Genomic DNA, 143,263 nt, shown 5'->3' on the forward strand with positions numbered 1-143,263 from the left:
AGATGAGTGTTTCAGTATAAAAGTGGGCAAATGACATGTACAGGAAATTCATGAATGGAAAAATACTGTTGACCAATAACTGAACACTTCAGTGTTCTGCTGCCAGTGCTGCACTAGAGCCTACTAGTGGGCTCAAGACATCACCTTGCTAATCTGAAATCAGTCAGGGTGGAAGTATTTACATCACAGAAATCAGCAAATGATGCACAGCAGGGTTGTTGTTGGCTTGTTTCTTGGAGAGCATATTCCAGTGTGCATTCAGTCACTGCCTCCTACCTGGATCTTATCCAACTACATTTAAATCTACTCAAGACTTCTCTGTGTCTTTAAAGAGACCTTGACCCCTACATCCTTCTGTTTTCTTTCACAGCCAAATTTCTTCAAAGAACTGGTGGATTCTTGCAGGATCCAGCCATTTCCAAATCATTCTTCAACACATTGAAATCATTTGGGGCCACCGTCAGTTTTAAACAGTTCTTGCTGAGCTGAATGGCATCTACAAAGTCTAAATTCTATAATTTTGGATCTTCCTTAACCGTTTTTTTTATGGTGTTGGGAGTCTACAGCTCTACACTGAGCTATATCCCCAACCCTCTTGACCTCTTGACAGTACTCAGTGACACATGATCCTGTTGTCCTCCAACCTCTCTGTCTTTTCCTTTACAGATTCTTCCTTCCATTTCCACTCCTAAATGTTGGTGTTTTCCAAGGATTAGTCTTGCATCTGCTTCTCTTCTTTTCTTTCTCCCTAGGTAATTTCACCTAGTCTTATGGATTTAAATACCATTTATGCACTAATGATTTCTGTATCTATATCTCTCCTCTGATGTACGATTGTCTACTTGACTCTTCCTCTTCAATGTCTAGAAAGCATCTCAAAGTCAATATATCCCAACTGGAGCCAAAAACTTTCTCTCTTTTCCCCAAGTCAGAGATTTTTCAGTGTTTCCTGAATTTATAATTATTATTATTGTTGTTGTACTGGGAGTACATTGTGACATTTACAAAACTTATTACAATTTATCATAGTTGAGTTTACCCCCTCCATTGTTATCCTTTATCTCCCCTCCCCCATTCCTGGAATAGTTTCAATAGGTCTTATTTTTCCATTTACATACATGTGTACAGAATATTTCTAACCATGTTTACTCTACAACCCCCTTTCCTTATATCCTCCCCCCTCCCACTGATCCCTACCTTTCATATAGGACCTGTTTTGCCTTACTGTTCTCTGTTTTTGTAAAATCAAAAAAATAAATAAATGGCATTTTTGTTTGTTTATGATGGATTATACAGGGAGTTTCATTATGACATTTCCATGTATATATGCATTATAACCCAAATTCCTTCATCCCCTCTATTTTTCTCCTTTCTACCTTAGTCCCCTTCTTATGGTGATTTCAACAGGTTTAAAAATTCTATATTCATTCTTGTATAGAAAGTACATCAACCATATTCACCTTCTTAACTTCCTTCTTTACCCTCCTTCTCTTGTACGTGAACTCCCCTTAGCATAATCTGTTTTTCATAGTATTGCTTGTATTTGTATTGGGTCTATATTTCACATATGAGAGAAAACATGCAGCCTTTGGTTTTCTGAGCCTGGCTAACTTCACTTAAGATGATGTTCTCCAATTCCATCCATTTCCCTGTAAATGACAAAATTTCATTGTTCTTTATGGCTGAATAAAAATCCATTGTGTCTTTATTTAAAATGTACTATCATGCATTGAGTGTTGACTTTGGAATTAAAAATGAAAGACAGGACTGTAAAATAGGTACAGTGTGTGGGGGGATACTTGTGAGAGGGGGAAGGTGAATGGAGGAGATGAAGGTGAGGGAATATGGTTGATGGGCTTCATATACATATATGAAATAGAATGATGGAACCTCTTGCAATTGCTTTAAGTGGGACAGGGAGGGGGTCGAGGGAAGGAAATGGTGGAGGCGATCTAACCAATGTACAATATAAGGCTATTGGGAATTGGCACAGTGAATTCCCCCTGTACAATGAATAAATGTTAATAAAAATGAAAAAAAAATGTACTACAATGTAAGCCAGAAACTAGGAGTCATTCTTAACATCTTTGTCTTCCTCACCACCCACATCAGCAAATCTGGATTGTCTTTACCTTCTAAATATCTCCCAAAATGTTCTCTTCTCCCCATCTGCACTTTTACCACCCTAAGATCAGCCTCTATGGCCCCTCAGCTGGACCACTGCAATAGCCTTCTCATTGACTTTCTGGCCTCTGTGCTTTCTTCCCTTTCATACACTCTCTACACTGAAGCCAAAGGTTTTCAAAACATCACTTGATCATGTCACATTCCTGTTTTAAGCCCCTCAGTAAAAACTCCCCATTGCTTTTTTTTCCAGTACTGGGAATTAAACCCAGGGCCTCACACTTTCTAGGCAAGCACTCTACCACTTGAGCCAAGCTCCTGGCTCTTTTGTCTGCCCCCCTTGTTTTGATGGTACTGGAGTATCACACTTGGTAGGCAGGTGCTCTACCACTAAAGGGACACTTCCAGTCCCCTTTTGTGTTTATTTTGGTTTTGAGATAGGCTCTTACTAACTTTGCCCAGGCTGTCCTCAAACTTGTAATCCTCCAATTTGTAATCCTCCCTCCTCAGACTTCTGAGTAGCTGGGATTACAGGCATGCACCACCACACCTGGCTTTCCATTGCTTTTAGGATAAAGGCAACCTTCTTACAATGGCCTATGGCCTTGCATGATCGTGCTGCGGGCCCATCTCTCTAGTCTCATTGCAAACCACTCCAGGCCCTTTGCAGTCCAGCTACATTAGCCTTCTTTCTGTTTCTTTTCTTTTGTTTTTCTTTCTGTTTCTTGAATTGAGACTTCACACATGCTCTTCCTTTTGCCTGGAATGTTTTTCCCACCCTCTCTTTCCCTTTACCTTACAGATCTCAAGTCAAACATCACTTCCTCCACAAAGCCTCCTATACTAACACACTAAACTGCTAGTCAAAGTCAAATCTGTCTCTGTCCCTTCCCACTGCCATTATTGATTCTTGGGGCACCATGAATATCTACTTAATTGCTCTTACTGAAGTTTTATTATTGCATTTCTGTGTGTTTATTCGATTGCTCTCTGTCTTCTCTACTTGACTATAAGCTTTGTATATATATATATCATACTTTATATTTTTGTACATATTATACATAATATGTACATACCATTCTTTATACATTCTGCAGTGCCTGCTTTGATGCCCTAGATACTACCCTAGATACTACAGTGTTCAATGAAATTTACATGATTGTACTCAATGACTCTAGGAAGACTATGAGAACTAATTTGAACAAATAAGAAGTATTAGAGGAAATGCAAAATGGTAATTTGCTGTTATAGTTTGAATATGAGATGTCCCCCACAGGCTCATGTGTTGAAGGCTCGGTCCCCAGCTGGTGGTGCTATTTTCGGAGGTGGTAGAAACCTTAGAAGGTAAAGTTTAGTTGAAGGAAATACATCACTGGGGGTGTGTCCTTGGGAGCTAGTCCTTGTCCCGGCCCCTTTCTGACTCTCTCTGTTTTCCTGGCTGCCATGAATTGAGCAGCTGTGCTCCCTACCATGATGATTCTGCCTGACCTCAGGCCCAAAGCAATAGAGCCAGTCAATTATGGACAGGAACCTCTGAAACTGTGAGCCAAAATAAGTCCTTCCTCCTTTAAGATGTTTTCTCAGGTGTTTTGTCACAATAACAAAAAGGTTGATAAGTGCTTGCTTTGGCAGCACATATACTAAAATTGGAACGATACAGAGAAGATTAATGCATGGCCCCTGTGCAAGAAAGACATGCAAATTCATGAAGCGCTCCATATTTTAAAAAATAAAAGCTTGATTAATGTTTGGATCAAAGTGTACAAAGCAGGTGTAAGAATAACTAGTAGGTCACGATGTGATGGGAAGCCCAGCGTTCCCTTGAGTTCCAGCTCCCGCCAATATATAACAGCTTAGGACTCTCCGCACTGGTCTTCCTGCCTCTAGTCCTTTCCTCATTCAATCAGTCCTCCATACATTGCCTCAAGTGATCTGCATAAAGGTAGAACTCCCCGTTACATCACTGTTCATCACTGTTTGTTCAGTGATTCTCCAGCTTTAGTGCACCTCAGAACCACTTAGAGAGCTTGTCACAAACCCACATTTCTTCTTCCCTACAGAGATTCAGCAGATCTGAGTTAAGGCCTATGTCTGTGCATCTGTAAGAAGTACCATATGTGGGCCTAGGAGTGTGGCTCAAGTGGTAGGTTGTTTGCCTAGCAAACACGAGGTCCTGAGTTCAAACCTCTGTACTGCCAAAAAAGAGTATCATAGGTGATTGTTTAACTTTAAAATTATTTTTAAATGCTACATAAAACATAAAAATTGTGCATATTACTAAGTGTATTAGCTTTCTATTACTACAAATACCTGAGGTAATCAAGTTTTTATAAAGAAAAAAGGTTTAGTTTGGCTCACAGTTTATTTCAGTCCATGATCAGTTGGCCCTGTTGCTTTTAGGCCTGTAGTGGGGCAGTTCATTATGGCCAGAATGTGTGGTGGAGCAAAACTGCTTATCTCACAGTGAGCCAGGGAGCAATGAAGGAAAGAAAAAGAGACAAGGGTCCCATAATCCCTTTGAGGGAGGGCCCCCAATGACCTAAATTCCTCCCAGTAGCCCTGCCTCTTAAAGTTTCTACCACTGCCCAATAGCACCAAATTGGGGAGCAAGCCTTGACTTTTGAGGGACACTTAAAATCTAAACTATAGCAATTGGGTACTATGTATTTGTGTGTGTGTATGTGCGTGTGGTACTGGGGTTTGAACTCAGAGCCTTATGCTTTATAGGCAGGTGCTCTACTGCCTGAACCATTCCACCAGCGCGTTTTTGTGTTGGGTGTTTTTGTGATAGGGTCTTGTTTTTTGTCCAAGCTGGCCTCAAACCTCAGTCTTTCTGATCTCTGCCTCCCAAGTAGCAAGGATTACAGGTGTGAGCCATCCCGCAGCTGGCTCCATGTGATGTTTTGATACATGTATACATTGTTTAATGTTTAAATCTCCTCAAACATTTATCATTTCATTATGGTTAAAAAATCTAAAACACTTTCTTCTATCTTTTTGAAATATATATTACTGTTATCTATAGTTACTTTATATGTTATAGCACATCAAACCTTTTTTTTTGAGTGCAAGACTAGAATTCTACCACTGAGCTTCACCCCCAATCCTAGCACTCTTACTTTTCTTTTCTTCTCTCTTTTAAGAACTTCTTACTTCTATCTAACTATAACCTAGTACCCATTGATCAGCCTTTCCCCATCCTTCCTCCCCTCTTCCAATGTACATTAAGTATTACCTGTTGAAGTTGGGCACCAGTGGCTCATGCCTGTAATCCTGGTTACTCGGGAGGTAGAGATCAGGAGGATCCTGGTTTGAAGCCAGCCCCGGGCAAATAGTTTAAGGGACCATATCTTGAAAAAAAAAAAAAACATTACAAAAAGGGCTGGTGGAGGGCCTCAAGTGGTAGAGCGCCTGCCTAGCAAGCATGAAGCCCTGAGTTTGAATCCCAATACTGCCCCCCCCCCAAAAGAATCAGCTGTGAGCTGGGCATGATGGTACACACCAGTAATCCCAGAACTCAGGAGGTTGATGCAGGAGGATTGCAAGTTCAAGGCTAGCTTGAGCTACATAGTGGATTCGGGACCAGCCTCAGCTACATACTGAAACCATGTCTCAAAAAAACCCAAAATTGCCCATTAAGAAGCATGGCTTCAGGGACTGGGGCATAGCTCAAGTGGTAGAGTGCCTGCCTAGCAAGCACAAGGCTGTGGATTCAAACCCCAGTACAGGAAAGGAAGGAAGGAAAGAAAGAAGAAAAAAGATGGTTTCAAAGGCTCTTTATTTCTTATAGTTTGAAACTACAGCATCCTTAGCGTGGAACACAAGACCCATGCTTGTGTTTTTGTTCACAGTACTGGGGATTGAACCCAGGGCTTTGTCCATGCTAGGCAAACACTCTACCACTTGAACCCAGCCCCTTTTTTCTGGTGGGGCTAGGATTTGAACTCAGGGCTTCATACTTGCAAAGCAGGTGCTTTACTGTTTGAGACACAACTCTAGTCTCTTTTGCTCTGGTTAATTTGGAGATGGGGTTTTGCAATCTATTTGCCAGGGCTGGCCTGAAACTGCAATCCTCCTGATCTCAGCCTCCCAGGAAGCAAGGATTACAGGCATCAGTCACCAGCACCCAGCTTCTCTCCCTCTTCTTATAAAACCGAGGCAATTCAATCATGGGGCTCCACCTTTATGATTTTATGTAATCCTAATCACCTCCCAAAGGCCCCACCTCTAAACACTATAGGGGGCTCTTGCCACCCTCTCGATACCTCACAGTGGGGATTACATTTCAGTATGAGTTTTTGAAAGGCACATATCCTATTCTACTCATAACAAACAGTGTCCTGAGTACTGTCCCACTGCTTAGGAGTACTAGCCGCTTTAATCACCCTCTGCTTCAATCTTTTATACATGCCGGAGCCAGAGTGACCTTTCAAAATTGAAAATATGTTCGCGTCATTGCTCTGCTCAGAACTCTTCAGCAGCTCCTTTCCCCATGTAAGAAGGTACAGTTTCTCCAACTGGTTCAGGTGACACAGCATCGGGATATCATGGTGCTCTTTCCAGGATGCTATGAAATAATTGATATATTAAATTGCAACACATGAAATAAAACACTAGTCAAGAGAACACTTCTGCTAGCAGAAAATATGTCTACATTATGTGTGTGCAATATAAAATCCTAGCCACAAGCGCAGATGTCCACGAAAAACTAAACTGCTGAATTAAGCAAGATCAGTACTGGAATTGTCTGTTTAATATTCATTTGCTACTTGTTCATTCATTTTCTTGCTTGCTAGAAGATAAGTAGGAGCATCTGTCAAAGATTTAGGAAAAATTTATGGTTAAAAAAAAGTTAAAATAGAGAAAAATCTACCCATTAACTGACTTTTTTGTTTTGAACGGTGAACATCCAATTTGCACTGGGCACAGTTCCAGGTGATGACTGACTAGGCATTGTCCCTGGAGAGCACAGCATGAGAACCCCTATTTTGGAGCAAAAGGCCTAAGTAACATACCACTAACATAATACTTCCAGACCTGGCCCCATCTTATCTTCTAGTGTCATTTATAGTCACCTTCTCCTCCTACCATTCCTTCTGGCTAAGACTTGGTGATCCATACTTTTCTTCAAGACTCTGCATTCCCTCACCTCTATGGGTTTCTTCCTTCCCAGGTTCTTGCTCCTGACTAATTGCAGATTACATCATCTATCACAAAGTTTGTTATTTGAGGAGTTAGGTGACAAGTGGGGGCTGGGAGCCCCACTTTAGCTTTTTTTTTGTGGTACTGGGGTTTGAACTTAGGGCCTCACATTTGTTAGGCAGGTGCTCTACCACTTGAGCCACTCTGACAGTCCTTTCTTTGTGTTGGATTTTTTAAAATAAATTTTTATTAGGATTATATTCATTATACAGGGGGGGATTCATAGTGACAATTCCAATTAGACTTATATTATACACTAGTTACATTGCCCCCATCATCTCTCCCTGTTACCCCCTCCCCACCCCACTTAAAGCAATTGCAAGAGGTTTCTTTGTTTTTTTTTTTTTCATATACCCTCACCTTAATGTCCTTCCTTTTTCCTCCCCCTCCACTAATACCCCCCCACACTGTACATATTTTACAGTCCTGGTTTTTGTTATTAATATTTAAGTTGATGTTCAGAGGGGTGTCTCAATGTATGCCTGATATTTTTGAGATAGTGTCTCTCAAACTATTTGCCTGGGCTGACTTTGAACCCCAGTTCTCTTGGATTTCTGCCTCCTAAGTAGCTAGGATTACAGGGGTGAGCCACTGGCGCCTGGCAACCTGGAAGTTTCTTTTTCATTTTTATTTTTTGTATATTTTAATGGGTTTCATTGTAACATTTGAGATAAGAATTCTTGTCATCCATTCTTTCTTGAGTCTTCTGGCACTTAGCATAGTTACTAATGTGCAGTTGAAACTCAGTGAATACTTATGGAATGAATGTTAAACTTGGAAAGGAGATAAAGTTTATTTTCAGAATCCTTTCAGCTCCCTACAGAGGCCCTCTCTAAGCACCCTTCCCAACCCTAAGCACCCATACCCTGTGCCACCCATCATAGAAATCCACCAGGATCTACTATTATTGGCAATGGCCCAGGCTTCCAATTTTTTTCCTTCACATCCTACCAATGCTTCCTGGTCTTGTGTCCTATCTTACTAGGGCTAGATTTTCAGAGAAACCAGTGGTTCTCAAACTTCAAAATAAATCAGAATCCTCTGGAGGACTTGTTAAAACACAAATTGCTAATGTACCCAAGGCACAACTATAATATGCTAATAAATAAATAAAAGAAAAAAACCCAAATTACTGGGCCTCAGTCCTAGAGATTCTGCTTCAGTAGGTGGGGAGAAGGGGGAGTAGCAAGTTTGCATTTCTTATAACTTCCCAGATGAGGCTGGTGCTGTTTGACAAAGACCACATTTTGAGAACCACTGGAATAAACTAATGTAAAACCAGGAGCAGCAGGTTGTGATGCACAAAGGAATCCTTAATTCATCCTGACTGAGCCCCTAAACTGAGTTTCTGATTCAATTGACACTGTCTGGATTTGGTTAATCCCAGATCCTTTTCCCTCACTTTGCCTTATCGTCCTCCTCCAACTTTTGATCTTACTTTTCAAATTGTTCTCAGGGCTTCTCCTTTTGCGACCAACTCTACTGTCCTCTTTCTCCTTTCATAAAGCAATAGTTTCAGGGCAAAGGCTTTTCCCCAGCTTTTTGCTCCATTTCACTGTCCTCTTCCCCCTTCCTGCCTCCTGCTTCTATCTTAGTAGTTAGGGTGCATGCCACCTTAACAGTTAGGGTGACCTTTCTAAAGCTTGGCTCCAATTAGAACCCATTCCTATCTAACAGGGGAAGTCATTTCCCCTCTGAGGTGGGGATTCTGGTTCCACAAACAACATTAGCATGATAATGGCAGTCACCTGCTGGCTCTAGGGAAGTTGTGGCTTGCTCCAGCTTCCTTAAGGACAGTGGAAAAACTGAAATACCTCATTTACATGCTTCCGTTTATTCCTTCATACATGAAACATGCACACATGTTCATGGCAGTGCCTGGAGAGTCCAAAAATGCCTCTTCATAAAAGGGGACCTTTTTGATCCTGTCAAGGGGACAGATAGTCAAGGAAGAAAATCCACCAACTGACCACTCATGAGACTCCTTGCCAAATCAAGCCCTCCCATCTCCTCTGTGTCTGGGAAGGCGACAGAGACCAACCATAGGGAGGCAGGGACCCAAGGAGTCTCAAACCCTCTTTGTCGAAATGATTATAATTTGTATCTCTCAGCTGTTGACCTACTCATTATATTAAGCGGGATAAGGTATGTAAAGCCCAGAACACAGCAGGCCAGAGCCTTCTCTACACATTGACACTCACACCAACACACACCACACACCAACACACATCACTGTTGTTCAAACCTTTATACATCAGTGCACACCAAAACTAAGGACACACACAAAGACTGACAAACACACCAACATCCACACACACACACTGGTATATAATTCACACTTATCCTCCTCTCCACATTCTGGCAGACACATACCAACAAATGCACATATACAACATATACAAAAAAACCATGCACACACACACACTGACACACGGACATACACACAAACATACCGACAAAACACCCTTATACATACACTGACAAATACAAATGTACACTTCCTCACACATCAACTCCAAAACGACAGAACCCCACACCCCAGGGAGATCCGGAGGCCCAGGCCCAGGGGTGGCTTGCACAGCGGCATACAGCAGGTTATTAGAGGAACCAAACTGTTGTAGGAAACTTAATTACACACTTGGTCCCAGTCTGGGAGGTCCAGCGTTTTGAAGGAAAAGGACTTGGGAGGTTCTCAGTGAGGTCCTGATAGTCTAGGGACGAGTGGCAAAGGGGGGTACACTGGTCGGGCATCAATAATTCTGTGCTAAGGTGCCCCCAGCACTGGATGGAAATGTACCTGCCTTCAGTCAGCCCAAAGCACCAAGGAACCAAGAAGCTAGGGGCAGAACAGTGGGAAGCAGTGGAGAACAGGAGGCTGAGTGGGGAGACAGGATTCCTGGGGAACCCCATAGCCTGGTGGCCTCCTCTGGCTCAGCCCTCCTGGTAGTAGCTCTAGTGCTGCTCCCCCTATAACTCCCTGTCCGGATCAGAGCTTGGCCTGGGACTGGAGATGTGGCTAGCTTTGCAAGTGTGATGCCCTGGGTTCAAACCCCAGTCCCACCAAAAAACAAAACAAAACAAAAAACAGAGCTTGGCTTGGAGTCCTTTCCCATATACTGCGCCTCAGCCTTTGCCAGGAAGACCTGTCTGTCTCCATACTGGATGACCAGCCTGGAAGAGGCCAGTCACGTCTGACTCCCCGGCCCCATCAGGTTGGGGCCCAAGCCTTACAACAGTTCCTCAAACTTAGCTCTGGTCCCACGTTGTCACTGCCGCCCCAATCTAGGGCCCAGCTAGCTGCTCGCCAGCACTCCAGAGAGCCTCAGAGACTCCATCTGCCCCTTTTCCTTGCCACAGCCACCTGCCCTGTGGGCCTGTACTGGGCTGTGATTGTGCCAAGCTCTTGTCTTTGGGCCACTTCTTAGGTATCCAGAACAATGGTGAGCACAGTAGGCACCTCCTGAATATTTAGCACTTCATGGCTGTTCCTACTGCTACCTCCTCACTAGGTCCCTTTTTTCTTCTGTCCCTGCCCATTCTTCCTCCTGTTTAGGAAACATTTTAGGCCCCACACTTGGCACTGGGGACACATTTTGAGGAGTCCTTGCTGTCAAAGTGCACAAGATACATAGCGAGCTGCTGGAAAGAGTGTGAGGAGCACTGCCAGGTGGAATCAAGTGCCAGGGAAGTTCTTCTGGCGTCAGATTCCTTCCTGCCCCTCCTCCTATGCCCCGCCCCTGGGTAGGTCCCTTCTTCCTCCCTCTCCCAGGTTCCTTCTTCTCTCATCTCCTTTCTCTTGCCTTGAGAGCCTGCAGGGTCATCTCCCATGCTCCATGGGGTCCCCTGGCAGCCAGGGCTTACCCCAGAGGTCTGCCTCCCCCATCAGGGTCCCTTTCTGAGACCAGGGATCTTACCCGTTTGAAGTGGAGTTGGAGGAGTGTTCTGCCCACTTGGGCCTTGGGCATCCCAAGTCGGCCAGGTTCAACAGGGAGCTCACGAGTGGCCAAACCCGGGATAGAGGGGAGTATGTCAAGGCTGGAGAGGTGTAAGGGCAAGGGAGGGGACAGAGAGTGGCAGTTGGCCAGGAGGTAAATGAGAGCTGGCAGGCATAGTTCTTGCCTTAGGAGGTTCTGGATCTCCCCTTTACAATCTGTAGGCCACGTTGTCCCGAGCTGAATTAGGATCGACAGGGAATCAGGGCGGCAGCACAGAGCAGCTGGTGACCTGCCCCTCACCTGCCCCTCCATCTGGCTCAAAAGAGCTGGGGACCTCAAACCCCTCCCCCCCCCTTTAAGCCCACAACACTAGAAGGGCGGATAGTCTGAGGCTCTACTCAGACTAGATCTAGACCCAGTATCTAGAGCTGGGTCCGGAGGAGAAGCGTGAGATGTGGTTGTATTAAGTACCCAGTGATGGTGACCTCGGCTCCAAGAAATTACAGCCCACAGCGCCCGAGGCTTGGGAACCCCAGGGCTGGAGGAAAGTCTCAGGACCTCTGGCCTTGGCTCCACAAGTCGTAGCTCAGTTGCCCGGCTGCAGTGCGGCTTCCCCCACCACCTCTTTCTAAGCTCCAGTGAGGAGCTGCAGGTGCCGCAGCAACCCTCTCCCAGCCTCAGCAAAGCTCCCGGGCCAAGGAGGGAGCTGGACAACAGTGGAGCATTGACACTCCTGTGGCTGGCGTTCCCATCCACACACCCTGGGTTCTAGGTGGGGAGCAAAAGAGGGTTCGGGGCGCCAAGGGGAGGGAGAGCAGGACTGCAGAGCTCCGTGGTTGAGCTGAGCGCGGGAGGGGGGAAAGGCGGGAGCTCGCGTCCAGCCTGTGGGGTCTGGGGACTCAGGGATGGAAGGGAGAGCTGGGGGGTGTGACAATTCAGCAGAGGTCGGGACGTACCACGGAGCCCGGTGGCGGGGGGGGCAGAGGACGTGGTCACTGAGGGAGCCCCCGCCCCCCTTCGCGGAGGCCTGCAGCTGGTTTGCAGGGAGAACTGGAACTGGGTTCACCAGAGGGGGAGGCGGCGCGTTAAATCCACCCCTCCCCATACCCTGCTTCCGAGAGGGTGAGCGATAGAGGGGAGGTTGGGGTTGGAGCAGCGGCGAGGGGGCCCCTCCCTTGCACCTCCCCCCATCAGACTTGGTCGCGCCCAAAGTGTAACACTTTCTCTTTGTCGGAGGAGCTCCTCTGTTTCCTGTGCAGTAGCTCCGGTTGCGGCGGCGCCCGTGGCAGCCCTGGCCGACACAGAAGCGATGGCAGCGACCGATATAGCTCGCCAGGTGGTGAGTATTGGGCTTGGGTGCCACGCCGGGGCTGGGGGCCTGGGGAGGGCGGAGGAGACTTGGCCGCCGCCACCCGGAGGAGGGCAGTGGGCAGCATCCAGGAGCTGAGGCACGCGGGACTTTTGCTCCAGGGGTCAGTGGCTCAGTCCCCTAGCATGTCCTGGAGGACGGTGGTGGCGGGTGGCGGGCGGTTGGCAAAGCCTGCGGCAGGCAGCTGAACTTGCATGGCCCGAGAGAGCTGCAGTAAGAACCATCGCCTCCTTCGCTGCAGCTGCGGCCCCGCTGCTGGGGCGTTGCCGAATGAATGGCCGCAGAAGCCCGGGCCGCTGAGTTCCCTGGATCCCTGGCTCCTATGGCTTGCGGTGCCCCTGCGCACCGCCACCCGCTGGGACTCCAGCTGGCTCCGGAAGAGGGGCGCGGGGCTGGGGTTAGCCTGGGGCAGAAGGCAGAGTAGTGAGGGGGGCGGGGAGGTGACTGGCTGGAGTAGGGTTTCTCCATATGCATTACATATGTGACTGCGTCTGTGTGTGTATCAGTGTGCGCGCGTATGGGTGCACGCGTGCGCCCTCGTGCCTTCGCGGGGCGGGCGGCCGTGGCTCCCGGGTTCTGTCTGTGACCTTACATGAGTCGGTCTGATCACCTCAACGGCGTGTGTGTCCGTGCGTTCCAATGCCTCTGTGTTTGCTTGTGCTGTGTGCTGCCCGGACCTATTTGCGCGTCTGTGTGGGGGTGCAGTTCGCCGGCCTGGGGGTGGCTGGCTGTGTATTTTGGCTTGTTTCTGAGCCGGCCGGGGGGAGGGGTGGATCTGTCTCGGATGTGTGTTCACTGTAACTGGGCTTGTGTGCCAAAACCCGTGGAGCTGGCTTCTTTCTAGGGGGACTCAGGAAAATGAGTGTGAGACTCGCAAAAGCATGCTGACTCTCTTTTTGTTGGCGACCAACTCTGGAAAAAAAAAATCTTAAATTTAAAAACTGAAGTTTTCCAGCATGGGATGTTCAGAGAAACCATACTGAAGAGACCTGAGGCTCCATGTTTGTTTTTTTAGACCAGAAGTTTGATTGTAAAGGGAGAAGTCGATTCCATTTGCCGGGGACAGTCTAGCTTTTCTCGTCATCTGGGGACCTGGGATTTTAAGAAGCCCACCAGCATCCTGAGTTGAGTCAGAAGAGTGAGGTAGAGATAGGGCAAATCCCACGACACCGAATACTACTTGATGAAAATCGCTAGACTACATAAAAATGTTATTCAACCTTATAGCTTACTTCGAGAAATAGTCCATGCAATACAATTATGGCAAACAAGAACAACAAAAAACAGCCTTTGGGTATTTGCTGTAATTGAAATTGATTTGTTTTCAAAATCTGAATCCTGAATCTGATGGTATTGTCTCTAGAGGATAGAGAAATTTATTCCATCTCCTGTCCCAGATTGGAAGGCCCAGATCATTTCTTTGGAACCTCTCAACCTCTTGTACACCTGAGCCCAGAATTCTTTATGCAGTCATGGCATACAATGATGAGGACTAGATAGGAGACAGTGCTCACTTATGATGGAATTTGGGAGAATTCTCTACCCCTCCCCTTCAGATTGGCACTTTAGTGTTTTGAGGCAGCCGGGGTGCTTTTCTATTCCTTGTTGTCTGTATTTTCGAGATGGCATAGCTTAAGTAGAGGAATTTAGTCTCCCAGATTACACTTGCTCAGTCCTTAGTGACCAAAAATGACACTAATGATTTCTTTTTTGTCAGATAATGAATTTTCATTGACTTGTCCAACCACTCTCACCAGTCTCCCTTGCCTGGATTAGGATTGCTGGGCAGATGTTGCAAAGGGGAACATTCTAGAAGGTTGTTTCACCTCAGGCACAACTCAAGCAATCCAGAGATCTCTGTTCTGAAGATGGGGGTAGGGGGTGGTTTGGGGCTATTTGATTTGCTTTGGGGGGGCTCCAGTTTGCTCTGGCTGGGTTTACCATATTGTATGCTGAAGAACATAATTGCACCCTAGATTCTGGCGCCCAAAGAGTAGCCCCCAGCACTTGAGACCTTGTTATCATGGTAAGTGAATTTCTGGGAAAACTGACGTCACTCTCCATGCCTCCCTCCCCTAAACCAGTGAAGCTCTTATTTATGTGTCATTTGTCTCTGTTCTTTGTGTCTATAAGAAGTTGTAATTCACCAAGGGAAGTGGGAATTAACTCAAGAGACCTCGGATGGCTGGTTGCTCTTGGTTTCTTCCAAAGAGCATGTTTGAGAAGAGAAGACTAGAGAATAAGCCTAAGTGTGGCTAGTTTAGGAGTTCATTTTAATAAGCTCTGAGACATGGTGCCATGCAAGTAGTGCCCTGGTGGTGGGGGTTGGTGGTGGTGGTGGCAGTGGTGGTTTGTGTGTGTGTGTGTGTGTGTGTTTGAGTGTCCTTTCCAGAGTATGTGTGTGCACGGGGGTGGGGGGTTGATTGTCCTTTCCAGAGTGTGTGTGTGTGTGTGTGTATTTGGGTGTCCTTTCTGGAGTCACTATGGCTAAATATCCTTAGTGATTAAACAGGCCAGGGAGTTGTTAGGCAGGGTCTATATTTGGGCATGTATGCACCTTGGAAGTTCAGTTCTGTGCATAATTCATTTCCATCCATCTGAATGGATACCACAAAGGACTCTGCATGACAGCATTAATTTCTTTACTGTATCCATGAGTATTTATTTGTTTGACTGATGTGTCCAGAACTATGGCTAACCTAACCCTTGTCAATCATACCCCCAAAAAGTCATGCAGTTCATGGCTTTTAAGCTTCTAGCCTACTTGGAGAGACAAATTGTGGACAGTGTGAGATAATTAGAGAACTATAGAAGATCCTTGGGGTGCCCTACCCCTACATCCTGCCTGTGAGGCAGCTTGGGCTGCTGTTACTATATACTCTGAGAGGTTAGGTTAGATGACTCATTCAAGGTAACCTAACAAGGTACAGTGCAGGCTCCAAAAGCTGTATTTCCTAGATCTTGTGCTGAGCTAAACTTTCTTTGGTGCTGTATCCCCAGTAGAGCTACAGACAGTAAGTGCTAGCCTCTAGAAAGCACAGTCTGGCTGATTCTTGCTTGAACCAATCCCACAATGTGAACAATGCTCCTTTCTCCAGTGGAAATCCAGGCAATGGTCAATGGTAGCTTTCCACAATCTCCATGAAAGATTTATAGGAGCTCAGTTTGCCCTACAATGTTAGCAGGGCTGTTCTGGTCTTGGGCAGTTACCTTTTTTTTTTTCTGGTTTGCTTTTTGAGACAGGATCTTGCTATGTAGCCCAGGCCGGCCTCAAACTCAGGATCCTCTTGCCTGGGTCTCCTGAGTGCTGGGAGTATAGGCCAGGATGCTTGGGACCTTTGAAGCTCTCTGCCTCAGCCATCACTACTCACTAAAAGTAACATCGAATTCCAAGGAGGGAATACAAAATTTCAGTATTCACCTGTAGCTCTACTGGGGATACAGCACCAAAGAAAGTTTACTTTGCCCTAAATATTAAAAATTGTTGGATCCAAGTCAAGAGGTGATCATGATGCAATGTTCCAACTTTTCTGTGTGTTTAGGATTTGTCAAAAAATTGGAGAAGCATTGCAGTGCCCTCCAAATGCACATGGCCCCTTCCCTCAAGGAGTTTACAATCTTAATGGTGGAGGCAGACACCAACCCCTACTTATCTGTCATCATGCAAAGTGCCTCTGAGAGCTGCTGCCTGTCACGAGAATTCATTACAACAGGACCTAATTCAGCAGTAGACCTAGGTTGTGGGTGACAGGAAGTGCTTCCTGTGGGCTTTGACTAGGAAACAAATAGGTTGAAGATAGGTGAGTTCTCACTTCTGCCACTGGTTGGGAACATTTCATTTGTTTATTCACTCCCAGTTACTTTCATTCCTTCCTTCAGCATTTATTTATTGAGCACCAACTCTGCCACACTCAGTGCCCGATGCTGGGGATATGGCGGTGACCAGGGCATGCAAGAACTCTGCCTGCTCCGAGCTCCAGGTAACAGGCAGGAATAAGCCCTATTTCCTCTTCACATTCTAAATCCTGGAAATGTGAGCATTAGCAATGTGCTTATTTACAAAACTGCATCACCGTAGAGTGACTTATCTGTGTAGTATAATGAGATTTTGATCTGCAATCATATGCGTAACGTTTACTTTGTGGAGTGTCAGCTGGGTTTGTTGACCAGTATGATCCCTCTCTTTGGGTGCTATAAGAGAACAAACCCATTGCATTAGCCTGAGCAAAACTAATTAAGGCTGGGCACAGTGGCTCAAGCCTGTAATCCTAGGTACTCAGGAAGCAGAGATCAGGAGGATCAAGGAGCCCCTTCCAAAAAAAAAGTTCTTGAGACCCCCATCTCAACAAATGGTCATGCAGCCTGCAGCATAATGCTCACCTGTCATCCCAGCTATACGGGGAAGAACAAAGAGAATCTTGGTCCAGGCCCACCTGGGCCATGTCAAAAATAACCAATGCAAAAAGGGTGGTAGAGCGGCTCAAGTGGTACAGTGCCTTCTTAGCAAGTGCAAGGCCCTGAGTGCAACCCTCAGACAGCCAAAAACAAACAAACAAATAAATAAGAAGGTAAGTCCCCTAGAAAAAGGTATTTCAAAATGAAATAGGACTGATTTCTAGACATGCCTGGGTTTCTGTATTATCAGAGTTTTTAGTTGTACGTATATTAAAATACATTCAAGATGGAAGGAGGGAAGGAAAGGAAGGGAGGAGAGAAAACGAGAAAGTCAAAGGAAAAGAAAACTATGGATAGAAATAACATGTTTCATTTAACTGTCTCAAAATGCTCCTATCTGTATGATTTCATTTTCCCCAACAGCTTCCTGCATCATTATTGTTCTCTTCACTTTATGTGTATAGAGAGACCAAGTGACTTAGTCCAAAGCATTATTGCTGGTCAGTGGATGAAACAATGGAACACCCACCACATGACACAGATTCCCTTCTTCAGCCTGCTGGCCTTACCAAGATGTTTATAAGAAATTGAAACCCTGCCATGTGCCCTCTTCTCCCTGCACTCACCAGCATCCTCATAGGGATCAGAGAAGAGTGCACTTGGGTGGTTTGGAGACTCTGATGTTAAAATCCAGGAGAGCAGAGTCATGGGTTGTGTGGGTTTTCTTTTTTTTTTTTCTCTCTTCATATTGCTTTAAATAAAAATCTTGGCGCCACCAGCCATGTAATGATGGATTATTTTAAGTAACAACTCGGGGAGGGGCAGAATAAATTAGAAACACAGACCCTTCCTCCTCAGTTTGGCAAGAGGAGGCTTCTGCTGCTGCGATTTGGCATCGTGGGTTTCTCCTCTGCCTGCACAGAGGAAGGAGGCCACATGGTCAGGAGGGTGAGAAATGATGTTATCCTCTTCTCATTAGAGAGAACCATCTGCTGAGTGATGCAGCGGCGCTCTCAGCTGGTCCTGGAGTTGGGTCATCCTTGTGACGGGGAGATTTGCAGCAGGCCTTCTCTGGGACAGGCTTCAGAGTTCTGGTTTCCCCTGCCAGGGCCCCCTCTGACCCCTAACAAAGGCCCTGGGGTAACAGGAGCAGAGCTGTGCTTTCACAGTCCTGATGAGGTGTGAGGTGGTGTTGGTTTCCTTTCACAGCAGAGGCCCCCAGCTCTGAACATGGGCGGGGAGGCAGGAACTGAGTTTTTTCAGATCCCCATTAAAGGAGACCAGATGGAGACAGAGGCAAATTCAGGCTCCCCAGAGGGCAGTTGGGCACTCACCCAGAGGCCTATGGGTAAACCTTTCTTTCCTTTTTTTTTTTTCTTTTAACAGGTTGGAGGTAATAATGACCATAACATCTAGAAAACTCTGTTTAAAGCACCTGAGTGGCTTGGAGGGAATCTATGTGGCTTTTGTGGGAAAGTTGACCCACCCTGAGCAGGGGTTACCCCTGGCCAGAGGTGGACATGTTTTCCCCAGACTTTTTCAGTTAGATAGGCTTATCAATCCCGGGACTCTTGAGTGGAGCTGGGAAATTGGCCAGGCTTAGACTTAGGCCCAAGTCAGAAGAGAGGCAAAGAGAGAGAAAAGTGGGGGAGACAGAGGTGAGGAGGAGCACGGACCCTCAGTGGTCGTGCCTCAGTGGCCTTCCGCTGGCCAGAGCTACCTTGATGAGCACACAGGCTTTTGGGCCATGTTCCTTGACCTTTCTTGCTTTTGAAACAAAGCAGTGAGTCCCATATCCTGAAATTTTAGCAACAGAAAGAAATACATTTGCCACTTAAGTCAGCTTTTCCAGTCTGCTTGACACAGGCCTGGATCCTACCACCATTCTCTGCCACTACATTGCCCTGTGACTTGGATATATGACTTCTTCTGAGTCTCTGTTTCCCCTTTTGTAAAAAGAGCCGGTAGGATTAGGTGATTTTTCAGGGCGTCTGAAGTTGCATGGTTCTTACATTTCCTTATTCTCCAGCCTAAATTCTTTTAGGTCCTTGCTGCTTCTGTTTTCCAGTGAGGTGGCAGAATTGAGCTCCACCCCTTCCTTGCTTTCACTCTGTGAGCTGGGTAGGGAGATGCTTCTTGCTTCTTGCCCAGCAGGGTCTCTGTAAGTGGAATAGAAACAACCCTTCAGATAGACCTGTCCTGTGTAGGTATATACAGTTATTGCCTTCCTGGAAAGGCACACGGCAGCTGAATGTTTGTCTACTGAATCCCACTTTAAATGCACTAAGAGAGCTGGCTATTTAATGTAATCCTGCTGTGAATTCTTTTACAGAATGAAAAGCCACTCTGGAATTTATCTTGTGTACTAAAATCAGATTCATCTACTGGTTTTGCCAAAAAAGGGGCTCCCCCACCTCGTGTGGTAAGGATGGTCTCCCTCATGCTTCCTCAGAGTCTCCTAAACTGCTCCCCCATTGGAGGATATTACTGAGGCTGCTGAGGGGTGCTGCCAACTTTTGCAGGCCTTATTTCTCTTTGGAATGGCCCCCAAATTTCTCTCAGTACAGGCCATTGCAACCACTCTCAGTTTTCTTATAGCCTGGCTTAATTAGCACAAGAAAATCCTGATATTTGATATGTTGGGTACATTGACGATTTTTTTACTTTAAAAAAAAAACCTTTTGGGAACCTATTGGTGCTTCTGTGGTTCCTATGGCTGATAATGCAGCACCTTTCATTCCCTTACGACACTGGAGGCAGCAGATGGGGCAATCAGCCACCTGATTGTCTTATCAGTACTTTTCACCTCATGTTTTATGACATATGGTTTATCTTCTAGTTTACATGAATCTTTATAATAAGTTGTACTGTATAATAATAAGTTATATATTATATGTAACAAGAAGGCATAATAAGTAAAATAGTATAATTTTATTATATCATTGGCAAAATAAATGTCTTCTATACAATAAAATTGCCCCCAGGCTAAATGCTCTGCTTAACCAAATTATCTGGCTATCTGTGGATTAAGCACTTTTGGGTTGTAGTTGAAGATTTTCTAAAATTTCCGAGGCCACTTTCCTACCTAAGAAAGTATCATAGTCTTTTTTTAAAGATAAGAACATTTTCCAGATTATAAATCCAAAGTATGCCAAATTGTAGAACACTCCCAAAACACAGAAAAGCATCACGTACAAGCCTTCTGTCCTGAAATTACTACTGTCATTCTACTTTCCCCCACCTACTTTTGCCCCTGTGTATAGTTTTTTGTGTCGTTTGCTTTGCTTAGAAGTGTTTGATGAGCAAGCATTTCCCTGTATCATTAAACCTTCTTAGAAACTATTTTCATTAGCTGATTAATAATCATTCATCATTCTTGAACTGATGAATTGGTTTCTAAAGTCTTAGAGATTTCAGAGGTCAGTATTCAGAGCCCAGATGGTGATGGAGAAAGGAAAGGTGTGAGGGATTGGACCCACCACTGAGCAGTGTTTCTGGCCTTTGCTACCACTTGGATGCAAAAGGCCAGAGGAGCCAGTTTAGGGAAAGCCCAATCACAGGGCATGAGTTGCACACGTTTTGTTCTCAGTCTTCAGGATGACAGCTACTAACGTAGCCACCTTGGGTTTAAATGGAAGCAGGAAGTTCTCTATTGACTCAATTGGACCCTCAGTTCCCAGAGGCCTCAAATGCCACTTGCTTACTCTACTGTGGATGTTGGAAGAGAGGCAGCGGGGAGTGGGGAACAGCAGTTGCCTAACTTGGGTGCTTTTGGGACACTTTATTTTCCAAGCAATAGCAATGGGAGAAAGATACACAGCTGGAAGCACCATAACTCACTCTTCTTAATGTGAACCTTACAAATATTCAATTAAAAAACAAAATTGGTGTGTCCTCAGGGGAGGAGGAGGAAGAGAACAAGAGCCTGTGATATGAAATGTGGTATAACGTATTTGAAAACCGCAGGTGACTGCAGATGAGGAGCAAACAGGAAATGGAATTGGGGAGGGGGTGGGGGCTTTCTCAATCCTCGGGAGCACTCTTTCATTTTGCCTTCCTTTTAAAGCTCCTCTCAGCTTCTGCATCCTAATTACTCCTGCTGCAAAGCCTAGTGAGCAAGAACTCTCCTTTCTTGTATTAAAAATGTCTGTAAATTACACAGGCAATGTGCGAATACATTCGTGCTATAAAAGAATCCAAACACTACCAAAGCATGCTGACTACCCCCTGACTAGGCCCCAACTTCATTCCCCTCCCCTATTTGAGCCAATGTCTTTTTAGTCCTCTGTCCATGCAGTTTATTTATGTGCAATACACAGGCTTTCTATAATACATATATATAGTATGCATATGTAGGCTGTTTGTACATACATGGGCTCATACAGTGTCTTTTGTTCTACCATTTCTGTTTTCGACCTCATGTCTTGGAGATATTCACATCAGTACACTACTATATTCTTCTCCATGGCTGTAGACTGTTCTAGAATCTGCATGTATCGTATTTAGCTAAATGTTTTTCTGTTGTTGGGCATTTAAGGGTTTTCCAGTTTTCCAGTATTATAAACATTGCTGTAATGAATTTTCTTATACATAAGTCATAGTACAGATATGTGAGTTTCTGCAGAACAGATTCTAAGAGGAGGTTGCAGGGTGACAGGAGATGTGCAATTTACAACTTTGGTGACTGGCCTTTCTGGCATCTCAGTTCAAGTCATGAACATGGCACCATCTACTAAGATGACAACGTAAGGTTTTAGTGTCAGACGTCCTGGGCCAAGTTGCCAGTTCCATCTCCTCTTGGACACATTGTGGTCAATGGAACATTCAATTAACTGCACTCATAATCATCAGGACCTCAGTTAATCAGGAGAAAAAGGAAAGAGATAAGGTATTAGAGACTTAGGGAGAAAGGAAGAAAGAAACTTCCAGGGACTGTCCTGGGGTCAGTATGCATTCAGTTCTGTCCTTTTCACCTCTGCATGTTTAGCCCTGAACAATGAGGGCTGATATTCATAATGATGACCTCAGCATAAGATTCATCAAAGCAAGAGTACAAGGTGCTAGCTAGACAGGATTTCCTAAATCAGGAACTATACAAATATGTTTTTGTAGTTTTCTTAACAACAGGGACTGAGACAAAAAGTTTGCTGCTTAAATCTTGAGTAGCAAGAGAAACACATTAACCAGGTACCACGTCCCATACTCCCAGACTCTTTAGGTAATTTAGGTGGATTAGACACTGGGTTAAAGATACAGAAGAAATAAGGAGTCTCAAAGTCACCAGTGACCTTTGGCAAGTCCAAACCAATGGCCAATTCTCTGTAATTCTTCCTGACTTTCCCTTTCACTTCTGGTGACAGAAAACTATTGGCTCGTTTCTTTTCTGATTATTTCCTCTTCTTGGCAGAATTCTCTTCATCTTCCCATTCCTCATTCATGGGTGTTTCCTTTCTTCAGGCTCTAGCTCTTTTCTCCCTGTACATATCCTGGAGAGCACATGTAATTTCATATCTCTTACTCTTAAGTTTGTGTCTCAGGCCTAAATTCTCTCTAAGCCTACAATCCCATATTGCTAACTACTTATTGGATTTCTTCTCTTAAATAGCTCACCATAAAATCAAAGCAATCTTATTTTCCTTAATATGTAAAATGTGTTTTACAAATTCATGAGAAAAGATACACACTTTTTTTTTAAATTGGCAAAACTATAGCTAGGTAATTCACATATACATACACTAATTCCCATATATGTATACTGTACACATATACAGTTGAACAATGTGTATGTTCAACTAATAAAATGCAAATTAAACAATGTGATGCTATTTTTCAATGGTTGAATTCACAATGGGTAAAAACCCTATGAAAGTCAGTGTTTGTGGGCAAACACACATGTATTAGTGATGGAAACATAAATTTGTACTATCTTCGGTTGAATGACATGAATGATGTGTCAGTGTGTACCAAAGTCTTTTTTTTTTGTATGTGTGTATGGTACTGGGGTTTGAACTCAGGGCTTTGTGCTTGCTAGGCAGGCACTCTACCACTCGAGCAACACCTACGGCCCCCAAAGTCTTTTTATGGGGTGGGAGAAGTTGAGACAGGGTCTCACTTTGTTGCTCAGGATAGCTTGGAACTTGAGATCCTCCAGCTTTAGCCTCCTGAGTGCTGAGATCCCAGGCATGCACCACCATGCCTGCCCCAAAGTCTTTAAAATGTGTATACCCTTTGATCTAGTAGGCTTCAGTTCTAGGAAATAATCAGAGGTATATACAAACTTGTAAGAACAAGAATTGTTGTTTATTATTTTGAAAACTTGCAGACACACTAAATGCCCCGTAGTAGAGGACATGCAGTAGAGGGCATGGCAGGTGGGTTGCCGGTGGCTCACACCTGTAATCCTAGCTACTTGAGAAGCTGAGATCAGGAGGATCACGGTTCGAGGAAAGCCAGGGCAAATACTTCACAAGACCCACATCTCCAAAATAACCAGAGCAAAATAGACTGGAGGTGTGGCTCAAGCAGTAGAGTGCCTGCTTTGCAAGCGTGAAGCCCTGAGTTCAAACCCCAGTCCCATAAAAAAAAATGGCAAATTCCCGCATTGGAGTGCTATATGGCCAATAAAAATAATGATTCACAAATATACTTAGTCAAGAAAGCATCTATACTATATTAAGTGTCGGTTATGAAAAGAAAGATAGAGTATCATTTTGTTAAAGGTGTATGGATGGGAAGGAAACACATAAAAATATTAAGTAATTATCTCTGGACAGTTATTTTTTTTTGGTGGTACTGGGGTTTGAACTCAGGGTCTCACTGTTGCTAGGCAGGTGCTCTACCACTTGAGCCACTCCACCAGCCCTTTTTTTTGTGTTGGGTATTTTTGAGGTTAGGGTCTTGCAAACTATTTGCCCGAGCTGGCTTTAAACCTCGATCCTCCTGATCTCTGCCTCCTGAGTAGCTAGGATTGCAGGTGTGAGCCACCATTGCCTGGCTTTTTACTTTCTTTATAATTTTTTTATGTTCTAAAATTTCTGCTATGAACATTGACTAGTTTTATAAAATACAAAACCTGTTAGAAGTAATTTTTGAGTAACAGCTTGTTCAAAACAAGACTCCTCAACACCCCCCTAAGCAAGCTCTGTTTCCTAGCTTCCCCCTTTCTATCCACTGAGCTATCAATTCAAGCTTTGATTGCCTCTCGTTCTCTCTGCCCACTCATTGAATCTCATCCCTTGTTTAGGACAACTCTCAAATTTGTTCCTTCCCTTTTCTTGTGGTGCTGGAACTCAGGGCCTCGCATATGCTGAGCACACACTCTGCCACTGAGCTATACTCCAGCCCCATTGCCTTCCTTCCTTTTTTTTCTGGTGGTACTTGGGTTTGAACTCAGGACCTTGTGCTTGCTAGGTTGGTGCTCTACCACTTGAACCACGCCCCCAGTCTCCTACTTTTTTTCAAACAAGGTCTTGCTTTGTTGTCCTGACTGGTTTGGAATTCTCTATGTAGCCAAGGCTAGCCTTGAACTCAAGATCCTTCTGCCTCCACCTCCCAAGGGCTGTGATTACAGGTGTGTACCATCATGTCCAGCTGGTTCCTTCCTTTTGAGTCTTAAGTCAGGTCAGTTCATTGTAACCGGTATTTATTGTCACAGTGCATCTTCTTCATCGGCTCCTCAGGGCTCTGTTTGCCGCTGTGCTAGGCAGGGTCCGATGGTGGGCACATGAGAGGGGCGTGGTAAGCTTTTGACCATGAAGGAAGTCTTTTATTTATTTATTTATTCACATGTGCATACATTGTTTGGGTCATTTCTCCCCCTGCCCCCGCCCCCACCCTCTCCCCCCCTCCCAAAGGAAGTCTTTACAGTGAGTTGCTCTCCCCACTGTCCTTCACTGTCTTTAGTTTGAGAATTCCTTTCTGCTCCTTTTGCCACTTGGAACAGAAGCTTTGGGGTCTTGAAGTATCATGGTGCTGAATTTGGAGACAGGAAGAGGCAGCCAGCCATGATAAAATATGGCTTAGGAAACCTCAACTCTGAGGCCTGCTATGTAGGAGGCTCCATGGAGAAAGCATGTTGGCTCTTAAGTGCCTTCTCCCTGCAGTGTTGAGGACCAGGAACCAACAGTAAGAAACTTGCATCTTATTGTTACTTTAATAAAAAAGAAGGAAGGGAAGAGGAAGGGGGAGCAAAAAAGGGTGAGTGTAGAACAAAGTCCCTAGTGATATGAGTCCTTCATGAAACTCAGTTGCCTTTAGGTGCCCTCGCCAACCTGCCTGATGACATATGGTCATCTGTTAAGTATGGTCTCTTGGGAGTGTGTGGGGTGAGATGTGTGAGGGTAATGGACTTGCCATATGGCAGTCACCAGCACTAGCTCTTGGAAGATCCGACAACACCAATGGGAGTGGGATTCCCAGCTGAGTGAAGGTGCTGTCTGGAGCCAGTTTTGAAGACGGTGACTGCTGATAGGCTCCTCCACCATTGCAGCCCATTCCTCTTTGTGTGAAAGTACTCTTATTGTGCACCAAGTTTATAGCAGGTTTAGGCTGCGTAAGAACTGCAGGGATGCAGGTGCAGGCCTCCTGGCACTAACCGTGCCCTTCTGGATTAGTCTTGCCATCTTTCTGCTTATGGAAATCTTGGTGCTGCCCCACCCAGCAGAAACTCCTTCCAAAGCCCACTGTTCTTGTCCAGCTCAACTGGCTCCATCTTGCCTCCCCCTCCCTACACCATGACAGTTAGTAGTTGGCACATTTCTTGAGTACATGCAGGCCCTTTGTGTCCTTCTCCCTGGCTCTTTGGAAGCCTGCCCTTGTTTGAAGTTCTCCCTGTTTTGTAAAACCATTAACCATATGAAGCTTTGGACCTTGCAGGCAAAGCAGAGACCCTCTGCTTTCCAGGGCTGGGAGTGGCTTGGCTGACCCCTGTGGAGTCAAGGGAACCAGAAGAAGCCTAGAGGCAGCTCCCTCCAGCTAAGGGAAGCCACAGTGTTCCATGGCATTCCGGGTCAGTCCTGGGTCCAAGTGCAATGATAAGAGCAGCTACTGTTGACTGAATGCGTTCCACACTGTGCCACTTGCCTGAGGAGCATCATCCTATAAAATCCACTCACTACTAGTTCCTGTTTTTAAGATGGGGAAACTGAGAAGTTAGGTAACTTGTCAGATGTCACACGCCCAGGAGTTTGGCAGAGGTGGAGCTCTGACTCAGACTTGCCTGATTTCAAAGCCTGTGCTCTTAACCTCTATGCTTTGGCACCTTTGTAGAGCCCCAAAGTGTGTGTGTGTGTGTGTGCGTCTGGAGCATTCAGTGGTTTTTTTATGGGGTGGCAGGGGTGACTGGGGTTTGAAGTCAGGACTTCGTACTTGCAAAGCAGGTGCTCTACCCCTTGAGCCATACCTCCAATCTGTTTTGCTCTGATTATTTTAGAGATGGTGTCTCTCAAAATGTTTGCCTGGGCTGGCCTCAAACCTCAATCCTCCTGATCTCAGCCTCCTCAGTCACTAGGATTATAAGTGAGCCACCAGCGCCTGGCCATTCACTACTTTTTAAGGTTTTTAGATTATTTATTGAACACTTATGTATGTACTAAGTTCTTTACATGTATAATTAGCAGATTTGAGTTTCCAGCTCACCTTTAAGATAGGTCATATCGACAGGCATGGAAGGAAACTGAGTCTCAGAGATGTTACCCAACTCGAAAGTGATTGAGTGAAGATTTCATCCAAGTCTGGGCACATGCAGTACCAGCGTTCTCCTTCACAGACTCCGCCCTCCTGCCCCATAAGCCGCCTCTATAGTTTGCGCTGTCTGGAACTATAGTGATGTTCATTATTGAGCCTACTGGGTGCCCATAACCAAAAATCCATGATTTCTGAGCTTTGAAGCAGGGAGTAGTTGAGGGAAGACATGACATTTGGCCTGGGTGGGTGTTACTTCTCAGCATGGAACATTTGGATGGAGAATTGATTGCAGGTTGCTTTTAGCCACATTTTCATTTTTCCCCCTCCCAATTAGGGTGAAGGTTGCCGAACTGTTCCCCTGGCTGGACATGTGGGGTTTGACAGCTTGCCTGACCAGCTGGTGAATAAGTCAGTCAGCCAGGGCTTCTGCTTCAACATCCTGTGCGTGGGTGAGTATTTCCATAGCAGGAAATTCTATTACAGAATATGGATCCTTCATGGCTGGATGTGGCTTTGCAGGTAATTAGGTTAAATTGCATGTCATTAGGATCTAGTTGCAAGAGCAGTCCCCCTCTTCACTTACCCCTCTGCTTATTTTTGTAAACAGCTACCCATAATTACTTTTTGCCTTGGCTGAACCAGAATTTGGGACCATACATTGGGGGAAACAGAGCTTTGTGAAACCCAATGGAAACTTCTATAAAGGGGACTGGCTGGCTTAGTTACTGCTGTCAAGTTCATTTTGACTGCAGAAGACAGGAGTCAGGGCAGAATTGGGAGGGAAGTGATGGCTGAAGAAAGAAAGAAAGATGCCTGCCCACTAGCTATGAGTAATAGCTTGGGTCTGTTGCTTCCCTCTGCAGCTCCTCTATGCTTGGTATAGTGCAAGGTTCACACAGCCGTGTGCACAGGCCTATTCCCCTTACCTGTATCTCTGCCTAGACCTTTAATCCCAACTGTGGGAGTACATCTTTTTGCTGTTGTTTCATTTTGTTTTTGGAGACAGGGCTTGTTATGTAGCCCAGGCTGGCCTTGAATGCATAATCCTCCTGCCTCAGCTGTTCAGTGTTTGAGAAATGAATGAATGAGGTAGCCACATAGGAGCTACTCATTATTTTCTTGACCAGTTTCTCACATTAGCTCTTTTGGTCCTTAGTCTGCAACATGAGCAGAGCAAGTAGTGTTCATCCTCATGGAAACCCAGAGACCTGGAGAAGATAAGGGATTTACCTGAGGCAATACAGAAAAAGTGGTAGGGCCATCACAAGGACCCAAGCCTGGCTGACCCCTTGTCCCTCCCACTGCCTCTCCAGATCTCTTGAGAACACGGAGCATGTTGGAAACCATTGAGCAGCAATCAAACAAACACAAAGAACAACAGTTCCTTGTGTGAAATTCTTTAAGAATGTCTCCTTAGACCTTAAAAATCCAAAATTTGCAAACACAATCATAGCATATAATTTTTGCCCCACAGTGCAGGAAAGCTAACCTGAGTATTTTCAGTGACCTCCTTCTGAACCTTAATGATTGTATAAATACCATAATAAAGTCAGTTTTCACACAGGCTGGAACACTCAAACACTTTGGCTAATTGCCTTTTCTTATTTTTGTATAGAGTGTATGGGGCACTCGTTCATGTGGTGTATCTGAACCACCACTGACTTAGATATTTTATCATTTAATGTATTCAAAAATTCTTTCTCACTAAGGGCATGCAGTTTTTGAGCTTTTTTTTTCTGCTTTGTGCCCAGCACTCTTTTCCAGGTCATTTTCTGTAAGAGAATTACTGCACACTCAAGGACAAGTAGAGAACAAAGCCACTTCTAGATATGGATAGCGGGCAGTCTGCTACACTCACTCACTAGCTAAACGACTGATTCCCATGTATCAGCTTTGGAACCTATGAGATGAAAACATGGACTTCACAGAATGACACATCTGGGGCCTTAAGAGTCCAGATCAAGCCTGTCAACTTTTTGAATGCTAAAAATCTAACTCACAGTTATGTTTAGGTGCTATTAGGACAGGGAAACAAAATAAATACAAGTCAGAATGATTGACATCAAGAGCAAATGCCATCACATCCAATATTAGCACCACCAAATCTCTGTTTAATAAGAGCTCCGCTGGGTGCCTGTGGCTCACATCTGTAATCTTAGCTACTCAGGAGGCAGAGATTAGGAGGATCGAAGTTCAAAGCCAACCTGGGCACATAGTTCACGAGACCCTACCTTGAAAAAACCCAAAAAAGGGCTGGTGGAGTGGCTTGAGGCATAGGCCCTGAGTTCAAGCCCCAGTACTGCAAAAAACAAAAACAAAAACAAAACCTTTGATTGATGGCCAACTTCTTTTGCATAATATTTGATTGCTAAAATTTTCCAGCACAAACATACTGGATTCCCTTGGCATTCCTCCCAGAGCTCCATATGACCTGTGCTGAAGTTGAGATGAGAAGTGAAATGGTAAACCCACTCTAAGCAACCTTTCAACCAAGTGCACTTGGGTGGGCTCATAAAGCTTTAGGGGAGAGGCCATGGGAATCAGAAGTGCTCTTCAATGGCAGAAGTGTAGGGAAATTTGACACGTGAGTCACAGGCACCCCTGGGGCCAAAGGAAGAGACAGCGGAGACCAAACCAAAGTGATTGGAGAAATAGTAACCCTCTGTCTTCTACTTCCCACCCAGGCATTGTCCAGCTCAACTGCTGAGATGGAATCGCTTGAGGGCCAGGATAGTCTCTCCAAAAATGGAGAGCAAAGAAGACTCCTGCCTCTCCCCCACCCCTTGTCAAGTTTCAGGAAATGGCTGCCCCAGTAGTTCCTCCCTTAGATCTGCAGGTGGAACTATTAGATAGACCAGCTTGCACTGGGTTAATTTCATTCCACATCCCTGATCCTACTCTTTCTGTGCTCATAACCCTGTCATTGCTCAGAAAACCCACAACTTGGGCCAAGGTCACAAGCAGCTTAAAGTGGCTCTGAGACTGCAATCTCAGCCTAGTCATAGCGCTGAGCCTTGTCACTCACTGACTTGGCCAAGAGTGCATAGCTTGACCGTTGAAGGTGATTTTTCCTCTCGCAGGACTTTCAGTGACCATATTTTCTTGCCTACTGCCTGTGTGAGACTGTGGTTTAACAACTGTTATAAAGTGGTTCTGTTTGGTCCAAGTATTTTCAGTGTAAAATTATGGTAGTGTTGTCTTTGATTATTAACTGAGATCTAGGATACTTTTGCACATTATTGTTTATCTTGATGCTGGGCTGCTGTTCTTAGGCCTGTACTCTGCAGAGCAAGTATCCTGCGTACATAGGTGCATATGTATGTACGTGTGCACGTTTGTTGAGAGAAAGGGAGAGAATTTGTATGAATGTTGAGCCTAATTTATTGAAGGATACCAATAAGTGTTACTTACAATTATTATTATTGCACATGAGCATAGCCATATTGTGACTCCTGTTCAATAGATTCTCTGGAGATGATGATAATTACCGAGTGGAGTGAAGTTACCTTCCCCTTATCAAAAATCATATCTAGACCCTTAATTTTGGAGATTTTGAAGATCCTGTGACTGTAGATGTGGCACAGGAGGCCTCAGAGGAACCACTACAGCCAACAGTACAAATGTGCTGGGGCCCATCGCTTTGCACTTCTGGGAAAGAGCCTCAAAGAGACCAGTCCATTCAAATGTGCCAGCATCAGTCATGGCTCTGAGGAGCACAGAGGGTCATAATGATAATATTTACTTTGAAGCTGCTCAGAATTCCAGGCTCAACTGGGCTCTGTTGAACTTGGAAAACACACAAGAAGCAGGATTGAGGCATACTACAGGAGCCAGGGGAAAAGGGCAGTTAGCATTCTATCAAGGTCAGGAAGCAATTGTTTCATTCTTCTGTCTCTGGGAAAGGCAGCTGCTCACCTAAGACAGCTTGCCAGCAGTGGTCAGTGTCTAACAAGGCATCACAGGAGAAAACTTGCTGTGGTTTGTAGTATCCACTAATTTCCGTAATGTCATTACTCCCACCATAGCTGATTTTAAGCTACCAACATGACGTCACTTCACCTGGGCTTGGGAAGAGATGCAGGAAGCAGACCAGCTGGCTGAAGCACGTCATAGCCTGCCAGGCCTCTGCAAGATCAGGAAGGAGAAAAGGGAAGGTCACAGAACCAGGCATGACCTTGTCCCTGTCCAAAGGCTCCCTCAGCCAACTGGAGTTCCTGGAGCATTTCCTTTTGGACACCTCTCTATTGAGCTCAGACATTTCTCTTGGTTTATTCCAACATTCAAAGCTAAAAGAAGGGCTGGGGGTATAGGTCAGTGATAGAGCACTTGCCTGAAATGTACTGAGGCCCTGGGTTCCATCCCCAGCACTGCAAAAGTAAATAAATAAAGGAAAATACCAAAGCTGAAAGAGATTTTAGCTCTGTTAGAACAGAGATTGTGGCTATCTTGTTCATTGCTGTGCCCTTAGCAACTTATTATATGTCTGGCTCCTATTAGATGAATGACTAAATGAACAAATACATCATGCCTCAGGGCCTCAATAGCACATATTGGTTAATGCATGGGCTCCAGAATTAAGCCTGCCTAGCTGCAAATGCTTACTTGGACTGTTACTTCCTTTACATTGTATAGATGAGGAAAATATGGTGCGGAGAGGTCAAGGAACTACGAAAATTCACATAGCTAATGAGTGGCTTAGTAACCTAGCTCTAAATCGAGGACAAATTGTAGTACCTAGAGTCAGGCTGAGGTGTAGCTCAGTGATGCAGCACTTGCCTCACATGCATGAGGCCCTGGGTTCCATCCCCAGCACTGCAAAAAAGAAAGAAAAAAAATATGTGTGTATTTATTCCCAGAAGTGCTTGGCACAGAGTAACTGCACTATAAACAATCACTATTATTATCACTCCAACCTTCTCCTTTTATGGGAAAAGAGACTGGGAGCCAGTGACTCAGGTCACCCAGTAATGTAGTGGTGACCTGGCTAGTACTCTTCATTTCATAATTTGCAAGGACTTAATTGCACAGGTGCCAGGTAATGCAGGTATTAACAGCAACTGAGGAAAAGAGCTAAGGCTTTTCTTTATTACAGTGTTGTTTTTTTATCAGGTGGTGGTGTTGGGGTTTGAACTCAAGGCCTTGGACTTGCTAGGCGGGTGCTCTACCACTTGAACCACACTCTAGCCCTTTGTTGCTTTAGTTATTTTTCAGATAGGGCTTTGTGCTTTTTGCCCAGGATGGCTTCAGACTGTGGTCCTCCTACCTAAGCTAAGATCACAGGTATTGAGCCACTGTGCCTGGCTATCTTACACTGGTTATTATTATTGTTTTTTTTTTTTTGTGGTACTGGGGTTTGAACTCGGGGCCTACACCTTGAGCCACTCCACCAGCCCTTTTTTGTGAAGGGTTTTTCGAGATAGGGTCTCCTGAACTATTTGCCTGGGATTACTTTGAACCGCGATCCTCCTGATCTCTGCTTCCTGACTAGCTAGGATTACAGGCATGAGCCACTGGCTCCCGGCTTACACTGGTTTTTAATCCAGGCTGGAGAGGTCAACATCAGACTGTCTCAGGGACTATAGTTTGAAAAAGCATATTTTGTAAAGTATATAGCTTTACCTTTAAATGTTTCCAGAATACTGTCTACATTAAGCTAAGTGACAGGAAATCCTCTCGGATGGTGGAGCATGAGTTATAAAGGGTTAAGAAACCCTGCTGTCCACTATGACATGCTCTGGGAGGGTTGGGGAGGAGGAGACAGAGGGAAATTGACCCTGCGGGACTCCTCAGGTTTGTTGCTGGAATCTAATTGCCAAGTTGCCACCTTCCTGTAGGGGCGTGCAATCTGCTGACTTGATCCTAGTGAGGTCATGTGTGCCCCACCCTCAATACTGCACCCAGGGCAGCCATGGAAGCTGACCACATCCCAGTTTCAGGCTGAGTCTGTGCCAGCCATTGAGAGAGAGCCTCCCTCCACCCCTGGGTTCCACAGTGATTGCAACTGGGAATGGGACCACTGGATAACCATAGGAAGAGCTGTCTTGATTTTCTGCCCTCTTCTAATACTGCATTTATTCCCACTCCCTAGACATCCGAGTTCTTGTCTTCCAGACCTTCATTATCTGGCATCTCATTTCCATAGCCCTTCTGTGCTGGCAGGCATCTGGGCATTTTCCCTGTTGTTCATCCCTGCTACTTGCCCTGCCCTGCCTGCCCAGCCCCCACTTCTCCAGCTGTGCAAACAGGGTGGGTCCCAGCTCTGCAGTGCTAGTCCTGAGGCCTTCCATGTGAAGCTTGGCTGGGTACTCTCCGCAGTGCGTATTCTCTCTGAGGATTCCTAGGATGAGGCACTCTGGGTGCTGGGGAGATGGGGCCCACCACTCTCTAGGAGCTGCAGAGCATTCAGTAAGGAACTCACGTGACAGAAGGGGGGTGGGTGGGGACATACATGGAAAATCCGTTAGACATAGACAAAGACTGGCTAAAATGTACCTTGAAACTCAGAGCTTAGAGGGGAAGTGAGTTACAGCAAGGCAGCCACCCCTGTGTTCCCACATCAGAGGTGCTGGCTCCATTTACAGTTGAGCTGTACCCCTACCTTAGGTGGAGTGGTGGGTGATACATTCCACTGCTTGCTCAAGTCTGTCAAAGACCCCACCTCATCACATTTTCCTTGGGACCCAAATATTTCCTGTTCCTTTCAGGCTGGACGAATCCTCCTCTTGGAGAGTTTTTGCTGCTAATGGATATAGCAGACCCTGGCTGGGAACCTGATCTGTATGAAGAATCATTTCCGTACTCCCTGGCAATACACCACGTTAGTCAGACCTGACTATGAAATTGGGCAAGGGGCCTGGTAGCCAGGCTCAATTGAATGTTCTCCTTGTTCTCTCTCTCCCTCTCTCTCTCCCTTCCTCCCTCCCTCCCTGTATCTCTCCCCTCTCTCCACCCTAGAAAGCTCTCATCATAGGCAGATATTTTTAAAAGCACCTCCTGTTTTCATAGCTCATTATTCAGGATAAAAGAGGCTTAGAAGATGCAAAGCTAGACACGCCCAGAGGGTGGAGAAAGATGGAACATTTTTGGTTTCTAGTCAAGCAGCTCTAGCCCAAGCCCTGCACCGCCTTACAAATGTGTGCTGTTGGTCCCAAGGGGAGATTTCTCAGGCCAGGATTTGCCCATTGCAAACCACTCCTGACTGTGAAGAGAAAGCAAGGTTCACTCTCCCAGTCCCAGGTTGGGGAGGGTAGTAGAAAGAAAAAAGATGTAAGGTAGTGTTAGATTTTCAAAGGGCAGTCCAGAGTCATTATTAACTACTGACTTTTATTCCTGCTATTGCTGAATCACTTGGGGTGGGTGGGAAAGGTGGGGGGGCCAAATACATTCTGAATCCATGGGTATTCTAAGTATTTTTAGTGCCTAGCTGCAGCTTGTGGCTTCACATCAGATTCTTGCCTAACTCCCATGCCACTACCCTTCAGATTATGACTTGTGATGTCTTATTCACTAAGCGGCTCCAGGTTGTGGCTTGATATCCCCTGGTCTCCCAGGAGCAACCTCCCCAAACCTTCACCAGACAGCCCCAGCCCTTCCCTCATGCATGGCCTTAGTGTGAAACTGAAGACTTTTCAAATTCTAGTGGTTTGATTTATTAGTGTCCTGCAGTCTATTAAACAAATAAATGGCTAGTTTATTTGAAATTTAAGGAGAAGAATAATTTGTGACCTGTTAAGTTTCCTCCCCACTAGCTAAAAATTGTCTTATTGAAAGCTCAACCAGGCTGGGAGGAGAAAACAGTCTTCCCACCAGAAGACACATCAGGACGCCAATGGAGTAGAGTCTTGTTTGGGCCTCACAGGGAGGTGACGTGAGGGCTGGGAGGAGAGCGTATATGACAAGGGATCACTGCCCCCCTTTTTAAAAAAAATTAAAATAACCCTTTAATATTTATTACAAAAACTCTAAGGTTCCACTTCGAAAACCCGGAAAATACAGAGAAGTATAAAGAAAGAAATGAAATGTACACACAATCCCACTACTCAGAGACATACAAGTATATTATACTTCCTTCCAGTCTTTTTCTAGGTATAGCTATACCTCTTCATCCATGCCCATAACAGAATTTCTTTTTCTGCCTCTAAAAGCAATGCATACTCAAGGTATGCACTTCTGTTTCAAATAACAGAAAAAATCTGAAGAATAAAAATGGAAATTACCCCAATTCTAATACTATGAGGTGAATGCTGTTGCTAAATTGGTGCACTTGTTCCTTCTGGTCTTTTTCATTTAACTGAGATCATACAATCCATGTTCTCTATATGCTTTTTACTTAGTGTCTTATCCCCTACATTTTCCCATGTTTACCTGTCTCACTATGTGAATGGACCCTAACTTGTCCTTTTGTTTTTCAGGAGAGACGGGTTTGGGCAAGTCTACCCTCATGGATACCCTCTTCAACACCAAGTTTGAGGGGGAGCCAGCCACCCACACGCAGCCAGGTGTCCAGCTCCGTTCCAATACGTATGACCTTCAAGAGAGCAATGTGGGACTGAAGCTCACAATTGTTAGCACAGTGGGTTTTGGGGACCAGATCAACAAGGAAGACAGGTAAGGAAGGCAGTGGGATGGGAATCTGCAGGGAGGAGATTACCATGTATGCTGGGGCCTAGCCTGTCTTCCCAGAATGGTGTGGACAGGTAGCAGGTCCCTCATCCAGAACCCCTATCTACAGCAACTTGTTCTACTCTATACACTGCCCAAAGAAGGTGTTTTTCCAGTACACACGGGTGGGGTTCAACTCAGCAAATACTTCTAGGGCTCCTACCTTGTGCCAGATCCTGCTGTGCTCTGACAATCTTAAAAAGGAACAACTTAGTCTCTGCCCTTGAGGCACTCAGATGGATTTTAAGCAAATAATTTCCATACAGAGTGGTATGTTCTGTAAAGGACAGGGTACGAAGGGGTAAAGGACAAGTTGCAATGAGACTACAAGGGTGAGAACAGTCACTTCCATGCAGGGAGGTCAGGGAAGCCTTCACAGAGAACATGCCCTCTGAGCGGACTCTTGAAGGATGAATTGCATTGCCAGACTAACAAGGAATGGGAGAGAGGGCAGTTAGGAAGAGGTAACTGCTTGTACAAAGGCAAAGTTGTGCAGAACATTCTGGTATGTTCTAGGGAACTGCAGCTTGCTCTGTTTGGCTAGACAGGCAGAGTTACTGGGAAGCAAATGAAACTTAAGTTTCATGAAACTAAGTTGTAGTCATAAGGTTGTATTAGTTTTCTGGAGGGTCCTTTGAATTGTACAAACCCTCACAAAATCTAGACCTGCTCTGGAGATAGCAGTTGAAGTAAACTGGGGGTGGGGGGCGGAACATAAGGGGAGGCAAGCCTGCAGAGATCGATGTGATATCTGGAAAGATTTATAGAATGTCCAAATTTGGAGCTATTGAAAGGTTTTACAAAGTAGGATAATGTAGTTTGACATTTGAAAACAGTCCTTTGGGGTAGTATGGAGATATACTAGATAAGCAAGTAGACCAACCTAATTATTGGACCAATTAGATTGAAGAAAGAGGTAAAATAGGGCTGAGATAAAACCAGCAGGAGTTGGTAGATTTCCTTGTTTGGGGTTGTGAAGGCAAAAGAAAAAAGAAGAATCTAGAATGGGGCCTAAATTTCTAGCTTTGGCAACTGGACAAATGGTGGTGGCCATTTGTCCATAAGGGAGGGAATATAAGAGAACCAGGTTTAAGATAATAAGGTCTGTTGTGGGCATGTTGACTTTGAGCTGTCTGTGGAAAATGCAGGTATAGGATGACCTTCAGGGAAGCTAGTAGACTATACAGAGCCAGAGGTCTGAAGAGGGTCTAGGCTGGAAATACAGATTTGGGTTAACCAGGTATAGGTGATATATTCCAACCATGTAAGAATGCCCAGGAATCAGAGAAGGACGCTGAACTAAAAAACATTAGGATGGTAAGTCAGGAGGCAGAGGAAAAGATGTCTGAGAGTTGTTAAGAGGAGAGCCGGACAAGACTGTGGGGTTTTAAGGATGTGTGTGAGCGAGGGGTGGGGCGAGGCTCAGTGATGAAGATGTGAGGGGAGCTGGGGTTGGGGAGAGGATGTGGGTTGACACCCTCTGCATTGAACCAAAAGTCACGTGTTTACCACGTGCCTGTCTCAGAAAAGGTCAGTCATCATTTTGAGCAAAACGTATGCTCATCCTTTGAGAATTCTCTTGCTTCTTAGATGAACTGTATCCAAAATTCTTTTATTTTCCTCTTAAAGCTACAGCAGCCATACTCCTCTCCCTGTTTTTTGTTGTGTTTTTTAAAAATTATTTTATTAATATATGTTAGTTGTACAAAGTGAGGGGCTTCATTGTGATACTTTCGTATTTACATACAGTGTACTTCGATCATGTTTACCCCCTATTACTCTTTCTTATCCCCAACCTCACCTTTATTAGACTTATAAGTTTTTTTTTCTGTGATGGATTCATCTGGAAAAACACAATTTTTTGTGGGACTGGGGTTTGAGCTCAGGGCTTTTTAGTTGCAAAACAGGCACTCTACTGCTTGAGCCATGTCTCCAACCCCATGTCCTTTTTTTTTTTTTCAGATCTAGATTCTGCATATGAGAGAAAACACTCCTGTGCTGTCCTTATAAGGAATTAATATATGTAGTTTCTCAAGATGATGTAAATTCTGTTTTTCATTTGAAATTCTAGAAGAAGCTCATTCTCTCTTTCTCTCACTCTCTCTTCCTGTTTTCAAAAAAATTTTTTTTTGCAGTACTGGGATTTGAACTTAGGATGTCTGACTTTCTAGGCAGGCACACTACCACTTGAACCATGCCCCCAGCCCCCTCTCTGGGTCTGTAGCACAGGCTGGCCTCTAACTTGGGATCATCCTGTCTCAGCCTCCCCAGTGCTGGGAGAGGCTGGCAATACTTCTCTTTTTCACACTCTTGCTTCCTGTGATTATCTTGTTTGATTGAGAATACACTGGACCCTGCCCCACCGGGTAGTAGTGTTAGGCCACAGGGTAGTTAGGGCACAGTCTGAGTGCTAAATCTTAATCTCAGCTACAGAGTTTTCAGGAACTCCTCAACTAAATTTCTCACGGTTCTTTCAGCTACATACACTCAACCTGTCTAACATTGGACAACACCTTGATAATGATGGCTTTGGAGGGCTGAACAGATTCTGCCCCTTGGAGGCTAATCTATTTCTTTTATATTTTCAAATATTGTTAGTATTTTTCCTGATTATAAATATGGTGCATACTTATTAAAAATCAAATCAGTAGAAATGAAAAGCTCCCCTGGAATTGGGGTAGGGAACAGGGGAGGAGTTGACTGCAGGAATCTGTAATAAAAAGTAGTCTTTGGAGATGGGGGCTGTGGTTCATGCCTATAATTCCAGCTACTTGGGAGATAGAGATCGGGAGGATCATGGTTCCAGGCCAGGCCAGGCAAAAAGTTCACAATACCCCATCTCAACAAACAAGCCAGGCATGGTAATACATGTCTGTGGTCCTACCTATGCAGGAAGCTATAGGCAGGGGGATCACAGTCTGAAGGCTGGCCTGGGCAAAAAGTCTGAGCCCCTATATGGAAAATAGCTAAAGCTAAAAAGGGCTGGGGGCATGGCTCAGGTGTCTAGCTGACCAGATCCTGAGTTTAAACCCCAGTACTACCAGAAGAAAAAAACCAGCAACAATAAAAGAGCAGCATTTTGGGGAGCCAGCTGTGGTGGTACATACTTGTAATCCTAACACTTGGGAGGCAGAGGCAGGACTGTGAGACCCTGTCTCAAAAAAAACCACAAAAAACAAAGCCGTGTTTGTTACATGCTGTCAGGGTCATTTTAACCCAGATACGTCAGTGTAGCTGCAATGAAACAGGGCATCAGAAAACCGTGTTTTATCCAGGGCACATGCTTAAACTGGCAAGAGCTATGGCTGGATCTTGTAGAAGGCAACCATTTAAAAAATGCTGGAGAAAAAGGAACCCAAGGGCAAGACTGTGAAGGACAGGCTGGTGAGCCTATGAACTTAGGCTTTGATCTGAGATACACCTGCCTAGGTTCAAATCTCACATTGGCATTTAATGGACCAGGGACCTTATCCCTCAGTTTCAAATCACCTGACAAGGGTGGTGAAACATACTTGACGTGTATACCACATGAAATGCTCAAGCCACACCTGGCACAGAGTAACTGCCTAATAAGCAAAAGGCATTCTTATTATCATGATTTTTATTGATAGAAGAATGGAGGGAGCATTGTATCATGCAACACATGGGAGGAAATGATAAATGGTGTCCAGGAAAATAAGAACTGAAAATATCCATTGTGTTTGGCAACAGGAAGGTCATGAATAAATTTAGGAATAATAATTCCAGGGGAAATGTGGGGAGAAGTTAGATTGCCACAGTTACTGGGTGAGAGAGAGGTAAGGACGTAAAGACCTCAGAATAGCAAAAAAGAGCAATAGAACAGAAGAAGCGAGTCCAAGATCAGATTCACATTTGCACAGAAATATAGCATATGTAAGTCAGCAGGAGAAAAGCGACTATTTAAGAAATAGGATGGGAAAATAGGCCATCCATTTAAGAAAAAATAAAATGAGACCCTCTCACATAAACACCATTCACAAAAATAGATTCCTGTTGGACTAAAAACAAACTCTAAAAATACAAGGAGAAAATGTCAGGGAATATTTTTATAACTTTGGGGGTAGAGAAGGCTTTTCTAGTCAGGACACAAAATCCAAAAGTCTTAGAAGAAAATACTGACTGATTTATATTCATTAAAATACGTATGCACATACGAATAAAAGAAAAACTAAAATAAAATAAGAATAATTTTACATATCAAAAGATACCATAAAAATGGTAAAGCTACAGCCAAGGCAAAATATTTCCTATTTGCCACTATAATCCCATGAAAAATAAACAGGTGATTGACAGAAAGAGAAATATAAATAGCCAATTAACATAGGAAATGATGTTCATTCCATTTCCCCAGTGATTAGGGAAATGAAAAAGGAAACAATGAAGTATTTTTTAGCCATCAGATTTGCAAAAGTAAAAGATGGTATAATATACACTAACACGAGGTAATTTCATTCATGTCAGTGGGAGTGGAAACTGATACAGATTTTTTAGAGGGAAAATTTGGCAGCATCTATAAAAATTTTAAGTGTGAATAATTTATGACCTAGCAGTTCCACTTTTAAGTACACAGCCTAGAGAAACAATTGCACATGTTCACGAGAAGCATACAAAAAGGCTGTGCACTGCGGCACTGACTATCAGATTTAAAAAACTACCGGGTACAGTGGCTCATGCCTGTAATACTAGCTACCCGGGAAGCTGAGATCAGGAGGATCGAGGTTCCAGGCCAGGCCGGCAAATAGTTCTCTAGTTCCGTAGAGCAGTTAAATGAATTGTGGTACAACCATACCACAGGATTCTATTTAATTGTTTTAAAGAATGAGATAGCCAGGTGTGGGGGCTCCAGCCTGTAATCTCACCATTCAGGAGGCTGAGGCAGGAGGATCACAAGTTTGAGGGCAACCTGGGCTACATAATGAGATCCTCTTGAAAAACCAAAAACAAGAAATAGAAAAAAAAAAAAGACAACAAAAGAACGAGATAGGTCCATATGTACTAACATGGATAGAACTCGAGGTCATGTTATGTGAAGGAAAGAAGTTGCAGAATGACACACAGATCATGATGGCATTTGTGTAAGTCTTCCCCCCTCCCTCCAATATTTCTGTATGTAAATACGTAGAAAAGGTCTAGAAGGATAATCTAGACTGAAAATAGTGATTACCTCTAAGGTAGAGAGAAGGTATATATGTATTGCTTGCATAATTAAAAATAAATTAAAAGGGCTGGCCGCCAGTGGCTCACGCCTATAATCCTAGCTATTCAGGAGGCAGAGGTCAGGAGTATCACGGTTCAAAGCCAGCCCAGAGTCGTGAGACCCTTTCAAAAGAACAGTCCTGGATGCTGTTACAAATGTAAGATGTGCCCTTCGGGTGAACCTGCCATCAGTTGACAGTACTTTCTGCTTGAGAGAAATTACAACAGGTCACCTGTTCTCAGCCTTTTCGCGCACCCTGTTATTCCCTCCTTCCTCCTCCCTCCCACTCAAAATAAAAACAAGAAACACTAGGAGAGGAAAAAAGAAAATACCCAACACAAAAAATGGGCTGGTGGTGTGGCTTAAGTGGTAGAGCACCTGCCTAGCAAACGTGAGGCCCCGAGTTCACAGCCCAGTACCATGAAAAAGTTCAACAGATACATATCAAACACCCACTGTATACTCATCCTGCAAGAGTTCAAGGCTTAGCTCAGCCTTTCCTGAGCACCTGCTCACCAACTTCTACCCTGCTGTCTGAGCTGGGGAAAAGAGATAAGGCAGTAAAAGGAGACAAGAGGCCAGAGGCGGACTGAGGATGGAGCAGATGATGAAATCTTAAAGAACAGAAGCTTTGAGAAGAAAGAGGAGGGGGCAGCTTGACCATGGGACATAGTAACCAAGTTGGTATGGGGGAGTCAGTTTATCAACTATTAAATGTCTACTATGTGCCAGGTACAGTGTGAGGCACAGTCTTTAGTTAAAGAGCTATGGCTTACTGGAAGGGACAAATATATATACATACTCTGCTTAATGCAGTGAGTGTAACAGAGGTGAGGGTGAGGTAGAAACAGGAAGGGTAGCAATCGACCAAGTGTTGGTGGTGGGAGCTTTGGGTGGAGGTTGCTGACAGGAGACAACAGGTGTTCAGGAAAGGCTGAACTAGGTCTTGAAATCTTGTAGGATGAATACCAGTTAACTAACCAGCATATGGTTAGTATTCGGTATGTATTTGTTGGATGGATGAATGAATGAAATACACATTGGTGGGAAAAAAATTAAAAGAATACTTTTTTTTGGTGAAACTGGGGTTCTAACTCAGGACTTGGCTCTTGCAAAGCAGGTGCTGTACCACTTGAGCCACACCTCTAGTCCATTTTGTTCTGGTTATTTTGGAGATGAGTTCTTGAGAGCTATTTTCCCTGGGCTGGCCTCAAAGTAGGATCCTCCTTATCTCAGCATCCCAAGTAGCTAGGATTATAGGCACTAGCTACTGGCACCCGGCTAAGAGAATACCTTTACATTTTTATCTCAAAATACCAGAAGTATTCACTGGAAATGTTAGCTGGGATACTGGTATGGATAGAAAACAGTCTACAGTGTGTTGAGGAGTGAATTAGAATTTTTTTTAAATTGAGTAGATGATTCTTTTAGGAAATCTCCACACACTCCTTTAATATTTATTGGGCACCTGTTACGTGCCAGCCCCTGTGCGAGGAAGGAAAGGCACAGGGAAGTGGATAGGAAGAAATGGATGGCTAGAGAGGACTGGCTTGAGAAAGGTTCTCTTGAGACAAGGGAAGGCTTAAGCATGCTTATAGGTTGAGAGGAAGAGGTCAGTAGGAAGTAAGGATATGGCAGATGGTGCACGGATTCCAAAGAGCCTGAAAGGGACAGGGATGATGAGAGAGGCTTCATCCTCAGACACTACAAGGAAACGGAAGGGTGGGTTCATTTTTAGAGGATAGGGAGTGAAGTGGAAGGTGAGTCAGTGTGACCCTGGTGGCCTCAAGTTTGTTGGTCAAATAGCCGGACAGAGCATCTTGTAAGAGGGCAGGGGTCACGGATAATTTTGGAACTTGAGGAAATAGGTGAGAGTTTGGAATAGTCATTGAGGCCAATGGGAAGGGAGTCAATCCAGGCCGAGTAAAAGGATTTTCGCCTTGTTCTGGATGCTCATACAAGGGTGTCAAGATCTGGAGTTTTGTGCTTGTTTCTAACCAACTTCAGCAGCAATGGTGTAGGGGCAGAGAAAGCAGATCCTGAAATTTATCCAGGATCTGGCAAGGAGAGTGGAAGGACAGGGCAGGAGTAGAGATCAAGGTTGTTGATAAAAGAGTGGTTTATAGCCGGGCACTGTGGCATGCACCTGTAGTGCTGGCTACTGGAAGACTGAGGCAGGAGGATTGCTTAAACCCAGGAGTTAGAGGCCAGCTCAGGCAACATAGCAAGGACCGCACCCCCCACCCCCAAATAAATAAATAAATAAATGGTGGTTCAGGTGAGCAATCATGGGATGCAGCTTGGGCAAGGTAATGGAAGGAGTGAGGTTCTAGAAGACTCCGTAAGGTGAAAGGTCAGGTTTAGAAGGATGGAAGATGTAAAAAAGCTGGAAAGATATGTGCTTGTGGTCAGAGAATTGGATGTTAGAGGGAGCTGGTCTGGCTAATGACCAGGCGGGGAGGTGGCTGAAGTGAAGGGAGATGAAGGTTGCAAACTTGAGGCAATCAAGGAGTAAAAAGGCTGAATGATGGGTATAGTAACTCAAATCTGTTATCCCAACTGCTTGGGGGACAGGGATAGGAAGATCATGGTTCAACGCCAGCTTTAGCAAAAAAAAAAAAAAAAAAAAAAAGTTAGTGGGACTGTATCTCAGAGAGCAAGCTGGAGTGTGGTGTACACTTCTGTAATCCCAGCTATATCGCAACATAGGTAGGAGTATTTGCTGTCTGAGGCTAGTTAATCTGAGAAAAAAGCATGAGACCTTATCTGAAAAGTAATTAAAGCAAAAGAACTGGAGGCATGGCTCAAGTGGTAGAGTGCTTGCCTAGCAAGCAGGAGGCTCTGAGTTCAAACCCGAGTACCAAAATAAAAAAAAAAAAAGAGGCTGAACATTGATGGGTTGTTTGCAGACACACTGAAGTCACCAGAATGGGAAGAAAGAGTGAGCCAGGTGACACTGGAGGAAGATGGAACTGGTCTCCAGTGAAGGTGGGAGAGTAATAGTCTAATGGGGCCAGAAGGAACTACGTGCCTGCCCTCCACACCTGACCTCAAGATGCACAGGTTGTGGGAGAATGAGAAGCCTACATGGCAATGGCAGCTGGCTCAGTTGTCCCCAGGGGAGGGTTAGGTTTTGGTCAGGGTGAAGAGGCAGATGACACAGGAGTGTTTGGAAGGAGGACTCCAGCAGGATGGGTCCAAGGCAGACAGCACAAAGTAGAGATGCATGCAGAGGAAAGAAGATGTGACTGGAAGATGGTGACAGGGCAAATTGCTATTATCACTTTCAGCATTGTCTCACTAGACCTGACCCTGGGGTATCTTGATTTTGGTTATGTTTAAGTATAGCATCTGTAGCTGGGCCTTGTGGGTTTCCAGAAGGCTGGTCACTGATGGCTCTGTTTGCTGAGAAGACTGGCACAAGGGAGAGGAAGGAGACTAACATGGCTTCCAGGTGTCCAGAAAGTGTGATAAGAAGGTGGCAATAACATGGGAGCGAGCGAGACCATGCAGGGACAGCGCACGTGTAATGTATGGAATGACAACAGAGATAGTCGGGATGCAATCTCAGAGATGGGCCAAGAATTTAGCTAAGGCAAGTGAGAACAGTTATAGAGGTAAGAGATGATGGGGACAGTGTTTCAGGAAAGGATGGGTCAACATTATCAAGAAAGATGACAATTGAAAAATGCTTATTGAGGGGTAGAATTATTTTTCCATAATATTTTATCAGTCAGCTTTCCACCAATGTGACAAAAAAAACATCAACTTAAAAGGAGAAAAAGTTAATTTTGGTTCACACTTTCAGTCCATGGTCTGTTGGGTCGGGTCTGTTGAATTGGGCCTGTGGTGAGGGAGGGAATATGGTGGGGGAGTGTATGGTGGAACAAAGCTGCTCACTTCATGGTGACTTCCGGGAAGGAGAGGGAGAGAGAGAGAGAGAGAGAGAGAGAGAGAGAGAGAGAGAGAGAGACAGGCGAGAGGTCCCACCATGACCTAACTTCCTTCCACTAGGTTCTACTTCCATTGTTTCTACCACATCCCAGTAGCAGCACAGCACAGGCTGGAGACCAAGTCTTTAGCATATTGGTCTTTGTGGAGGGTCATTTAAGATCCAAACCAAGCTGGGCCTGGTGGAACACACTTGTAATCTTGCATTTGGGGGAGGCATGAGGATCCCAAGTTGAGGCCAGCCTGGGCTGCATAACAAGACCACGTCTCAAAAAACCAAGCGCTGGGACTGGTGGAATGGCTCAAGTGGTAGAGCGTCTGCCTACCAAGTGCAAGAGATTGCATTGAATGGATAATCCACATTTTCTTTATCCAGCCATCATTTGCACTGTTTCCACCTTTTGGCTATTGTGAATAGTTTATTATTCCTTCTTCGTTCACTAAATCTCAGTTCACTGGCCTTCTTCCTATTGCTAAACTTGTCAAGCTGCTTTCTGCCTCAGAATCATTTTTATATTTATCATTCCTGGCTGTGTAGAACGCTCTTCTAGATCTCTCCACAGCTCTCTTGTTCTCATCCTTGCGGTTCAAATATCACATCCTCAGAGAAGCCTTCCAGGATCACTGTATATATACATATATATGTGTACATGTATATATGTATATGTATGTATGTGTGTATATATATATGTACAAATATATATATATATACACACACACACACACACAATCTTGGGGGGTTGAACTCAGGACCTCAAGCTTGCTAGGCAGGCGAGTTAGCACTTGAGCCACTCTGCTAGCCAATCGCTGTATCTCAAGTGCCTAGTCCCCAGTCACTTTCCATTCTACTATCCTATTGTAGTGTCTTCATAGTGCATGTCACCGTCTGAAATGAAGCACTGTCTAAATAGAGTGGAGGTTCTTTTGTGCCATTGACCCCTTTACTAATCTAGTATAGCCCGTGGGCTCATTCTCAAAATAACAGTTTTGAGTGCCTAAAATGTACCAATACAGTTACCAAAACTATTTAAAAACTCGGTTTAGTTGTTTTTGTGCTTTTCTGCCAATTCCTGAAATAACAGTATCTATTTGTAGGCTTAATAATTATTATAACTGAGAAGTTAGGATGAGCATAAATGCTATTTTTAGATATTTGGAACCACTGGCTGGGAAAGAGAAAATCTCAGTGATTTCTAGTGGGTGTGAAATCACAGATGCTGAATCATTTCTATAGGTTGCTATCTCCATTTGTAACCAAACTGCTAAACTTTAGCCAGGGATTAGTGACAAAAGTGCACTTTTTTTTCCTGTCCAAGTTCATGGGTTCTCTGAATTCTCTCCACGGGCCCCTTGGAGGTCCATGGACCTCAGGTTAAGAATACCCATCCTTTTTTTTTGAGACAGTCTCTCTACTAGCCCAGGCTGGGATTATAGGAATGTGCCATTATGTCTGGCAAAACACCTGTTTTAAAAGGGAAAAGATTAACTGTAGTGATGAGCAAGGTTAGAGTCTTTTGGAGCTGTTTTTTGCTGGAGATGGGAAGAGACTGTAGTAAGCCAGGGAATAAAGAGCTAGGAGAAGCTGTCCTCTGAAGTTGTCCGTGGAACTTGAGTGAGGAACATGTAGAAAGGTCCAGCTGAGAAGGCCATGAGAAAAGCAGCATCTTTGAAGGACACCCAGGTATCCCCTAGAGGAAGAACGAGTTGGTGAGGAGGTTCTATGGGAGTAAGGATTTTGTTTGTCATGGAGTGGAGTCCAGTGAGCACAGCAGAGGAGGCAGAGATGGCCACTGTGGGACAGTCAGCCACAGGGAGGGGAGGGAAGCAGGGTAGTAGGTAGAACCCTTATTGTATTCCAGACAGCAGGCCAGACACTGGGGATACAAAGAAACTATGACAAAGATGAGTCACCCATTTCAGATTCCTCTAAACCAAACCCTAGTGTCTGATTGGCTGGTTTGACTGGTCTGATCCGTGCACCTTTTCAGAGACTCTGAGAGCCAGAGCCAGAGGCAGTAGCAGTTAAGATGAGCATGGGTATCACTGGAGGTTTAAGGGGAAAAAGCTAAGAAAAAAACCCTCTTTTTCCCCGCTGTGTTCCTTTTTGCAAAGCAAAAACATGAAGAAAAAAATGAAACAGTGCCATAAGCAGATCATTCAAACTGGCCAACCCCCCTCAAATTAGATGAGCCTAGGGGATGCATCCCCACCCTCAGTCTTCAGTCTGAATTCTTCAGGAACCTTCTAAGGATCTTTGCCATCAAGCAACCCTTTGATGCTATTACCCTTCAGAACAGTGATGGCTCAGGGATCAAAGGAAGGAAGAAAGGACTATATTTTTAGGTTTTTCTTTGGGGCTCCAGAGACACCCTGCATGCACCTGGATCTCTTCTCTGTGTGTAGCTCTCAGAATCTAGGATGTTGTGATTTTTTTAAATGCTGTTTTCTCTTCTCAACTAGGGGGCTCTTTCAAAACGGATCAGGTTGGGGGCTGCTGCAGGTGGGAGGCATTCGTTGGGCCCAGCTCCTTCTTTGATCATGTTCCATTCTAGCAGTGGTATCTGAAAATTCCCTACCCTGGGGCCAGGGAACAAAACTCTTCTTCCCTGAAGGAAAGCAGCCCCTCCAATGAAGAGGCAGCATACAGACTGGAAGATGAGAGCACAGGCAGGGATGAAGCTGAGCTGACCTACTTAGAGCAGAAAGGCACTGTATGTAGGGGTGGCAGGGATGTCCTGGTCAGGGACCAGGGCAGGAAAGAGGGAGGTTTCCCAGGGAGGCTTAGGATTGGGAGGAGAAGAGGGCTGACTATTGTTTAAGAAGGTTTGATGAACTAGGCGTGGTGGCAAAGGAGGATGGCAAGTTTGAGAGCAGCCTTGGTTACATAGTGAGACCCTGTCTCAAAAAAAAAAAAAACCGGATGCTGGTGGCTCTCGCCTGTAATCCTAGCTATTCAGGAGGCAGAGATCAGGAGGATTGCAGTTCGAGGCCAGCCCGGGAATAACCCACACACACAAAATAATAGGCTGAAGGAATGGCTCAAGTGATAGAGAACCTGCCTAGCAAGTGTGAGGCCCTGAGTTCAAACCCCAGTATTACCAAAGGAAAAAAAAATAGGGGCTGGGTGCTCTTGCCTAGTAAGGGCAAGGTCCTGGGTTCAAAGCCTATCACCTCCAAAAGAAAAAAATAATAATAAAGAAGCATTGGAGGAAATGAGAACCACAAAAATATGTGGACCTTGGGGGAACTGAGTGGAGGGCTCCACTCAACTCAGCAAGATTTCACAGGATGGGCCAAGGAAAGGACTCGTGTACCCAGCTTGCAGCCTAGACATGGTAGTGGGAGATGCAGGAAACTGGCAGGGGCTGATCAGGGAAGGAAATGAGCCTAAGCACAGATTGTCTGAGGGCCCGTGCCTTTCAGGAGGACACAGTCCATCTGAGCCGACACCAGTCCTTGTGAAGCAACAGCAAGCAATCCAACATCACATTTTTTATGCTCCTGGGTCACAGAAGGGGTTTTTGAATTAAGGGGGGAAGGCTATAGGCAGGAGGTAGGCCTTAAAACAGCCCTGAAGTGTGGGAGAGCAGGGTTGGGATGAGGAGAGAGAAATGGGCATTCCAGAGTGAAGGTATACAGGTGGGTATAAACTGGGCTCATGTGGAAACTGAGAATGTAGCCAGGCTAACAGGATTGGAAGCCCACTGAGGGGGGATAGAGGAGTCCAACAGGATGAGAGAGAGTCTGATTCAAGAAGGCACTTTACATTTCTAAAAGGGACTGTGTCAAAGTCCAAGTTTTGGATGGAGTGCAACCATTTCTCTATTCTCCACTCTAGCTACAAACCCATCGTGGAATTCATCGATGCACAATTTGAGGCCTACCTGCAGGAAGAACTGAAGATCCGGAGAGTGTTGCACACCTACCACGACTCCCGAATTCACGCCTGCTTGTACTTCATCGCCCCCACAGGTCATTCGCTGAAGTCTTTGGACCTAGTGACGATGAAGAAGCTGGACAGCAAGGTATGAGGTGGGGTGAGGGCTGGGGAGGAGGCTCGAGCAGGGAGTGGCTGGGAGGCTGGGTGAGCTGGACTCACTCATACTGACCTCTTGTACATAGTAGATACCAGACTCCAGAAGAGGTTTTCATGGCATCTCATCTTCCCCTGTCACTCCATAAAGTTGATCTTATTGATCCAGCTCCGGGGTTACGTGCTTTGTCATCTGGTTTCCCAGCACTGGGGATGGGTTTGCCCTGTGCTGTTTTTCTGCACTGAGCCTTCTTGGAAATAAGGATATATACAAGCAAGATGGTTGTCCATATGTAGAGGCACACTCTTTAGTGATGGAAAGGTGTTTTTCTTTGTCCTAATATTAACTGGCATGTCATACGCAAAGTCATACGCAAGCATGACTTTGTAACATTTCTTAAGCCCTTGTTATGTGCCATGACTGAACTGAGTACTTCCTGGAGCATCTCACCTACTCCTCACAACATTGTGAGGTCAACAGTGTTGTTACCCCATTTTACAGAAGAGGAAGCTGAGATTATTAGAGGTTGTGACTTGCCTGTTGTCATGTAGCTAGTGGTAGAGTTTAGATTTGAACCCAGATCTGTGACTCTATGTTATATTGTCTTCATGCCTGAAAAAGATGGTTGGGGAAAGCAGGCATTTCCTGCTTTTCGCAGAAACTGAAAAATGCAAGTCCCACACCATAAATAAAATTAGGCAATGATTCTTTGTGTTAAAGGATTCTTTGGTATACAAACAAATTGACCATTAAGATTCTTTTAAAAGCTTAATTACTAGCTCCTTCTCCCCTAACATTTAGCATGTGCCAGGCACTGCAATGTTATTTTACTTCATCCTTCCAGTAATCCAGTGTGATGAGTACTATCATTCCCATTTTACACATGAGAAAACTGAGGTACAGAGAGGCAAATAGATTGCTCAAGGTCAGACAATTTATAATGGGTCTGGAATTTGGACCTAGCTCTCTCTAGTTGCAAGGTATTTTGTTTTACAAAACCCTAATTTATATTCAGTCATTTGGTAGCATTTTCACTATAAAATTAAATGTCAGCTATAATCAGAATAGGAGCAATTTTTCCATTTTTTGCAGCAATGAGCTCACTGTTCATGAATAACACACTGCTTTTGAAATGTCTCCATGCCCAGCATGCCCTTGTATAGGGCAGCAGTGAGCCATGTGGCTGGCGGCCTGGTGGGTGGGCTGCATTAAGTAAGCAGCTTTTGACATATGTTTATATAGTGTGCCAATGGGGACTTTGTCAAAAAGCGACAGGGAGAATTGGTTCTGCCTGCTGTTCCACCTTGGCAAGGGCTTTGACATCTCATCCCCCAAAGACTTCAAGGTAGGTGCCTCCAAGATCCAGACTTTCTCTGACCCAGCACCTGAAACTCTGTTTCGCATAAGTCTTTAGAGGTATTCCTAAGCCAAAGTGCAAAGGAGACAGGACTTTCTTTTCCAAGTCCAGAGCTCCTAGAGCTCCCTTTCCCAGGGCCTTAGCACCACTTGTGCCACCCCACTGGGATCTGCTGGCAGCAACAACTATGCCTTCCATGGGGATCTGAGTTTAGGTGTGCTCTCCCAAAGCCATGCTCAGGTGAAGTTTCCTTACTATTGGCAGTAAAAGCCTTGTCCTGTCTTGGAGAGATTCCAAGCATCAGGGTTCATTCAGGTGGGTTGAGCTTTGGGGTGGCATTAGGACTTTCTCCTGCTGTCTGAAATTGAGAATTTATACCAGCTTTCGTTACCTGGAAACAAATCATGGGATTCAAATAGTGTAACCCTCTCAGGTCAAACTGATAACAGGAAATTGCCACCCAACTGGGCTGCTGCCAGCAAGAGAGCTAGGCATGCTTAATTGCTGAGTACTGATTCTGCCTCCCTTCCCTGCCACCTCCCATGTGGGTCCATATCACAGGTTGCCAGGGCTAGCCTAGACTGGAACAATTACTGTTAGCACGGAGCGGCCACCTCTCCCCTTGTCAACCACAGATTCCTAGCTGTCATCTTTCTGCTTTGAATCACCTCAGCAGTGACCTTGATAGCAACATACCACACAGCTCATCAACTTGGATCAGAACTGGTAGAAAGCTCCTGGTTAAGATTGTGGATTTAGGAATAAGGCTAAACTTGGATTTGAATCTTAGTTCTGCTACTTAGCTATCCCGTGGCCTTGGACAAGTTACCTCTTTGTGGTTCAATTTTCTTTGGTAAAATAATAGTAATAATAGCTCTTTGGAGGGTTGTTGCCAGGATTAATTGTGTTAATCTGTGCAATGTACTTACTTTAGTGCCCAACAGATAGTAAATACTCATTATTGTTTAGTATATTGTTGTTTGGCTACAGAGGTGGTCAGTCCTACACCAAGGGGTTGAGCTGCCCGTTAACAAATGTTTATAGTGTACCTATAGGGACTTGGCCAAAAGTGACACCAGCTGATCTGGTAGCTGGTGGAAGTCCCAGGTCCTGCTGCTATCAGTTGTTGATTACCAAAGGTGATCCCACTTTGCTCCTCCTTTCCCTAGGTGAACATCATCCCCATCATTGCCAAATCAGATGCCATTTCTAAGAGCGAGTTAACAAAGTTCAAAATCAAAATCACCAGCGAACTTGTCAGCAACGGAGTCCAGATCTATCAATTCCCTACAGACGATGAGTCAGTGGCAGAGATCAACGGAACCATGAACGTGAGTAGGTGTACAGGGGGTCAACTGTCTGGTCATTTGCTCTCTATTATTCTTATTTTATAAAATAGAAATAAAGTGCCTTCACCAGCCCTCTTAGTATGGCCGACTCTTGATTACCTGAGTCTCAAGTGTTGGTGAGAGAGAATCCAGAACCAAAACAGTCCTCTCTCCAGCGATGGCCACTGTGAAACCTCAGAGATGTAGAGATCAGTAACCAAGGGGAAGGGAAAGGCTGACTGCAGGTGGAGTACGGAGCAGGGAATTCAGACCTGTCCTTCCACTCATCTCCTTGAAGCTGCCCTGGTCTAGGCCAGACAGCTCCCAGAATGCAGAAAAAGGCAGTCAGTCCTTGTCTCTGATCCAAACAAAGCCAGAACAATGGATGTATCAAAAGACAGAAAGACTGAAAAAGTTGGCTGGCTTCTGAGACTCAGAGATAATCTGTCCTCAGATCAGCAAGCCCTCTCCCTCCAGAGGAACAACCATGTATAGCCTCCAATTTTGCTGATGACTAGAGAGATGTTACTTTTAAATACGAGGGTTATGCTTTGCTTTATTAAGTGTGAATGAATAAAAAAAAAGAGTCCTCTTTTCCTCCTCCCCCACACCCCCTACTAAAGGAGTGAGTAATAAAGAAGGCAGAGAGTCAAACATCTCCTCATGCTTCTTTATAATGTGTTGATGCTGTTGCTGTGAAAGCTTCAATGTTGTGATTTCAAGGAGACAGCTAATAGCTTTCAGAAAGCCTCTGCTTCAGAAACAGATTTCTTTTACTCTATTAGAGGCATCAGATTTTCCTAATGACATAATGCCTGGGGATAGCCAAACTCAGGAAAGCCTTGTAATGAAAGCCATTTTTAGAAAACTTTCCTGCTGCCGTTGCCTTCTAAGTTATCATTACAGCATTGGCTGCCACCTCCTATGAATTGGCCAACAAATTAGCATGGCAGGGCAGCAAGTCATTGTCTTGCCTGACTTCCTGCCCATCAGTATGCCTAAGATAGGTTTGTTATTAGAAGTCCCACATCATTTTTGACAAATCTGGCTCAAGGGTAAAGCTATGTGGATTGTGCTAGGTAGATTTATGTCCTCTGTGTCCTACTGTGGGCATGGGAAAAAAATAAAAAGATTAGTGCTTGTTTGTCCAGCAGTCAGGGCGTTTTGATGGAAACTAGGTTCTGTTATGATGAGAAAACCTGAAAGTGCAACCTTACCTACAGAAAAATGGGAGCCCATAGAGAAGGGTTATCTGGGTGGCACTGGTACTGGTGTATGGAAGCATCTAGTCACTTCAGGACATCAGTCCTCATAGATATCTTCCAAATTCTGATTCCCTAAGTCACCAAGTAGCTCTCAGCCTTGTGGTTTGCTTTGTTAGGAACAAATAGGAACTGTGATTTCTCAGCAATCTCAAGGTGACCACACCAAACTACATCTCACTGCATTGTGGATTAGGAGTAACAGTTATTCTGGACTCTGTTCTCAGCTCAGATCAGGCTGGAGCCCTGGGCAGGTTTAACCTCAAAGTTGGAAACTTCCCATGCTATATAGCAGAAGTTCTCCATCATACTATTATGGCTGTCAAGAGGTCATAGGTCCTTTGTTACTCATAACTGTCCAAAGTTTGCCAGTGTTTCACTTCAAAAAACTAAATTCCAAGCCAGGCATGGTGGTATACACCTATAATCCCAACACTTGGAAGGCTGAGGCAGGATTGTGACTTTGAGCCCAGCCTACACTACATAGCAAGACCCTATCAAGAAAAGAAGAAAGGAAAAAAAGCATAAAGAAAGGAAGGAAAACAAGCTAAATTTCAGTGGATTCAGGATTCTCCCTATACTAGCATCACTCACCACTCACTTGCATTTCACCATGTTCTTTTGAGTGGGAAGGAGAGGGTGACCTCTCAGCTAGTGCACCTGGAATTGCACATGCCTGTGGGAGGGGCTGAGTGGGAATCCTGTTTGTCATATATACTGTAATGGGGGGAGAGGGGGAGGAGTCACTGGTATAACATACGTGCACGGAATTGCTTGGCTACCTGCCACCATAACAGAAAAACTGTGTCCAAAGTCTTGAGTCTTCAAACAGACTATGGTGTATGAAACTGAATCATAAGAGTTCTGAGCGGGAGAAATGAACCAAGCCTTGTATGCACATATGAATAAAAGAAAAATGAAAAAAAAAAGAGTTCTGAGCTTGGGTGCTAGGGGGAATGGGTGCTGGCCTTTTAGTTTGGAATCTTGACTCCAGCCTCATAGCCTCAGCCCCTCCACCCAATTGTCATGGGAACGGGATTGGAAGAAGTAGAAGAAACCCCTTACCTAAGCAGGCAGTGACAGCCTTCCTGTCACTCCCCACTAGGGATTTTCATAGATAGTCATAAGAGTAAGAGGTCTCAGCCTCCCCCTTGGCTTGTAGGTGGCTCTGGAAAACCTTTCAGATTGAGGGAATAAGAAAAGGGAGAGCAAGATCTTGTTGCATGCTACTTTCAACCCATGCTCTCTGATTTCCAGGTTGTAGACTTCAATTCTAAATTGCTATGTTATTTAAATTTAATATTCTTTAATTGGCCCAAACCATGGCCAAGGACCAAGGAATAGGCCCCATTGAGTAAGCTCAGTTGGATGGCCATTTGTGAGGTACTGGGTTTGGTTCTCACAAAGGCCTTCATGTTTGGGCCCAGGGAGAGCACACGGCTGGTGAATTGGGTCACAGGAAGGTCCACAGGTACAAGCCCATCCTTCCCCTGCAATAGCAATGGTGTTTCCATTGTTCACATGGACTTTTGTGGGAATCACTAATTGTTGACTTGAGCAAATTAGGCACTGGTCTTGTTCAACCTGAAATAGGGGCAAATATAACCAGTCCTACAACTGTCCACTATGGGATTAAGACCCTTTATAATAGGCTTCATGCAGCATTCAGCTAACTTGCCCTTCTACTTTCTGCCATGTGAGGATGCAACAAGAAGGCCCTCATCAGACAACCAAACCTGCCAGTGCCTTGATCATGGACTTCTGGCCTCCAGAACTGAAAAACCAATTTCTGTCCTTTATAAATTGCCCGGCCTCAGGTATTTTGTTGTAGCAACACAATACAGACTAAGGTAGTGAATCTGGAAACAGACTCCTAGGGAGAGGCTTGAGTGTATCTGTTGTGGGAGCTCTTTGTGGCTAGACGATAGAACATTTGGGGGCACCTCATCAGAGGTCTGGATGAGAGTTACAAAGGCTCCTCTTAGGAGCCTATCCATCATGTGGGAGCAGCAGCAATGCCTCAAAGCTATTAGAGTCTCCTCCCTGGGGCCACCCGTACAAAATGTCACATGTCAGTCTCCTACAGGGACCTGAAAAAAATAGGGAGAAAGTCTGGCCTCAGATGTGGGATAGGACCTGGGAGTGTGGTTGAGGAATTATCTTACCGATGCCCTACTTGACTCCATTCTGGTTTTCATAGCCATGTGTCTCTCAAGAGCAGCAGGGCAGTGGCTCAGAGCCTGGTTCCCATGATTTTCTGCCTGTCATGGTTAGCTGACTTCCAGCAGATGCTATTTAGCTAGAACGCAGAACACAAGGCACCTTGGGTGGCTGGGGGAGGCTGGCAGTCAAAGTGTGGTAGCCTCTTCCTGGAAAGAGCTGGGCATGGGAGCTTGGGACCCGATGGACTCATTTAACCTCTCTGTATCCTAGTTTCCTCCAGTCATGAATGAAGTTTATATTCATGGCCATATAAGGCTGCTGTGAGGAGCCTCGGAAGCGATCTGCTTGCATAGAATTACCAGAACCCATGTTGATGCCAGTTGCAAAGGAGTGGGCCCTACCGTGGGAGGTCTTGGGAGTCCTTGGAGTTCATTTTGGTGGGGGCTGTGTGTTTGAGAGCAAGGAGGGAGCTAGAGGCATCAGATGACAGCAGTTTGAGGAAGAGGGGAAGCAAGTGACCATGTCATTCTGTCTCTAAGTGATAAAAATAACAAGCCCAAGGGACGACAGACATTTCTTATGTCTTCATTTTCTTCTTGTGTTTTTTTTTCTCCTTTCTTGAGCCCAGGGAAGTGCCTCCCACTTCACACACCTTCCTCCCCCATCACTTAGAGCTGAGAGCCCAGGATGAAAGCAGATGATACAACACACTTTCTCTTTCTCACCTCCTCCCTCAGTCTAGCCCTGTGCAGTTGCCTCTCTTTGGCTCTTTTGTGTCATGTGGCTGAAGCTTTGGGGTTTCTGCAGGGGAAACATTTTCCCAGAAAGTGTTTGGGGATGGATTTGATGCTCTTGAAATTTTTAGGTCCCTGAGTCGGAAATGTGCCCAGATGACCTGCTGCAAAGCCAGGTGGCACAGGTTGGAGATGCTTAGGGCCCTGGGCAGTATTTTCAGGAAGTCAATGCTCCCAGTGCCCCATGTGTCACATGCCCAATTGCCCTGTTGATCATTTCTTACTAAGAGTGAAGAGGCATTTCCCACCTCCAGCCACACCCACCTTTCACATCCATATCTTTCTGGGTTGGGCCCCTATTTCGGGGACAGGCTGTGCAGTGGGAAGGGAGGGCTGGGGAGTACCTGAGATGGGCAGCTGAGAGAGTGTGAAGGAAGAGTGATTTTAGCTGCTGGCCAAACACCTTGGGGGATCCATGGATGTCCTGGTTCTGAGTTCCTGTGTTTTTCTGCTCTGAAGAACATTCTTGGGGTCCAGAGCTAAAATGAATAGAAAAGAAGGATTGGCTGTGAGATCATCATGCCGATTAAAGCAGCAAGCAACAGATTGGCTGGGTTTCCCAGACTCAAACTTCCTCTTACAATCTGATTTGCATATCCACTTCCCCCCAGGGATTAGAGTACTCACCTTGGGCTAGAGTCTTGGCTCAAGTGGTAGAGCGCCTGCCTAGCAAGTGCAAGGCCCTGAGTTCAAACCCCAGTACCAGCCAAAAAAAAGAAAGAAAATAGAGTACTCACTTCATCTACTGCTTAAACAGTAACTGGTGGGCTTGGAAATCAGACCTGGATTCCAAATCTAGCTCTGCCCTTACTACTGTGTGCCTTCTGGCAAGTCACTTAATCCTTTTGGGTCTCAATTTCCTCATCTATAAAATGGAACTATGGTGTTCACTTCAGCAGCACATATACTATAAAATAGGGATGTTATAGAATTCCTAACATAGAGTATTATAAAGATTCAATGAGATGGGGTGAATATGGTCAAAGTATATTAATATGCATGAATGAAAATATCACAAGGAAATGCCCCACATTTTAAAATTATTATGTACTAATAAAATGTGCAAAAAATATTCAGTGAAGCAATGCAATGTCAAGCACCTGGCATGTAGCTGCTAACATTGCTTGTTCATTTGCTACTACCTACTCTGTGGTGCCTCTTTTGACTTCCCATGAAATCGGTAACTCTCCCATTTGGGTTCCTCCAGCCCTTGAACCTCTGTGTCCAACCTGACCTGTTATCATTGAGGGCATGTCTTTCTCCCTGACACCCTGCACATTCCAGGGGCAAACTCTGTGCATTCTCAACCCCGTATTCTTTTTTTTTTCTTTTATTATTCATATGTGCATACAAGGCTTGGTTCATTTCTCCCCCCTGCCCCCACCCCCTCCCTTACCACCCACTCCGCCCACCCCCTCAATACCCAGCAGAAACTATTTTGCCCTTATTTCTAATTTTGTTGTAGAGAGAGTATAAGCAATAATAGGAAGGAACAAGGGTTTTTTCTGGTTGAGATAAGGATAGCTGTACAGGGCATTGACTCACGTTGATTTCCTGTGCGTGGGTGTTACCTTCTAGGTTAATTCTTTTTGATCTCACCTTTTCTCTAGTTCCTGGTCCCCTTTTCCTATTGGCCTCAGTTGCTTTTAAGGTATCTGCTTTAGTTTCTCTGCGTTAAGGGCAACAAATGCTAGCTAGTTTTTTAGGTGTCTTACCTATCCTCACCCCTTCCTTGTGTGCTCTCGCTTTTATCATGTGCTCAAAGTCCAATCCCATTGTTGTGTTTGCCCTTGATCTAATGTCCACATATGAGGGAGAACATACGATTTTTGGTCTTTTGGGCCAGGCTAACCTCACTCAGAATGATGTTCTCCAGTTCCATCCATTTACCAGCGAATGATAACATTTCGTTCTTCTTCATGGCTGCATAAAATTCCATTGTGTATAGATACCACATTTTCTTAATCCATTCGTCAGTGGTGGGGCATCTTGGCTGTTTCCATAACTTGGCTATTGTGAATAGTGCCGCAATAAACATGGGTGTGCAGGTGCCTCTGGAGTAACCTGTGTCACAGTCTTTTGGGTATATCCCCAAGAGTGGTTTTGCTGGATCAAATGGTAGATCGATGTCTAGCTTTTTAAGTAGCCTCCAAATTTTTTTCCAGAGTGGTTGTACTAGTCTACATTCCCACCAACAGTGTAAGAGGGTTCCTTTTTCCCTGCATCCTCGCCAACACCTGTTGTTGGTGGTGTTGCTGATGATGGCTATTCTAACAGGGGTGAGGTGGAATCTTAGCGTGGTTTTAATTTGCATTTCCTTTATTGCTAGAGATGGTGAGCATTTTTTCATCTGTTTTTTGGCCATTTGAATTTCTTCTTTTGAGAAAGTTCTGTTTAGTTCACTTGCCCATTTCTTTATTGGTTCATTAGTTTTGGGAGAATTTAGTTTTTTAAGTTCCCTATATATTCTGGTTATCAGTCCTTTGTCTGATGTATAGTTGGCAAATCTTTTCTCCCACTCTTCTCTTCAGTTTAGAGACCATTTATTTTGATGAACAGAAGCTTTTTAGCTTTATGAGGTCCCATTTATCTATGCTATCTCTTAGTTGCTGTGCTGCTGGGTCAACCCTGTATTCTTAATGCCCAACACACAGTAGGAGCTCAGCAAATATTTATTTATAGACTGGATCAGTGAACCAATGGGTGAAAATGTCTGAGACTGGTCCATTTCTCTGAGCTGGTTAAGAAAGCTCACTCCAATGAATTTCTTACCTGTGGCTGTAAAGCCCTGTTGGGTAAAGCCCCACCTGGGCTCACCTGGTTTGTAAGCAACATTTATTCAGCTGTTCCATTTGGCTAGTGGTGAATCTGCACTCGTAAACTGGCCAGCTTCTTGTAGAATGGAGTAACCTGAGCTGGGCAGGGAGGTGTACATCTGTAATCCCAGTACTTGGGAGGCTGAGGCAGGAGAATTGTGAGTTCAAAGGACACCTGGGCTACATGGTGAATTCAAGGACAACCTGAGCTACATAGTAAGACCCTGTCTCAAAAAAAAAAAAGGAATAGGACATCCTGAGAGGTTTCCAGGCCTCCACACACACTGCCAATTGGGGAAGTTCCCTCTTTTCTTCTCTGAGCACACAGCCTTTAGGCTGGCCAGGCCTTGCTCTGCATCCTCCCTGCTCCTCTCATTGCCTTGCCACTGCCATTCAAGGAGTGTTTACATTTGAGCCCTTGGTCACATACTGTCTTCTCTGATTTCAGGTGTATAATTTGGGCTTTCCCCACAACATTGTAAGATCCAGAGAGTGAGGCAGTATGGCTTCTACTTCTTTGTTTCTCTTACAGCACCTAAAACTGAAGCCAGTGTAGTCATGCGGGGACAGACATGGTGACTTGCACTCTAGATGCCAGAGGTCCCTGTGAACTTGAGGACAGGATGAGAACAAGGACGGTACAGCTCAGTCAGCTGTGTGGTTTCAGGGTATACCTGTTTTTGGGGTTCTCACATGCTCAGAAGGGATTGATCCCCACCCCCTGGATTCTCCCTTAGCCTCTGTCCACACCCAGCCCTTCCTCTGTCTCTTCCAAAGGCTCTTCCCCTTCTAGCAAGTGTGACTAGTGAAGAGCTTGCTAATCCATGTTTCTGCTCATCATTCTGCTTAGTTTCTTTTTTCCTATGCATTGGGCCATAGCATTGTTATCTTCTATTATGACTTTCTGAGCAGCAGAGGGTGGGGTTCAGCCTCTTATCTCTGCATGGCTTAGCTGGGCTCCACAAAAGAGCTTTTTCAGTGTCTCTGGGTGCTGGGAGTGACATTGCAGAGGAAGGGCCTGAGGGCCCGTAAGTGAGCACTAGTTATATTGTGCTTGCTGCCTTTCCTCTGGAGTTCTGAGCATTTGTTTGTCTTCTGTTCCAGGCCCACCTGCCGTTTGCTGTCATTGGCAGCACAGAAGAACTGAAGATAGGTAACAAGATGATGAAGGCGCGGCAGTACCCTTGGGGCACAGTGCAGGGTGAGTCTCCAACAGACAGACCACTCAGGGAGCCCCTCCTACCTGTCTCTGCTTGTTGCCAGCCACTGTATGACAACTCCCTAGCTTGTCCCCAGCCTCTGCTTCCTCAACATGGGTCTTAAACAGCCATAGGGACACTAGCAGGCAAACTCTGGCCCCACGTCTGGGCTCTCTGGTGTGAGCAAGCTCCCTTTGTCTCAGTGAAGAAAGCCCTTCTAAAACAAAAACAAATGGGCTTGCAGCAAGGCAGGAAGAACTGCACATAAAGCATGGATATTTGCCCAAAGGCACCAGGAGCTGTACAGGAATGTTCACCATAGTGTTGTTTGTAATGACAAATAATTAGAAACAACCCAATATCCACAAAAATAGACTGGATAAATTGTGAAATGTTCATATAATGAAATATCATATAATAGTGAAATGAATGAACAGTTGTTACATCTCCATGAGTGAATCTTAGGAACACAATGTTGAGCTAAATAAATCACAGAAGAATACATATTGTAGGATTCGATTTGTATGAATTCCAAAAATAGGCAAAATTAACAAGATAAATATTGAGTGATAAAGCTATAAAAGAATGAATGAATGATAAACCCCAAAGTCAGGATAGTAGTTAAGTTTCATTGCCCAGGGAGGTGGGGGAATGGAGAGAGGCCATGAAATCAGAAAGGTGCAGGCAGAACTTCCAAGGTACTGGCAATATTTAACCTGGGTTGTGGAAACATCAGTGTTAATTTTGTTAAAAAATTCTTTCAATTGCACATATGCGTTTTGTATACTTTTTGTATGTATGATTATTTCACAATTTAAAAACAACCAGAGATATAGTCTTAGGAAAGTTCCTTTTGTGGTCTGCTTGATACATGTCATGTTTCCCTCGAAGCTATCATTTAGCAGAGAAGATAAGGCCTAGGACACTGCCATGGGCAAGAGAGGTCTCTGGTCCTCAGAGTCTACAGTTATAACCTAGGCCACAGACTGCAGGAGCACTGCAAGAGGGTGCCAGATTCTTTGAAACCCATCCTTCCCTTCCCTTGAGTAAACAGATGAGATGGATAGCCAGGCATGGTGGTATACGCCTGTAATCCCAGCACTTGGGAGGCTGAGGCAGGAAGATCATGACTTTGAGGCCAGCCTGGGCTACAGAAGGACACGCTGTCTCAAAAAAACAAAAATGAGAGTGAATGGTGACTTGTCCACATTGCATACAAAAGGTGGCATATTTTAGGGTGCAACAGAAACTCACTGTGATAACTGGATTTTCTTTTCTTTCTTTTTTGTTTTGTTTGTCGTGGTGGTGCTGGGGATGGAACCCAGAATGCATGCTAGGCAAGTGCTCTACCACTGAGGTACACCTTCCAGCTCCCCTTTGTTGTAGTATTGGAGAATCAACACAGGGCCTCATGCATGCTAGGCAAATGCTCTACCACTGAACTATGTCCCCAGCCCTGATTTTTCCATAGGTAGGACAAGACTGGTTGCCAGAGCTGCACTACGTTTTGCTCTTCCCTGCCATTTGGGGTTGGGGATGCTACACTAGTTGGCTTCTGGACCAACAGTCCTGCCTTGGGAATGAAATTGTGGCCTGAGAGACAGGAGCCTGAGATGAGAGGAGAGAAGCCAGAAGATATGGTTACAATGACTTCCTTCTAACTTGGACAACTCTGGTCGTAACCAAAATGGGGTTTTTGAAAGTTTTTCTTATAAATCTGTTCTGTTTGAATGAAAAAGAAGTTGTATATTGCTTGGGCAGCCTGAAGGGGCCTTGGAATCAGTCCTCTGACTGGCCACCAGAGAACACTGTGCAGAGATGGAGAAGCAGATGGCATACATACAGCATGGTCCCAAAATGGTTTTTCATATTACCTTACTTATGTTCTGTGACATCAGGGATGTATAATCCTGAAGGGAACAAGTCTTAAGCAGAGGGCTATGTGGACTGATTTGGGCTTTGCAAAGATACTTCTGATAATCCCAAGTCAGTCTGCTGCAGTTATGCCTGACCCTGTCATTCTAAATCCCATCTCTGCCCCCACTCCCCTTTCCTAGACCCTGTAAGACAGAACCTGGGATGACAGACCCTGTTCATCTCAGACACCACTGCCCCTACATGGTCAGGCCAAACACCACCATCTGGCACAGTGGAGCAAGGCCTGGAGGCCCCTTGACAGAGCACTGCTCATGACCCTCTGCTCTAGCTAAATATCAACTTTGCTGTAATTTAGTCCACATCTCTCTCATTCTTGACCACTGCCCAAAGTGCAGAGCTTTATCACACTCTCTTGAGGAGGGAGCTTTTTTGCTCAGGCCAGAAATTGGGGTATACTTTTCTCCTGGTCAGCATTGTTGTTGTCAGGGCATTATCTGCCCTCTAAAAACCACCTCCTTGAAAGTTACTACCATCCACATGGGCTATACCTAAAGTCCACCTCTTCTTGTCACTGCCATCTATTGATATCCTAGTTCTTTCCCCTTGTTCTTTGGAGATTTGGTCACCTGATCATAGCCTTTGCCTCTCCCCTACATTGCCCTGGTTTGGATCCTATCTCTCTGCAACTCATTAGCTATATAACCTCACCTAGCCTCCTAGAGACCTTGCAAGGATTATGTTCCCTTATCTGCCAGATAAATTCCTATTCTTCTTTCCAGAGTCATCCTAAAGTTGTCTCTTTGGTAAAACCAATGCCCTGCCAGGAGTTTATAGGGGATCCCCTTGTGTGGGTTTTCATTGCACCTCAGCTATACCTCCATTTTTATAATTTTTGCATTGAGTTATGTTTCTCTATTTGCATCTGTTCTTCTGCTAAACTGTAAGTTGCTGAAGGCAAGCCTTCGTGACTTCATTTCTGAATTCCCAGGGCCCCATGTAATACTGGGAACAAATATCTGACAAGTATTTATGGGATGCATGTGCACATGTAGTCGTTCACAAAGTGGCACAGAGCAGAAATTCCTGTGAAGATCTGATTGGTGAATTTGGATTGGGGCACAACTGAACATCCTTAGGTATTTTTACGGTATTTCAGTTTTATTACTGTCATTTAGAACGTTTCATTTACATTTTCAGTAGAAAATTGAATTAGGAGTTAAATTCGCAGGCTCTATATAAACAGATTGCAAGGTAATGGCACTGTTAAGACATTTTGTCACTCACTTGGTGCATTTCTGCTTTTGCCAACCTTCCTTTCAATATACGTTCAATACCCCAACTCCGCTATGCAGTTGAAAACGAGGCCCACTGCGACTTTGTGAAGCTGCGGGAAATGCTGATTCGGGTCAACATGGAGGATCTGCGGGAGCAGACCCACACTCGGCACTATGAGCTGTATCGCCGCTGTAAGCTGGAGGAGATGGGCTTCAAGGACACCGACCCTGACAGTAAACCCTTCAGGTACCACTCCCTCCAGGCCACCCAGGCAAGGTGGAAGCCTTGCCCTGGAGAAGTCACTGGGGAGGCAAGACGTGGGTGCTAGCGAGAGGTGTAGAGGTGACTCCTTCCTCTTCAGTTCTGTTTGTCTGTCCCCTCTTCTGCCCACCTGCCAGGAGAGCTCCAGCTGCTTAGAAGAGCAGGGGAAGGGAGGGACCCAGAGAAGCAGCTGAACTGGAGGGGAGCCTTGAGCTGGGGCCTTGTTCCACAGGGTGGGAGTTAGAACTGTCCTCTGCTCCACGTTATTCATCAGGCTCCCACTGCTCAGGCAGGTTTCCAGTCTGTTCCTTACCCTCCCCACCATTCTCAAAACCAGAGAGCAAGGCTGGGGTTTGGCTCAGTGTCAGAGTGCTTGCCTGTGTCTAGCATGCACAAAGCCTTGGGGTCCATCCCCAGCACTGGAAAAAGAATAAAACAAACATGCAGAACCAGGTAGCAGTCACTTTGCATGTATTAATGAACTAAAGGCTTTTTATTGACTGTTTGTGCATTCCAGTGCAAGTTTTGTTTTGACCACAGGAAATGAATAATTGTTGGCTTGTTTTTCAAATCAGAATCTAAGACGCGTTCAGAGAAGGGGAATGTTTTGGAAAGCAGTTTATTATGCAGATGGGAGTGATAGACCAAGTGGAAGTGTCTGATTTAGATACATGATGTGTGACATAAGCCCCACATTTTAAATTACCATGCGGTGCCCTTTATGTGGTGCTCCATCTCCTTTCAGAAAATGTCAAGCATCAGTAAGCAAGTGAGGGGGATGTTTGTGAGCAAAGAAAGCTTTCAAATGGCCCCAGAGGTCTCAGGGTACCTGTTTGCAACAGAAAGCTGGCCTGGGGCAAAGCTCAGGCAGTCCTTTGGGGATGGCTGCTTCAGGAGAGCAGTCTTACACTGCTGTAGAGACAGGCAGGCCAGGACCTTGGAGTTCCTGGGCTGGGGGAAGGTGTATTTTTCTCTCTGGTGAGAGCTGCCTTAGCTGTTTCTCTCCTTTGCCTCCAACCACATTCATCCCCATCTCTGCTCCATCGTGAATACCTCTGTTCCCATGTTTTCACCCTCTTCACTCTCCTCTGCCAGTCCCTGTCCATGTTGCCTGTAAACATTTGACCCTAAGGAAACTGTCCCTTTGCCCTGTTCTTCCTCGTCCACCTCTGCCTTATCAAGTTTGGCTTTGACGGGAAGGAAAATGAATTCTGTGTTTATTGATCCCGCTTCCTCTTCTCTCATTTATTTCTCAACACAATGCAGCCTGGCTTCCTCCCCCAGCATTCCACAGAAGTGCCTCTCTCCAAGGCCAGCAATTGAGGACTGGTGACCAATTTCATTGTGGCATTAGAGTCCCATCTTCTTTGCTCTCACTGGGCAACATTGGATGCTATTCCCTACTGCCTCCTTCTTGAGATACTCTCTGCTTTGGCTCTTCCAGTACTGGACTAGCTGGTTTTGTCCCTTTCACTCTGTTTCACTCCTCCTTCTCATCCTTGCTTGCACATGTTCCCTCAGGACTCTTCTTCTCCTTTCACTCTATTCGCTTTGCAGCTGGTTCTTTCTACTCTCACAGCCGTAAATTACCACCTAGAAATAGATGACTCAAGCTAAAAATCTTACTTTGGAGCACTGAGCCTACTGATCCAACTGTGCATACCGGACATTTCCACTTAGACATCTCATTGAGGTCCTACTTGAAACTCGAGTTGTCCACAGTCTAGTTCACTTTCTTCCCTCTTAAACATACTCCTTCTCCAGTATTCCCTGGTACCACCATCCACCTGGTGATCCAAGTCAAAAACCAGAATCAGCTTTGATTTCCTCCCACATCCTGGGAGTTCTGCTTGTCTGTTGCTCCACATTCCTCCGTTCCCTACCAGTCCTTAACACAAAGATCCTGCCATTTTGATTCTACTTGGGTTATTGGAAACTCTCTTCTTCACAAAGCATCCAGAGTGGTCTTTCTCTTTTTCTGATTGGATTCATTCAGTTCTTCTGCCGAAACTCACTCAGTGGATAGATGTCCACTTCTTTCATGTGGCATCCAAACCCTGAACTCTCCTTCCATACTCAGGAACCTCACCTCCCACTACTCTACAACTTACTTGATACCCTCCAGCCATGTTGAACTCTGCAGGCTCCCCAGGAATGTCATTCTGTCTTCACATGGGCCTTTATACATGCTGGTCTCTTTGGAGCACAGATCCTCCTGTTCTTCACCAGGCTGTCTTACTTCTTTGAAAATAAGTGCAGCCAGGGGCAGGGGGCCTCAGCCCAGACATCTTCCACCAGACCCTGAGTTCTTTGAGTGCAAACATGGTAACTGTTGGTTGTAGATGTGGAGCAACTAGCACTGTGTCAGTTAGTAATGTGTCTAGCACGTGGTAGCATCTCATCAAGTGTTTGTTGAAGTGGTGAATTAACGTGGTCAGTTTCAGAGCCAGTGCCTGGCAACATAGTATAGCGGGAGGGCCCAGATGAAGAGACAGGAGACCCAGCTATGCCTCTAATTAGCCATATGATATTAAGTGAGTCACCTCACCTCTCTGGGCCTGTTTCCTAAAAGTATAGGTTTTCTAGTTTACCAGGGCTGTCCCCTCTCCTTCAAGCAGCCCTGTGATCCTGCTGTCTCATGTCAACCCAGCTGCCCACTGTTTTGTGGTTCTGATTTAGCATCTCTGTGAGGATTGGGGAAATGAGGATAAAAGGGCCTCAGGAAGGGTGGTTAGGGCCAGTTTTCATCAAGTAGGAGCCTCTCTGAAGGCTGAGGAATTAACCTGACCATGTTCGCAGTTTACAGGAGACTTATGAGGCCAAAAGGAATGAGTTCCTGGGGGAACTCCAGAAAAAAGAAGAGGAGATGAGACAGATGTTCGTCCAGAGAGTCAAAGAGAAAGAAGCAGAGCTGAAAGAGGCAGAGAAAGAGGTAAATGTGAGCCTGGGGGCCTGGCAGAAAGGGAAGGGAGGCTGCGAGTGACATTGGAAGGGGCTTCAGCCTCAAGAGAGCAGCCAGGGGGAGAGCCTTGCAGCCTCTGGGCAGGAATGGGGCACAGCTTATCTGGCACAGGGACCTATGAAATCTATGTCTTCTTGATCCTTCATTCCTCAAGGCTGAGATATTTTTTCATTCTGTGTTATCTGGATCCTCAACATTCAATATGGTTGCAACTAGCTAGCTACATGTGGCTGTTTACATTTTTATGAATTTAAAAATTTTTATTTTTGCCGGGTGCTGGTGGCTCACACTTGTAATCTCAGCTACTCAGGAGGCAGAGATCAGGAGGATTTCAGTTCCAAGCAAGCCCAGGCAAAATAGTTCGTGAGACCCTATCTCGAAAAAAACCATCATGAAAAAGAGCTGGTGGAGTGACCCGGGATGTAGGCCTTGAGTTCAAGCCTCAGTACCACAAAAAATATTTTTATTTTTAAGTGACAAATAATATTTGTATATATTTATGGGGTACAATATGAAGTTTTGATTCATGTTTACACATTGTGAAATGATTGAGTCAAGCAAGTTAATAAACCTATCACCTCATATGCTTATCATTTTTTGTGGTGAAACATTTTTTTGGTGGGACTGGAATTTGAATCCAGGGCTTTGTGCTTACAAAGCAAGCACTCTGCTGCTTGAGCCACACCTCTACTCCATTTTGCTATTTTGCTAATTTGGTTATTTTTGGAGGTGGGGTCTCACAAACTGTTTGCCCAGACTGGCCTCGAACTGCGATCCTCCCAATCAGCCTCCCAAGGAGTGTGGTGAAAACATTTAAAATCCACTCCTATAGCAATTTTGAAATGTACAATAAAATTTTTTTTGTTTCTTTTGGGTTCTTGGTGGTACTGAGGTTTGAACTTGGGTTTGCATTTGCTAGACTGGTGCTCTACTGCTTAGGTCATACCACCAGCCCAAATGTACAGTAAAATTTAAAACTTAATTCCTTACTCTGATCAACCACATTTCCAATGCTCAGTCCTTAGGCAACTAGTAGCTATTATATTGAATAGCACAGATATAGAACATTTCCAGAGTCACAGACAGTTCTCTTGGGCAGCACTGCTCAGGAGTCAAGTCCTTGAAGCTAGGTGAAGACTGATTCCCTCTTCCTGGGAGTTTGAAGCTTTTATAGGGACAGTTGGTCACTTTCTTGGCTATCCTGCCCTCTCTGATGGCTACAGGGAAAGGTGGTCCAGGCAGCCCTGGGGACCTTGCTGAAACCTAGCACAGACAGTAGGGGCATTTCCCTGTTAATTTGGATATTCTGTTCCATTTCATTTCACAATTGAAGAAACATCTGTGTAGTTCCAGCAAATTTTCAAACGAAGTTCTGATGGTCCTGTCTATACATATGCAGCTAGCGTTCTAATCAGTGGCCTTTGCCTGCAGGGTCTCCTCTACCAATTCACTTATGGCTGCCAGATTAATTGGCCTAAGGTACAGTTTTGGTCTTACCACCTCTCTGGACCTCAAAACCCTCAATTGGGGGCTTGGGATGCAGCTCAGTGGTAGCTTGCTAGCCATGCACAAGGCCTTGGGTTCAATCCTCAGCACTGCAAAAAGCAAAACAAAGCAAAACTCCTCAGCCATAAAGAAGGGAAGGTCTTAATTACTTCCCAGAATCTCTTCCATCTTCCATCTGCTGTGACTCCTAAGAGATATCACTCACCAAAGCTCATGGAAAGAGTATTGGTTTATTTCAGTTTCACTTTTAAGAAGAAAAAAAATGTCACCCAGCACCTTTAGGAGGAGAAGTGAGGGCATCTCAAAGATAAATGAATAAAAGTTTAATGAACAAAAGCTAGGTTAAAGCAACTGATGGGCAGCCCAAGTCACACCCCTTCCCCAAATGACTAGTACAAGCTGGTTTAGATAGCAAGTCAGTGATTTGCCACACCTACTAGACAACAGTCACAAATACCCATAATACCAGGAGAACTGATCTTCTTCCTCATGCACTTCAAGTACTACAGAATGCTCAGTTCTCTCCTGAATGCTCAAAAGAAGGTGGGATTATGCTCAGTCTACTTATTCAGGGGATTTTACACATTCTGCTTTGTGACTACCTGTGCCTCTTACTCACTGGCCCAATGATCACGGTAGCATGCTAGAATAGGGTTGCTGTTCTTTGGATCTCTGGTTCTGTTCAGTGCTAATTAAGACTCCCCCTGTTTAAAACTGAGCTCTCCACATTCATTCCATTTTGTAAAATCCCCTTATTTCCATTCATGTCCAAGTCCAAGTATTTCCTTTGATTAGCTTTGCTATGATTAAAGATTTCTCTGTGTTCCATGGTGATCCTTCCTGATTGTAAGGGGATACGAAAAGGCAGGGACCCCTTACATATGGAGATCTCATTATATAATCCTATGAAGGCAGGGTTGACATTGGGCAAGTGCCTTTATTTGTCAGACCCTCTGTTTCCTGGTAAAATGGACATAATAGCAGAACCTACCTCATGAGAGTGTTGTAACAATTAAATGAATATTCTAAAAGTCAATGGTTGGCCTATAATAAGCACTCAGCAAATGTTATAGTATTATAATTGACATTATTTTAACCATGTGTAATAACTATGATAAATGTTATTGTTAACCACATGTGAGAAGTATGGGGATTCTTTTAGACAAAATGTTTGATTAAATAGCATGCACTGCTCCTTGACCATTTCAGGAGCAAATATTTTGAGATAAAGTGGCAGGAGAAGAGCACTGCCCGTAGCATGGCATCCTTTGATGCTGTCATGGCAGTTCCTGTCAAAAATGCCTCCTGAGATCTCAGTGTCCTGCAGGGTTGTAATCCTGCCAGTCCCCACCTACCCTGGGCTTGGCTGGACTGGGGTTGCTCTCCAATCTCCCTGTTTTCTTGACAGCTGCATGAGAAGTTTGATCGTCTAAAGAAGCTGCATCAGGATGAGAAGAAGAAGCTGGAGGATAAAAAGAAATCCCTGGATGATGAAGTGAATGCTTTCAAACAGAGAAAGACGGCGGCTGAACTCCTCCAGTCACAGGGGTCCCAGGCTGGGGGTTCACAGACTCTGAAAAGAGACAAAGAGAAGAAAAAGTAAGTAGCAGGAGGCTTTGGGGTGGTGGCTTCTCTCTCCTCCTGCTCATCCCTGCAAGGCAGGACCCAGAGGCAGAGAGGGTTGAGGGCTGGTGATCAGATGTGAGCTGAGGGCTGTTGGGTTAATTTGGGTAACTTCAACTGGTCTTTAGGGTCCCCATGGCAGCTTTGGATTCCCGCATTTCAGGGAGCTGAGAGTAAGGGAGAGGTGTGGTCCTAGAGTCCAGCCCTTCTGTTTTGCCCACTTAGGAAAGCTCTGCAAACTCAAGGCAGATGGTAGAGAAAGAGAAAGAAGAACGGAAGTGAAAGGAACATGGGAGTATAGAAGCAGAGAGGAAACAATGGGAGGTAGAGTTATAAGAAGGAAAGGAAGGGCAGTGTCCTCCCCCAGGGACATTGGACTTGATGTGGCTTACCAGCCTGTTTGCTGGTTCTATATCCAAGGTTGTTCACCTCTCTAGGCCTGTAATCCAAACCTAGCCTTGCCTGGGTGCTCACTAGCCACAGCCAACAGAATCGAACTTTCACCACTGAAAGCTGCAGCCCAGACCTGATTTCCCACCCCTTTGCCATCCCTCCCCACTAGCTGCTTAGTTGTGCCCAGTCTGGGGTACTGAGAACTTAGTGAGGAGCCTTCAGATGCCAATGTCCTCTGTGTGCCCCATCTTTAAGCTGAGGGAGTGATTGTAAAACCAGTCTGTCTCTCCTGGTATTTGGTAAGGCTCCTGGTCACCTTGTGGATCAGTAGTCCTAACCCTACCCTGGTCTCTGCTTGCTGAAGTTACCCATTCCTCATCTCAGAACCAGAGAGGAGAAAAGCATTTCTGGCAAGACCTAGCCAATGCCAAGAAAACATCCAGCGGTCCCCTTGTGTTCTGTAGTTGTTTGTACAGTGCAACTCAAGAAGCTCCCAGATGGAGTGTTTAGTAGTGTCCTTACTAAAGGGTCCTTAGGATCCAACTTAGGATCCAATAGATGTCCATGGTCATTACCGTCTACTTTTAGCCATTTGTTCCTGGACTCAACTATTGGCTACTTGCCAGAAAGAAGAAAATCTTCCTTTCCTCTGTGCCTGGCTTGTCACTTAGGAATAACACTATGATTTTGTACAACTGTAAAATATTTTATATTTGAAGGCACTCAGTTTTGCAATCTGATTATTCACATTTGACTAACTAATGTGTAATTTGAACTTTTTCAGCAACTGGTCCAGAGATTTTCATTACTGAACCTTAAAACTATATGCCAAATTCACTGAGTAATTAACTTTTTTGGTATTACCTGATGTATAAAGTTCAACTAGCCAAATGAAAGTATTTTTGGTCATACTATATATTGACTTACCTGTCATGGAATATTAGTTGTACCAGCAGGAATGGATTTCTATTTCTCATTTTTTGCAGTGCTGGAGATGGAGTCCAGGTCCTTGCACATGCTAGGCAAGCACTCTTATCACTGGGGCTCCATCCCCAGCCCTGGATTCCTATTTTTAAGATCAGAAAAATCTAAATTTGTCTTCCAGCTGTACCCTGCTGCCTTCATAGTCCTGTGGCTTTTGTTAACTCAATCCCTGCAGCAGGTTCACAGCTCCCTTGCAGGAATTGGGAGATTACGTGGTTTGTTCAAACTGGCACTGACACCAAACTATAAATATTCCCTAGTCAAGATTTTCACTGAAAGCTCCTCTCAGACCAGGCTTTCCACTCGTTGCCTCAACTTCACCTCTCCAACAGAAGACCCTGTATAGTAAGGAGACACCTTTCTCCAGTCTCCGGAAATATTTGGAGTTGGTGACAGTATCCTTTTCCAGTTTTCAAACAGCCAGATGTGTAAGTGGCCCCTGGACTGGGCTCCTTATGTAATTCCATAAACAATTAATTAACTCCTAGAAGACACATTTTGACCTGTGCCACTCTGCTCCTAAAGTGCTCCTGGAGGTGGTGAGATTTTGGGTAGAGATGGTGGTAGTAACGTTTCTTCTTGAGATATGGTGGCTGGATCTAATTGAGTCACATATTCAGCATTTTGTTTGGCTGTCCTTAAAGTGATTAAGAAAGAGGATTAGTGCTTCATTATACCCTTCCCTCTTCCCCTCCCTGCTACTCCTAATTTCTTTTGACCTTCATTATTTGTCAATTCATAATATTTGATTTCTCTTCATGCTTACTCCATCTTCATCAGCTCTTACTGTTTTACAGTTAACTCTGCTGTTTGCTGCATGCTGCATGAGACCCAGGGTCCTGGTAAGCTTTATTAACTCTAAATAGAACTGCCAGTGGCTTCTAGAACATACCTTCCCAAACCCTACACCCCAACACACATTATCTAGTCATAAAAGGAATTGCTTCATTGGGCTAGCTGGTTTTATCTTGTAACTTAGAATACGAAGAAGTAGCCTGGTGTAGTTTCAAGTGTATACATGGAATGCCTGATTAAAAAGGGGGCCTTTGTGGACTTCTGCTGACAGAACAGCTGGGTAGCATAAGTGGATCATATGACCAATATTTGAGGTTTCAGTTTGAGAAATTTTTTTCTCAAAGAGCCATAATCATTCAAAATGAACTGTGGTGATGCAAGAAACTGTTGGATTCCCAAGCCCTGCCCTGAAATATCACAGTCAGTATTGACCCCAAGTTCTGGAATGTGCAGAGCCAATGGGAAATTGCTTCCATGTTTTCCTCTGGTAGCTGTAACTTATCTGAGGAGTTTGATTTCTCCAGTTTCCTTTGGCTCTACACCTCCCCAAAAAAATCATAATCAAAGTGAAAGAAAGTGAAGAGGTGTTAGATACTATGGAAAAGTCTTTATTTTTTATTCTACAAGTACCAGCTTCGTGAAAACCTCTGCTAAGGCAGTAAGCAGGTAACTTTGAATAAGAAGGACTCCTGAAGGCTAGGGGTTTGTGTCTGCAGAAGTAAATAAAGCAGTCCCTGGTGTCATATAGCTTATAAAGAAATTGAAACCAGTGATTTATAGGGAGGCTGAAAGTAGTGATTAGGCACCTGCTAGGCTCAGGTAGTGGAGGGAGGGGGAATATAACATTTTTAATTTAACATAATTAGACTTATTTTTTAAACTTTACCATGGAAACTTTGAAACATGGATAAGAGAATAATACAATACAGTCCTGTGTACCCCCAACCCAGCTTTCAAATAGTCATCAACATATGGCCAATCCTGTTTCATCAGTTATTCCAGAATTACTGGGTTATTGTGAGCAAAAGCCATATCATTTTTATCTGCAAATATCCTAGTATGTACCTTTAAGAGATAATGGGTCTTAGAAAGTAACCACATATCCATCATTATTACACCTACAAAAAATAATTCATTAACATAAAATGTCTAGTCAGTGTTCAAAATACCCCTGTTGTCTCATAAATGCCTTTTTACTTTTGGTCTGTTTGGATTGAGGAGTATAAAGTGTTGTGAAGACTTCTCCCCACTCAGCCATGCCATTTATGACTTAGACAGAGAGCCTGGTGTTAGTCACAAAATTGAGTGCTACAGCTATTCCACTGGGGACTTGAGGCAACTGGCAAAACATCCTCCTTTCCAGCAAATCCTGAAGAGGAAGTCCATAGAGGTTTCTGAAACATAAGGCCCAGAAAACTGAGCCAAAGAAAAACATGCTAAAAGAACAATGAAATGATTTACTGTCTGGCTTAAAGGCAAGTCTAGAGCCCCTGCTAGTGCACTGGAATTAAAGAGCCACCCTCCATTTAGGAAGACTAAATTCTTAGAGTATCTGTCCACCGCTGTAGTCCCAGTCTAGTAAAGTGTCATGCAGTAGGAGTTCAGTTCATGGGAGTTTCTTTGTCCCCCTGTTTTCCACGAGCAGGAAAGATGTATATGGGTGAATTAGATTTCAGTTTATTCAGGTATCATTGTACATGGCTTGACACAACTTCATTCATCGTTAGTGGCCATTCCTGAAATCCATTCTGAAAAGACAGTAATTAAAGCCACAGTTTACAAGTAAGAGGCTTGGTAAATGGCTGAAACCACCAACCCCAACTCCAAGTAGGTTGGCTTTTCCTGGCAGCCAACTAGTCAGGGAGGGCCTTGCTTCCCCAGAACCTGAAAGCAGCAAAAGCAATATGGCTCCTCCCCAAAGCCCTCACTTGTGAGTGGCTCACAAAGGCCACCCAGAAGGCAGGCAGAGTGAGGCATATTTTTCCGCCTAGCTTTGACTTTACGTGAGGCATTACCTGCAGCTGACTGTGATTGTAAGAGAAATTCCACTGTGACGTGCACCCAGCTGCAGATACTACATCTCAGTGGTCATTGGTCCTTGGCATATACAGTATGCGAACAGTATACACAAAGCCTGGAATATAGGCTATTGCAGCGTTTTGGGGGATTACTCTTCCACTAGGAAAAATAAAGAATAAAGTAAGAGATAAGCATTCACATAGCATTTATTAATTTTCAAAGAGTTTTTCCATATAACTCATCTTATCCTTACCACAGTTCTGAGAAGTAAAGAAGGAAGGAAGAATTTGTAGGACTTACCAAGGATCACACCATGTATTAGTAGAAAAACTGGAACAAGAATGCAGGACTGTTAATTCTTAGTATAAATTGACACTGACCTGAGCAGTGTGTGTGTACATGTATGTGGGGGAGTAGGTGTGTTCATTTTGAGGAAGTGACTGAACATTGTTACATATGCATATACTTCTAACAATACCCCCCAAATATCTAATAGTCCCTATTTAATGGGATAAATGTGTTAGTCAGTTTTTCCAGCTTAAAGGATGAAAGATTTATTTTAGCTCATGGTTTCAGAAGTTTCAGTCCATGGTGACTTGGCCCCATCCAACTGGGCCTGTGGTGAGGCAGAACATCATGGCGGAGAAGGTATAGTGAATAGAGCTGCTCATTTCATGGAGGCCAAGGAAGCAGAGAGAGAGAGGAAGGGGGTGGGACAAGTTATCTTTCCAGGGCCTCAGTGATCTGCTTCCCGAGCTAGGTCCCACCTCCCAGCAGTGCCATCATATTATGAATCCATCAAAGGATTAATCCAGTGATTAGGTCAGAGCCCTCAGGATCCAATCACTTGTGGAAAGTCTATCAGCTGGCAACCGTGCCTGTAACACATGAGCCTTTTGGGGGACATTTCATACCCAAACCATAACAAATGTATTCTTTAGGTAATAAATGGGGTCAGATTCATAGCCAAGAAATTCTCGGAGACACTGTGGTGTCATGGGGAAAATGTTAACAGCTCTGACCCCAGCTGTGACACTTTCTTTGTGACCATAGGCAAGTCAGATGACTTCTCTGTTTCTCAGTCTCTTCATATGCAACATGGGGGCCAATACAATTCACCCTATTTTTGTCATAGAAATGAAATTCAAATGGGAAAAGATCAAAGCACCTTGTGAACACAAACTAATAATGGGCTTCTGTAGTTCAGGTTTTTGGGTAACTGTGGTCTGGACCCATCCCACATACTTGGCAAACAGGTCTTACTCCAGGGACCAGTTAGCTGACTAGGCCTGCTCCAAGGGATACCTGAGTTGCAACCTCAGCCTCTTCTGCTTTCCCTGTGTGACTAGGAAATGTGAAATGCAGTGGCTGAGAACCACAGGCCACTGGAGACTTGCTGAAGGTATTCCTGCACAAGGTGTGTGGGTGGTAAGAGGGCATTAGTCAGGACAGAGTAATTAAGAAGAGATTTTTAAAAGTTTTTGTGTAGTTATTGGTCATGTTGCTTTCTAATGCCACCACTACTGCCATTCAAGGGTGTATGTGTATGTGTGTGCGTGTGTGTTGTGTATGAGAGAAGCATGTTCTCAGGAGCCAATGCAATAAGACCTTAAACCATCTAACATAGCTGTATTCTCATTTATCCATTAGTCATCATGACTTAATTTTCTCCTGACATTTTTGGGGGACATTAATCCATCCATTCATTAACCTAATTTCTCTTTTCATTTTTAGTTTGGGATTACTATAGATGTGCTCTTTTCCTGAACAACAGAGCTGGGCCTCCCTTTCTCTGATTCCCCCTTAGCATGTCTGGGAGGCAAGCAACGCATGCCCTCCCCTCTCTTCCTGCCAAAGTTGATAGAAGCCTGAGAGTCAGAGAATGATGTCTGGCCTCTGATCAAGAAGCCAGCAATTACACAGCTTGGAGATGCATCCCGCATCCCAGTTCCGCTTTTGGCACCCTCAGATTTCCACGCTCCTCCATAGCCCCAACATCCCCATCCTTGCCAGACTGTAACATATTCAGGGGGCCCACCTGCTACTTTTCACCACTGGCTTCCCTGTTCGAACTCTGATTGCTGCTTGTTTTCCTGCCATATTTCCATCCACCATGGCTGGGTAAACCCAGTTAGCTTGCATGCACACTGTCCCTTTAGACTCTGATGTCCCAGTCACTGCCTTTCCCTGCTCCCTCCCATAACCTCAGGTACCACAGCTCCTTCTCAGAGGCTCCAAAAAGGCAGTCCTGTGATGCCTTTTCCTTCTGGCCTCCCAGCCCAGCCTTTTCCACTTTCATTCACTCAAAGCAACTGCACTCAAACCATGTTAAAAGTCCACCACAAGTTCATTTACTCCAAGTCCTTCCCATAAAACACAATCACTAGAGCAAGGAGCATAAATGTCCACTGTATAACTCTGGGTACCCCACCGATGCAGAAGGGAGAACAAACTTGAATGCTATGACCAACCTATAATTTTGAATGATGGATTTACAGAATTCTTCCAAGGGCTTTCAGCATCTCCTTGGCCATTTCCCAGGGGGCTCTTCACCATCCCAGTAAGGTGGGGATAATAGCAGGAATAATAATTCCATTTCATAAAGTGTCAAAAATTAAGTCTTGGGGTTTGCTTATGTGAGTCTTCTAGTCTACTTGGTGGATGTGATGATGATTTTAATCTGTGTTTTGCACGTGTCCCCAAGAAGAGGCAAGCCTGCCTACTGGAGGGAAGAAAAGAAGTGTTGCACTTTGTCTCTAGTCTATTTTTAAAAAGTATTCCAGCCCTAATTTTTATAATGGATCTTAGTTGATAGTGGTTTGTAGTAGAGAGCCCACCATTGTCAGGGCCATGAAGCACGGTAGCCTTTACTGTTTGACCAGTGACAGTGAGAGCTGGAGGCGACCCAGCAATGACCTTTGGCTAATATGCCGTCTTTCTGCCCTTCCTTTGCAGTAACCCATGGCTGTGTACTGAATAGTATGCCCCGCTACAGCTGGACTGGACTCCACTTAGCCTTTTAAGCGAAGGTTCCTATTTTAACTGACAGCTTTCCTTTGGGGTGCCAGGCAGCCGGGGTGGGGAGACCCCACCCCTGCTGTGTATTTCAAGCTCCACTTCTTTTTGAGTTCTGCAACTTGCTCCTGCCTGCCAGTCCCACTGGCACCGACCGTGACCTTCTTTTTCATTTTCACTTTTTTGGAGGTTGTTTTGTGATCACTTCCTTTAAAAAAAAAGTCAAACAAGGTGATGCCAAATTTCCAGGCCTTTTTGAAGCGTTGTTGAGAAAGAGGAAGGGGTTTCTCTCTTCAATCACAGATAATAGGAAGCAAAAAATAAGAAAAGTGAAAAGCAGACAAACGCACACATTTCGCTTTGCTTGTTAGCAAAGCAGAATGTAGTTGTTGTATGTATTGGTTGGTGATTCACTGGTTGGTTGTGTCCAGAGGAGAGTATAAGGCAATGCTGCCCAAGGCATAAACTAGTTTCTTGGGAAAATCCAACCAAACAGAACCCCGCCACCATCATCAACAACAAAAAACTAAAAAATTAAAAAATAAAAATAAAAAAGCACTGGTATACTCAGCCAGTAGGTCAGAGTTAAGCTGCTGAGTGAAGGTGGTTGGGTCTCTAAGCGAAAGGGTCCCACTTGCAGCTTTGCTGTTTGTAAATCCTCTTTCTGAGACTGCTAACCAGTAATCTGGATGACTATTTACATTGCAAACAAAAGCCCCTCATTTGCATTTGAGTCTTGAGGATCTCAAATACTTCAAAAGTATTAGAGCCACACAGCCTTTGGGAGACCTTCAGAAACCTAGTAGGAATTTTATATAGAAGGCTGAGGTTTGGGGCAGGGTGACAGATACCACCCACTTATTCTGTAGGAGGAAATTGAGGCCTGAAGAAGTAAAGGGACTTACCAAAGGCCCACTGCTGGTCTGCATTTTTTTGGCAAAAAATGAAGCTAAATTCCATGTTTTGAGATTCTCAATCTATTTCACCAAGGGAGTCAATCTGTTTATATATATTCCTGGAGACAAGTACGGTTTTTTTGGTTTTTTGTCACTGGGTTTTTTTTTTTTTTTTTTGCAGTGATGGGGATGGAACCCAGGGCCTTGCCCATGCTAGGCAAGTGCTCTACCACAGAGCTACATTCCCAGCCCTTGGTTTTTTAAGATCAGGATTCACTGTGTAGTCCAGGCTAGACTAGAAATTGCAACTCTCTTGCCTCCGACTCCCAAACATTGGGATTACAGGTATGAACCAACATGCCCAGCAAGGTCTTTTGACACTCAGAGAAACTGAACAGTCAGTGTTAGCGGGTCCTTGAGGGGATTTTCCCTATATAAAAACATCTGAGGATGGGGCCAGAGAGGGTGGGCAAGGAGGAGGCTCCAGGCTAGCTCCTTAACTGAGTGCTGCTGCTGATGGAAGGACTCATCCACCCTCCTGTCATCCAGAATGCTTGGTAGACAGGGATCAGCTTTCCTGTAAGTTTGGCCCAGTCAGAGCCCAGGCAAGTGTACGTTTAACAGGTGCCCTGGGTGATCCTTATAATCAGGGAAGTTCAGTAAACAAAAGTATAACCTGTGAGTGAATATAAAGCCATTAGAAAGTCAATCACGGGCTGGAGGTGTGGCTCAAATGGTAGAGTGCCTGCCTAGCAAGCACAAAGCCCTGAGTTCAAGCCCCACTACCAAAAGAAAAAGTCAGTCATACCTATTAATAGAATTCAGATGCTTATTTCATTAGGTAGCTTTTCTCACTGTAGACAAATGGATTTTTCCTCCCCTTCCTCACTGAAAAGACTTTTGACTAGCATAGTTGTTACTAATTTTTTTTTAGATACCCTAAGTTCTCTGTTTACTTCCGGTGAAACAAAACCAGTCATTAGAAATGGTCCTGTGCTTGGCTAGGTGAGGTGGCTCATACCTGTAATCCCAGTGACCCTGGATCCCAGAGATAGGGAAGATCAAGGTTGGAGGCTAGCCCGGGCGAAAAGCAAGACCCCATTACAACAAATAGGCCAGTCACAGTGAGTCATGTCTGTAAGCCCAGCTACACAGGAGACATAGGTAGGAGGATCTTAGACCAGGCTGGCCTGGGCAAAAATGCAGGGCCCTATCTGATAAGTAACTAAAGCAAAAAGGGACTGGGAGTGTAGCTCAAATGGTAGGGCACGTGCCTAGTAAGCTGCAGGCCCTGAGTTTGAACCTCAGCACCACCACCCCCCCCCCCAAAAAAAGGAAAGAAATGATCTATGCTTTCATTTTCCCAGAGTGGAATGGCATGGCTTTTCTTAAATGCACATACACCCTTCATTTCCCTTAAGCCAAGAAGTCTGCTGTTCCCAGCTGCAGTTCGGATCACTTTTTTCTTTTTGATTTTTGTTTTTAACTATTTGGCATTCACATGTGGCTGTTAATATGTGCTTGTTTTTAATTAAAACAAGAAGCTTTAAACTGGTGTGTGGTGTTCTTCAAATCTCTGCAGATTTCCCCCTGGTGATGGCCCATCAGTGACTCCATTCCTAACCTGTCTTCTCAAAAGTATAATCTATGCTACTTCACGCTGCCCACTCCCCTCCCGTCTTACTTTGAATGTCCTTTATCTTTGGCTAATTTCACGTTTTCTTTCTCTCTCTCTCTCTCCCTCTCCAGCTTTTTTTAATCTTGTCTTCAGCAGCTGCATTAAGTGTAAAGGAGAAGACTGCCATTATAGAAGAGTAGGGTTCCATGTTGTCTCAAACCAGAAACCAACCAATTCCCCCTCCCTCCCAACTGCACACACACACCCCACTCAACATGTGTACATGTGTCCCTGTGTCCAGGCAAGAAGCTCTCTTCTGATTTACATGGTATTTTAAATGGAAGTGTCTTGTCCTACACAAGGCAGGAAAAGAATCATCAGAGCTGGAAAATGGACCAAATGTAACCTCAGAGACAACTACAGGACCACTCACCCAATTGTAAGTGACTGGGGCAGGAGACCTCAGCTGTGGGTGTGGAAGTGCTGTTCACAAGGTTTTATGTTTTTCTTTTTAAATAACAATCATGAGTTCAGTGGGTTGACTGTCTTCAGCCACTATTAAACATTTCTGAATATGAAGAGAAAGGTGGGTGATATTTGCATCTTCAGCATTCACAGATCTGCAGACACCAGCAAGGGGAAAATGGATCCACTAAGAGGTGGAGAAAGACAAGCGGGGTTTAAGGTCAGTGAGAACAAAATTACTACATTCGAATTTCCAAGGCCATGGGGTTTTGCAAGAAGTTTCTGCTCAACTTGGGATCTGGAGGGAGAGCTTTGATGTTCACAAATCTGCCTTGAATTCAACGGCTAAACTTACATCAAAATACCATGTGAGCGTGCTCATTCTCATATATCTCTACCACCATCACCACCATTCTGCTGTCCAGTGTCTCTTGAGAGAGCCTCTTTGCATGTTTTCCAGAATCTATTTGTTGTTTCTTTCTTCTCCTTTGTTCTTTTTGCTCAGAAGTATGACCAGTCACTGCCCCTCTGGGGCTTTCATTTTCCAAGAGAAACATCCCAGAACCAGCACTGTTTAGCTTAATACCTTTCTAATGTCCATGTCAATTTTCAATAAAATTTCAAGAAATGCTAAATGGCTCTGTGATGTGATCCTAAATCATTAGGTGATGTGACTCACCAGGGTCTGTTACAAAGAGTAGGTGACTACCTCCCAAGTAGGTGATTTGAGGTGCTCAGGGAACTACCAGAGCCCACAAAATCTTCCCCCATGGGCTGTCATGCCCCTTGTTTTCCTCCATCTCGTCCTGAAATCCCACTGGGGCAGAGTGAGCGTGAGCAGGAAATCTACTTTTCCTTTTAATAGCATGGCTTGAACTAATTGGTTGGGCTAATTATCATAGGATAATAGATTGAGGAAGTAGAAAACAAGATCCCACAGAACAAGATTCAGGTGAGTTTTAATTCTGGCAGGAAAAGAACTCTGTGCTGCGTGTTTTCTCTCGCTTAATCTTGTGATGTGAACACCCCCCCAAATTTATGGATATGACTGTTCTTTATGACTCTAGAAGCATTCTGTAGACACCAAGTGTCCTGGGTCTGCCAGAGGGAAGCCTCCCAGGCGTTAACTTGGGCAAGAGGAGACATCAATTTTCAGAATTCTGGTTGCGGGTGAGGTGGGGCTTTCTGTCCTTAGCTTCGTTTACCTAATGGCTAGATGCTGAAGACAGGACAAGCGGTTCACATCCTCCATGTACAGAAGCCTAGGGGCCTCTGTAGGGTACCAGAGGAAGCACCATTGGCTTGCTTTCTGTAGCTCACACGCTAGGGAGCAGCAGAGCGAGGCAATAATCTCTGGTGACATCACTGAGAAGAGGCAGATACTGAGGTGTTGTGGAAAAATACAGACTCTGGAGCCAAGCAGGCTTGCTTGCTGTGTGCTTAGGGGCAAGCTGTGCTAAGAACTTCAGAAAAGGAGAATATCAGTGATTCCCTTGCAGAATCATCGTGAAAGTTATTTGAACTAAAGTAAGTTAAAGACAGATTCAGCAGGTGGGATCCCTTATTAAGGATAGAGTTTTCCATGTACTAGAAAGTATTCACATTAAGGTCCTGTAATCCAGGCTTTCTCAACCTCAGCACTATGGACATTTGGGACCAGGTAGTTGTGTAGGATTTTTGTTTGTTTTGCAGTACTGGGGTTTGAACTCAGGGCTTAACCTTTGCTAGGCAGGCACTCTACCACTTGAGCCACTCTCCCAGCCCCCTCTAAGATATTTAGTAGCATCTCTTAACCTCTACCCACTAGATCTCAGTAACACACCCCCACCCCCACAGTTGTAACAACCAAAAGTGTTTCCAGAATGTTCCCTGGAGAGTTGACAACCATTAATCCAATCCACAGATTAGGAAATAAATAGGCTTTTTATTGGCAGGGGGGCTGGGGTTTGAACTCAGAGTCTCATGCTTGCAAAGCAAGCTCACAAAGCAGATGCTCCACCACTTCAGCCATACCTCCAGTCCATTTTGCTCTGGTTATTTTGGAAATGGGGTCTTGTGAACTATTTGCCCAGTCTGGCCTCAAACCACAATCCTCCCGATCTCAGCCTCCCAAGTAGCTAGGATTACCAGAGTCCAGTTAGTTTAGGCTTTGTAGGCCATGTTATCTCAGCAACCATTCAACAGTAGCATGAAAACAGCTATAGATAACATGTAAAAGTGAAGTATGACTGTGTTCCAATAAAACTTTAGTTGCTGAAATTTGAATTTCACATATCCTCAATTATTCTTTTGATTTTTTTCAACTATTAAAAATGTAGCCGAGTGCCAGTGGCTCACATCTGTAACTCTAGCTACTCAAGTGGCAGAGATCAGGAGGATCGAGGTCTGAAGCCAGCACCGGGGGAATAGGTCTTGAGTCCCTATCTGTAAAAAACCCATCACAAAAATAGGGCTGGTGAAGTGGTTCAAGGTGTAGGCCCTGAGTTCAAACCCCAGCGCTGCCAAAAAAAAAGGCTAAAATTGGCCAGGTGCCAGTGGCTTTTGCCTATAATCCTAGCTACTCAGGAGGCAGAGATCATAAGGATGACTGTTCAAAGCCAGCCTTGAGCAAATAGTTTGTGAGACCCCATCTCAAAAAAATCCATCACACAAACACACACACACACACACAAAGGCTGGTGGAGTAGCTCAAGTGGTAAGAGCGCCTGTCTACCAAGTGTGAGGCCCCGAGTTTAAACCACAGTGCTACCAAAAAAAAATTCTTAGCATGAGAGTCATCCGAAAACAGGCCAGATTTGATCTGTGAGCTGACCCCACCTGTTGAGCATTTCAGCACTTTATGTATCATTGAGCCTAAAAGTAATTGAAGCCACCAGATTCTTAAAAGAAATCAAAAATGAAGACAAATAGCTGGAATTTTCACACAAATTAGTGGAGAAAATTCATTTGAATTTGCTGACATTTTCATAAAGTTTTGAAGAGCACAGATTGGGGCATGAGCCTGCTGTGGTGACCAGAGCCTGCTCCTGTGGAAGGGAACTGCTGAGTCATTGAGAATACCACTTGTTCCTAGGGAGAGAGCTAGGGGCCTAATGCCCTCTAAAAGGTCAACTAATCAGGGCTCCAGTTTCAAGTCCCAAAATTAAGCAGTGTCTTCTCCTGTTGGAAATACCCCCACACAGGGAGACTCATCATCTGCTAAAAGTACAGCTTTCTTGCAGAGCCCTTTTAAAATGCAGACACCCCTTAAAACAGTTATGCATTAGGAAAGTAGTACCTCATAGTGGTTGACCACCTTCCATTGGTATCCACCGACTCTTGCACTTACCTCTGAGTTTCTGCTTTAGAAAGTCTCTGCCCTGTACTCAATAGCTAAAGAAAACAACAGTAACGATTACATATAGAACTGGGACAAAGTCCTTATCTTGGTTTGAGGCTTAAACAAATCTTTCGAATGAGATGTAGTTAGACAATGCCCTTGAGGAGTTTATGGACAGGCCTCAGCATATCCGCTCAACCATATTTTCCAACACTTCCTAATACCCATTCTCCATTCCAGTCCATTCAGGTTCTGTACAAGCTTCTCCCTGAGTTGCATAAACTGATTTCTCTCTCTCTCTTTTTTTTTGTGGTAATGGGGTTTGATCTCAGAGCCTCACACTTGGTAGGTAGGTTCTCTACCACCTGAGCCACTCCACCAGCCCTGAGTTGCGTAAACTGTCTAGAATACCATCTACACATTTAAATACTCCCTGCAAGGCTCAGGCTTAACCTCTCCATGAAGCCTTTTTGACCCTTTGCACTTAAATCATTCTTCCTTCCTTTTGTCTTTTCTTCCTTCCTTTCATTCTTTTTCTTCCTTTTTTCTTTTGGCAGTACTAGGGCTTAAACTCAGGGCCTTATGCTTGCTAGGCAAGTGTTCTGCCATATGAGCCACTCCACCAGCCCCCATGCACCTATTAATTCTCCAATTTCAAACTTGCTATCTGAATTTTTATAACCTCTGCTTCTTTTCTGAGAAACTTTCCCTCATTAAGCTTACTAAGAGTAAGGTCATCATTTAGAGCCCTACAGCTGTCCCAATAAAGTGTTGGACACAATAAAAAGTGATTAAGAGATAGCTAGATTTATATTCTTCACCAATGTAAGGAGCTTTTGCATTTTTCAAATGATTGATTTTGAAATTAAATTTGTAAGTAGTACAAAGTTAACCTACATATTCTTGATCCAGAGTCACCATTTATTTATGCCCCCTTCCCATAAAGACAATAAGGATATTCTCTTATGTAACCACAGATGGTTATCAACTTTGGCAAATTTCACATTACACCTTATTGGATAATATCTTTTATAGCACTTCTCTTTGCGGTACAGGATCTAGTCTAGGATCATACATTTTGTCCTTTCTTTCTAATCTCCTTTAATTTGGAACAGATTTTCTTTTGTCTTTTATGACATTGATCTTTTTGAAGTCCTGTTTAAAAAACAGAATGTTTCCAGGCACTGATGGCTCACGCCTGTAATCCTAGGTACTCAAAGAGGTAGAGATCAGGAGGATTGTGGTTTGAAACAAGCCTGGGCAAATAGTTATCCAGACCCTATCTCGAAATCAAAACAACAACAACAAAAATCACAAAACAGGGTTGTCAAAGTGGGTCAAGTGATAGAGCACCTGCCCAGCAAGCATGTACACCCTGGGTTCAAACCCCAGTAGCACAAAAAATGTTTTCACTTTTGTTTTTTTCATTTTTGCTAATAAAAAACAATCTGTGGGAAGAAATTTTAAGTCCATGCAAACATCTTGCTCCTCATCAAAAACATCCCCCCCCCAGATTTAGTATCTATTGATAGTTCTTGCCTGAAACCAATCTATAAAATGACTTTCCAATTCCACCACTCCTTCCATATCTCCCAGTCAGCACTGGTATTCCACTTCAAGCAAAGCCCCTTCCTTCTTTCTCACTTATTTACCTATTTAGGGTAAATATGGGCTTATGGCTTCCTATTTTTTTCAGTAGTTTCTATTCATAACTGTCAGTTATTTTGGTGCTCAGGTTACCCAGATTTAGCCAGTGGGAGCTCTAGGTTATTGCTTTTAATTCATTAATAAACATTCCTGGGCTGGCAGAGTGGCTCAAGTGGTAGAGTGCCTGCCTAGCAAGCATGAAGCTCTGTTCAAACGCCAGTGTCACCAAAAAAAAAATCCTCAAGAACATTTGTGGTGAAGAATAGTCTGATCAAGAATTTAGGATGATCTAATTTCCAGGACAGTTTATGGGAGTAGTGCTTATTCAGGCTTTGGGTACCCTCCTTTCATTACTTACTGACTTCCCTACAAATTAGGGCAGGGAAGGATGCTCAGGTCAGTCCAAGGGGTTATGTGCATAGTGTCAAGACAGTGGTAGGAACCTGTGTTAGAGAAGGAAAGTGGAGAAGAGGAGGATGGATGAAAACAGATTTCTGGGTTGGTTTAGGATTACAGTAGATGCCTTTATCATCTGTCCCTTCTCCACAGCTCTTCAGCCTTTATTCAGATCATCTATTTTTGCTTAGGGGGGTCTCTTCTCCTGCTCACTGATAAACCATCTGTGGCTTGTGAGAAAAGGGAATGGGTTAAAAAAATGGAATGGGTTGAAATAGGTTGACTCAAGGATTTTTGAATCCAAGGAATTACCAAGGAGAGAAGGTCATGGAGAATCATGCAAATTTTTGTTCTGCTTTTATTTCTAGAGATGAAATTATTTATTCCTGAGTGTTAAGTCAAAAATGGAATCCAGTTATGGTTGCTTATGGTTGTTCCAGAACAGATCAGAACAGCCATTTTTTTGTGGTTCTGGGGATTGAACCCAGGGCCTCACACAATGCTAAACAAGCACTTTATCACTGAGCTACATCCCAGCAAAGACTCTTAAATCTGTTTCATTACCCTTCATTTTGTAATTCAAAAGTCAAATTGCAATTATTTGTTTCTATATGTCAGACAAGTTTTAATCCCGCTAAGAGGAGGGAGTGTTTTTCTCAGATAATTTGTAGGAAGATATGTTTTGATTACAATGCTGGTTTTGATGAATTTTGGCACCTTTGGCTATGTCTTAGTCAATTTGTGCTGCTATAACAAAATCCCTGAGACTGGATAACTATTTAAAAAACGCAGAAATTTATTTCTGAGAATTCTGGAGGCTGGGAAGTCCAAGATCACAACAAAAGCAGTTTGGTTGTGTGGTGAGGGATACTCTGCTTCCAAGATGGTCTCCTGTTGCTGCATTCTTTGAAGACAAGGAATACTATGTCCTCACATGGCAGAAGGTGGAAGGGTGACCAAATGCTGCTTGAAGCCTGTTTTATAAGGGCCTTAATCCCATTCAGGAGGGAGTAAACCACACGACCTCTTAAAGACCCTAACTCTTAATGGTATTTCATTGGTCACTAAATTTCAACACCTGATTTTGAAGGTGACATAACCTTAATTTAAGATGAAACTAATCTAATTTAAAAAAAAAACAGATCAGGGCCGGTAGAGTGGCTTAAGTGGTAGACAGCCTGCCTAGAAAGCAGCAGACCCTGAATTCAATCCCCAGTACCACCAAAACAACAATAGCAAATCAGCTTAAAATGTATCCTCCAAGAAAATGTATTTCATTAGGTTGGGATAATTGGAAAACTACTCATTCATTCATTCATTCAGTTATTATCTACAGCGTGACTACAGGACGTAGGTGTAGGCCCAAACAGCAAAACAGGTGATTTCAATTGGCATCAGATAGACCAGAGGCTGAGACGTTCACAAAGATAAATCAAGGACTTAGAATTTTACACAAGTAACTAAAAAAAAAAAAAAAAAACAGGTGACTTCCCTGCACCCAGCTGAAATTCTACTGTAGGAGACAAACTCTTTTTAAAAAGTTCAAGCTGGGTGCAGTACCCATGCTTGTAATAGCAGCACTTGAGAGCCTGAGGTAGGACAATTCCAAGTTTGAGGCCAGCCTGGGCTACATAGCAAGACCCTTTTCTTAAAAGGGAAAAAAAGGGGGGGGGGGGGAGACTGGAGGTGTGGCTCAAGTGGTAGAGTGCCTGCCTAGGAAGCGCAAAGCCCTAAGTTCAAACCCCTGTACCACCAAAACAAAAAACACAAGGGGGAGGAGGCAGAGCTAAAAGGGTAATGAGGACTGGAGGTGTGGCCCAAGCTGTAGAGCGCCTGCTTTCTAAGTGCGAAGCCCTGAGTTCAAACCCCAGTCCCACCAATAAGTAAGAAAGGCAATATATCAAAGTCATCTCATCCCGCAGTCCTGCTGCAGAGCTTCGGGTGGAACATTTAATTTTATGCAGGGCTATTTTCCCTCACCAAGATTGTAATCTACATGAGGGCTTGACCATTTGCTGTGCAGCTTGTAACTCCAGTCTTTTGGCTCCTTTTGTATTTTGTTTAAGTTGACACATAGAGTGCAGAATTACTGGAAATCATGGCAAGGCTATGTAAAAATTTGAATGCAGTACGTACGCTACAAGGGTTGACTCGCGAAGTATCGTTGCGAATGATTTTCTTTGCGAGTGTTTCATTTTTTACTACGTTTTCACAATAAGTTACAAAGCTGGTGATGCAGGTCGCAGAGATTTTTTCAAGCTACCCTCTGAAGAAAAGGCACCTCGGAGAGCTATCGTGGAAAAAAAAAAGGTGTAAAAATCACCCCAAACCTTAATCCCTTCCAAAGGACATGGTCTCATTGACGCACCGCTTAGAAACATCAGGCGAGCCACTGCTGCCAACAATCACCTGAGGCCACCTTCCAGGGACTTAAAGTCATAATCTGGAACCTCAGAGAACTTTCACAATTCCCTTTCCCGAGTCCCCGCCCTCTGCCCGGTACCACAGTGCGTCAGAGGCGCGTAGTCGTTATAGGGAGGAAAAAAGTACGTCGCGCGAGATTCTGCGACGGGATTTCGAAGTTAGGGAACAGCCGCGGCGCCTGCGCACTGGCCTCACAACCTCGGGGCTGCACGCGGGTAGGTAGGCTAGAACCCAGAGGAGGGGAAGCTGAACGTGCTTTTTTTTTTTTTTCTTCCGCCCTTCGCGCAGTGCGTGTATCTGCGGGTCCCAGGCGGTGCGGATTACCCCTCCTGATTCTGCTTCCAAGGAGCACTTGCAAGTGCAGAAGGAGCCCTCCTCCTCCACGAGTTGGAAGAGTGCAGCAGGCGTGCGTCCCGGCATCGGGACGTGAGCTCTTGCTCCTCTTTTCCTTTTAACTGTAGCCCCAACGCACACATTTCAGTCCCCTGAGAGTTGATCTTAGCGCCTTGGAGCGCCCCTCACCCGGCCCCTCCCACCGACCCTCTTCACTACTGGCTAGCTCGCTTGCGGTCAGCAGTCGGCTTCGTCCCTGGGGGTCTCTGCTTGGAGGCGGAGAAGATGGCTGGAGGACGTCTGCTGTTGGGGGGCGACTTCCTGTCGCCGCCGCCGCTGCCCCCCCTCCCGCCGCCGCCACTGCCGCCCCTCCCGCCGCCCCCGCCTGAGCCAGTGCTGGAGCAGTGGCGCTATAGCCACGAAAGTGACTGGCAGTGGGCTCTGCGGCGTAGCTTCATCTGTCGGCACCTGCACAGCTATCCTGGGGCCGCTCTCGACCAGCTCCTCGCACTCTCCGCTGCCTGGACCAACCACGTTTTCCTGGGCTGCAGGTGAGGAAAGTGTGGGAAGTCGGGTTAGGGATGAAGATGAGAGATGGGTGATGAGGGTCGGATTAGGGATGAGGTTGAGGGATCCGTGATGGGGGTTGGGTTAGGGACACCAGTGGGGGAGGTCGTGATGGTGGTTGGGATAGGGACGGGGGTAAGATGTGGATGATGGCTTGGAGGCTGGAAATTTGTAGGTGCTGGAGGACACCAGGAGGCTTCACTATTGCACTAGGAGTGGGGTGGCAGACCGTGGTGGCAGGGAATGACATGATAGCTAGAAGGGTGCGCAGATCTGTGGCCCCTCTAGGATCATTGATAGGAATAAAGCAGACCCCGGAAGAGGATTACTGAGAGGTAGTCATTGTCGTTGGTGATGGTATTGGAGGGCATGGAAAATGATGAATAGCAGAACCTCGGACCTGCGTAGGGCCGGCCTTCCAAGGATGCGGTATCTGCAGAGAATGTTCGACGGGCTGCAGGGGGAGGATAGGGGATCCCTCAGTTCTGATACTGGTCACCTCCTGACCACTCTTCCGTTTCCATTAGATAAAACACCCCTTTCTCCTTGCAGCTCCCCCAGCTGGGTCTTAGTGTTTTCTGGGAAGGCGGTATGTATCAGGTCTTCCGCAGCGTCAGGCTCGCTTGTAGATTTGCGCATAATGTCTGGACTCAAAACAAAGAAATGGATATCTGTTGTAAAAATGGATTGCCCTCTTTTTACCTTAAATAGGATAAGGATTAATATTTGACCTCTGGGTGAGATTTTAGGGGGGGGTGTGTGTGAGTGTGTGTGTTTCTCTTTCTTAGAACCTGGTGGCTTCTGAACAGGCCTCTGAAAGCTCTTTGCATTCAGTGGAGATTGCAGTATGTTCCAACGCAGTTTTTTTCCTGAACAGTCTACTTGGACCTCTGTCCTTCAGAACTCCCAAGTTGGCCCTATACTAGACTAATCATTCCTTTGATAGACTGGGAAGCTGCTTTTTTTATTGACATTCCTGCCTAACAGTCAATTTTTTATCAGGAAGGATGAGAAATTCTGGAAAATGATCAAATCCAATTCTGCCAATTCAGTTCTAGGAATGGCTGTAAAAGATGCAGAAAAACCCTTAATTGTTGCATATGGCATCCAGTGTGATACTTTGCTTTGCTCTACTCACCTCACATAAATTTTCTTTCTGTCTTCTCCAGTTAGCATAATTTCTACTTCTAGGGATAAAGATTTTCACTGGAGGAACTAGTAACTACTGGGGAAGCCTCAGTAGTTAATTGTCACATAAATCCAATTGACCTTCACATAACGATGTTCTTGCAGTGAGAAAGGTACCTTTATCATATAACCACAGGTCTCCTTAATATCTCAGAAGGCCACAGGGAATCTAATCCTAAAAATATCTTTAATAGGTGAGGAGAATAACCATCCTTTGTGTTAATAATAAACCATAACCTTCCACTAGAATGCAAGCTTTTTGTGGGGTAGGGGGCAGATTTTACTTTCTTATACCTTCATCCTCAGTGCCTAGAAAAATGTTGGCTGCAGAATAGCTGCTCAGTAAATGTCTGAGGAGTGAATGTGTGTGCATACAGCCTTATAATGTACAACACATTTTCAATATTTATAATCTTATTTAACCATGTTAGGGGTTAGGAGTTGTCTAAGCTTTACCTCCAAACCAGTGGAGGCCAAGAAATTAAGTGACTTGTTCAAGGTCCCACAATTGGGGCCAGGACCCAGGTCTTCTGATGTTTAGACTGATGCTCCTTCCATTGAAACACAGTTCCCATTTTCAGGAAGTATGGACCAGAAATGAAAACAAGTAACTGACGTAAACCATATTGTTATACCACAGGATTTCAAGTAGGGCATTAACACAAACCAATGGTAGTTGACTTTAAAAGCTCAAGCATACAGGATGCTTGTGTGTGTGTGTGGTTATGCATCTGTGTATTGTATATACGCAAAAGTTATCAAGCTAAGTCTGTATAAGAATTATCACAAAATCATCAAAATACTGAACTGGTAAGTAATGTTTACTTTTTTTTTTTGGTGCTGGGGCTTGAACTGGGCCTCATACTTGCTAGGCAGGTGCTCTACCACTTGAGCCACTCCTCTAGCTCTAGTAATGTTTAATCTGATCACTTAGACTGGAAGGGGCCCATATAGAATCCTGGAAAGTAGGGACCCAGTGTGATCTTCCATTTTAGGTAGGCTTTATGTTAGCCCTCATCTCATCTTCCGGTGAGTAAAATCTGTATTCTAGTACTTGTTGATATTGGCAGAGCTCTTGTTTCTGTGAAAGACTATTTTTCTCTCAAATGAACTGCAGAATACGTAGTGGCATAGCCCTTTCTAAACTTAAATTGTTAATTTGTTCAAGGTACATGATTTGATTTCAAGAACATGTTGTGAACAGTAGCAAAAAGGGAACACTTTGCACTTTCTTCCCTCTGGCAGGATGTTTTGTGTTCCGTTTGAGTTGGGGCTGAAATAAAATTTTAGTTCAAAGATACGTTTGAAAATTCCTTTATCATAACACAAGGAGAGGCCTAACGCTTGGTAGCTTACACCTGTAATCTTAGCTACTTGAGAGGCAGAGATCAGGAGGATCGTGGTTCCAAGCCAGCCCTGGCAAATCGTTCACGAGACCGTACTTTGAAAAACCCTTCACAAAAATAGGGCTGGTGGAGTGACTCAAGGTAAAGGCCCTGAGTTCAAGCCCTAATACTGCAAAAAAAAAAAAAACCAGCATAAAAAAAGGACTGGTGGAGTGGCTCAAGTGACAGAGCACCTACCTAGAAAGTGTGAGGCTCTGAGTTCAAACTCCAGTACCACCAAAACGAAGAAAAGAAAAAAAAGACCAGGACAGGAGAAGCTCAAATTTGTAGGGAGAGAGACTGCTGTATTATTTGAATAACTTCTTGACTCTGTAATTGTGGTTCTCCCAAAGCATGCACCAAATCACCTGTTGGGGAAGCTAGGCATGGTGCACACCTATAATCCAGCACTTGGGAGGCTGAGGCAGGAGGATCACGAGTTTGAGGACATCCTGGGCGGTATAGTAGGACCCTGTCTCTAAAATAATCATCATATTTAGGCTTGTTAAAATATGGGTTCCTGTGTCCCACACCTAGGGTTTCTGATTGGGAAGGTCTGAGGAGGGGCTTCAGAATTTGCATTTCTATCAAGTTCCCAAGTGATGCTGATACTGCTGATGGGGGACTACACTCTGAAAACTGCTGCTTTAAATGATAAAATAAGGTGGCATTTCCCAAACTGTTATAGCCATTCTTCCTTATTATCCAAGCATCCAGGAAGCTCAAATAACTGAAATTATATCTCTTCACTTTTTTTGTCTGTTTTATAAAAGTAAACAGCCTATTAAGAATTTTCCGCAAGCAGTTTCTAAGATAATGCCTTGTGGCTAATGAAAAATTAATACCTTTTTCTAATCAACTATATATATATATATATATATATATATATATATATATATATACACAGCAGTTAAGTAATTGTTCACATGAATGCCTAGGGATCTGTGCAATTTCTCCTTACAAATTGTAGGTGGTGTTTGTTTTGTCCTGCTGGATATCAAACCCAGGAGCTCATGTGTGCTAGGCAAGTGCTCTACCGCTGAACTACACTGCAGCCAGCTATTATCTATCATTTATCTATCTATATTTAAGAAGGCAGCGTGATTGGCTTACATGGAACATTCAGTTTTCCAGTCTTTCTTGAGCAATAGAAGTAAAATCCTGGCCTTTTTATCTTTGATGATACATTATAATTGAGAAAATAAATCTTAAAACCAACTTTGCTACTTTGATTCTTTATTTTCCTCATCTATACAAGACTGTTAGGAAGGTAGATGCCAGCTGGACTTAAGTTGTAAAACTAACTGTACAAAATAAATAGAGTGCATAAGTCACTGGCTAGTGAAATAGGAGCTTTGAAAGATATATCAGTAATCTGCCTGTATGTTATAACATTAGGTTTCTTATAAGTAGTTGACTTTATTTTTTTTTTTGCGGTATTAGGGTTTGAGCTCAGGGCCTACACCTTCAGCCACTCCACCAAGCCCTTTTTTGTGATGGGTTTTTTTTTTGAGATGGGGTCTCACAAACTATCTTCTCCTGATCTCTGCCTCCTAAATAGCTTATGAGTTTTATGAGTTGTTATGAGCTGTCTTATGAGTTGTTTTGAATAAATAATTTTATACTCTAAAACTCTTAATCTTTGCTTAGTTTTCATAGCTCAGCTTTTTAATGTAAGCTTTGCAGAGCAGTTTAATATGTGTTAATGTCTTCTAAGCATCTATTATTGAATATTTATTAAATTTCAGATGTCTTTGTATATTTAATGGTTTATGTTCTTCTCATGGCTAAGTACATAGATGAAGCTGTCTTGTGTGCCAGAATGTAAGATTCATGAAGACATGTTTCATTCATTAGAAATTATCTCTTTATATGCTGGATATGGCAGAATACTTGAATAGCATTGTGACCTCCAAAAGCTTGCTACATTATAAGCTTCTTTGAAAGCCATAGAACCTGTTGAGGTTCTTTGGTTTTTCTTTTTCTTTTCCTTTCTTTTTTTTTTTTTTCGTGTCACTGGCCTCACACTTGCTAATAAGCAGGTGCTCTACCACTTGAGCCACTCCACCAGCCTAATGTGATGGGTTTTTTTCAATAGGGTCTCACAAACTATTTGCCTGGACTGGTCTCAAGCCTCAATCCTCCTGAGTTCTGCCTCCTAAGTAAGATTACAGGCGTGAGCCACTGGTGCCTAGCTCTTTGTTTTTGTTTTTGTTTTTTTTTTAAAGCATTTACTACCAAATAGGTAATCTATGGTACATAAATTTGTAACATGCATGCATCTTAAAGTTACTATATTAGACTGGCCTTAATAATACTTTATATCATACTCTATAGTGTAGAATACTGGATAGCCATTAAAACTCATGTGCTCAGTGATAGATTGCTGGCCTAGCATGCACCAGTCCCTGAGTTTGAGCCCCAGCACTGCAAAAACAAAACAACTGGATATGGTAGTGACATGGATTAAAAGCTTATGATGTACTAGATTAAGAACCAAAAACCCCCCATCAGATTGCAATCAGCATAGATGATCAGTTAGCGATGGAGGGAGAGGAATATAGAAAACTGAAAAAAGAAATAAAAAATAACCCCCCAAATGTCATTGAAGTTATCAATGGTTGGGTTTATAAGTGCTTTTCTTATTGGATTTTCTGAAATTTTTGGATTTTTAGATACACTGTGAAAAAGCACTATAGAAGACTGAGTGAGGAAAGGTTTACTGCTGTGACTTATTCAAATGTGTTAAACCACTTTATCCTTGGACAACTAGCTGTTTTCTGGATAATTTTAGAAATAGAGATGAAATCCTAGTGATCTTATTAAAGATTTTAGATTTAAGTATTTCCATTATTCTTTGATAGTCAAGCCTTAGAATACTATGTGGTCTTCTCCGTTCTTCAAGCCAGCTAGGCTTCTTTGGTGTCATGATTTCCTAATTAAGGACAGAGAATCTGACTGTGTTGGCAACCTACGCAGAGGTTTATTTTTATAGCCAATGGGAGATGTTGAATTTTGTGGCAAATGAAATGAATAGGGAACAGTAAGTAGGTATAATAATTACAAATGTTGGAAGATACTTGAGAGAAAAGTGAGTTTGAATGGAGTGAGCCCCAAATGTATCATTCATGAGCACAGTGTGACATGCATACCATTTTCAGTTATACATCATTCTTGAAATCACACTCTAATTTAAAGTCTGGAAAATTTTTACTGGAATTCAAGGTGAGTGGCTTGATTGTGCCACCAATTTTGATAGCAAATGTGAGATACCCATTTTAGACTTCTCATTTTCATAGTCTTTTCATCTCATACCTTGGAAATTAGACTACCACATCTGAGTGGAAGTGGTGTATAAAATTTTGTGATGTTTTAGACTATCCTTTCTGATGTTCAGTTAAGAGTAAATGAAAATAAAAGGACTCTTCATATTTAAATACAACAGAAGTTATCAGTAGGAAATGCATGTTGTAGCTGAGCTATCTTCTGGTTATCTGTCTGTGAAGGCCACTGTGTCTTGACTTCTGCTTTGCAAGGCAAGACATCTGATGGGTGTGGAACCTATTGTGCTGAAAATGGAAAAAGTTATCCTTCCAGTTCAGAACCTGTTCATGTGAAGCTGTGATCATAATTAATTTTCAGAACTTTTTTCCCAAATGCTACCAGGAATCTTTTTTTTGAGGCTGGGAAAGGCTCTGAAGGTAGGAAGGGTAAGCAGTTACCCTTATTAACAAAAAACTTCATTTGAGTCCATGGTTTTGTTTCTCTGTGGTAAAATGATATTGTCAGAAAGCCAGTCTACTTCAAGAGGAGCCATTTAAAAATTGTTTATTTAGAACTTTTTATTATTTCAAACACATATAAAAGAACTTTTTATTATTTCAAGCACATATAAAAGTAGAGAAGAGTTTGATGAACTCCCATGTACCTGTTACTCAGTATTGATCAACAGTCTGTCATGCTACCCTTCTCACTTCATCTATTGTGCTCCTAGTTTTTTGTGCGTGATAGTTTGGAGTATATCAAAGAAAACCTTGCCACCATATCACCCGTGAATATGTCAATATGTATCTGTACCAGTCAAGCATTTTTAAATAAGCAAAAATTAATAGTAATTTCTTTAAAATCATCCAATGCCTAGTTCATGTTCCTCCATTTGTTTCCAATGTATTTTTATAGTTGGTTTGTTTTTTCATGATCCAAGCAAAGTCCACAGAATATATTTGATCTGTTTTCTTAATCTATAACCATTCCCCCCTCTCACTTTATTTTCGTATATTGGTGAAGAAACTGGGTTGTTCCATAGTGTTCCCTCATTCTGGATTTGGTTGATTATATTCTTGTGATGGTGTTTAACATGTTTCTGGAAGTTAGGGAAATAGGATGACATTTTTCAACTTCCCAACATCAGGTTTTTTAAATTGAAGCTTTTATTGAGATAATTGTGGATTTATATGCAGTTCTAAGAAACAATACAAACAGATGCACAGTACTCTTTACTCATTTCCCCAAGTGGTGACATTTTCCAAGATTATTGTATAATATTACAACTAGGACAATGACATTGTCATTGTCAACTGATCTTAATCAGATTCCCCAGTTTTACTAGTATGTGTGTGTGTTTAATTCTATATAATTTGCCATGAATAATTTTTTTTTTGCAGTGGTGAACTCAGGGCCTACACCTTGAGCCCTCTTTTGAGAAGGGTTTTTTTTTTGAGATAGGATCTCACGAACTATTTGCCCAGGCTGGCTTCGAACCTGGATCCTCTTGATCTCTGCTTTCTGAGTAGCTAGGATTACAGGCATGAGCCAACAGTGCCCAGCCTTTTTTTTGTGTGACAGGGTCTTGCTGCAACGTTACAGTTTTGATCCTCCTGCTTCTGCTCCCCTAGTGCTGAGATTACGGTTGTGCTGAGGCAGGTTGTGCTAGCACACCTGCCTTATAGTGACTTTGAATTGCATCCCTGGTGGCTAATCATGTTGAACATCTTTCCATGTGCTTATTTGCAATCTGTTTATACTTTTTGGTGAAATGTTTTGTTAACCTTCTCTTTTCCTCTTTCTTCTCCTCTCTCCTCTCCTCTTCTGTTCTCTTCTCACTGGGGATCAAACCCAGAGCCTTGAACGTCCTAGGCAAGTTCTCTGCCTCTGAGCCATATCTCCAGTCCTATTTTGTGTTCATTTTAAAATTTGTTTTGCCAGCTGGGGGCATGGCTCAAGTGGTAGAGCACCTGCCTAGCAATCATGAGGCTCTGAGTTCAACCCAGTTGGGTTTTGAGATAACCAGACTTTTGTCAAATGTGTGGTTTACAAATATTTTCTCCCAGTCCTAGTTTGTCTTTTTTTTTTTTTTTTTGATGGGACTGGAGTTTGAACTCAGGGCATTGCATTTGCAAAGCAAGTACTCTACCACTTGAGCCACACCTCCAGTCCATTTTGCTCTGGTTATTTTGGAGATGGGGAGCGGGGGGGGGGGGCTCACAAACATTTTGCTTTCACTGGCTTCAAACCCCTAACTTCCTGATCTCTGCCTCCCAAATAGCTAGGATTACAGGCGTGAGCTTCCAGTGCCCGGCTGTAGTTTGTCTTTCTGCAGGGTCTTTCATGACCCAAAGTTTTTAATTCTGATGAGGTCCATTTTATCACTCTTTTCTTTTATGGATCATGCTTTTGGTGTCAAATCTTAAGAAGTGTTTGCCTAGCCCTAGTTCCCGAAGATTTTCTCCTCTTGTGGGGGTAGGGGGGTGGTACTTGGGTGATTGAACTCAGGCCCTCCTGGTTACTAGGCATGTGCTCTACCACTTGAGTCATACCCCCAGCCCTTCTTGCTTTAGGTATTTTGGGGGTAGGGTCTGGTGTTTTTGCCTGGACCACAGTCCTGGTATTTGTTTCCTACATAGCTGGGATTACAGCTGTGAGTCACTGCTCCTGGTCCTTCCTACATTTTTTGTAAAAGTTTTATAGTTGTACATATAAGTTCATGATATATTTGAGTTAATTTGTGTAAGGTGTGAGGATTAGGTTGTGGTTTGTTTTGTTTATTTTTGCCTATTGATGCCCGTTTTTTTTTCCAGCACCATTTGTTTCAAAAGCTATCTTTCCTCCACAGAATAGCTTTTGCACCTTTGTCAATCATCAGTTTTAGAATGTCAGTGTGGGTCAATTTCTGGATTCTCCTGTATCTACATTTCATCAATAGATGTAGTAGTTAGTGGTGATTATTTTATTATGGGTTGCAAGATGGTAGTAGTCTATATCATTCCTCATTTATTAGCTGAAATGCTTCTATAAAAAAGATTTTCCTCGAGTTTTTGATTGCTTTTTGAGATGAATTTTTACAGGAAAATGCAAAACAAATGCTTGCTTTCTTTAATATTTACTTGTTTACAGAATAATGACTTGATTTCCTCCATCCTCCAAAGGTGACCAATACTAGTTTTATAAGTATTATGAACTAATAAATTGTCCACATATTTGGTGTGTTTTAATTCATTGCAGTTATTGTTATTGCTACTCAGGTTGGCTCACATCGCCAGTAGGATTCTATTCAGTTTGGCTTCTGAGTCCTTTTGGCACAACTGTAGTCTTTGACAGCTTGTTTCTAGTTGTAAGAAGGTCTCCCAGGCTCTTAGACATTTCCTGCCCCACACTTGGAAGCAGGCATTTCTCTAAGGACCAAGATTCCTTTTCCTAAGAAATGATAGTGACCGCAAACTGGATGTTAGCAACCCAGCAGCTCTTTATTACTCTTGGTACTTCTGTAAGTATATAAACAGAATTGTTTACTATAATACATATATGAAAGGTAAAAACAAATCATGGATTTATACTTATATTTTCAATTCAAGTTAAAGTCTTGCTACAAATTATTTTTTTTTCACCATATTCCTTCTTGTATATATCAAAACTCATACTGTACAATGAGTTCTGGGTTGTAAAAGAGGATTTATTTAAGTGCTACAAATTACTGATTTTCTGTTTTGATGTCCTATGTTAAAAATCTTGATTCCTAATGAATAGCATAATTGCTCATTTCATAGAAAAATATTTTCAGACTGTTTTTTTTAATTTTATAGCCAAAATAACCTGTTGGTAAAGTACCATGTAGGAAGATTATAAGACTGGCTCATTTAGAACCTTTTATTTTTTTTTGTTACTGGGGTTTGAACTCAGGGTCTCATGCTTGCTATGCAGGAACTTTACCACTCATACTTGTTTTAACTGTAGATTGTATTAACTTAAATAGGTACAGTCCACGCTTGATGGAAAAAATTCTGCAAATGGCTGAAGGTATTGATATTGGGGAGATGCCTTCATATGACCTGATGCTGCCCAAACCTTCCAAAGGTCAAAAACGCCACCTCTCAACATATGATGGTGAGTATACTTCTTTCTGGCAGGTGGGATTTGAAGAAGTGTGGCTTTCTTTTTTAATGATGTAAGTGTGGTATATGGTTTTAAATAACATTGATAACATTGGTTCTTACACAGAGATAAAAGAACTTTAACTTATGTACAATTTTTTGAGGATGCTAAATAGAACTAAAAACTAAGACTACTAAGTCAGCCTATAATGCTATCCTTGACATCTATGCCATGGAACCTCCCTCTAAATAGAACAACCTTATACTTGGGTCATTTGAGCATCTAAGTAACTAAATCCTCTTGGATGGGTCCGGAGTGGACCAGCTTTCTACTGAGCTTGTTATAGGGAAGAAGTGCTAGTGTCTGGTGTAGCCTTAGCAGAGTTCTTCCATAGCTGTAAGTGTGGTATCCCTATAAATCATTAGTTTTCAGCTGTGGTTCTTTTCCTAGAAATAAAATACAACAAACAGCCTTTTGTGAAGAATAGGTCAGAACCAAAGTTTTAATTGAAACCTTTAGAATCTTTTGATAATTTTTTCCTTTGATTTTTAGTCACAGCTATATAAAGCACTGTCACAGAGTCATTCACTTCTGATACCAAAGAGAAAGGTTTTGTAAATGCCTTTGGTTATCATCTCTGTTGCATTAGAGCCATCTGTTCCATTTGCAATCCTTCAGTGAGCTTTTCAGCCCAGTGGTAAGAGATTGCACTATAACACCCTTCCAGTACACTTCACCTTCCTGTATAGGTGAGGAGTACATTTCACCTGTGCTTTAGCTCATTTGATTCAAAAGCACCTCCCAGTCATGCAGGGTGGTGACCTGCACACTTGATCTAGTGGTATGTGTCCTATCAAGAGTCTTCCCTCACACATGGAAGGACAGGGAGCATCTTTCCTTTCAGTGGAATCTTAATACGTCAATATGAGTCCCTTTACCCAAATGACTTGAAGTTTTTATGATGGGACATTTCTTGTACCAACAATGTAGCTTGCAAATAATATGGTTGGTACTATATTCCTGCTTGGTTCTTTTGAAATTATTCCCATTTTAATGAATTGTAAATTTCACTCTATAGGTCAAAATCCTCCTAAAAAGCAAGCCGGTTCCAAATTCCATTCGAGACCTCGTTTTGAGCCTGTACATTTTGTAGCTAGTAGTTCAAAAGATGAAAGACAGGAAGATCCTTATGGCCCTCAAACAAAAGAGGTAAATGAACAAACACATTTTGCCAGCATGCCAAGAAACATCTACCAAGATTATACTCAAGACTCTTTCAGTGTACAAGATGGGAATTCTCAGTATTGTGACTCATCAGGATTTATTTTCACAAAAGACGAGCCTGTAACGACCAACATGTATTTTGAGAGTGGGAACCCTGCCCCAAGCAGCACATCACAGCAGGCAAACTCACAGTCAGCTCCTGACCCGGCACCATCACAGACATATCCTGAGTCAGTGGTAGCCGAGAAGCAGTATTTTATTGAAAAATTAACAGCAACTATCTGGAAGAACCTTTCTAATCCAGAGATGACTTCTGGATCTGATAAAATTAATTATACATATATGCTAACTCGTTGTATTCAGGCATGTAAGACTAATCCTGAGTACATATACGCTCCTTTAAAAGAAATCCCTCCTGCTGACATCCCCAAAAATAAAAAACTTCTCACAGATGGTTACGCTTGTGAAGTTAGATGCCAAAATATCTATTTAACTACAGGTTATGCTGGCAGCAAGAATGGGTCCAGGGATCGAGCTACTGAGCTAGCTGTAAAACTCTTGCAGAAGCGTATTGAGGTTAGAGTTGTCCGGCGGAAATTCAAGCACACAATTGGAGAGGACCTTGTTGTGTGTCAGATTGGGATGCTTTCATATGAGTTTCCTCCAGCTCTGAAACCACCAGAAGACCTGGTGGTGCTGGGGAAAGATGCTTCTGGGCAGCCCATCTTTAACACTTCTGCCAAACACTGGACCAATTTTGTCATTACAGAAAATGCAAATGATGCAATTGGCATCCTTAACAATTCTGCCTCGTTCAACAAAATGTCAGTTGAGTACAAATATGAGATGATGCCAAATCGTACATGGCGTTGTCGAGTGTTTTTGCAAGACCACTGCTTAGCTGAAGGTTATGGAACCAAGAAAACAAGTAAACATGCAGCTGCTGATGAAGCTTTGAAAATTCTTCAAAAAACGCAACCCACTTACCCATCTGTGAAAAGTTCACAGTGCCATACAGGCTCTTCACCCAGAGGATCTGGAAAGAAGAAAGATATAAAGGATCTTGTAGTTTACGAGAACTCATCCAATCCTGTGTGCACACTGAATGATACGGCTCAGTTTAACCGGATGACAGTTGAATACGTCTATGAAAGGATGACAGGCCTCCGCTGGAAATGCAAGGTGATTCTCGAGAGTGAAGTCATTGCAGAAGCAATTGGGGTAAAGAAAAGTGTCAAATATGAAGCTGCTGGGGAAGCTGTGAAAACCCTCAAAAAGACCCAGCCAACTGTCATTAACAACCTGAAGAAAGGAACTGTTGAAGATGTGATTTCAAGAAATGAAATTCAGGGCCGCTCAGCAGAAGAGGCTTACAAACAGCAAATCCGAGAAGATAACATAGGAAATCAGCTGCTGAGGAAGATGGGTTGGACGGGTGGTGGTTTAGGTAAATCTGGCGAGGGCATACGAGAGCCTATCTCGGTCAAAGAGCAGCATAAGCGGGAGGGGCTGGGTCTTGATGTAGAGAGGGTCAATAAAATTGCCAAGAGAGATATCGAACAGATCATCAGAAACTATGCCCGCTCCGAGAGCCACACGGATTTGACTTTCTCCACAGAGCTGACCAATGATGAGCGCAAGCAAATACACCAGATTGCTCAGAAGTATGGCCTGAAGAGTAAGTCTCATGGGGTGGGCCATGATAGGTACCTGGTGGTAGGTAGAAAAAGGAGGAAGGAAGACCTACTAGATCAGCTCAAACAGGAAGGCCAAGTGGGGCATTATGAGCTTGTTATGCCTCAGGCAAATTGAGTTCTTCCCAGTTGGTTTTGTAAATGCCTAATGAGGCAGATCTGTGGATTAAAGAAACGCTATATGTTCTGGTTGCAGAGTATATTCATTCTTAAGATGTTTCACCTTGTTCATTCATATAGTGCTTTATTAGGTATTTGAACCTAAAGAATTATGTCCACTTGTATTAGCTCAATCCAGCAGATGATACTGTGCAGTTACTGTCTGTGTCTTTAATATTGCTGTGCCCCTCGGATTTTAGGAGTTGTATTAAAGCCAGAACACATACAAATAAAATTTCACCCCAAGAAAAAAATTCATATTTAAAAGGGCATAGCACAGCAATCCACAACAATATGTAAAGTCATTATTGACTCTAATTAAACTATAGTTTTAATTCCAGACTTACTGAAAATGTCAGGTCTTTTTGTATTATCTATTTTCATTTTTGTGTGAAGACAGTTATAGAAGGTTTAACAGTAAATTGTGCTGTACGTGTAAATGTCCTTACCAATGATGTAAAACTTTCTTAAAGTAATTTTAGTGTTCATTATTTATAACTTCTACCACGTGATTTCCAGAGTATTAGAAGTGCTTTACTGTATCTTGTGATATATGAGTTTTAACAAATTCTAGTCTTCATACTGAGAGAGCACTACTTGAGAGAGCAGTTGAAAAGTTTCAAAAACTTTGATTCAATCTGAAGAAAGGAAGCTTGAACTGTTTGTTCTTGGTGCCTTGCAGAGAGACTCACAGCAACTCTCCATTGTAGCTTTTACATGGTTTGGATGTGCAGCACATCCAAGGCAACCACAGCTGTGGTAGAGCTCGGTAAAAGACTGAAGGTACATTGGTGCTTTGATGAAAAGGTCAGTTGGCTTGTCCCTCTCTCAAAAAGCTTATTAAGCCCAAAAAGCCAACTTTGTAACATATTTAAAACTGCTATTTTCGCTTATTTCTGGAATGTAAAAAAAAATGTATAAAAAGAATTAGTGTATGCTTCCTGAATAAAAAGGAGCCAAAGTTGATCAGACTGGTGCTGTGCTTGTTTCTGGGCAGCAGCCTAGCAGTGACATTTTGGGTGTCTGGGTCTGTGGAGAAGGGAAGTGGTGTTTGCACAAAATACTTGAGTTGTCGAGCACATGTGACTGAACATAATGATTTAGCAGATAGGAACAGAATCAGTCTATGGATCAACATGTTGGGTTCAAGCAAATCTTAGGCTGTTTGGCTATTCACTTTTATATGATGTTGTACTTCAGATGAATTAAGAGTACCTCACCGATACCATCACAGATGAGCGCTAGTAGTTAAGCACCTCCAGTGAAGTGATGTTGAGGATGATTAGGTTGTTTGCCATATCTTAAAACATTTAGCAGGCTTGACATGTAATTGGTCCATAATAAACAGCAATTTCCTTTGCCCTAATTTTTGCATTTTACACCAAGAAACTATAGCTAAATGGTTGTTTTAAAACCAGAAAGAGATTAGCCTTTACACCTGGATCTCTCTAACTCATAGAGACCTACGGTGACTAACAGTATCATAGTTGCTTTCTGCCAGTGGAGAAGAAATGAGGTATGCGTCTTATTTTTGCACTTAATACTTCAGCAATGGGCAAAGGGAACTAGGTTAAAATCTTTATAGGTTTTTGCCAACCTTGGAAAGCTGTGGTTCAATTAGCAAGGTAGAAAAACCTGTCTTGGATTCTCTTGAGTAAGAGTGGTTTTGGAGATTACAAGATGTGAAAACATGAGTTGTTTCTTTTTACATGTCTTTCTTCTTCCCAAAATAATTTTTTGGAGGGAAATATTACATATAAATCAGATTTGTTTAAATAGATGACTCTAACAAAACAGAAGGTTAGTATAGTTACGGTTAAGGCTCCTAAATAATTGGGTCAAGTATATAAGAATTTGGTTGCTGGTTTTGAGGGGCCAGATTTCTGAACTTTTTAGATCAGCTTTGGTACTGATGCAAAATTAGAGCAAAATCACTTAACTCTGCTTAAGAATAAAGTGATGTTGGGTTGGAGGTATGGTTCAAGTGGTAGAGCGCCTGCCTAGCAAGCATGAAGCCCTGAGTACAAACCTCAGTATCTCCAAAAAAAATAATAATAATGTCTAAAAACGGAGTTGACAAGAATAAACTGCTGACAGCCTTGCTGTTCCATTTTGTCCCTTTAATTGGTTCCAGTATTTTCTTCTTTCTTTGAAGTAGCAGTCATCTTTTAGCTCAGTAACCTTGCTATAAAATTTGCACAGTACATGAGCAGTCTCAATTTTATTTGGATTAAATATGTTAAGCTGAGGAACTGTTTACATACAAACACACATCAGTGAGTCTCAGATCTACTTTCTGGATTTTTTCCTTCCCCTTTGCAAAATGAATGGAAATATGCATTCTGCTGGGTTTTTTTCTTTTTTTTTCCGAAGCAGGTGCTCTACTGCTTGAGCCACACCTCCAGTCCATTGTGCTCTGGTTATTTTGGAGTTGGATATGGGGGGGGAGTCTCATGAATTATTTGCCTGGTCTGGCCTTGAACCACGATCTTCCTGATCTCAGCCTCTCAAGTAGCAAGGATTACAGGCATGGGCTACCAGCACCTGGCTAAGGGGTTCTGTTTTTAGTAGCATTCATTTTATGGGTAACCCTCAAAATTCATCTTGAGTCCTAAATAAAGAACTCTTAATTACAACTTTGGTTCTTCAGCATATCCCTTTCCCCACATCAGCAGGTACATAATTGAAGACAAGTTCAAATCTGCCATTTGAAAAGGAACCTTCCAAATCTGTTTTAGTTAACTTTGTTATAATTATTACCCTGCAAGCAGCCTGTGGTGCTTATTAAATACTGTAAAGGGAAAAAAGGCAATAATCATAAATGTTCGAATGATTGGTTAATGGTACCTTTGACCATTGCGGGGGGATCAGGTTGTTGGCTATAATATTTTGAAAGGATTATCCCATGAAAGAGATTGGGAGTGGTGGTGTTTCTCGGGTGTTCAAAATAAAATGTTTCTAAATCTGCCCATTCCCAGTCTCATCTTAAATTATTTCAGGTATGATAAACAGGTACCTACCATGGCAGTATGAGAAAGTTAATTCATCCATCAACTGGAGACTTAACTTAGTGGGGTCCTATTTTGAAGCAGAAATGGACTTTAGGGGAAATGGCTAAGCATATTTGAAGAATTGCTTGTAAGTGAAACAATCCAGTTAATGTGCAGTGCAGATTGAACTTCCCATGTTAAGGCTTAAGTACCCATCTTAGAGGATGAGTGGGGTACATGCATCATAAGGGCTTAATTTCATTTAGGCCCCCCAGGGATCACCAAGGCATGATAGTTTTCATAAAGTTGTCCTTGCTAGTGGTGTGGCTCAAGTGGTAGGAGTGCCAGCCCAGCAAGCGTGAGGCCGAGTTCAAACCCCAGTGCCGCCAAAAAAAAAATAATGAAATTGTCCCTCTCTCTTTAAAATGTGTTAGGTTGCTCCTCAGAAGAAAGCAGTTATGTTTAAACATGGTAATGGGAGGATACCTGCACTCCCAAACTTTTGATGGGGAAGAATTAAAACAATTTATTTTTTTTTACCACTTCCAGTCTATTTTGCCCTGGTTACTTTGGAGATGGGGGTTTGCAAATGTTTGCTCAGGATGGCCTGGAACTGTGATCTTCCCAATCTCAGTCTCCCAAGTAGCAAAAATTATAGGCATGAGCCACCAGTGCCCAGCTAACAATTTTATTTTTAAAGGTCAGTTCATTTACAAGGGAAGCAGAACATGCAATAATTGCCTGTAACTACATTTCCATTGACTTTTATTTTTTCACTTTTTTCTATTAGTGTATATTACTTATACAAAAGTTTCATTGTGAAATGTCATACATGAATATAATGTACTTTGATCAAATTCACCCTCTCTACTACTCTTATTTCCCTCCTCCCCTTTTAAGACAGTTTTAACAGTTTCGTTTGTTTTCACACATGTGCATGAAGTACCTCCACACATTTGGCTTCACCCTCTTATACTAGGGTCACTTTTTTTTTTTTTTTGGCAGTTTTGGGATTTGAACTTAAGGCTTTGGGTTCACTAGGCAGGTGCTCTACCACTTGAGCCACTCCTCCAGCCCAGTGTCACTTTTTTTAAGGGTCAGATTCTGTATATGAGAGAACATGTGATGTACTCCCAAACTTTATATAGGATTTAAGACACCAATACAGTTTGATAGTGTTTTTCAGGTAGGTATTTTAAAGAGGTAGACTGTCAGGATCAGCAAGTTAGTTTCTGGTCTCTGAGGACACTGATTTGTTTATTCCCTCCCTTTATAATTTCATTCCCTTAACTGGCCATAATGTTTACTGAAACAATTATTTAATAATTTTATAGCCCATGAAAATTTTTGCAGTACTGGGGTTTCAACTCAGGGCCTACACCTTAAGCCACTCCAACGGCCTAATTTTGTGATTTTTTTTTTTGAGCTAGGATCTCACAAACTATTTGCCTGGGCTGGCTTCTAACTGCAGTCCTCCTGGATCTTTGCCTCCTGAATAGCTAGGATTACAGGCGTGACCCACCAGTACCCAGCTGAAAATGTTTTTTAAAAAAAGTATTTAGCACTATGAAGAGAAAAAGGCTCTTTACAACAGTATTAACTGATTTCTCCTTTTCACTCCCAGAAACAGTATTTTTGCACTTACCATAATATTTTAAAGGGGGGAGCAGTAGCTTGGCTATCCCCAAAGAAGTTGGTACTAAAAGTTCACACAGAGCTAAAATATAATAATACTACAAAGTTTTAAGGTTATTTTTATTTACAACTTTTGAAAAATGTACATTTTTTACATGGGTTACTTGTGCAAAGTTAGAAGAGCAATGAATGCATAAAAGGTAACAAACATTGAACAAAACATATGCTTTGTCCCACGCTATATCTAAAAGTGTGAATATCCAATGAAAGATTGCAGACTTTGACTTAAAGTTTCTCGTAACACTGAAAGGGAAGAAACTAAAGCATGCAGCAGAAACTCAGGATTTAGATGGAAAATAGTTTGCCACAAATATGCTCCCTTCCTTGAATTAATTAAAACTAAAAAAAAAATAAAGATGAATTGTAAGTTTGTTTATCTAGGGTGACACTTCTCCTTTAAAAAGATTAAAGGATCTTCAACTTTCCCTAACTCCAAAACTGATGATTGCTTCCATTCCTCTGCTCCCACACCTCTTTGAAAAGCAAAAAACTTAGACCAGGATTCAGAAACTTTTAACAGGTGTGCCCTGTCAGTATCTTAAAGGAGTGGATATGTCAGTTATTACAATTACTTCAGTTGTTTGGCCAAGCCCTTCATTCCCTCCCTACCAGTAAATTCATATTGCTTAGAAATAAGTATCATAGGATTTTTAGCTTTCATTCTTTCAAAACTGATGTTTATAAAGATTTGTTTCCATGTTTTCTACAGGCCATATTCTAAACACATTCATTTCTGAATCTAACAAAAGGGAAGGACCAGCCAGAATGAAACATGAATTCAGCAATCACTTTGTTAAAAATAACATCCTGGTCATCAGACTATACATTAGAACCACTTATATAACAATTTACCTTAAAAGCTTAGTGTAAAGTACAGTAACACAAACAACTGCCCAGAGGCTTGGAAAGGAAATACAACAAAGAGTTAAGCACTAGTAATGTTTGCAAGTAACCCAGGTACAGTACATTGGATTTCATACAGGGTTTCTCTGATGTTCAACAGGAGGGCAGAAGGGACAGAAGAGCTTGGCAAGGGAAGGTGGAAACAGCACGACAACTATTTGCTTTTAATAAAGTAAATGTAATGAATGACATTAAGGAATAAGAAGGTGATAAACACATCAATATATATTTTTCTTATAGCCAGCCTCTTCTTTTGTTCCACCTGTGGTCAACAGTCACGCCAGCTCTGTTCTACTATTGCAGAAACACGCTTTTCATATTCCCGCTTGTTCTCCTGGTACAGCTGAGCAGCCTGGCTGTTTGCAGGACTATTGGGATTGGGTTCATCCAAAAGAGACTACAGAGAAAAAAAATGTAAATGTTAGTTGTTTCTCAATGCAAAAAATATATATATTTGGAACAAACAGCTGTTTTATGGCTGTCAACAATTGGATTGTCCTAAATAATAGCTAAATTTGCTATCATTACCATACTAACCTTGTGAACTGCAAGTAGCTTAGACAAATACACGTTTTCTGATAGCTTGAGTATTAATGGTCTGTTCTTATCGATAAGCTTTGACCAAAATTAAAAAGGTCTAAGTTACAACTTTCAAAAACAATCACTAACATAAACACATCAAAGGTCATAGTCACATTAAGGAAAAATTCACCTGTATGGATGTTAAAATGGAAGACACATCATAGGTTGGACTCCAACGGTTCTGAAGTATATCCAGACATATACTACCATCTGCATAGACTAAAAGCATAAAAGTATGTATATTAAACATAACAATCCACTAAAGTTTTAATACAGTCAAGATAAAAAAATACCCAAGAATATTTTGTTTCAAAGCTTAAATAATAAATCCCTAGTTAACTCCTTAATTAGCTGCCTAAAAAGATGAGTCAGGCTGGCAGAGTGACTCAAGCAGTAGGAGCACTTACCTAGCAAGCATGAAGCCCTGAGTTCAAACCCCAATGTGTCCAAAAAAAAAAAAGATGAATCATAATCCTTACTAGTGAAATCATGGTGTTTTCTGCCAGTACTGGGGTTTGAACTCAATACCCTGACCTTGCTAGGCTCTACCACTTGAACCACAATCCCAAGTAATCAGGGTGATCAGAGACTCTCAAATGTGACTGGTATAAAACTGGAAGATACTGTGTTCATTTTTCTAAAATGAGCCCTACTTTCTGGGAAATCATACACATTTTCTAAAGGGTCCTTAGCCATAGAATTGTAGGACACTGATTCCTCAAAATTTGTAAACTATAATCTCCTATCTAAAATAATGAAAGACAGCTCAGAGTTCTCAAGGTTCCATTTTGGCATAAAGATATTATTAGATACCATGAAAAATACTTTCATTAACTTAGAACAACAAGCCACTCTAAGCTTACTACTAGGAAAAAAAGTGAAAATTAGAATCACCTGTCGCACTTTTCCAACACAATGTATGCCTGGCTCTCAGCAGCACAATCTAGTATTTGGTAGGCCTAAAGAATCTGTATTTTTTTTTTCAGTACTGGGGCTTGAACTCAGGGCCTTCACCTTGAGTCACTCCAACAGCTCTTTTCTGTGAAGTGTTTTTCTGTGATAGGGTCTCACGGAACTATTTGCCTGGGCTGGCCTGGAACCGAGATCCTCCTGATCTCTGCCTCCTGAGTAGCTAGGATTACAAGTGTGAGCCACCAGCGGCCAGCTATAATCTGTATTTTTAAAATGTTCCATGGTAATTCTGATGTGCAAAACTATTTTTCTAAGTGCTAGTAAAGATAATTACAACACACAGTTACCGGAATCTGGCCTGATATTAAAAGGAAACCTCAGTCACATCCTTATTTTCATTTAATAAGTAAACAAAGATCACTAAAACCAGAAAGGCGGCTCTTAGACGCTAAGCAAGGGGAAAGTACCTTTCTTGCTTCAGTTCTAGGACTAAAGACCAAGATGGCAATAGACCACTATGAACAAGTTCACATTTAAGGAAACAGAAGATGCCTAAGCAAATACCCAAGTAGTACAAATAGGAAATGTGGAATACCACTATATACACCACTGTGATACTACTATATTAGAGTAACTTAAAATACTGTAAGTAATACTTGCCATTTGGATGAAACATCTTGGAGACAAATCTAACTGTAGGTGGCTTATTTGGATATTCTTCAGTGAATTCTATGGTAAGCTTAAATGTTCCTGAAGTTAGAAAAGAATCAGTTAAGAAATCTATTTATCACTTTGCTAAGTAGTGCTTTGTTTTTAAAGCTCCATGCGTTTTTTTCAAATATTAAAATGAAAGAATGCAAAGATACAGTAGAGAGAGGAAAGGCAGACCAGGTAAGGAACACATCTGTAGAAATGGCTCTAAGGATGTTCAGATATTCTAAGAATCACCACACAAAGATGCTTTGTGTTTTGTTTTGCCATTAATCCCCACCCCCCTCAAACTTAAAGACAGCATCACAAACTCAAAATTACTCCTTGCAGGATGACTTTAGCCATGGTATTTTGAAAATATCCTTAAAATAAAATGATCAGAAACTGGACCCAAAGTTTGGGTCTTCTATTCTTCTAAAGCCTAGCCTATTTCAATTAGCTGTCTTAATGGACTAGAAAGAATAAAACACAAAGATTCAAAATTAACACTAGAAATACCAACCCGTAATCAAGTTATTTTTAAAACAGAAAGGAATAAGCATAAAAGTGTTCAGTGGTTCCTTTACATGTAACAGCAACTCTATACTGAAAATTTCATTGAATTTAAGCCATAACAAACTTCACAGTCCCTCACAAAACCCTAAGTATGATTTATAAAGTATTTTAATAAAAAATCAACCCAATCATTCACACTAACAGAGGAAATGAATGGCAGAAATAATTTAAAACTCACCTTTGGTTTAGATTGCATTCAAGAGTCCTACAAATTTACCTTTCTAATGGTATTTGTTTAGGCTACTACTATTGAAAAATTGTTTTTCTTGACCATGTGTCAACCTAAGGTTGCAGGAGGCCCTAAAAACTAGACAAACTAGAATCCATCATTAAATATGATATCTAAAGGTGATCAAGCAATACATAAGAAACATGTAAGCAAGAAAAACAGAGCACAGCGGGTAAGAGCACAAGCTTTGCAGTCAGTCAGATCAGGGCTCAAATCCTTGCTTTGCTACTTTCTAGCTGTGAAACCTTGTGGAAGGTGCTCAACTTGGCTAAACCTCAAGTTCCTCATGTAAAATGAGGTTCATATATACCTGCCACACAGACTGTTGTGAGGCTTAAATGAGGCAAATATGCATAGTGCCACAAAATAAGTACTCCATAAATATGAGCAATCATTTTAGGTACAATGCTAAAATCTTACATCTCTAGTACTTGCTGAAGGAGACAAAACCCAAAACTCCAAACTTCGCTATCACTAAGAAATACCTAATTTCATGTACTAATAAAAATGGAAAAAAAGTTGTAACAAGTATATATATAATTAATGAATTCAGATATTAAGCAGTGTTTTTTTTTTTTTTGGTCGTGCTGGGGTTTGAACTCTTGGCATTTATTAGGCAGGCACCATACCACTGGAGCCACACCTCCAGTCCAAGCACTTGCTTTCTGGCATCCATCAAACACACTGTTAAACACAAGCTGAGTACACATGTGGTGGTTCACAAACTCCTTGACTTGAGCTTTCTGCCCCCAGAACATCAACAGGAGGGTTACCTAGCTACCAAAGAAGTGAATCAAAAGTCTTTTAAAACAGCTTTTAATATATTGAGAAGTGAAGCTACCTGCTTATGTCTACTTGAAAGCAGTCACCCAAATCTGATTGAATGTACACATTAAAAAGGAGGTATTTCATAGTTTTAGCCACATTAAACAATCAAAACGTCTTTCAGTATAACCCTCAATGCAGTTTCTGAGATTTAAACAAAGTTTAAGACTTTGTTTTGTTAAAAACTATAGAATTAGTATTATTCAATCTCAGACTAACACTTACCCTCAGAATATTTAGAAGGCTAGGCTCTAAAATAACTAAAAATTTAAGCCACACCATTGTACACCCTTCTCTACTGATTTTGTGTATTTTCATAAGGAGGCCAAAACATGGAGACTAGGAAAATTATATAAATATGTTAAAAAGCTGGTATATGGCAATAATGACTGATACGGCTGAACTAAAGAGTGTATGTTCTACATAAAAACACAAACATTCAAATTTTTTAAAATACCAAGTTGTCCAAGGAAAATGCCTCTGCAGGTGTTTTTCTGCCCTTTGGCTACTACTTTGTGACCCCTGAGGAGAAAGCATCTATATTTTAAAAATTTCTGATGACTAAAAATTCTGAGTTTTAAGATAATATCCCAAACTCTTCTTCAACACAGGGTTTAATTACTTTAAGAACATCCTGGGCTGGCAGAGTGGCTCAAGTGAAGCAGTAAGACTGCCTGCTTAGCAAGCATAAGGCCCTGAGTTCAAACCCCCGTACCACCAAAAAAAAAAAAATCCTTAGTAGGGCTGGGGACTTGGCTAAAGTGGTAGAGTGCCTGCCTAACAAGCATGAGGCCCTGAGTTCAAAGCTCAGTACTGCCAAAAAAAAAACCCAAAAAAGAAACAATACCCTTAGTAGACTTTGTTAAGGGATCCTTTAAAAAAATTTACATTTAAATTCTTAAGAACACATCTATTATGAAAAGCAAACACTAGTACCTTCCTATGTCTATTAACAATTTTAGATAATGTGATGAAGAATATTATATTCCAAAATCTTTGTATTCAGTATATATGCCAAGATACTCTAAAAGAGAAATATTTCCCCTCAATGTTTTGGTAGCATAAGCTGTCCAGAACACTCCTCTTATTTCAAGTGTGTGAAGTTAAATCAAACTACCTTTACAAATTCCTTTTCTTACGATTTCCTTTCTTTCATTGGAGCCGGGCTACTCCAAAAACTTCTACCAGGAATGGTTAACAAGGAAGAAGCAAAAGTTGTTTGAGGACTCTTAATATATATAGCATATTGGAAACAGCAAAATCAACCATGTCACCTATCCCTAATCAGTCTATTCCTTAACTATAAATTCTGCAACTATAAATAAGAATATTCAAAAAAAGGTCACACATGTTTGTTTTGAGGGCCACAGAGTTCTAGACACCTGAGGAAGCATTCATGGATAATAGCGGGCTGTTTGACAAAATGAATAGAAGAAGGGTACTGTCATTTAGCCCAATTCCTTTCAGTAATGACAGGATGGAGATAACAACCATCAAAAATACAGCCAGTAATGTCAACAGGGACAGTCCAGGTAGATAATGGATTCTGTAAGCACCTTTTCAATTCATACCACTTACAACAAGAGAAGCACCCTTGAAATTTTAAGTAGCCAACCTCCAGCAAAGTGATATGCTATTAATAAAGCCTTGCCTAGCATAAAACAGTCAAGAGTAAAATGAAAAAGCAAGCCAATGAAAACAAAGCCTACTAGAGCTGAAGCAAATATAGTTAATCTGCACAAAAAGCTTAGGTACGAAGAACTAGCACCAATCTAACAGAGAAAAACTAAGTGTAGCTAGCTCTTGCTACAGATCAGTTCAAATGATTAACTGTACCAAAGCAGTATCCTCTTTGAATCACTCTCTCCTGTCATTTCTTTCCATTGCAGCACTGAAGAGCAGTGATATTTACCCGGGAGATGAGGTAGAGAGAAGCTAAAAATATCTGGGTAACTGGCCACAGTTTCCTAGGGAAATCTAAGTATTTGAGACAAATTATAGAGTTGGTTGATTATGACTTACCTCACAGCAAGTTGGGGACTGGCCACATCAAAAACCAATCCAACTCAGCAACAAAAGCATGTATTAAGTAGTTTGTAGAAATATTTTATTTCCCACCTTCAAACTGAAGGGTATATGTGTGCATGTATGCAAAATGTTATAAAATCACAAGAAGATAAATCATGGAAGAAAAAATTATACAAACATCCTTTTCTTTTTAAATCCTTCAAATACTGAAGAATATCCTTTAAAAGTAAAAACAAAAGTATTTACTTTTGATCATCTTTTAAATGTATTAAACTTTCAAGAAACAGTTAACTAAATACACACACATACACACAAAACTGAGTGCATGTAAAATTGTGTCACTGTCAATTTCTTGGTTGTGATATTGTAGTATGTAGAGCCATTCAAGAAATTACCAAACGGGAGGGTATGTGGGGGAGAGGGATGAGGGAAGGTGATGTAGTCTCTCTGTAGTATTTACTGCAACTGCACATGAATCTGTGAATATTTCAAAATAGAAAGTTTTTAAACAGCAAAAAATTAATGTGTGCGTTTTGAAAAGTTAAACTCCAATCATTTATGTACCTATTGGTGTATGTCCAACCTTCAAGTAGGCACATTAAGGCAAACCTCAATTCTAAAGCTGCTTTGAGATCACTGACCATTAAGCCTTGATGAGAGTACACACTGCAAATTCATTTAAAATCAAGAAATATTACAGTCAAATTATTCATCTAAGGCTATCTTAGAGAAATAAGGCTGACAGATCGTCAAAAACAGATAATTGTGTGTAACGCATTTCTGGATCCATTCAGCACCCAACAAACACATAGTAAGCACCTGCTGAACACAATTCCTGCCCTTGGGTTGAAATTCTGAAGCACATGGGCCTCTGGGATCTCTGCTGATTGTCAGCAACTTACTAGTTTCCAGTGCTATGATGCTCCTTCTGAAAAGTGACTGCCTTGCCCAGAATGTTTTAAAAAAGAAAACGAAAAAAACAAACGTATACTTATAATCAAGCAGACAACATCCTGAACACCCTGCCACGCTCTGCCTTCCACCTATGCCTTTAGGAGGCAGAAGCTAGGCAAAGCAGGTTGCTAAGTAGAAGGCACTTGCAGGATAGCTGTGAACCCCTTCCCCAGATGATCAGGTTCCTGAAAGGTGGGTTAAAGAAACTCTCTTACCATCCTCAAATGGGGTCCCTTCAGGCCTGTAACAGAAAAAAACAGTCAGTTCCCACTTCAGAGGCTCCCTCTCCCCAGTTCATTTTAGGAGACTGGCTATCTCAAGGTCTGCCATCCCTACCGCTGATCAAACACCTTTGCCTGGGCTGGAAAGCCACTACTAACACATGTTTGGGCCTCAAAACAGCGCAGGCCGCCGCGCCAACCGCCACCACTCCCCACCCCGCCCCCTAGAGCCCCAAGCGGTTCCCCCAGCAGCGGGAACTGAACTAATCGAGGCACAGGCTCCGGGGAGGCGCCTAGGCCCAGCCAAACCCAAACATTTTCCCTTTCACCCTCCGCTTTCACAAGAGGCCTGCCCCGGGAGCCGACTAAACCGGCCGGCGCCCCCCATCTCTGGCCTGCGCCGGGAACGCAGACTCACCCGAAAATGACCGCGTTCCAAACCATTATGTTGTTCTCAGACGGAGCCCCACTGACTCCAGCTGGAGGATCCTCCTGCAACCTTCAGAGAGACAGACAGGGCCCCCCAGCCCGGCGTTCACGTCGGCTCTCGGCTGCCCCCCACTCCACCCAACCCCGTCCGCTCCGGGACCCGCCCTGTGCCGCGGCAGGCAGCCCCCCCGGCCTCCGATGTCCCTGGCAGCTTACCTCTTGAAGTCCCGCATGAGGCGGCGCCGGGCCGGGGTAGACATATCTCTAGCGGGATCAGGTGTGACGCATACACCAGGGTCTCGGCTCCCTGAGGAGACTGAAGCCGAAGGTGGGGAGGAAGCGCCCAGAGGAACTGCACTGCCTCTCCGAAGTCGAGGGTCGAGCTGGCGCCGGCTAAGCACCACCCCCGAGTAGACGGGGGCTGAACCAACCTGAGAGCAGAGCGAGGGGGGGGGGGTGGAACGCCTTACGCCGGACAGGCCGTACCAAGACGGGGCGGGGGGGGGAGCGAAAGTTGCTTATGTCATTAAACCCCAGAACCAACGCAGCGAGTAGTGCTGGGATGGTCCAGGGGTGAGATGAAAGCCTGGGGCAAACGAAGGCCCGCAGTTTACAAGGATTTAGCAGTGGATGCGACTCCGTCTCCACTGGCGATTCTAAAAGGAATCCTGGGAAGTTTTCTGCTTCCTCCCCCCGCCTTTCCTTTTTTAAGACAGTTTCTCAAGCTAGCCTTGAACTTGGCCATCCTCCTGCCTTTGCCTCCCCAGTGCTGGGATTACTGCATGCACCACCACGGACCTGACTCTTTCTTTCTTTTTTCTTTTGAAACCACATCATTTATTTAAGTACACACTACGACTACGGTGGAGGAAGGAGGACAGCAGAGGAAAAGATTGACAAGTCCCAAACTAGTGGAAGAAGGAATGGGTCGAGGCCAAACCCGTTCTTAAAAAGCGGGAACTCTACGGTACACACCCCTGTGGTTGCAGGAGACTGGGAGGTGTGTGTGTGTGTGTGTGTGTGTATGTGTGTACAGAGAGAGAGATAGAAAGACAGTGAGAGACAGAGATTAAAAATCACAAAGGCAATAATAAACAGGCTTTAACTATGAAAGGGGCCCTGGGTCCCTTTTCTATGGGATGAATCTGTAGGATTTGGATCCCAACATTTACTCCAGTGATTCTCCCAGCGCTGAATAAAATGATGTTAGGTGTCTTGGGGGAGGGGATGAGAGCTTCAGGCAAGTAGAATAGAGGGTTTTTTTGTTTTTGTTTTTGTTTTTAACTCTATGCACTCACAATTTGGCTCTGGAACCACATTTCCCTTTGGCAATTCAACAAGCCAAGTGACACAGAAGAGTCCAAGGTATGAGAATATCCAACTGCAGAGAATTGGAAGGAAAAGCTTCAGGTTGCAGGGCAGATCACAGTTAGTATGTAGACCTGCAAAAGAAATCACAGTTTGAAATAAGAATTTTTAAACATCAATGCAAAATATCTTAGGAGGTAGGCAAAATACACATTTAAGAATGACAAAACTCATGAGAAAGGTGGGTTTGAGTGAAGCCATGGAAAATTTTGTGTGGTACTGGGGTTTAACTCCAAGCCTTGTACTTGCTAAGCGGGCACTTAACCACTCTACCCACTCCACCAGCCCTAGTCATGGAGAGTTTTGAATATCAAGCTAATGGATTTCTTGGAAGGTAAGTTGGCCAGAGGAATTTCATCACCAGAGCTATGCTAATCAGAGATTGGTCCCAGGAGAGCAGCTAGGTGACTCTTGCACTATCTAGGTGACAGATATTACACCAGGCCATGCCAATAAAGGAGAGGAAGGGGTGAAGGGAGAGGGCTTAACAACACATTGAATGTGGGGGCATGAGAGTGAAGGAGTCAACAATGGCTGAAGCTTTAAGCTCCCAGATAAATGGGGATTTGAAGGTGCCATTGAGAGAATTTTATTAGGGTATATAGAGTGAAGCACAAGTTTGTGAGAGGACATTTTAAGTTGGACTTCCTGAGTTCATGAGACTGATGAGACATCCACGTGAAGATGTCTAGCAGTTATCAGATGTTCAGGAATTTGTTTTTTTTTTTAACATGGGATGCAAAGCTGGGTGCCAGTAGCTCATACCTGTAATCCTAGCTACTCAGGAAGCAGAGATCAGAGGATCATAATTCCAAACCAGCCCATGGCAAATAGTTCACGAGACCCAATCTCTAAAACACCCATCACAAAAAAGGGCTGGTGGAGTAGCTCAAGTGGTAGAGCACCTGCCTACCAAGTGTGATGGGTTCAAACTCCAGTGCCAACAAAAAAAATAAAGGGAGTCAAGAAGCACTTAGTAACAGTAATGATTCTACCTGCTGCTTAGGAACAGTAACCTTCCTGGCCAATGATTTAGATCTCCCATAATTTGATATATTAGTTAAATATCTCCCAATAGCACCTATTATGGCTATAGTGAGAAGGAGGTACAAAAAGAAATGTAAAAATCCTTTTCCTCTCATCTAGGAACTTGCAGTCTACTAATACACACCTATGAAATTAACAAAAGCAGGATCTGCAAAAAGAAGTGCATTGGTCTTCTATCACTGCTTAACAAATGACCACAGGTTGTAGTCCAAGTCCTGTTCCTTTCAGTTATAGAACTGAGGGTCCTATTTCATTGCTAGCTGCCAAATAGGGACCACTCCCACCTCCCAGAAGCCACCTACATTCCTTGCTGTGTGATCTACTCCATCTTCAAGGTCAGTGACAGAGAATTTCTCTCTCACTGAATTCCTCGAACACTTTGAATCTCTTCAGTTTGCTTTAAGGGACCTATCTGATTAGGTCAGGTCTACCCTGGGTATCTTTTTTTTTCTCGGGTATCTTTAAATTATCTAATTTGGGACCTTAATTAAGTTTTCTTTATGTTCTGGGGATCTAGCTCACTAGTAAAACGTTTGCCTAGAGTGTATGGAACCCTGAGTTCCATCCCCAGTATCACAAAATAAATAATAGATAAATAAATAAAATCTCAATTTCCTCACTGTAGAACCTAGGTTAGTGTTTGTTTTAATAACTGGGAGGAGGCAATGTAGATACCAGGGGGCTAAGAATCTAAAGGGGTGGTGGCACCTAAGAATTCTGCCTACCTGCACAATGCAGAATGCATAGTAGAAATATGTCAATCCCCAAATGCTGAGCGATCAATCTGATGGAGTCCCAATAAGCTTCCCAAAATAAGTGGATTTCAAATGTTGTAAAAGAGACAAAAGCAGGGCTCAAGAGAGAACGCAAGCCGTTTATATGAGGACAACAACATGAACAAGGGCATAGCGCTAAGTCACATTCTGGAGAAATGGGTAGGCTAGCTTGGCTACTGGAGTGGTTCATTTCTGGGGAATCATGAGACTTCAGCTTGGAAAAGTGAGGGTGACAGGGATGATTAAATGCCCTTAAATGCAAGGATGTAAAATGTAAGCTCAAAAGGCAGCTTTTATGGGAGTTTGAGCATGAGAGAGATATATCGAATATATCATACTGAGAAGCAGTGTACACTGTCCTAGAGAGCATGAAAGGGACCCGGATGCTCCTGGACTGAATATAAACATCTGAAAATCATTGCATGATGTAGATGTGTTTGAGTTTGTTGTGGGCTTGTCTGTTTCCTTTTGTTTGTTTGCTTGCTTGTTCTTTATTTGTTATGACACAGGGTTTCAGAATATAGCCCAGGCTGGCCTGGAACTCACAAACCTGCCTCAACATCCTGAGTGCTGGGATTATAAGCATGAGCCACCACACCAGATGTTTTGTCTGTTTTTTGGTGTTTTTGATTTTTTTGGTAGTACTGGGGTTTGAACTCAGGGCCTCATGCTTGCTAGGGAGGTACTTTACTGCTTGAGCCACTCCGACAGCCCTTTTTTGTGTTGGATATTTTTGAGATAGGTTCTTGCAAACTATTTACCCAGGCTGGCTTTGAACCACAATCCTCCTGATCTCTGCAGGATTACAGGTGTGAGCCACTGGAACCTGGCTAATTTTTTTTTCTGAGGTACTGGGGCTTCGAACTCAGGGTCTTCACCTCGAACCATTCCACCAGCCCTATTTTTGTGAAGGTTTTTTCGAGATAGGGTCTTGGAACTATTTGCTCAGAACTATTTGGTTTGGGTTGGCTTCGAACCTCCATCCTCCTGATCTCTGCCTCCTGAATAGCTAGGATCACGGCATGAGCCACCAGCAGTCGGCAAATTTTTAAAACCACCTTTATTCTCCTTCCTTGGACCACATAAAAACAACTCAAGATCATGAACCAAAGCACTTTGGAAGCCCCATGGCACCTGTCTGGAAATAGCATCTTCTGACTATAGGATGGAATTACATCGCAGGAACACTGCCCCCACATTTCTCAGCAGGAGCAGGGTTGTCATAGCAAGCAACACAGAAGATTGGCTTCTGGCACAGACAAGTGTTCAGGCTAGAACATCTTAACTATAGCACAGTTAGCCAAGTATTTCTCCTACCCCCATCTCACACTGATATCTTGAAGAAATACCCCCTTCACAGACAAGCAGCCCCCCACTCAAGACAGGGGTCAAGAAACTAGAAGTCTTTTTCAACTTAAAGAAAAGTGTGTTAGCTCTTGAAATCCCAGCTACTTGGCAGGCAGAGATCAGGAGGGTGATGGCTCAAGGACAGCCTATGCAAAAAAGTTAGCAAGACCCCATCTCAATCAATAAGCCGGGTATGGTGGCATGTGCCTATTATCACAGATACTTGGGAGGTCATAGGTATGAGGATCGAAGTCTGATGCTGGCCCAGGCAAAAATGTGAGACCCTACCTGAAAAATAACTAAAGCAAAAAGCAAAAAAGGGCTGGGGACATGGTTCAAGTAGTAGAGCCTGAGCCTAGGGAGCATGAAGCCCCAGGTTCAAACCCCAGTAATGCCAAAAAAGAAAAAAAAAGTGTGTTGGTAATACAGCTGTGTGTTTTCATGGGTCTTGAAGGGCTTGAGAATTTTCCTGAAAGGGAGGACTGTGTGAAATGTGGGAATATACGACTAGTAAATGGTGGAAGTTCACTCATGGAGATCTCAAAATGCAGAATTGATTCTGATTGTCCTGAACTCTTTTGGGCCAGGGGAAGATACCAAATAAGCTATCATTTCTTGGGATATAAGGTCGTGAGTCTGTTTTTTGGTTATCTAATGAAGGCGAGACTTATTTCCCTACAATATATACTTGTAAACACAACAAGGGGATTGAACTTTGATCACAAGATAAAAGCGAGAGCACACAAGGGAGATATGAGGATAGGTAAGACACCTAAAAAATTAGCTAGCATTTGTTGCCCTCAACGCAGAGAAACTAAAGCAGATACCTTACAAGCAACTGAGGCCAATAGGAGAAGGGGACCAGGAACTAGAGAAAAGTTTAGATCAAAAAGAATTAACCTAGAAGGTAACACACACGCACAGGAAATTAATGTGAGTCAACTCCCTGTGTAGCTATCCTTGTCTCAACCAGCAAAAACCCTTGTTCCTTCCTATTATTGCTTATACTCTGTCTACAACAAAATTAGAAATAAGGGCAAAATAGTTTCTGCTGGGTATTGAGGGGGTGGCGGGGAGAGGAAGAGGGCGGAGTGGGTGGTAAGGGAGGGGGTGGGGGCAGGGGGGAGAAATGACCCAAGCCTTGTATGCACATATGAATAATAAAATAATAAAAAAATCTGTGCTGTTTAAGACACTACACTTGTAGTGATTCGTTGCAGTACTAATATGAAACTAATACACAGGAATTCAACCAAACCAGTTACAGAGTAGAGGTCATCAAAGTGCAATCAAATCCAGCCTGCCTTTTTTTCCTATGACCTGCAAGCTAAGAAAGACCTCCTCCTCATTTAGTCTGGCCTCAAACTCGTGATCCTCCTGCTTAGTCCTCCTGAGTGCTAGGATTACAGGCATGTACCACCACACCTGGCTTTAAGAAAGGTCTTCTAGCCATGCACTGGTGGCTCACCCCTGTAATCCTAGCTACTCAGGAGGCAGAGATCAGGAGGATCACTGTTTAAAGCAAGCCAAAAAAGTTCGAGAGACCCTACCTTGAAAAAACCCACCACAAAAAAGGTCTGGTGGAGTGGCTCAAGGTGTAGGCCCTGAGTTCAAACCCCAGCACCGCAAAAAAAAAAAAAAAAAAAAGATCTTCTAAGCTGGGTGCCCATGAGTGGCTCACACCTGTAGTCCTAGCAACTTGGTAGGCTGAGATAGGCAGGATCACGGTTTGAGACCATCTGGCCAAAAGCTTTATCTAGACCCCATCTCAACCAATAGGTGAACATGGGGGCAAGTGTCTGTCATGCTAGCTATGGGAAGCATAAAATAGGAGGATGATGGTCCAGGTTACCTGGGCAAAAAGTGAAGCCCTATGTCTAAAATATCCAGAGGAATAAAGGGCTGGAGGTGTGGCCCACGCATTAGAGCATCTGCTTCGAAAGCTTGACTGAGTTCAAACCTAGTACCACCAAAAAAAAAAATCTATATTTTTAAATGGTTGAAAAAAATCAAAAGAAGAATATTTCATGACATGTGACTTACATAAAATTCAAATACCAATATCCACAAGAACAGTGTCACTGGGCCACAGCCTTGATGTTACTTACTGTCTGAAGCTGCTTTTGTGCTACAATGGCAGGTGGGAGAAGTTATGACAGAGGCCATGTGTGGTGCTCTTATCTGGTAACACTGTGGCTTAATGCACTACTATTGCAGTGATGGAGTGTAACCAGATGGCATTCTGAATGCCATAACGCATCACTACATAGCATTTTTTTGGGTGGGACTGGAGTTTGAACTCAGGGCTTTGTGCTTACTAAGCAGGCACTCTAATGACTTTATGACTTTACCTTAAATTACAAGACAAAATAGTGCTTACATGTGACACTTATACTGCAGTAAAGTCATCTGATAACAGCTAACATTGTTTGAATCACAAGCAATGTCAAGTTGCTTTAATGACTTTTTGGTGGGACTGGGATTTGAACTCAGGGCTTTGAGCTTGCAAAGCAAGTGCTCTACCACTTGAGCCACACCTCCACTTTAATGACTTCATCTGCTGTTAAAACGTAAAACAAGGACAAGTGCGTGGCTTGAATTTGTAATCCCAGCTACTTGGAAGGCAGATATAAGGAGGATCATGGTTTGAGGACAACCCAGGCCAAAAAAAAAAAGGTCGTGAGACCCCATCTCAACAAATACCTGGACCTGGTGGTGCACACTTGTCATCTAAGCTATGCAAGGAGTGTAACTAGGTGGATCATGGTCCAGGACAGCCTGGACATAAAGCAAAACCTTAGCTCAAAAATAATCAACATAAAAAATTTAAAAACATTTTTAAAAAGACACAAAAAGGGAAAAACACAAAAAGAAAAATGTATACAGACATACACATATATATCATGTATAAATACACACGTATATATTCATATACATATTCCCTGAGCTCAAATTACAGTGCCAGCAGTGTTTTTCAGACCTTGATAGAAGTGCAAAGGAAATTTCTACATTTCAAAATCAATTTCGTCATATGATTGAGGAGTTTCTACGTAAACCCTGGTTGGAAGTGATTAATCTGCAATGCAGGTTTCATATTAAGAGGCAAATATCTTTGATCCCTAGCACTAGATAAAAAGATAAATATGTAAAGAGAATAATCTCATAGAATTCTATAAATGCCCTGTAAGAGATGAATCCACTCAATTAAAATATATTTGTGGACTGACACCATTAAATAGCAGTATTTATCACTGTGAAAATTTCAACTATGAAATAAATCTTATTACAGATAAGATGTAATAGATGAATAGATGAAATCTGAAAATGAGTTTGATGATGGAGACACTCACTTTGAGCCCTAATGAAAGAAAATATTACCCTCCTCTATAAAATAATGCCATTTTCTCATTAGTAGACCTGTATTAAAAAAATTATACTCAAAACATTAATATTATATTTTGAATTTTTTCAATAAAATATTTGTAGAAATTTGTTTTCTCTCTTGTTATATAAATAACTACATATTGTTCTTGAGTTTGCTTCTTGGCCTTCCTGACCTGGGGCATTTATTCTGTAGCCCTTTACAGAAAACCTTTGCCACACCTGCACTAGAATAAGCCACGTGAGGGATGAGACAATGATAACTTATCACTACATGACCAATATTTAGAACAATGCCTGATGTCCACTAGAAGATCAATAAATATTGACTAGCAGAATCATAATGAAAACTTTGGACTGAGATCTAATGATCCAGCACTGTGATTCTCCAAGGCTTACACTGATAATTCTCTTAAACTTTACTTGGGTTGGGGGTGTAGCTCAGTGACAGAGTGTTTTCCTAGCATGCACAAAGCCATGGTTTCAATCCCCAGCACCTCAAAGAACAAAACATAAAGAATAGTTTTGCCTGGTGTGGTGCTACACACCTGTAATCCCAGTACTTGGGAGGCTGAGGCAGGAGGATCATGTGTTTGAGGCCAGCCTAGGCTACATAGGGACATCTTGCCTCACACAAAAAAGAATGATTAATACTTTATGTAATTCATTCAAGGGACAGTAAACTGATTTAAATTCCCATGGTTTTATATCTTGCAAACTTCTAGTCACAAGGTCCTGCTCTTTTCACTAAAGTCTCTGTTAAAAATCCACTATTTTGGTGCCATCACTTGGATTATTGAAGGTATCCTATATAAATTGCCCCAGGTACCTGTCATCCACAAAGAGAATTCTGAGCATTTCTGGGTTGGGAAGGAAGAGTGGAAGATGCCCTCTTATACGTGGAGGGAACAGGATTTTTAAGATCCCTGTAATTGTAAATCATTTACATGATTTGGGTCCAGAATACATCAAGAACTTTTGTGGCTCAGTGTTAGAGTTCTTGCCTACCAATTGTGAGGACCTGATTCAATCCCCAGCACCACAAAAACTCTTACAACTCAACCATAAAATGACAAATAACCCAATTCAAAATGGGCAAAGAATTTGAATGGATATTCCTCCAAAGAAGACATACAAATGGCCAGAAATCCATAAAAAGATACATGAGCTGGGCTCCAGTGGTACATGCCTGTAATTCTAGCTGCTTGTGAGGCAGAGACCAGGACCAGGCACATAGTTCAGGGACCCTATCTATCTTAAAAACCCAACACAAAAACAGGGCTGGTGGAGTGGCTCAAATGTTAGAGCAGCTGCCTAGCAAGTATGAGGCCCTGAGTTCAAATGCCAGTAACGTCAAAAAAAAAAAAGATACTTGACATCATTAGTCATCAGGGAAATGCAAATCAAAGCCACAGTGAGGGGCTGGGAGCATGGCTCAAGTGGTAGAGTACCTACCTAGTAAGTGTGAGGCACTGAGTTCAAACCCCAGAACCACGAAAAAAAAAAAAAAAAAAAGAAAAGAAACGAATAGTGTGTCCAGGATACCACAAAGTAGCAATACTGTCAGGAAGAAGTACTGTACAGAAAGTACTCAAAGAAAAAAAAAGCCACAATGAAATACCATTTCACACCCTTCATACCCACCAGGATGGCTAAAATAGAAAAACAAAAAAAGAAGCAGACAAGGGCTGGAGGCATGGCTCAAGTACCATCAAAAAGAAAACTATAAATAAAATAAATAAAACAGACATTAACAATTGTTGGCAAGGATGTAGAGCAATCAGACTCCTTATATATTGCTGATGGGAATGTAACATTGTGCAGTTTCTGGTAATTCCTCAAAAGGTTGAATATAGACTTTCCATCTGACCCAGCAATTCTACTCCTAGGTATACACTCAAAAGAATGGAAAGTAGTTATCCCGATAAAAACGTGTACACTAATGTTCATAGCAGCATTGTCTATAATATCCTAAAAGTGGAAACAAGGAAAATGTCCAACAATTAATGCATGGATAAACAAAATATCCATACAATGAAATACTATGCAACCATAAAAAGGGATTAAGTTCTACAATATGGCTAAACTTTGAAAACATTTTGTTAAAAGAAGTCATACAAATAATCACATATTATGTAATTCCATTTACGTGGAATGTCCAGAATGGGCAAATCTATAGACATAGAAAGCAGATTAATTGTTGCCAGGGACTGGGATGGAGTTAGGCAGTAACCAGTAATAGGTGTAGGATTTCTTTTTGAGATAATTAAAATATTCTGGAGTTAGATAATGGCGATGGTTGCACAACTTTGTGAATATACTAAAACCCACGGAATTATACACTTTAAAATAGTATACTTTATGTAAGGTGAGTTTTATCTTTTGTTTTTCTTTGGCTGCACTGTGGTTTGAACTCATGGCCTTGTGCTTGCTAGGCAAATTCTCTAGTACTTGAGCCATACCCCCAGACCTTTTAGCTTTGCTTATTTTTGAGATAGGGTCCCATGATATTTGCCTGGATTGTCATTCTCCTACTTACTCTTCCCATGAAGCTTTCCGTGACAGGCACACCACCATGCTTAGCTTTTTTGTTGTTATTGTTGTTGAGTTTGGGGGTGGGGGAGGGCGTCTTACAAATTTTTGCCTAGGCTGGCCTTGAACCACAAACCTCCTGATCGGTGCCTCTAGAATACCTGCCATTACAGGTGTAAGCCACCGAGCCCGGGTGTGAATTATATCTTTTTAAAGAAGATGCCTCTAGGCAGTCATCCTGAATACCGTGATTTACAATAAAAATCATGGACTGGAGGTGTGGCTCAAGCACGAAGTCGTGAGTTCAAATCCCAGCCCCACTAAGAAAACAAAAAAAAAATTTAGAGGCACACCTAAAATCAGTATTATGCATATATATAGTGTGTACTGTATAGTCCTTTGTTATGTCAGGTTTTACATATACATATATGCAAATGTGTATCATAAATATTCACGAGTGTATAGAACAATTAAGGATGTCGCAACTAAAGTAGTCTTAGCCAAGGTGAAGGAGCTTCCGGGCGACTCCGGCGCCCAGGAGCATCAGAGACTGACTCGCCACTCGGAAGTTTATGACGCTACATGGTCACGTGACAAACGTTGCCTTAGGGAAAAGACGCAGCGCGCGTCGGTGACGTCATTCTGTGCGACTCTGTGGCCCGCCGTCAAGTTTTCTGGTCGCTCTTCCAAACTATGCCGAAAGTAGTGTCTCGGTCGGTAGTCTGCTCTGACACCCGGGACCGCGAGGAGTATGACGATGGCGAGAAGCCACTTCACGTCTACTACTGTTTGTGCGGCCAGATGGTCCTGGTGCTGGGTGAGTTGTGGGGACGGAGGGCGTCGCCGGGAGCGAGGATTCGGGTCTTTTTTTTTTTTTTTTTTTTTTTTTTGTCTTTGGAAGTACTGGCTCTTGAACTGAGGCTTCTGGTTTTTTTTTTTTTTATACTGAGGTTTGAACTCAGGGCCTTCACCTTGAGCCACTCCACCAGCCCTTTTTTGTATCGAGTTTTTTCGAGGTAGGGGCTCGCGAACTATTTGCCTGGGCTGGCTTCGAACAGCGATCTCTGCCCCCTGAGTAGCTAGGGTCACAGGCGTGAGTCAGCAGAGCCTGGCAGACTTCGGGTTCTTGAGGGCTGGGATTTCTCCTTGAAGATTGGTAGGCTTTTCCTTACCGTCACAATCCCCCCCGTACGCATTCCTGCTTCGTACAAAGCCATTTTTTCCTGTTTTCTGCTTAACCTTGTGACTCTATCCAGACCTCCTTCAAATTAAAACCCTCCTTCAGAAAAAATACTGCATCTCCCTCTCAATCCACTTTCTACAAAACTACCAACTTGGGCTGGTGGAGTGGATCAAGTGGCAGATGCCTGCCTTGTAAGCGCGAGGCCGTGACTGAATTCACACACCAGTACAGCCAAAAACAAAACAACAAAAACTACCAGCTCTACAAACTGTACCTTTGTTGCTAGAAAAAGATGTTGTAGTACCTCTTATCTTAGAATGAAAACAATACCCTCTCTTGATCCACATTTCCCTCCAGCTATAACCTCATCTCTTTGCTGCTTTTATAGCAAAACTTCTCTAAAGAGTTTCCAATATTGGCTGTCGCTTGACTGACTTGGAGCAGACTTTCCTTTGTACGTCACCATGTCAACCTTATTTGTCAAGATTACTAACTGAACTCCATGTTACCAGTTCCAGTGGTCAATTGTCAGTGCTGTATTTGTTTATTTGAGACATGGTCTCACTGTGTAGCCCATGCTGGTGTTGAAATCAGCATCCTCCTCCCTCAGCCTCCCAAGTGCTGGGATTACAGCTGTGCTCTACCATGCCTAGTCAGTGCTCATTTTAATCCCCCTTTCAGTTAAATTTGAGATATTATCACTCCATTTTTCTTGTAACACATTTCTTTATTTGGCTCCAAGACTCCACACACTCCTCATTTTCCTCCTACCTCAGATTTTTAATTCCTTTCAGTGTTTTTAGCTCTTTTCAGCTCCTTTTAACCTCTCAGACTTCTGGGTATTTCAAGGCTCTAGAGCTCCGCATTTTCACCTATTCTCTCTGTGTACTTGCTGCCTAGGTGATCTCAACCATTTCCAAGCTTTAAATACCACCTATTTTCTGCTATCCCACCATTGTTCACCATTAGCCTGCACCTATCCTCAAATTCCACTTGCCTATTCAACATGTCCACTTGGAGGTCTAATGGGCCTCTCAAATATTATGTTTAAAATTTAATTCATGATCCCTTGCTTCCTGCTCTCCAATTGCTCCTCTTGTACTCTTCCCTGTTGAGTAGGTGGTACTCCTGCAAAGAGTAAATAAATTGGGCAAGGTGGCTCACACCTGTAATCCTAGCTAATCAGGAGGTAGAGATTGAGATGAAGGTGGTTCAAGGCCAATTTGGGCATAAATGCAATGCAAGACCCTATTTGAAAAAGATCTGAAGATCTAAAGCAGAAAGCACTGGTTCAAGTGGTGGAGGTCCTAAGTTCAAACCTCAGTACTGCCAACAACAATAACAAAAAAGAGTAAATGAGCTAATGTGTAAATTAGTGTTCTCTAACCCCCTTCTCCACATCATTAATCTCCAACCACTCTGACCACTTGACTTTATCTATGATCCTTTCTTTACTTAATTTGCATTGCACCAATTTTCTGTCTGCTTTATAACTGTACCTGATTTATTTCATATGCGTTTTCAGATTAAAACTCCTCTGACTAGGCTGGGTCATTTGCACACTATATACATCATACCATATACCCTTTTTTCTTAATACTTATTCACTTTTTCCATTGTCTTTTTCATAGGCTTTCCAACATGCTTGCTTTATTACTTCTTCTCAGTCTAATGCATTATAACATGAACCAATGTACTAATGATCAGAGAAACCTGAAATTGCAACATTGGGATAATTTAATCCATTCATCTTTCAAAAGAGTAAATACAAAATCGATAAAATAAAATTATATGTGTATGTATGTATGAGGAAAAAGTCCCTGAAGGAGGATGAGATTTGCCAAAAATGACCAGGGTAATAAGAGAGCTGGGACCAAAATGAAGGTTTCATGATACCAAGTAATTTTTAGTTGGAGAATTCAGTAATAGGCTTAATAATAATGTGCTAAGGGCCTCACTGAAAACTTATGTTTAGCTTAAGAAATTTTTCAGTGATTCTAGTAACCAATTTTTTCTCCATTCCTTCAGATTGTCAGTTAGAGAAACTGCCCATGAGGCCCCGGGACCGATCCCGTGTGATTGATGCTGCCAAACATGCCCACAAGTTTTGTAACACAGAAGATGAGGAGACCACGTATCTTCGGAGGTAGGGAATTGATAGTCTCTGACTAGTATTTTACTATTGTGCTGGAGTCTGTTTATGAAGAATTTAAATCTAGTGTTGAACAGATCATCTAGTTGGGCCCAGTACTTGACATTTGTGGTAGTTCTCTATTTTCTGATTATGCAGTAGAATCCTTTGTGTGTGTGTGTGTGTGTGTGTGTGTGTGTGCTTTGTTGAAATGGTGCTGAGATGTAATTCCATTGTCATTTGGTAGCTGTCATTTGGTTGTAAATTACAGGTTTGGATGAGTTTATTCAACTTGTAATCTTTTGGAGCATACCATGTGCCAGGCACTGAGCTAGGTCCTGGATCTGTGAATGAATGAGGCACGGTCTTTAGAAAGAGCTCACGGCACAGTGAGGGAACAGGCTACCTATTGTGACAAAGAAATTCACGTGTGAACAAAAGGCTATGGGAGGGCCTGTAATCCTAGCTACTCAGCAGGCAGAGATCAGGAGGATCGAGGTTTGAAACCAGCCTGCGCAAATAGTTTGAGAGACCCTATCTCGAAAAAAACTTTCACAAAAATAGGGCGGGTGGAATGGCTCAAGGTGTAGGTCCTGAGTTTAAGCCACACACAAAAAGGCTATGGGAAAACAGATGGGAGTGGGTCACTTTGCCCTAATGGTGGTCAGAAAAGACTCCAAAAGATTGTGGCTATTTCCATTTCTTTTTTAAGCAGGGGAGTGAAGTGGTTCAATTTGAGAATCCTTGGTTTATATTAGGAAGTTAAAGCTTGGAGGGGATAAATTTACATAGAAAGAGTGTGGAACAAGAAGAGAGGACTGAATATACTTCAAAGTTTCTGAGAAAAAAAGAGAGGACTGAAGATTTAAAAAGCAGAGAAAAGAATTGGAACAGAACCAGGAGAACCTACTGATATGGAAAACAAAAGAGTGTCTCAAGGTGTGTGTTTACAGGGGGGTATGAGAGGGGCCAACAACAGGTGCTAAATGCCACAATCCTGTGGAATTAAATCCATCCACTTTTCAGCAAATATTTAATTTACTGAACTATTATGTGCCAGGTACTGTCCTAGAAGTCTGGAATATACCAGTATAGGAGTATGCTGGAGCTGCTATAATAAAGTACTAGGTGACTTTTAGTAACAAATCAGGTACCAGCCCCATTATGACAACTGGGCTTCTAGAATTGAGCAGCTAAAGAGAAAAATTGGTTATGTACGAGATACACCTGGGAGCACAGGTTATAAAACTTAGGAAATTTGCAAAGGAAGGTCCTTCCGGAAGTATTGGGAAAATACTGTTATGGTATAGGGAAGATTTGTAGATACCATGTCCTATCTAATGCTAATCCATTTTCTTGTGCTTTGTCTTTATCCATTATTTAGGTTGCTGATTTTTTTTGACACTATTGGGGTTTGAACTCAGGGCCTTTAGCTCTTGAGCCATGTCCCCAGCCCTTAGGTTTCTGATTTTGAAAATTATCAACTGGCTATCTTTAGGACCACTCAGATATTTATTATATATAATATTTATGTATAATTACATATATAATATTATATATTAAGTTAATATGTATTATTCAGTTAGTATAGAAAGTAATCTGACACCATAAATTAGATGGTATCATCACTAGGTCAGAAAACTACTGGGGTGACACTAGACTGAAGTATAAACCCTGAAATCCAGCCACTCTGACACCCTGGAGGTGAGCTAGCTTTAGGCCTCGCCTTAGTGCCAGGCCAAGGGCCTCTGGCCGTGTTGGACTGTTGAGCTACAGAGTTCTTAAAGAGTTTCCCACAGCCATGTAAACTCCCGCCTTGCTCCAGTCATGAACAGCCTTTCCAAGGGCCCGCTCAGTGTGCTCCTCTGTTGACCAGGATGGAATCTGTTTTTAGAGGTACTGGGCCTTTTACTTGCTAAGCCACATGCACCAAGGCCCCAGCCCTCATGGTGGAATTTTGGTCTGCTCTTGCTGTTCTGAGTATATAGGAAGCGCCAGTTACTGAAAACAGCTGTCTGCTGAGCACATGCCCCAGGGCCATTCTGTTCCAAAGTAATCCTCCTTTGACACTGCCATCCCTCCTGCCCTCTTTCTGTTCCCACTCCCTAGTTGCAAATCCAGTGGGTGCTTTTCTGTCTGTATCTTTGTTGACCATGCCTCCCTTGATGCTGTTGACTTCCTTGATGTTTGTGAAGGTTCACAAGAAGCTGGAATTATGCCCAGCTCTTTTTGATATAGTTATTTTTCAGGTGGGTATCTCACATTTTTGTCTAGTGCTGGTCTCAGATCGTGATCTTACCTATAGTCTCTTTCCTAGCTGGGACCACAGGTGCATGCCACTGTGCCTGGCTTATTGATCAAGATGGCATCTCATTAACTCTTCTGCCTGGAGTGGCCTTGAACTATCATCCTTCTCAGCTTCCTGAATAGCTGGCATTACAGGCATGAACCACCATGGCCAGCCTTAAACTCTTCTATTATACCCTCTTATATTCTAGTGTCTGTAAGTTAGAGTACAAATTCCAGCCTCCTTTCTCAACAACTAAGATTCTGATTGTGACAGCTTCTTCCAAGCAAAAGGAGTGGAAGTAGAAGTTGTTGGGTGGAGCTTCTGAGGAAAGCCCTTTTTCCTTGTCTCCCCTTAACCTGTTCTCCTTTTTGGAAAACCAACATGATGATGGGAGCACTAGCAGCCATCCTGGGACTGGGAAGGAAACACCAGAAGAATTGCAGAGCCTTTGTCATGCTATCCTTAGGTCTCAACCGTTGCCAAGAACTGCCTTCCTCTGGATTTCTTGTATATGAGAGAGGACGCTCTTGTGTTGAAATCATTGCATTCTCGTCTCTATTACTGTGATCCAAGTTCAGGTCCTTCCTTTTCCTTCTCCTATGACACCATGATTCATTGAGTGGCTGCATCCAGAAATGAGAGTCAGTCTCTCCTTGTCTCATACATCCTCACCCCCATCATCTTCTGTACTCCCCCAGTCACTCACCAAGTACTGTCCACCTCTCTCATAGCTGTCTCCTGTTCAGCCCTGCTATGTTGCCATCATTTAAGTTTCCAAGGCCCCTTGCTTGGGCTATTAAAGTGGCCTCTTATACATGGTTTTTCTGCCTCTAGCTTTGCTCTCCTCCAGTCTGTCGTCTGCCCAAGTTATATAAAGTGCACGATCGGTCAGTCCCCTGCTTCACTTCCCTTAAATGACTTTCTTCAGTGAAATTCTTACCCAGAAGTATAAACAAATAAGACTGATGGCAGGAAACTGCTCTGATTGAGGAAGAGTTCAGCCCAATCCATTAAGGTTTGCCCCCTTCCATGATTTCATTTAGAGATCATTGTGGAGAAGAAATTTTAAAATCCTGGTTAGCGGCTGGGGATATAGCTCAGTAGTAGAGCACCTGCCTAGCATGTACAAGCCCTGGGTTTGATTCTGGCACTGCCAAAAAAAAAGAAAAACCTGCTGGTGAGCAGGATAAAATCCAGGCCTGAAGTTTCCACGTGATAGTGCCTTGGCCTATGTGTCCATGTTCATTTCCTTGAATTTTTTTTTTTTTTGCATCATTGGGGTTGGAATGCAGGGCCTCATACTTCCTAGGCAGGCACTGTTACCACTTGAGCCACTCCACTAGTCCTTTTTTGGTGAAGGGTTGTTTTTTTTTTTTTTCTTTTTTTTGAGATAGGGTCTCTTGAACTATTTGTCTGGGCTGGCTTCGAACCCCGATCCTCCTGATCTCTGCCTCCTGAGTAGCTATTTTTGTGAGCCACTGGCACCCAGCTCCCTTGATGGTTTTTAAACAACAATAAACATTTATCATTTCATATAGCTTCTATGGGTCAGGAGTTCAAGAGCAAGCTTAGCTTGGTGGTTGTGGTCCCTCATGAAGCTGTAGTTAAGAGGTGGACCATGGTAGAGTCATTTAGGGAGTCTTGATCAGGCCTGGAGGTTCCACTTTCAAGGAGGCTCACTCACATGGTGACAGCTTAGTGTTAATGTTGGCAAGAAGTCTGTTTCTTACCATCTTAACAAATTTAAGTGTACGGTATTGTTAATTATAGTTGCTATACTGAATTTATTCATTCGCCTTGCATAACAGAAACTTTATACCCATTAAACAACTCCATTTCTCACACCCCAGAGCCTGTTAACCACCATTCCACTCTCTGCTTCTCTGAGTTTGACAAGTTCTGATTCCACAAATAAATGAGATTATACAAAATTTCCCTTTTTGTGCATTGGCTATTTCATTTAGCATAATGTCTTCCAGGTTCCTCCATGTTATCACAAATGGTAGGATTTTCTTCTTTAAGGACAAATAATATTTGTGTGTGTGTGTGTGTGTGTGAGAGAGAGAGAGAGAGAGAGAAGAGAGACTGAGATTAAGACTTTTTCTTTATCCATTCATCTGTTTATCGGTAGACATTTCGTTGTTTCCATCTTGACTACTGTGAATAGTGCTGCAGTGAATATGGGGGTACAGATGTGTCTTCAACATATTGATTTTATTTCCTTTGGTTATTTGCCCAATAATTAAATTGCTGTATCATATGGTGGGGTTTTTTTTTTTTTTTTTTTTTGGTGGTGGTACTAGGGTTTGAACTCAGGGCCTCACACTTGCTGGGCAGGTGCTTTACTTGAGCCACTCCACCAGCCCAAGAAATATTTTTATTAAACACTGCATAGATAAACAGATCTTTTTCTTTTGGCAGTACTGGGGCCAAAAGTTTAGGACCTTGCACTTGCTGGGCAGATAATGTACCACTTGAGCCAGGTCTCCATCCAAATGTAAATTTTTCTTTTTCTTTCTTTTTTTTTTTTTGGCAGTAATGGGGTTTGAATTCAGGGCCTCCTCCTTGTTAAGCAGGTGCTCTACCGCTTGAGCCACTCTTCCAGGCTTGAAAGACCATTTTCTGTTGAGACTGTCAGCTTGAACATCACCTCCTTGTGTAACCTTCTATGACTGCCTCAGACAGACTTAGTGCTCGTATTTCTGTTGCCATTACACTGTACACATCCCTCCATTTAGGAACTTACCTCCTGGGCTGACAGAGGGGCTCAAGTGGTAGAGCACTTGCCTAGCAAGTGTGAAGCCCTGAGTTCAAACCCCAGTACCACCACCAAAAAATTTAATGAAGAATTTACCTCCTTGATTATAATTTTCCTCATTAAACTGAATTCTTAAAAGAATTCATTCAGCCACTGTTTATGCATATCTACTTTCTGTCTAGTACTTTGCTTATTTCTGGTCTATTTTCTGATCTTGTGGATGGGATGACAGAAAATGAGTTACACAGAAAAATTAAGTCATTACAATTATGGAAAGCCATACGAATGAAACAAAGGACTTATATAGAGAATGACATGAAATCTGCTTAGAGAAGGTGGTCAGGGAAGACCCCTCTGACCAGGTTACATAGGAAGTGAGACCAAAACCAATTGAGAATGGGGCAGCCATGGTAACATGGTAAGAAGAGCATGTGTGTTGTGTGTGAAAGGTCAGATATTGGAAAAAAATACATGTTTGTTCAAAGAACAGAAGGAAGACTGGTGGCCAGTGCATATGGAGGGAGGGAGATGATGTGTGAATTGGTGCAGAGGCCTAATTGTGTACTCAGTTGGTGCCTGATAGGCCAACTGATAGGTAAGGAGTTTACATTTTATTCTAGCTGTCTGGGGAAGCTACTCTGCCTCTCTTTAGAGAATGATTTGGAATGAGAGAGTAGTGGAAGCAGATTTTAGAATAAGTGGTTAGAATTTTATTTTAGATATGAACACAGAGTGAGGAAGCCCTAAGTATGACATACACACATACCAAAAAAAAGTTTGCTTTGACTGCAAAAAAATTAAAGACAAATGACAAACTGGGGAAGAAATATTTGCAAGACCCATCTCTCCCTGTTTTGACAGTACTGGGGGTTGAACTCAGTGCTTGCTAGGCAGGCACTCTACTGCTTGAGCCATGCCTCCGGTCTTTTAGTGTTGGCTATTTTTGAGATTGGGTCTTGCTTTTTGCCCAGGCTGGACTGGATTGCCATCTTTCTATTTATGTTTCCAGCAGTAGCTGTGATGACAGGTGTGTGCCACTGTGCTCAGCTTTTGGTAGAGATGGAATTTCATTAACTTTTTGCCTGTGCTGGCCTCAAACCAAGATCCTCCCAGTTTCTACCTTCTGAGCAGCTAGGGTTATAGGTGGAGCCACCAGCACCCAGCTGCAAGGACCCTTAATACTGGCAAGTCTCAACTATAATATAAATATATTTTTGTCTGTTGACATCCAGATACTTTAGACAAAAGATATGAACTGACAGTTCACAAAAATACAAATGTCCATTAAATTTATGGAAACGTGGAACTCCACTCTTTAAAATGCAAAGTATGAGATGCAAGTTTTCTTTCCCTTCCCTTTCTCCCCCTCTCCCCCTTCCCTTTCCCTTCTTTTCCCTTTCCCTCTTTTTGAGATAGGTCTGCTGTTTCTCAGTCAAGTCTTGAACTCATAATCCTCTTGCCTTATCACCACACCTGTTGAGACCTCATTTTTCATGTGTGAGATTGTCAGGGAGGCTGTTAAATAGCATACAGTGTTGGCGACAAGTGTAGGGAAACAAAATCCTCAATACATAGGTGGTGAGAGTGTAAATTGGTTCATGTTCTATAGAGAGTAATTTGGCAATGTCTACCAGAATTTAAAATGTACACCCTTTTAGGAATGTTTCCAACAGGAAGACATTTTGGTTCACCAAATAAAGGATACAGTACAAATCTTCTAAAGAATGAAGCAGCTGGTACTATGCTCCTTTGCCTAGCCACCACTGTTTTATCCCCTTTCCATGGTGTCCTAATAAATCTTTGCTTTCTCCTAAAGAAAAGTGAAGCAACTCTGTTATTTTAAAAGTGAATAGAGTACAAGAGATATTGAGAGAAAGAAAGAGACCACACAAATATTATTACAGTATGTTGCTATAATTATACTACTGGGGGGAAGTCAGTGCTGTGATTTGAACTTAGGGCCTCATGCATTGCTAGTCAGATGCTCTTACCACTTGAGCCAATCCACCAGCCCTGAAGCAACTCTTTATTCAGATTTTTTTTTTGCTATACTGGGGTTTGAACTTGGAGCCTTGCACTTGCCAGGCAGGTGCTCTACCACTTGAGCCACTCTGCCAGCCCCAAGATACATTTTTAATTAAAAAAGGTAAACAACAGTGTAAGGTATGGTACACTCATCTAAAAAAAGGGAAAAAAACCCATTATGTACCACAGCTGGGGATATAGCTCAGAGTTAGAGCTGTTGCCTGGTATGTAAAGGCCCTAGGTTAAATCCTCACCCCCAAAAGAAAAAAAAGTACTCTGTCCCTGGGATGAACACAAAATACCAGAAACATTTTGCCTCTGGGAAGGGAACTGAGTGATGGGTAGAGAACAAGTGAGGAGGAGGTTTACTTTTCATTTTATACTTATGTGTATATATTGACTATTTAAAAATTGAAACAAAGGGTGGGGAGTGAGGAGAACAATCTGGAAGTTGTTACAGTTGTCCAGGAAATGATAATAGTGGTAGTGATCTCTCTATATATAGATATATCTCAATATATCTATATCTATATATCTAGTATATATATATGAATATATATATACATATATACGAATATATGTACATATATGCAAATATATATATATATTTTTTTTTGTGATACTGGGGCTTGAACTCAGGACTGTGCTTGCCAGGCAGGTGCTCTACCACTTGGGCCACATCCTTAGCCCTTTTTGCTTTAGTTTTTTTTCAGGTTTTTTGTGTGTGTGATACTGAGGTTTAAACTCAAGGCCTACACCTTGAGCTACTCCACTAGCCCTTTTTTTTGTGTGAAGGGTGTGTTTTCAAGATAGGGTCTTGCAAACTATTTGCCCAGGCTGGCTTCAAACTATAATCCTCCTGATCTCTGCCTCCTGAGTAGCTAGGATGACAAGTATAAGCCACTGGCGCCTGACTTAGCTATTTTTTGAATGGGGTCTTGGGTTTATGCTGAGCTGGCCTGGACCATGATCCTCCTATTTATGCTTCCCACATAGCTGGGATGACAGGCATGCACTACCACACCCAACTTTTTATTGGTTGAAATTGGGCCTCTCGAACCTTTTCCTGGACTGGCCTTGAGCCTGAATCCTCCCAGTCTCTGCCCCCTAAGTAGCTAGGATTATAGGCATAAACCATCATGCCTGGCTCAAGATCTTTTGCTTTTTTTTTTCCAGCAGCACTGGGGTTTGAACTCAGGGCCTTACACTTGCTAGGTAGGTGCTCTTACTGCTTAAGCCACTCCAGTTGATCTTTTGCTTTTTAAAATTTGAGATTAAATTAATCAGATTTGCTGATGAAGGAAGTGTGAGAAATGAGGGAAGGAGAAGAATCAAAGATGAGTTCCAGGCTGGGCCTGTGTTCAAGGCCAGCCTGGGCAAAAAGTTAGCAGGATGCCATCTCAACCAATAAACTGGTATGGTCACACACACCTGTTATTTCAGCTACATGGGAGGCATAAATAGGAGGATTCTGGTTCAGGCCAGCCTGGGCAAATACTTATGACCCTACCTTAAAAATAACTTACAGCAAAACCGGTGCTGGTGGCTCACACCTGTAATCCTAGCTACTCAGGAGGCAGAGATCAGAAGGCTCATGGTTTGAAGCCAGCCTGGGCAAATAGTTTGTGAGACCCTATCTCGAAAAAGCCCATCACTTAAAAGGGCTAGTGGAGTAGGTGTAGGCCCTGAGTTCAAATGCCAGCACCACACACACACACACATTACCCTAAAGCAAAAAGGAATGGGGGTGTGGCTCAAGTGGTAGAGTACTTGAGACTCACAGTACCTCTTAAAAAAAAAAAGGATGATCCCAGGTTTCTGTTCAGTCGGTGGTGGAGTTGAGATTTTATCTGTATGTTGGTTATCTAAGGCAGTGTTGTGTAGGCTCCCAAGCTTGACTGCCTAGGCTGAAATTCAACTTTTTCTACTTCCTAATACTATGACCTTGTGCAGATCATGTAATTCTGCTTAGGTTCCTTAATCTGTAAAATGGGACTAATAATATGACCTACCCCTGAGGGTTGTTATAAGGATTAAATGAGTTAATTCATGAATAATTTTAGAGTAGCCCCTGGCATATAGGAAAAGGTAGACAGTTATCCCTCCATATCTATCTGTGGGTGATAGTTTCCAGGACCTCCTGTGTGTTCTAAAATCTACAGATATTCAAGTTCCTTATATAAAATGGCCTAGCATTCGCATATCACTTACTCACACCCTCATCTATATTTTGAATAATCTTTAAGTTACTTATAATATCTAATACAGTGTAAATGCTGTATAAATATTATACTGTATTGTTTAGGGAATAATGACAAGAAAAGTCTGTAGATACTTAGTAGTAGCATAATTTTTTGAATATTTTTGATCCATGGTTGGTGGAATCCATAGGTGTGGAACCCATGGATATGGAAGGCTATGTGCAGTGGACTCGGTATCCATGGCTGTCTGGTTCCAAGTAGACCACCGTTGAGGAAAACCCGCAGATACTCAGGATGCTTTAGTGTTCTGTGCATGCTTGATTCATTTCTCCCATGATGCTGCCCAACTTCTGCTAAAGGCATGCTGCCTTTCAGTAAATCTCAGATTTTCACCTTATCAGTTAAATTTAGCACGTTATGTGCCCTTTTCATCTTGGGAGGATTACCATAACTTTTACCTTGCTTTTTGGGCACCATTTGCTCTTGCGGAGACACATTTTCCCAAAATTTAGGGCGGGGAAACACTCAGCAGATCACACAATGATTTAAACACAACGGACTGACTGAGGGCTTCTCCCCACCAACTAAGCTGCATAATACATGCACAGGAATTTAAAATTTTTGGTTCTGAAATTTATTTTGATTTTTTAATTGTTTGACTGCACTTGGTCAACACTACACGTAATAAGGTAGGCTTATTGTTAGTTGTTGCTGCTGTTATTATTGTTCTTACTACAACTCCAATTGCCATTATGACTAGTATATTGCTCCCCTTGTTCCTCCTCTGTTAGAGAGGTACCTGATTCATATTAGGGGCTCAATAAATACTTGTTGAAAGAAGGAAGGAATGCTGGAGCTGTAAAACTAATACACTGTGTAACCAATTGATCTATGTAATAAACATTTGAACTTTTAATATGAGGGAATGAGTGATGATGAGTGATAAGTGAAGTGAAGAAATAAGGTGGTAAGGTCAGTTGGTTATGAGATTTGCCCCTACATTTTTATTTTTTACCTTCTATTTTCTGTGCAGGCCTGAAGGCATTGAACGACAATACAGGAAGAAGTGTGCAAAGTAAGTATTAATAGTTCTGTTTCTCCAAGCATAGGCAAATAGAGGCATAATGTGTTAGGAAAATAATTATTTGATTACATTTTTCTGATATGTCTCTATCCTATAATCTTGACTGCCTTCAAATACCAGTATGTTTCTCAAAGACACTAGTCAAAGTTATATCCCCGACTAGCTGACCATAAAAAAGTGAAAGGTTTTTTGAAGTAGGGACTCACTGTATTGCCTGGGTTGGCCTCAAACTTTCAGTCCCCCTTCCTCAGTCTCCTGAGAAGCTGGGATTACAGGCATAAGCCACCATACCAGGCAAAAATGAGTTTTTAACATGGTATAATTTTTTTAAAATGAGATGTAATTTATCTGGGATAAAATATTTTAAGTGTACAACTTGGTGAGTTTTAACAAAAAAACATAGCCATGTAATAACACCACCACTGTGATATAAAACATTCCCAGCACTCCATGTGCCCTTTGCAGCCAATCCCTTTTCTCCACCTCTCTCCTGGTAAGCACTGCTTTCTGTCACTATGATTTTGCCTCTCCTATAATTTTTTCATTGTTTTCTGTCTTTTGTCAGTACTGGGGTTTGAACTCGGGGCCTCATGCTTGCTAGGCAGGCACTCTACTACTTGAGTAACTCCACTAGCTGCCTTTCCTAAAATTTTTTGTAGATTCTATAGTGTGTGTTGTACAACATAACAACATGCATCTTTTGCAACAGGTTTTTTTCACTCGGTATAATGCTTTTGGGGGATTCACCCAAATTGTCATGTATATCAATAATTTTTCCCTCTTTATGGCCAAGTAGTATTCCGTGGTATCAGTTTGTTTATCCATTCATCCATTAAAGATATTTGAGTTGTTTCTGGTTTGGGCTATTACCAATAAAGCTTCTGTGACTATTGTGGTATAAATCTTAGTGTGAACATATGTTTTTTCCTGGAATGGAATTGGCTGGATCATGTGGTAAATGTAACAGTATAATTTAATGCAGATATCTTTATAAAACATAGGGCCATAAATCTAAGAATGTTAGTTTAAAGAATATTAATTAAAGTAAAAATTATAATATTAACCTACAGAAAGTTCCACCTTGTCTTGGAAGACTCACACTAGCAGAATTAAAGCAGAGGAAAATAGGTAAAGAAGACATTTTACTTCTCAGCCATACTGGATTGATGAAATTGGTTTATAATGTCTTATAGGTCTACTTTGTTTAGTTTAAAAAGCTTAATAATGGCCAGCCAAAGAAAGTGGCAGTTACTACAGAGTTTAGTTTGTCAACCACAACAGTGGAGCATTTACACTCCCCTTGATGCTGCAAAACAAAACTAAACAAAATACCCAAGCCAGTTAACCTGCGCAGAATGGTAGCAGTTTGGACTGCAAAGCAATCAGTACTATGGGCCAGCATTTCCCAAACTTGTGTGTAATGACAATAATCACTTAGGATGCTGATTAAAATGACAAATACCTAGGCCCCCTACATTTGCTGAATCAGGATCTGGGAGGAACCTAGAAATCTGATCAGCAATTTTAACAAGCACCCTAAGTGAATCTTATCAAGAGCTAATCATTAGTTTATGCCACAAGCAAAAATACTCCCTGAGCCTAAGCACACTTTGCAAATCATTGTTTGGGGATTTGGAATTGGAGGCCTCCCAGCAATTCACTGTGCCTTTGCAGGTGTGGACTACCACTCTTCTACCAGTCCCAGCCGAAGAATGCTCCCGTGACCTTCATTGTGGATGGAGCAGTAGTGAAGTTTGGCCAGGGTTTTGGGAAAACAAATATATACACTCAGAAACAAGAGCCTCCTAAAAAGGTAATTATTATTGAAGGAGACAGACTACTTGAAATAGCTGTAGATTTAGTCCCAATTTTTATTTATTTTGATTCCTTTGCCATGTTCAGGATCAAACCCAGGGCCTTGTGTATGCTGGGCAGGGACCACTGAACTATATCCCAGCCCCCAAGTTTTAAAATAAGGATATAATGCACAAAAAAACTTCCCTGTACGGCCACATTCTTTATTTAAAGAGCGCTATTTTTTTTGTATAAGCAGATGTTACATAATTGTAACACCTATAATTTGTTTTTTTCTTTCCTACAGTTGCTTTGAAAGTAAGGTTAGAAATTGTATGGTTTTCATTTTCCTTTAAAATTGCTTCTTTTTCCAGTGTGAATAATTAAACAAAGAATGAATTAGGCTAATTTTAAAATATACTTAAAAACCCCTTGATGGCAAATGTTACAAAAATATAGTGTAAATGAAAGCATTGGTACTTTTAAATAGTCAGCCTGTCTCAAAGAGGCAGGTATACCACAATCCTGCACATAGGCATGTGTGTGCATACACGTGTACACACACACACACACACACACACACACACACACACACACACACACACACACACACACACGGCTTATGGATCTTCTGAGAGTGAAATAGTGAAATTAGCCTGGCTCCTCTTTGTGCTACTCCAGGTGATGATGACCAAACGGACTAAAGACATGGGCAAGTTCAGCTCTGTAACTGTGTCTACCATTGATGAGGAGGAAGAAGAGATTGAGGCTGTAAGTGCTTGGAGTTGGGGATGGGAGAGGAAGGGGACTCCAGAGCCAGAGTGCCTGCATAGCAGAACAACTAGAGACTTTGCTCTCAGACCCTGCTCTGCTAGTAAAAAAAAAACTTTGTGACACCGGGCTAGTGCCTGTGTTCCTGCATCTCAGGGACATCTGCAAAATGAGAACAAAGGAGTTGGATTCTCTTTATCCTTCTTTAATTTAAAAACTACTAGATTGAATGATTTTAGGTCCCCGCTAGTCCAGCTCTGATGGTCCATAAGTGTGTTCTTAGCAGTAGCAGCAATTCCCCTTCTGGTACCTCAGTAGAATGATGTTTTTGGAGAGGTGTTATCTGTAATTTTAAGAATGATCTCCGTTAACCTGAACTCCAGATTCTTGAAAAAATGAAGCATTGGAAGTGAAGAGGCCTGCCATTTTAGTTATGATTTCCTGGCTTGAACGGTATAAATTGCTACTATGGTCTTCCTTGTAGTCCTTTGGTGAGAGTGCTGGGTTGAGGACACTTTCTTTTTCCTTCAGAGGGAAGTTGCTGATTCGTATGCACAGAATGCCAAAGTGATTGAAAAACAACTGGAGCGCAAAGGCATGAGTAAGAGGCGCCTGCAAGAGCTGGTGAGTGGCATGGAGTAGAATGGTGCAGGGCTTCCTAGTTTGGATTTCTTGTTCTGAACCATTATCTAGAGGCAGGGGAATCCTTTAGGAAGCTGTTGGAAGTTACTAAGATAGTTGGCTGCCAGCTTTCTAACCCTGGCCTGTGACTTTTGTTACACCCTGCTCTATAGCAGTGGCTTCAGGGTCTAGGCCCACTTTTTAGATAGCCCTAAGTAGGGGGATGTTTTAGTCTACTACTTTTGGTTAAAGGTCAAGAGTTAAAGGTCATGGTTTCTGGATGCTCTTCATGATGTAATGCTGTACAATAATTCTACCTTGGTGTTAACCTGAATTGGGGCTGGTCATTGCTGCTTTTTCTTCTTTCTTTTTTTTTCCAGTACTGTGGTTTGAACTCAGGACCTCCTGTTTGCTAGGCAAGCACTCTACCACTTGAGCCACGCCCTCAGTTGTGGTCATTGCTTCTTAAAGCAGTAGTAGTTTTCTGCATTATTCATGGGCTCATCTTAGAACATGGCACCTCTATACATGGTGATGCCTACAGTTTTAGTTTTTTGGTAATAACTTACAGTATTTAATTAAACTCAGACATTACTGCATTGAACCTCATCAGAAGATATATCAGTAGCTGGGCATGGTGGCACATGTCTATAAAATCCTATCTTCTCAGGAAGCATAGTCAGGAGGATCACAAGTTCAAGGCCAGCCTGGGCAAAGTTAGCAAAACCCTGTTTCAAAAAAACAAAATCCAAAATGAAAGGGCTGGGTGTGTGGCTCAAGTGGTAGATCACTTGTATATCAAAGAAGAGACCCTGAGTTTGATCCCCAGTACCATGCATACACAACAGCGTATACCAGTTTCTTCTAATGACTGTAGTGGAGTTTTGGTGATGTAGGAATTGGAGCCCAGTTTCTGTTTTACCTTGCCATAGTGGTCTAGAGCAGTACTTCTCAAACTTTCTAAGATGAAAGGCCAGTGTTTCCTTTTTTTGATTTCCAATTTTGTGATTTGTAAAACACAAAAGAAAAGGAACTGGCCTCAATGTGTATTATTAGATTGTTTTCTTATTACAATTCTGTTAAATTGATGCAAAAGTTTCTAAGTGTTTACTCTCAGTTTTTGTATGTACATTGCATGGGCAGATCAGACAGTTCATGAACCACACAGTTAAGCAGCACTTCTTTGGAATGGTGTTCTTGCTGTTCTGCCAAGAGTAGGATACTAGTGTGCCATGACATTGATTCCCTGAGCCTTTGGGAGGTGCTGGGGTCCTGGAATCTCTACATTGTCTTGGGCCCTCACCTTGTATATTCACCTACAAATATGTTTTGCTTACAAGTATCATTTTCTCTAGGTTCTCTAATATTAGAAAGTTTGGAAAACAGTTGCTAGATACACATAAGGATTTTAGAACTACTTCTAGTTTGTATACTTAATAAGCATGAAGGGAGAGTATTGGAGACAGAATAAGGAAGGAAAAATAGAGTTTACTGTGATGTAAACAGTTTTTGTTTTTTTTTTTCTTTTTCCCATTCCAGGCTGAATTGGAGGCCAAGAAAGCAAAAATGAAGGGGACCCTGATTGACAACCAGTTCAAGTGACCAGGACCTTTCAGACTAGAGGCAAGCACTTAGGTCAGGAAAAAAAAAATCGCTTCTTCAATGCAGGAGGTATCACAATACCTGACTTCAAACTATATTACAAAGCAATAACAATAAAAACAGCATGGTACTGGCACAAAAACAGACATGAAGACCAGTGGAACAGAATAGAGGATCCAGATATGAAGCCACACAACTATAAGCAACTTATCTTTGACAAAGGAGCTAAAAATATACAATGGAGAAATAGCAGCCTCTTCAACAAAAACTGCTGGGAAAACTGGTTAGCAGTCTGCAAAAAACTGAAACTAGATCCATGTATATCACCCTATACCAAGATTAACTCAAAATGGATCAAGGATCTTAATATCAGACCCCAAACTCTTAAGTTGATACAGGAAAGAGTAGGAAATACTCTGGAGTTAGTAGGTA

The 143,263-nt window shown here is 42.9% G+C and overlaps 4 protein-coding genes, 1 non-coding gene and 1 pseudogene across 8 annotated transcripts; 4 read left to right on the forward strand and 2 right to left on the reverse strand.

Annotated features, from left to right (window-relative positions):
- Positions 1-3,740: 3,740 nt before the first annotated feature.
- Positions 3,741-3,849, forward strand: LOC141420031 (U6 spliceosomal RNA). The gene has a single exon (XR_012444738.1). It is a non-coding gene; the product is annotated as a U6 spliceosomal RNA (small nuclear RNA).
- An 8,470-nt stretch (positions 3,850-12,319) lies between these two features.
- Positions 12,320-79,817, forward strand: Septin6 (septin 6). 4 transcript variants are annotated; one of them, XM_074063973.1, is made up of 11 exons: positions 12,321-12,600; positions 27,044-27,158; positions 35,121-35,316; positions 48,378-48,564; positions 51,100-51,261; positions 59,398-59,494; positions 62,723-62,891; positions 65,706-65,838; positions 68,783-68,973; positions 71,172-71,216; positions 78,849-79,817. In XM_074063973.1, exons 1-10 carry the CDS (start codon positions 12,571-12,573, stop codon positions 71,173-71,175), a joined length of 1,284 nt encoding a protein of 427 aa, XP_073920074.1. In that variant the 5' UTR covers positions 12,321-12,570; the 3' UTR covers positions 71,176-71,216; positions 78,849-79,817. The 4 variants fall into 4 exon arrangements, with proteins under 4 accessions (XP_073920071.1, XP_073920074.1, XP_073920073.1 ...); XM_074063972.1 differs by lacking the exon at positions 78,849-79,817 and adding an exon at positions 76,144-78,653 and having other exon boundaries at positions 12,322-12,600; XM_074063970.1 differs by lacking the exons at positions 71,172-71,216; positions 78,849-79,817 and adding an exon at positions 76,144-78,653 and having other exon boundaries at positions 12,320-12,600.
- Positions 79,818-87,151: 7,334 nt separating this feature from the next.
- Nkrf (NFKB repressing factor) lies at positions 87,152-101,857 on the forward strand. Its single transcript, XM_020172048.2, has 3 exons — positions 87,152-87,852; positions 97,691-97,821; positions 98,888-101,857. Exons 1-3 carry the CDS (start codon positions 87,587-87,589, stop codon positions 100,843-100,845), a joined length of 2,355 nt encoding a protein of 784 aa, XP_020027637.2. The 5' UTR covers positions 87,152-87,586; the 3' UTR covers positions 100,846-101,857.
- Positions 97,326-97,405, reverse strand: LOC141420177 (small nucleolar RNA SNORA40; annotated as a pseudogene).
- Positions 101,858-105,614: 3,757 nt separating the features above from the next.
- On the reverse strand, positions 105,615-114,358 carry Ube2a (ubiquitin conjugating enzyme E2 A). The gene is made up of 6 exons (XM_020172051.2): positions 114,137-114,358; positions 113,910-113,990; positions 113,486-113,511; positions 108,629-108,718; positions 107,187-107,275; positions 105,615-106,871 (listed from the first exon to the last, which is right to left on the reverse strand). The coding sequence occupies exons 1-6, from the start codon at positions 114,178-114,180 to the stop codon at positions 106,743-106,745; spliced, it is 459 nt and encodes a 152-aa protein (XP_020027640.1). The 5' UTR covers positions 114,181-114,358; the 3' UTR covers positions 105,615-106,742.
- A 10,643-nt stretch (positions 114,359-125,001) lies between these two features.
- On the forward strand, positions 125,002-142,951 carry Steep1 (STING1 ER exit protein 1). Its single transcript, XM_074062607.1, has 7 exons — positions 125,002-125,188; positions 127,583-127,700; positions 137,993-138,034; positions 139,718-139,856; positions 140,519-140,608; positions 141,140-141,232; positions 142,769-142,951. Exons 1-7 carry the CDS (start codon positions 125,065-125,067, stop codon positions 142,829-142,831), a joined length of 669 nt encoding a protein of 222 aa, XP_073918708.1. The 5' UTR covers positions 125,002-125,064; the 3' UTR covers positions 142,832-142,951.
- The last annotated feature ends 312 nt before the right edge of the window (positions 142,952-143,263 follow it).

Source organism: Castor canadensis, chromosome X (genome assembly GCF_047511655.1).
Source record: "Castor canadensis chromosome X, mCasCan1.hap1v2, whole genome shotgun sequence".
Lineage (NCBI taxonomy): Eukaryota > Metazoa > Chordata > Mammalia > Rodentia > Castoridae > Castor > Castor canadensis.

Coding starts and splice junctions, on each gene's coding strand:
- Ube2a (XM_020172051.2), bottom strand. CDS start 114,180: ATGTCTACCCCGGCCCGGCGCCGCCTCATGCGGGACTTCAAGAG. Junction 113,991..114,136: donor CTCATGCGGGACTTCAAGAG/GTAAGCTGCCAG, acceptor GTCTCTCTGAAG/GTTGCAGGAGGATCCTCCAG. Junction 107,276..108,628: donor CAAGATGTTTCATCCAAATG/GCAAGTATTACT, acceptor TTATGCTTTTAG/TCTATGCAGATGGTAGTATA.
- Septin6 (XM_074063970.1), top strand. CDS start 12,571: ATGGCAGCGACCGATATAGCTCGCCAGGTG. Junction 65,839..68,782: donor TGAAAGAGGCAGAGAAAGAG/GTAAATGTGAGC, acceptor TTTTCTTGACAG/CTGCATGAGAAGTTTGATCG. Junction 68,974..76,143: donor AGAGACAAAGAGAAGAAAAA/GTAAGTAGCAGG, acceptor CTTCCTTTGCAG/TAACCCATGGCTGTGTACTG.
- Steep1 (XM_074062607.1), top strand. CDS start 125,065: ATGCCGAAAGTAGTGTCTCGGTCGGTAGTCTGCTCTGACACCCGGGAC. Junction 125,189..127,582: donor CCAGATGGTCCTGGTGCTGG/GTGAGTTGTGGG, acceptor CCATTCCTTCAG/ATTGTCAGTTAGAGAAACTG. Junction 127,701..137,992: donor GAGACCACGTATCTTCGGAG/GTAGGGAATTGA, acceptor TTTTCTGTGCAG/GCCTGAAGGCATTGAACGAC.
- Nkrf (XM_020172048.2), top strand. CDS start 87,587: ATGGCTGGAGGACGTCTGCTGTTGGGGGGCGACTTCCTGTCGCCGCCG. Junction 87,853..97,690: donor CACGTTTTCCTGGGCTGCAG/GTGAGGAAAGTG, acceptor TAACTTAAATAG/GTACAGTCCACGCTTGATGG. Junction 97,822..98,887: donor CCACCTCTCAACATATGATG/GTGAGTATACTT, acceptor TTCACTCTATAG/GTCAAAATCCTCCTAAAAAG.